At 43.8% G+C, this 144,179-nt stretch overlaps 2 protein-coding genes across 2 annotated transcripts; one reads left to right on the plus strand and one right to left on the minus strand.

The window, feature by feature from the left end:
- Positions 1-11,830: 11,830 nt before the first annotated feature.
- On the minus strand, positions 11,831-97,880 carry PAH (phenylalanine hydroxylase). Its single transcript, XM_069585200.1, has 13 exons — positions 97,362-97,880; positions 89,978-90,082; positions 75,076-75,259; positions 55,658-55,746; positions 43,133-43,200; positions 31,894-32,090; positions 28,423-28,558; positions 27,268-27,337; positions 23,719-23,775; positions 19,832-19,927; positions 19,178-19,311; positions 14,533-14,648; positions 11,831-12,441 (listed from the first exon to the last, which is right to left on the minus strand). The coding sequence occupies exons 1-13, from the start codon at positions 97,419-97,421 to the stop codon at positions 12,398-12,400; spliced, it is 1,356 nt and encodes a 451-aa protein (XP_069441301.1). The 5' UTR covers positions 97,422-97,880; the 3' UTR covers positions 11,831-12,397.
- A 27,299-nt stretch (positions 97,881-125,179) lies between these two features.
- ASCL1 (achaete-scute family bHLH transcription factor 1) lies at positions 125,180-127,994 on the plus strand. The gene is made up of 2 exons (XM_069585201.1): positions 125,180-126,487; positions 126,830-127,994. The coding sequence occupies exon 1, from the start codon at positions 125,778-125,780 to the stop codon at positions 126,438-126,440; it is 663 nt and encodes a 220-aa protein (XP_069441302.1). The 5' UTR covers positions 125,180-125,777; the 3' UTR covers positions 126,441-126,487; positions 126,830-127,994.
- Positions 127,995-144,179: the final 16,185 nt, after the last annotated feature.

Raw genomic sequence — 144,179 nt, forward strand, 5'->3', positions numbered from 1 at the left:
GACTCGATGGACGTGAGTCTGAGTGAACTCCGGGAGTTGGTGATGGACAGGGAGGCCTGGCATGCTGTGATTCATGTGGTCGCAAAGAGTCGGACACGACTGAGCGAATGAACTGAACTGAACTGAACTGAACTGATGTGACTTCAGGCTACCAGCTCTACTGTGTGCAATTGTTCCTTATAAGATACTCATGAACAAAAGAGTCTAATTTCCCTTTGTCTATATGCCTGGGGTCAGAGATTGTGCAGTACCTACACACTGGTCCAAATCCAGGTTCATATTTCCAGCCATATTATTAGGAAAGATCAGGGTCTGACAGATTCCTGCCTGACAGTGATTGTATCCTCAGTGCAGATGAGAAGCCTGTCTGGAGTCCCATTTTAGAACTTTGGAGAGTACACATTGTAAGCTACAAAACCAATTCCAGACAAACAAAGTGATAATGGTCCAAATTATGTCCATGCTTGATCACCAGGTAGTGGCAATTGTCAAGAGCTTATATATTTCCTTGGAATCAAAGCAAATTTAAGAAAGAGAAATGAAGACATCTGAGCAAAAAAAAGAGAGCAATTATGTGATAGAATAAGGCTTAAGAATGTCCATCATGGAAGAAAATAATGTAGAAGCTTATAGGAGAAACACATGTCATCACTATAATCATTACTGAAACACTATGTGCCTCTGTCTTACTTTGGGTTCTTCCAGAAGATGAATCCGAGAAAAGGGTTCCAGTACAAATAGTTTATTTAGGAACTGAAGATGGAAAAATTAGGAAAGAGACACAGGGAAAGAAAAGCAATGATTAAAGGGAGTGTGATCAACAGCTCTTACTGTGGGCAGCTGAGCTTCATCTCACTGAGCAAACTCTGGGAGCCAGTGTCTATATACATTTAAAAAAATTCACTACCAACTCTTATTGGCCATTGGTAGAAAGCTGATGGTAAGTTATTAATTTCCAGGCACTCTTTTTAACCATAGGGTAGGCAAAGTGCCTTAGAATCCAGATAAAACTTTTAGGAAGAGAAATGCAGGAGCTGGTAACTGGGAGTCAAGATTTTCTGCACTGAAGTGGAGAGGATAGAGGGATACGAGTGGGTAACTGACAGTGTCTAAGCAATTTTGCCTTTAGAGGACAAGAGACACATAGAAGCTACCACTTACTGAATGCTTAGATTCACTTAATGATTACAGCCACTATATAAAGTGGGCACTATTATTGTCATTTTGTAATTAACCAAAAGTACTGAGAGGTAAAATAATTGCTCACATGCAAATAGCTGATAAATGCTAAAGCCAGGAATTGAATCCAGGGCGTCTGACTCTAAAAATCATTATCTTTTCCCATCTATGTAGGTTCCTTAATCAATTCCCATTTCTCTAGCTCCATTCTTCATTGTTATGCTGAATATTTTTATCCAGAAAAAAAAATCCAAGTTGCTTCTAACTGATTTCCATTGCCCCTTGATTAGCATTTTGTAGGTAGGGTTGTTGATAATTAATGCTGACACTTAGCACTCTCCTAAACTCTTTAAAGGGTTTATCTGAATAAATCTATGAGGCATTTACTATTATATTCCCAACTTACTGACGAGGGAACAGAAACACAAGTGGTAATAATTTGTTAGAGGCCATATATTCTGTGAATGGGAAAACCCAAGGTTCCATCTGACTTCAGTGCCCTTGCTTAATCACTATGTTCTGCTGTCTTCCTAGTCAGCAAATTTACAAGAATGAAGTTTTGAGTAGATGTAGCACTCGACAATTCTAGGAACTGCCTTTAAAAGGAGACAAAGTTAGTGAGCATAGCCAATCCAGGGAAATGGCATCTCCACTCAGTTTTGATTCAGAAAGTATGAATAGAAAATTTTAATGATAAGCCTCTGGGTGAACATGCATATTTTTGAGCTCTTGTTTTAGGTCATCAATAGACAGGCTGACACTGGACTTAGCAATGTCATATTCCCATAAATTTCCAGCTGGGACAAAGCTCCCTTAGCCTTGGGAGTAAATTTTGATTCTAGACAGAGAATTTTTGTTTCCAAGGACTAAAAGGGAGAGATGTATCAGTAATGGACATCTTTGTGTGCCTGTTTCTTTCTCATTTCAGTGGTATTTGTTTATTACAGAAAATACTGAAATAATGAGAATAAAAACAACAGAAAAAATTGAAATTGTCTTTAATCACATCATTTTTTTTCTTTTCTTAAAACCATTATATAAGGTAAAGAATGAGAGCAGTCTCTGACCTCTATCCCAGTCTCTGTAATAACTCTAGCCACTGGCAACATTCTGGTGCTCGAAAGTCTTTCTTTTCCCTCTGTGAGTATAAAAAAAATACGTGTAGACTAAATACATGCATACACACCACTGACAGCTTTTTATTTTAATTAAAACATGATCATGCTTTTGTTTTTTTCACTTAACCACACCTCCTAGGATTCCCTGATAGGTTTTACAGATGCACCTCATTTTCTTTTGAGGTGCCCCCCCCCAACAATCTTTCTTAAGGAGAATATTCTTCTCCTTTTTGTGATTACAAGAAAAAAAAAAAAAAGACTTGTGAGCACCAGAATGTCACCAGTGGTTAGGGTTACTACTGAGGCTGGGATAGAGGTCAGAGGTTGCTTTCGTTCTTTAGCTTATATACTGGTTTTGAGAAAAGAAACAAACAAACAAAAAGAATGCGATTAACTTTATTAACCCACTCCAGTATTCTTGCCTGGGAAATTCCATGGACAGAGGAACCCGGTGGGGTACAGTCCATAGGGTCACAAGAGTCCGACATGACGGAGTGACGGAACCAGCACCCCCACCAATACAATATTCCAGTATATAGGCTATAATTTGTCTAAACAATCTCTTATTGTTGGACATTTGGCTTACTTCAAAATATTTGTTAATACAAAAAGTGCTATAGAAATCATCTTGGTATACTTTTCTACACTGCCCAGTTCATCTTCTTAGTGCATTTAGCCCTTGCCTGAGGTGCCAGGTGGTTGGAATTCCCTCCAACCCACAACCACCCAGATAAAACATAACTGAATATTTACTTTTCAGAGTCCCAGACCCCCTTACACAAATAATTCCTGCTGCTGATTCTAGTTGAGATACCCACAACTAATAGTAGCAATAATTTAAGTTATAAATCCCCAAAGGCAATATTGTGTGTCTGCATTCCCATTCTGATACCAGGGGGCATCTTCCCTCCCCCCTCCTCCAATGTTTCTCCCCGCCCCCTCAACCTTGTCATAGGTCCAGCCTTCAATCTGGACTTGTCTCCTGGGTCAGCCCTGGGCCCTTTGGGGATTCACAGAGACCAAAACCTTAGAAGATGCTGCTCAGTCGGATTGAAATATGCCTCTCGTGCTTTCTGCCACACACTCACCAACCACACACACACAAAGCAAGCTCTGGCTCCTTAACAAAGAAAGCATCTGTGGGAAGCCTCCTCAGTCCTGGATGGAGAAGAAGACTTTTCTCCTTGAGCTCTGCCTCTACACTTGGAATGGAAGCCTGCAGAGAAGACCAATCTGAAGCAGAAGGATCTCAAATCCCCTCCCTACCTTCCTACAAAAGGCAAGGACCTCCAGACATCAACCCCCAGCTGGGCCCCTGTAACCCAACCTTCCTTTCAGCTCTTTCTGCAGGACCTGGGGATGGTGAGATCTGGAGAGAGAGGAGGGAGGGAATGTGGAGACCACCCATTGATTGGTGAAATGGGGACACTGAGATGCAAGACTAACACGGAGAGAATTCCACATCTAGCCACCCCTCCCCCGAAAGAGCAACATTTCCAGGGGCTAGAGACTGGAAGTGGAGGGGGAAGTGGGGAGATTGAACTTACCGTCCTGGGAATTCTCAGCTCCACTGTGCAGAGACTCTTCTAACACATCTCTCTCCCTTCCCTCCCTCGGAAGGCCCTAGAGGGCTTGGGCTGTCTTTGACAAGCCAGCCACCCTCCTTTGCGTCCGCCCTGACGTCTCCTGGGTCCCGTGGCTGCCTTCTCCTCCTCTGTCATCTCCCTGGGTGCTGCCTCTCGGGTGCGGAAGGGGAACTCCCAGCGCTGCAGACTTGGGTACTCGGGGGGGGGGGGGGGGCTCCCCTTTCTTGGCCCTCTGGCTCGGACCTTTCATAGGGCTCTTAGCTCAAGACCTGACTCCAGGCTCCCAGAAGTCGCGGGGGTGGGTGGGGAGGGAGCAGAGCAAGAGGAAGTCGATTCCGACGGCCACAGTCCTAGTCCTCCCGGGTGGAACTGGAGACTGCCCAGGGCTGGGAAGACAGAGGGACCTAGGGATAGCAGCTATCCATGGTCCTGGCCGACGTCTGCGTGGATGTTTAAGGCCAACAGCAGCCCCCCCCGCCCCGCCCCCCCCCCATATTACAGTAAAACGGGTAAAGCAGTAAAACGGAGCTATGGTACTGGAATTGGTTTTAATCAACCCACTTGCAGGCCGGCTAATTAAAGTCTGACTGCCGCATTTCCGCACCTTCCCAACCGTGTGTCAATTGTCAGGGTGAACCTGAAAGTCTTTCCACGTCCTGCTAGTACTATCTCCCCTTGTGAATTAAAAAGATGTTGATGCCTCCCACCCTCTTAGCCTGCCTCCTCCCATTCCTCCTCCAGCACCATTCCCAGTTCAGGCAGAAAAGCCGCATGGCCCTTTCCTGCTTTACTCACAATCCCCAAGCCCCTGAAACTGGTCCTGAAAGTTTCAGGGTGGAAGGAATTTGGGATTGGCTTAAAATTCACTGCCCTGGCCTGTAAATCCAGGGGATGAAGCTTTAATTTTGTAAAACAAAAACTGGATCTTTGGGTCAGTGAGGTTTGAACCCCTTAATATGACATATATACACTACTAAGCATAAAATAGATAGCTAGTGGGAAGGTGCTATGTAGCAATGAGAGTTCAGTTAGATGCTCTGTGATGACCTAGAGGGGTGGGAGGGGAAGCTCAAGAGGGAGGGGATATATGTATACATACAGCTGATTCGTGTTGCTATACAGCAGAAACTAATGCAACATTGTAAAGCAATTATACTCCAATTAAAAAAGTAAAAGTGGAGCCTGTGTTTTGGTTCCATCTGAACAGAGTCTGAGCTAGGACTGAAGCATGGAAAGTGATATCGTTCAGTTCAGTGAGCTCCTGAGAGGGAAGAGAAAAGGAGGTCAGGAAATGTGGTGGTACAGAGGTGGAAACATACCAGCTAAACCAACACTCCAGTGGAGGGCCCACGGAGGCAGGCACTCCCGAACTGCCCTCCCAGTAATCATTTTAATGAGCTTGGTCCAGGGCTGAGCAGGAAGTAGACAGGCAAATAAATATTTGTTGAATTAAACCAAGGAAGTGCAATAAATTTTCTGTTTTTAAGCTTTGTATACTGGTATACTGGTTGGATCTCTCTCCCCTCTATCAAAGTATATAGCTGATGACAAATTTTGGAGGCATTTATTCTATAATCCTTTTATAAGGATACCTTCTTATAACATCCACATTTTTGAGGGACTCATTCTATTCTGCAAGAATTGTTATTTCCATCTGGTCTTCTACATTGGCTGTTCCTTGGGTTGACTTTGGAGCAAAATGTTCAGAGGGGGAAATGTCTTGTTCATAGTACCAGCTACTTTTATTTAAAAAAAAAATGATCTCTAATTCTTGCCCCTGGAAAGATAAAAAGCCTGCCCAACATGACCTTAAAACTGGGCAGCAGAGTGAAGCTAAGTTCTCTTGTGTTGGTTCCTCAGTAAAACAACATATCTAGAGAATGATGATTTCAATTGTGTTTATGTTAACGATCTTGTAGAATGAGTACAACATGATATTGCTAGCAGAAGGAAGTGTCATTAGTAGAAGAGTGAATGCTGGCTTTTGGAGGTTATGGTTTTAAACAGTGCTGGTAATGCCAGAGCTCCAGAAGGAAAAAGGAAACAGGCAATGATGTGGGAATTGCAGAAATGGGACTGAAGGAGTGAAAGTCTATTGCTTTGAACTTCAGATGTGAAACTTCCATTTTGATCTCCAAAGTTATCTTTTACAAGATAGAGCCTTAGCTTCGAGTTGATGTACATTTCATTATTTTATAGCTCACAACTTTTATGTATATGTGTACATAGATTTGGACTGTGTTGAAAGGTTTATATTCTGATTTAGTCAAACTCCTTTCTCAAGTGTAAACCAAATAGTCTTTAGGTAGGGCACTTCCACAATTGTCCATCTCTTTGGAAAAAATGGGTCAATTGGGATCTTGTTATTTGACCAAACAACCACAATAATAATAATAACCAAATTTCATGGGAGTTCATTTGTGCTTTATGTTAGCATAATAATCTGGGGGAAATTGAGGGCAAACAGAGAAAGGGGTGGCAGAGGATGAGATGATTAGCTAGCATCATTGACTGAATGGATGTGAATCTGAGCAAACTCCAGGAGACAGTGAAGGAGAGGGGAGCCTGGAGTGCTGCAGTCCATGGGGTCACAAAAAGTCGACTTAGAGACTGAACAATAGCAATAAATAAATATTTAGAATTGTTAGAATGTTACTAAAAATGATTGAGAGGGGCTTATACACACATAATATGTTATGTGATTTATGTGGCAATCTTATAAGGTGAGCATACCTCTTCCCCATTTTACAGAGGAGGAAACTGTAACTCAGGGAGATTAAGAGTCTGTCAAAGTAGGTTCAACCTGATGGGAAAACTGGCATTTGAATCGGGGTCACCAGAGCAGTGCTACTGAAAGATGCTCTGTCTTCCAATCTCAAATATGGGTGTGTACCGTTAACAAAAATACCTAACTTTCACCTGTATAAAGCATTGTCATCAAGGGGACCATGACCCACTGGTCCATCCTGCCTTGCTTTTACTCAGTCAAAATTTATTCAGCCTATAGTGAGCAAGACAGTTTGCCGCTTCATCTGTGTACTTACTCTACTTTTTCCCCCCTTCTGCTTACTTTTGCTTAGTGAAGTGATAGCCTTCAGGTTTTCCATCCTCTTCCAGGCCAGTGATTCCCCATGCTGGGAGTGGGTGCTGTCCGCGGTGCTGAGACACTCAGCTTCAGGAGGCTTTGATAAGTAGGGCCCTTTCCCTTCACTTACACCTTTTCCCAGGTGGCGCTAGTGGTAAAGAACCTGCCTGCCAATGCAGAAGACATAAGAGACTCAAGTTCAATCCCTGGGTCAGGAAGATCCCCTGGAGGAGGAAATGGCAACCCGCTCCAGTATTCTTGCCTGGAAAATTCCAGGGACAGAGGAGCCTGGTGGGCTACAGTCCATAGGATTGCAAAGTCAGAGATAACTGAGTGACTTAGCATGCATTCCTCCATTCTAACCTCAGGCACATTTTCTCTTATCTGGCCCTTCATGTTCATAAAATCACCGTTCTGTAATCTGCTGTTTTGTAATCCCAAACTTCCCTGTGCACTGCGAAATTATTTTCTCCCCCAAATGACACTCTTACAGGAGCCTCTTGTCTCCCTCCCTTTCCCAAGGATATTCTGAGGATGGGAAGTTTGGGAAAGGTTCAGCTTCCTCATTTCTCATTTGGAAATTTGATTTTTTGTTAGGCCAAAGAAATGGAACTTAGCAGGCTCCACGGCTTTAGTGCTGGTGGGCGGGAGGAGTATTTGGATGCTAGAGACAATTGAAAGCCTTACTAGGCCAACAGTTACCCTTTGCAAGTACTGCTGTTGTTCCAAGCTGATTCTCTCCTTCTGGGTGGTGTCAATAGCTGGAGGCTCTCAAAGAAATGCTTTAAAACATGCTCCCGTCACCCCCAAATATGTCTTATGCACCTTTATCTGTAGAGACCTTAACTCAGCCCCCAACTCATCTTTTGTCAAGTCTCTAGAGGTCAAAGGAAGGTGTGTGTGTGTGTGTATGATGGGATGAGATTCTTTTCAAAGACACCCAAGGGCCACATTTTTGAAAAGAGAGCCATAAGGGAAAACTGAAAACAAAGGAATGTACATTCCTTATCATTTCTTTCTAAGTCTAAACTCCACTCTCCCCTGACAACTCACAAGGAACAATGACAGTAAGCCTTTTGCCAACACTCTCTCCATTTGAAAGGTGATTGCAGAAAAAGACAGGATGCAGCTGACATTTTTTAAAAACCTGTAGGAATAAAGAAGCCTCAGAGAAGACTTGTTTATTTCTTCTTTAATAGATAGCCTTTAATTTGCTTCTGGGAAGAATAAACTATAGACATCCAAAGCATGTACTAATTTTAATAACCTCAATGAAAGAAACTGACTTTGGGGCATCACCTCCCTCCTAAGAATGATCTGAGAAAAAATACACACTGCAGTTCACGTGAATCACCATTCACGTTTTACCCATTTAGACAGACATGTAAACAAGCAGGTATTATTCTTCTTGCAGTATCATCTCCTTTTGGGTCCATCTCTCAGTGAGGTACATTTTGTCTCTTTATTTTTCATAAGTGTTCTATTATTCAGAGATTGTTGTCACAAAAGAAACAGTGTGCGAGAGACATACAAAACAAATACTGTTAAAGAGCAACCCTGAACAATGATAAATAATGTTATAAATGAGTTGTATAGACCCTGGAGAGCTAGAATCAATTTTCTCTGCAATTGCTTCTCATTCTGAACTTATTCTTTTAAAATAATTGTGCTTACTACAGGTGAAAAGGTAAACTGTGCCTTGAAGCTAGCAAAGTTAAGAGTATAAATGAGGTAAAAATTCAAGGCACAGAAAAGACTAGTTTCATTTTTAACATGTATCAAATCTACTATAGCTTATAGTTTTTGAAACTGAATGGGAAAGCTATTAAAAGGCAGTGATCGTGTGTGTGTGTGTGTGTGTGTGTGTGCAGACTTCATTGAGAAGCGAAAGCTTTGATCACATTTTTTCCTTCTTATTTTGAAAAGTCCGTATTTTACTAAGCTTTCTTATGTTGTCTCCTGTGATTTTTTGCAATCTTTAGACAAGTCACTTATTGCTTTCTGACCATTTCAGCCCCACTGTGGATAACTCTGAAGTTTCTCCAATGCATTTTTGTCCCCTTTATTAACTGACATTTATTAAGCACTTCCAAGGTCTTCCCTGGTGGTGCAGACAGTAAAGAATCCATCTGCTAAGCAGGAAACACAGGTTTAGTTGCTGGGTGGGGAAGATCCCCTGGAGAAGGAAATGGCAAAACACTCTGGTATTCTTGCCTGGGAAATCTCATGGACAAAGGAGCCTGGCAGGCTACAGTCCAGGGGGTTGCAAAAGAGTTGGGACGTGATTTAGCAACTAAGCAACAACAAGCAATTCTAAATGTCAGTTGTTGAAGTAGTGTAAGATACAAACTACCTAGCCATAACCTACCTTAAACAGGAGATAATATTTTTCTTTTAAAAAGTCATAGCTTAGAATATTTTTCAATAGATTTTAAAAGGGGAAATCACAAGTTTAGTTGTTCTCAAATTTTTCTTGCAAAATAGTTTATTTATGAGAGACAATCTCACTACACTCCTTGTGATTAAACTCAGAAAAAGTTTTAGAGATTAAAGAATATTGAGCATCTACCATGTGTAACATGCCAAGGCTTTACAGTGGTGAAAAAGATAATAAAGGTTCTTGACTTCATGAAGATGATATTTTAGTGGTAGATTCTCTGAAGCACAACTAAATGATATAACTTAGAAATTTAGAGTTAAAATTTAGTTTCCTCCTTTCAGAAACTTACTGAACACTAATACTACACAGTTTTAATATTCTTCCATATATTTCTTTTGTTTGGACATACCAAGATTAGCTGTCAGTAAAACATTACTATTGTTTCCTTAAAAACTGTTTACTGTGTACTGAACAAGTAATAATACTAACACATGGAAATATACTGAATCCAATTGCTGTACCTTTTATAGCCAGATGAAATAAGCTAAGTACTGAGTAACACATGAAAATTTCAGAGACTAGCTTCTATCGAGTACATACTTTCTTCCTGCCTAAGCTTTCACTTAGAAAACACTAAATTATCTTCAGTAGAACTAAAAATCACTATAAAATAAAATATCCAGTATAAAATACTTTATGATATTTCAGTACCAAACTCAAGAAATGTTCTAACTTACATTTAATGTGAAGTAAAGAAACAGTTTGGAGAACCCACTCCAGTATTCTTGCCTGGAAAATCCCATGAACAGAGTAACCTGGTGGGCTGCAGTCCTTGGGGTTGCAAAGAGTTGGACACAACTTAGCAACTCAGCAGAACAAAAATATAGTTATCAAAATAGTTCCTTTGCAGGGTATTTAAACCCTAGATGAACACCAGAGAAAAAATCCACTTCCAGTTTTAGAATCAGACCTTGTCAATGAGTTCTTCAAAGGCATGAGGAAATAGAGAAAAGAAAATTCCCCTTTCAAAGCAATGAAACCTCAGACACATTCAGACCAAATTGTTCTTTCCACCCATCTGGCATACTTGGGCAGGTATTATTACACCCATTAGTAGATTAGTGACAGCTGTTTAAAGATACATGTTAGCATTTGAATTATATTTCAAGGCTGGGAGGGATCTTGATTCATCCAGTTTAACTCCTCATTGTCAGAGTAAAACCAAGGTCCAAAGAGGAGAAGTGACTTATGCAAGATGACATCATTAGCAAGTGGCAGAACTGACCACCAGAAATCAGGGCTTCTCAAACTTGAGGTACCCAGTAGATTTGCTGGGCATAAGAGAATAAACTGGAGTGCTTAAAAACACAGGTCTCTGTGTCCCATCCCCAGATATTTTATTTGGGTAAAGATCCTAACACTGGGAAAAAGTGAGGGAAGGAGAAGGCGGTGGGGCAGAGGATGAGATGGTTGAATGGTATCACTGACTCTCAATGGACATGAGTTTGAGCAAACTCAGGGAGACTGTGAAGGAGAGGGTAGCCTGGCATGCTTCAGTCCATGGGGTTGCAGAGTCGGATGTGACTGAACAACAACAAGGCTCAGATTGTGCCTTGGATTTACTATTGATAATGATACAACTGGTCTGAGAATCACACTTGCAGAGTATTACAAAAATCATTGACAATTTAACTATTTCCATGATAAAATGATAAAGTGGTATGAGAATTTCGAAGCAAAGCTTTTAAGACACTGCTTTTTTCCCCACTGTTTCTTATATTTGTATAGTCACATAAAATGCACAACCAAAAAAGTCAAAATCTGTCAACTGCCCAGACTTAGGTTATCACAATGATCCCCTGCAATGGGTGGGAAATCTGAAACTCTGATCATTCTTTCATGTTACAAGTTTATCCAGCTAATATATTTCTAAGGCAATGAGAGGATTATTTCATTCCAAGAAACTACAAGATTGAGAAACCGCTAAAGTTTTTCTTGATATATTTAAAATTCTCACATTTGTTGACGATTTGCTGTTTAATAATGTATTCATTCAATGAATATTTACTGAAAATCTACCAGCTGGGATTTTAATTAACATCTATTGCATCTTAAAGGGGCTTCTCAGGTGGTGCTAGTGGTAAAGAACCCACCTGCCAATGGAGGAAACTTAAGAGACTTGGATTCTATCCTTGGGTTAGGAAGATCCCCTGGAGGAAGAAACGGCAACCCACTCCAGTATTCCTGCCTGAAGAAACCTATGAACAGAGGAACCTGGTGGGCTACAGTCCATGGGGTTGCAAAAAGTCAGACACGACTGAAGTGACTTAGCATGTATGCACTGCATCTTAAATGTCTTCAAAATGTCTCCCAAAACAGACTCAACAATTGATTGGAAAATGATACTGCAAGTTGAATCAGATGGAAAGTTCTACCACCTTCCATACCAGTGTTTATGATGATAATAAAACATACAGAAATATTTTGATATTACATTATGAACTTTAATATTTGTATTGATTTTAATAGGCTTCTGAATTAAAGGAAATCTACATAGGCAAAATAACAAAGCAGTAAGTAAAATCATAGTTCCCTGAAACAGAAAATGACTTTTGTAGGTTAAAATTTATATTAAATCCAGAAATTCAATTCTGATAGGCTTGTGTTTCACAGTGAGGGATATATATCCCTTTAGGAATTCTATACAGCAAATAATGAAATTATTTAGGAAGTTTGAATAAAACAGGTCCCAAATTTTCATTAACTTTGATGAAATGTGACAGGTTATTGAATTTTAATTCAATTCAGAGTATGAGATTATCATCTCTAAATCATAGATGACCCCAAACGATCTACCATTATGCTTTGGGGTATTATTAATATGCTATCATTTCATATGATTTTATTTGTTGACCCTCCATCTTGCTCTTGAAAGGATTTAAGGCTGTCATTTTGAATTAAGGCTTGTTTTTTACACTTTTTAAGATGAAATAAAAGAAGTAGGTGGGTTTCCATTGAGAGATTCTCAGTTTAGGTTCTGTCCGTGACTTCACTTTAATTTCTGGAGGGCACTGCAAAGGATTTCAACTTCACCTACAAAGAAAAACAAAGGAGCCACTCATCCTGTGAACAAACACCCTTCAAGTGTCTGCAGTGTGTAAAAGGCTAGGGAACCAGTGGGGTGTGTGGATACACTAGGTACTACCCCAACCTTCAAGGAGCTGACAGCTTAGTTAGGGTGATACAATCTGAGCCATTACAGATGATTCTAAGTTGCAGGAAGTGCTAAAGAGCTATTAATGTAATTAAGCTTCCTCTTTCCATAGTCTATTTCTCAGGGAAGGAGTTACTGGTTTTCTCCCCAGGGAAATCACTAGCTTTTCTGTTTCCTTTTCACATGACCATCCACAGATGCTCGCAAGGGGCTAAGCCACAGAAGCTAAAAGTAGGGTTCACATAGCCCCCCATCCTCACTCCATGTCAGAATTCACTGGGGCTTCATTACAAATACAAATCCCTGACTCATATCACACATTCAGGGAATTTAGTCTGGGAGTAACACTCAGGACTATCCATTTCTAACTAGCTCTCCAAGTGATTTTGAGACACACGAGGTTTGAGAAGGCATGATCTAAGCAGATGACTCAGCCTAGATTTCCTGACCACCAGACTAAGTAAGGTATGATGGAGTCACTTTCATTCATGCAGGTTCTCACAGGCCATGGGGCCACAACAACACAGACTCTTCATAGAAGTGGAAGGGGACTTGGAGACAGACCAGCCTTATTCCTGCCTAGGTCCTGAGGACAGTATAGAGATGATGGGACCTTATATAAGGTCACAAAACTCTAAGGACCATCCAGTTCCTAAATCTGTCATTCAGTGATTTTTAGAAACCTCTAATAAGTAATAGTCTTTGACATTACTTTAGCTTTCTCAGGGGAAATGAAAAAGAGACAGAGAAAACAGCTATGGCCTAACCCTTCTCTCTCACACCCCAGCCTCCAGAGCCCTTGGCTGGCCTCTTCGGTGAACAAATTATTCCAGCTGAGTGATCAAGGTGGCATCTATGGGAGGGAATCAGCCTTGGACTTTATCAAAATGGCTCATTATGGGAGGGAGGCCATACCTGATAGGAATGAGTATAATGGGCTAGTTCTACATATCAGGAATGGTCTCAGGCAATATCACAGGGGTAGAGAGGGATACGCCAAGTCCACCAGCCCTTCTGGCCTTTGTTAGCACATTTTTACAGACAGAACTCCCCACCCCTTGGACTAGAACTTCTCCCTCTAAGCTTGATTCTTTGGTGGTTTTGCTCATTCATTCAATAGCTCTTGAGTACCTAATATGATTTTTAGGAATATGGAAAACTGCTGGGGATTTGACAGCAAACCTGACATGGCCCTCTGCTCAAGTCTAGTTGGGAAGACAGACAAGCAAACAATTATAAAAGAAAAACAAAATAAAAAACCTATGATAAGTGCCCTGAGAGAAGGACCTATGGGAAGGCCAAAACCTAGAAGGGACACCCAAACCAGGCTTACCCTAAGAAGAGACATGTATGAACGATTAAAAGATGAACTGGGATGGGTCCCTAAATGGGAGTGGTGACGAGAGTATTTTAAACAAAAACTGTATGGGCAAAGCCCAGGGGAAAGCATGGGAACTAAGAGCTGGTCAATGTTGCTCGAGGGGAATTTGAAGGTTAGAAAGAATCGGGAGATGAACACAATAGCACAATGACTTTTTAAGAACAACTATTATAATATTCTTGTTGTCCAGAAAAAAATAAAAGGCCAATGGATGAACTACTCTGTGGTTGATAAAATAGATAAAATCTATCCTTAGGAGCTGGTATTCTAGGCAGAGTAAGGTCCAGTGGACACTTAGAGGGAAAGGGGTGAAAATGCAAAGGAGAAAGAGGAACGTGGCAGCAACAAGCCAGCGTGGAAAGGTGGTGGGTCATAGGAGGTGGCATGGGGTCCAGGAAGGTCGAAGCAGAAAGGACACTCAAGGCAATTCTGGCTTTTTATTGCTAAGTTCTTCCCTCTCAATAAGTCAGTGGCTTCCCTGGAAATGCTTTTCTTAAATATTTAATACAGTTCTTACTGTTCCTCTGACAAAGGTAAGAAAACACAATCCCCTATGAGAGAATGGCCTCAAAGGGTATATGTTACTTACTACTGATGGAGTCAGCCAAAATCTTAAGTTGCTGGGTGTTGTCCAAGACCTCAATCCGTTGAGTATATGGGTCATAATGAACTGAGAAGGGCCGTGGGATTGTGGCAGCAAAGTTCCTGAAACCAAAATCATAGGTCTGAGTAAAGGCTACCATTTGGGGAAAAATAATTTTAAAAGATTTTTCAGTGGCATTCACTTGGTTATTAGTAGCATTGAAACCTCACCAAGGGCTTTAGTACTGGGCTAAGAAGTGAAATGGAGTTTTAGGTCCTCTTTGGGAAGCCTCTGTATGTGGTAGGTGTGTCTGTGTATACACAAACACACTTATGCACATGCCTCCAAAATGTTAGAAGTAGCTTACAATAAAAGCACATAAGGCCAAGTTCTTATCATTAAATAAAATAAAAGGAGAAAGTAAAATCTAGCCAAAGAATGTTATAGAAGAAAAAAAAGCTCTGAGATGCTTGATCATCAATGCAAAGAAAGAAAAATGGTTTCCAAAGTTGAAGACAACATTATGAATGAAACTCAACATGGATTGAGGGCCTCCTATGTTTGAGAACCATAGCAAGTTTCAACTGTTTTATACTCTTAACAACTATTATCACTACATTAGTCTTCATAAAAACCTTAAGAGGAAGGTACCACTTTACTATTCCCATTTTACGATGAGGAAACTGAGGCTTGAGGAAGCTAAATAACTACTAAGGCCATGCTGGCAATACATCATAAAGAAGGGAAAGGATACAGGTAGTCTGAATCTGGCCTGGCCCCCTCACTTCCCTGCCTCCCTGGTGCATCACTCCTGGGCCTGGGAGGAATCTTTTATTAGTGACCGCAGATGCATGAAGAGTACGTGGTTAAGTATCCTTCCTCATCTCTTCTTTGGAAAAAGCTTTCTCAGTCCAGCTGATGACGTGAACCAAGTAGTAGACACCTGTGGCTCTGCCTGCTCTTCCCCTCTTCCCTCTTATTCCCGGGCACACCTTGTTTTTAATTTGGGGAATTGACCTCCCCCACTGGAGGTATATGAGTTGGGCTGTCAGTCTGAGGCCCACTCAGCCCTCCTCAGCAGGTGTGTGAACAAACTTAGCCCCGTCTCTGCTAGAACTTGAATACCGAAATTGAAAATGGTTGGCATAGGTTTCTTTTAGTCGGGACGCTCTGAGGGTATCCCAGAGATGCTCAGATCCCTTCCTTTTTTGAACTGTGTTCTTTTTTTTTTTTTTTTTTTTTTGGTTTTATTTTATTTTATTTTTTATTTTTTTTTTTAATTTTAGTTTTTTATTTTTTAAATTTTAAAATCTTTAATTCTTACATGCATTCCCAAACATGAACCCCCCTCCCACCTCCCTCCCCATAACAACTTTCTGGGTCATCCCCATGCACCAGCCCCAAGCATGCTGCATCCTGCGTCAGACATAGACTGGCGATTCAATTCACATGATAGTATACATGTTAGAATGGCATTCTCCCAAATCATCCCACCCTCTCCCTCTCCCTCTGAGTCCAAAAGTCCGTTATACACATCTGTGTCTCTTTCCCTGTCTTGCATACAGGGTCGTCATTGCCATCTTCCTAAATTCCATATATATGTGTTAGTATACTGTATTGGTGTTTTTCTTTCTGGCTTACTTCACTCTGTATAATCGGCTCCAGTTTCATCCATCTCATCAGAACTGATTCAAATGAATTCTTTTTAACGGCTGAGTAATACTCCATTGTGTATATGTACCACAGCTTGCTTATCCATTCATCTGCTGATGGACATCTAGGTTGTTTCCATGTCCTGGCTATTATAAACAGTGCTGCGATGAACATTGGGGTACATGTGTCTCTTTCGATTCTGGTTTCCTCGGTGTGTATGCCCAGAAGTGGGATTGCTGGGTCATAAGGTAGTTCTATTTGCAATTTTTTAAGGAATCTCCACACCGTTCTCCATAGTGGCTGTACTAGTTTGCATTCCCACCAACAGTGTAGGAGGGTTCCCTTTTCTCCACACCCTCTCCAGCATTTATTGCTTGCAGATTTTTGGATCGCAGCCATTCTGACTGGTGTGAAGTGGTACCTCATTGTGGTTTTGATTTGCATTTCTCTAATAATGAGTGATGTTGAGCATCTTTTCATGTGTTTGTTAGCCATCCGTATGTCTTCTTTGGAGAAATGTCTATTTAGTTCTTTGGCCCATTTTTTGATTGGGTCGTTTATTTTTCTGGAATTGAGCTGCAGAAGTTGATTTGTATGGAAATACAAAAAACCTCGAATAGCCAAAGCAATCTTGAGAAAGAAGAATGGAACTGGAGGAATCAACTTGCCTGACTTCAGGCTCTACTACAAAGCCACAGTCATCAAGACAGTATGGTACTGGCACAAAGACAGACATATAGATCAATGGAACAAAATAGAAAGCCCAGAGATAAATCCACACACATATGAACTGTGTTCTTTAGAATTCTCTTTCATTCTGTGAGCCAGCTCTCAGCAGATGAGAGCTTTTGTGTCTTCTCCGGGCTCTAGACACTAGCAGTAAGTGAGTGCGTGCTCCATCATGTCTGATTCTCTGCCACCCCATGGACTATATAGCCCACCAGCCTCCTCTGTCCATGGGATTTTCCAGGCAAGAATACTGAAGTGGGTTGCCATTTCCTCCTCCAGGGGAATCTTCCTGACCTAGGGAATGGACCTGCGTCTCCTGCATTGCAGGCAGGTTCTTTACCACCGAGTCCACCAGGGGAAGTGGACACTAGCAGAGCTCATGAGATTTCAAACAGAGGCCCATGTCCTGGTAAGGTCTTCCTGTTGGCCTAGGGCTGATCACTTCCTGAACGGCCTGTCCATATGGGAATCTCAGTGCGACTCAGCAGTTAAGAGTACCAGCTCTGAGTCCCACTGCCTGAGTCCAAACCCTGGGCCAGCCACTTACGAGCTGTATGACTCTGAGTGAGTTACTTACCCCTTTAATGTTTCTGTACCCCTATCTGCAATTTGTGGTCTTATTTAATGACTAAATGAATTAATATCTGAAAAGCACTGAGAACAGTGTTTGGTACAAAATAGCTGCCAGGCATCTCGAAAAGTGAAAGTGTTAGTCGCTCTCATGTGCCAAACTCTTTGTGACACCATGGCATGTAGTCCACCGGGCTCCTTGGTCCATGGGACTCTCCTGGCAAGAATACTGGAGTGGGTAGCCATTCCCTTCTCCAGGGGATCTTCCCAACCCCAGGGCTCGAACCCATGTCTTGTTCATTGCAGGTGGATTCTATACTGTCTGAGCCACCTTACCTGTAACTATAATTACCTTGGTGGAATAATGCATGAACTCATGAAAATCCGTAACCCTAAAGGAGTCCCAGGAATGGCAGAGTGGAACTTTTATGGCTACAGGAAGACTAGGTTCCCAGTAAGGGTGAAAATTTAGGAGAAAAATAGGAAAGAATGGCAGGAAGGACCTAAAGGCCCTGGAGAAAAGAGTAAAGGGAGTCATTTGGGGCCAAAGAAAGTACATTTGTGAGCTACCATTTTACTGTTGGTTACCTAAGCCTGGTGTATTCAAAGCTGACATGCCCAGCTTCATGGGATTCCAGAAGCCTGTAAGACTTACATTTATTATGCATCACTGCTAAGATATAACAAAAGAAGTGGTAAAAATGGTATCATGGTTGCTCTGTCTAAGTAAACCCTCTGCCTAGTCTATCTCCTGCTGGGAGCAGTGTGGCTCTAGCAGGCTGATGGCAGGGCAATCTTCTTGGATGGCTGAGAGTCTCAGAGTCCTGGTACCACTCCACCAGCCTGGTGCTGAATTGCTTCTGAGATTGGCACATTTGCCAATTACTCACTGATTCAGAGGATGAGATGGTTGGATGGCATCACAACCCAATAGACACGAGTTTGAGCAAACTCCAGGAGACAGTGAAGGACAAGCAAGTCTGGTATGCTGCAGTCTGTGGGGTCACAAAGAGCCTGACATGACTTAGCAACTGAACAATAGCAATACTGAGTGCTTGCTATGTGTCTGGCACTGTTCTTGAACTGGAGGGAAAGAGCAGAAAGGACAAAACTCCCTGTCCTCATGGACCTTAAATCATATAAGATTTTAGGCATTAATAAGTGCTAAGGAGAAAAGTAAATCACAGAGCAGGTAAGGAGTACTGGGGGGACAGGGCTGGGTAGTGATTTTAAGTAAGTTGCTTAGAGAAAGACACACAAAAAAGGTTAAATGTGGGTAAAGGCTGAAGAGAGGGGAGGGGTGAGTTATGCAAGTATGTGGGAGATTAAAGTGGCAAGGGACTTCTTTGGGTGAGAAGACACCTAGGGCTGTTTGATGGGGGTACCTCTGTGGCCGCTCTGAACATAGGAGAGTTCATGGGTGGACCTGGTGGCTGCACTGAGCAAGGATAAAGGTGGTAGCCTGCCTGCAGGGGTCATCATGTTCGGCTAGCAAGCTATGAAATGGGGTCCTGCAAAGGAAGGCAGTTCTCTCAACAGGGAGTGGAAAGAGATAGGGTGGGGAGAGAATACTGTCTGATGCACGCCGCTGCTGTAGGCACTTGAATCCATTCTCCTGCCCAACCTCCCACAGACCGGTGGCACCAGGTCAAGTCAGGAGGTCCCAAGGGCTGCTGGCCCAGCGTGGTTACCATCTCACCTCACTTTCTCTTTGGCATCATTAAAACTCTCAGCCACATAATACAGAGGCTGGAACTCTGTGATCGTATACTCCTGGACAGCGGTCTTCTCTAGTTCCAGAGGAAGGAGCTTCGGCTTGCCTGATAGGCAATACTGCGGGTCGCAAATGGAAAGTCATCATGGTTAAGCCAAGGCTGCTGGTCCCTGCCACAACCCCTAGGCTATTTGCGCATCCCCCCCAACCTTATCCTGATTCCTTCCATACCCTAGTCCCAATGCAGGTGAACTAAATTATTTTGCACATAGACAGCAATCAGGATCAAAAGGAATATTTTACCCCAACCATTTTCAGGTAAGGTGATCAACAGATGGTGTGGGAGCAGCCACATTTTCTGGCATGTGTTTGCCTATGTCCCAATGCACAGTTCAACCCTAGATTCAGGAGGCCCCTCTGGTCTGGAGACCTGTGTATCTGCACCTCAATTTCAATCTCTAAAACCCACAGTCATGACCAAATCACAGCTGCTAAGAGGTCAATCAATCACATGAGGAGAAACTCCGAGGTTCAGTTTCAAAGTGGATATAAGAGGGTTTCAAGAGCACAAAGGGAAAACGAATGGTCTGCTGTACCTAGCACTCTCAAATCCATCCATGGTTTCTGTTCGGTTCATACCTGTAATTCACCAAAGGATGACAGGAGCCCAGCACCATATGCCTTTATGGAGTCTCCTTGCTTGCAGAGCCCAAACTCCACAGTAAACCAGTAAATCTGAAATGGAAAGTCAAGTTGAAAGTGTACGCAAGGAAACAGCAGGTGACCCAGGGCCAGAGACAAGGTGCCCAGGTGGGAGTTTGTGCAGGTCTGTTCTCTGAATCAGCCTGACCTGGGGTCATGGTTTTGTATGCTGTCTTATCCTACCCAGTTACCTGTCGAATTAAGACGGCTGAGTGCAAGACGCTAAAGCTGAAACTCCAATACTTTGGCCACCTGATATGAAGAACTGACTCCTCGGAAAAGACCGTGATGCTGGAAAAGATTGAAGGCAGGAGGAGAAGGGGATGACAGAGGATGAGATGGCTGGATGGCGCCACTGACTCGATGGACATGAGTTTGAGCAGCCTCCAGGAGTTGGTGATGACAGGGAACCTGGTGTGCTGCCGTCCATGGGGTCACAAAGAGTCGGACATGACTGAGTGATTGAACTGAACTGAACTGAATGCAAGATATGATGGGAAGTTGTGGGAGAGTATTAAGGAAGCCCCCAAAGGATACCCCCAACAAGCCACTCTCTATGTCAGGAACTCCTCCACCCCTTCCACTTTCTTCTCTATGGCATCAGCTAGAGGGAGTTGCTCCCCCAAGTTGGCTGGAGTTACCAGACAATCCCATCAGGCTCAGTGGGAGGTAGGGAATTGGGTCATGATAGAATCAGGGAGGGAGTATCCTGTCATCTGTGTGGCTGAACCACACCAACTCCATTTTGTCAGCTCCATCTAAGCCTGAAGTCCTAACCCCATCCTTTTCTGCATGGTTGAACTTTAGTCTACTCACAAGGAATGCACCAGATAAGTTCCTCATCAACTTTTACCCTTCTTATCTGACATAAAAACTTTGTCTGACATATAAAAACTTTTGCTGAGGCAGATGGGCAATGCTTCACAAGAAATAATGGTCATGAGACCTTCCTTCCAGGGGGAGGAAAAAACCCCTAACTCCCGACAGTGTGAACCTGCTTCTCCCTTAGTAATCAGATTCTATCCTTAGCTTTGGCCCCTTTAATTAATTAACTAATAAATTTTAATTTGGCTGCACTGGATCTTAGTAGTGTTGGTCCCTTTAACCCCCCATACCCTTTTTGTGGCATAGAGTGTGGTTGCCAAAGCTTCTGGCTGCTATCTACCCACCCTTTCCTGTGTATAAGTTACCCACAATAAAATTCATCACTGTATTTTATTGAGTTATCTGCTTCCTTATTTGGCCTCAAAGTTCTAAGGTTATTATTCAATATCCCCACCATCTAACAATCTGTGTTAAAACCCTGTCAGTCACTGCACTCAGCCTCCCAAATAACCAAGCCTTTTTCTTTCAGTAGCTCCCAGCGCAACATGTCCCAGATAGATGGCTTGGGAAATAAGGTCCTAGAATTGATTCCTGGGTCAGGAACATCCGCTGGAGAAGGGATAGGCTACCCACTTCAGGATTCTCAGGTTTCCCTTGTGGCTCAGCTGGTAATGAATCCAGCTGCAGTGTGGGAGACCTAGGTTTAATCCCTGTTGGGAAGATTTCCTTGAGAAGAGAAAGGCTACCCACTCCTGTATTCTGGCCTGGAGAATTCCATGGACTGTATAGTCTATGGGATCGCAAAGAGTCAGACATGACTGAGTGACTTTCACTTTCTTTCCTACTGAATAGGGCCAAGAGAAAGCCAAGGCCCAGGGTTTCTCAGTTCAGTTCAGTCACTCAGTTGTGTCCGACTCTTTGCAACCCCATGAACTGCATCATGCCAGGCATTCCTGTCCATCACCAACTCCTGGAGTTCACCCAAACTCATGTCCATCGAGTCGGTGATGCCATCCAGCCATCTCATCCTCTGTCATCCCCTCTTCTCCTGCCCCCAATCCCTCCCAGCATCAGGGTCTTTTCCAATAAGTCAACTGTTTGCATGAGGTGGCCAACGTATTGGAGTTTCAGCCTCAGCATCAGTCCTTCCAATGAACACCCAGGACTGATCTTCTTTAGGATGGACTGGTTGGATCTCCTTGCAGTCCAAGGGACTCTCAAGAGTCTTCTCCAACACCATAGTTCAAAAGCATCAATTCTTTGGCGCTCAGCTTTCTTCACAGACCAAATCTCACATCCATACATGACTACTGGAAAAACCATAGCCTTGACTAGACGGACCTTTGTTGGCAAAGTAATGTCTCTGCTTTTCAATATGCTATCCAGGTTGGTCATAACTTTCCTTCCAAGGAATCTTAAACCGTCTTTTAATTTCATGGCTGCAGTCACCATCTGCAGTGATTTTGGAGCCCCCCAAAATAAAGTCTGACACTGTTTCCACTGTTTCCCCATCTATTTCCCATGAAGTGGTGGGGCCAGATGCCATGATCTTCATTTTCTGAATGTTAAACTTTAAGCCAACTTTTTCACTCTCCTCCTTCACTTTCATCAAGAGGGTTTTTAGTTCCTCTTCACTTTCTGCCATAAGGGTGGTGTCATTTCCATATCTGAGGTTATTGATATTTCTCCCAGCAATCTTGATTTCAACTTGTGCTTCTTCCAGCCCAGGGTTTCTAGGTAAGTCTATTTATTGCACTAGAGAATGTGAAACCTGGGAAGGCTGTCAGAGCTGAGTCAGTCTGAGCTCCTCACATACAGATGAGACGTCTTTAGCCCAGAGAGGTCAAGTTACACACATACAGTGACACAGCGTCTCAAGGGCAGAGCAAGGGGCCCAAGACTATTCCCAGATCAGTATATCAATAATAAGATTATTTTTGAGAAGCAGGTTGGTAATGAATACTTGTATCACAATTACAGCAGGTAACTTATGTGATTATTTTTTTCTTACAAATGAGAGATTCTATCAAGTTCTGCAGTTTCCTTGAAAGTTGCTTTTTGTATCACCACAGCATCTGGCATTTAAGAACTTACAACCATACAAATTTAACCCTTTTGATCCTCAAGATCCTCATGATGTACTGTTGAGATGGAAATGATATAAACAATTGTATCCATTTTTAGAGGTGAGGGTGCAAAAGCTACTTGCCCAGGGTCTCAGAGCAGCTAGGCAGTGAGAAAGAATCTGGGAGGTTTCAACCTTCTCTTAAATTCACAAACTTCTAAACTGATATATCATGATGACAGGGAAGCCTGGAGTGCTGCAGTCCATGGAGTCCCAAAGAGTCAGATACAACTGAGCAACTGAACTGAACTGAACTGAATGATATGTGTGCATTAATCTGAAGTCCCTAGTTCCATTATACAGTTTCATTTCTTATCTTCCAAGCTGAGCACATTATTTAAAAATGTGGCTTAGAGGTTAGGGAGGGAATCACTCAAGTTGGAACGGGGTCTACAGGAAGGAAAGCCCCTTCTGTGCAGAGTCGTTCATCCATGGTGTCTATGGATGACAGTCATCACACTCCTGGGGAAGAGAGTGTTTGGTTAGAAGGGAAAAGCCAGTTCCCACTTCCACCTTGGATCTGAGAAAGGAAAGATCCAATGCTGGCTCCAGTGTCAGGTAGAAAGTAAATATTTTCCTTTTTAAAGATGTGAATGTAGAGTACTTCCCACCCACTCAAGGTGGTTCTCAATGACCATCATTATAGCCTGTTGTGCTTTCAAGACATACTATTTAAAGTTACATGTAAACATATGCATGTAGTTGATTTCAAAATCAAACCACTAAGAAGTCAAAATGTGAAATGTCACTCGTGCAAATGTAAGCAAGGCATTCAGATTTTTTCTTGTTTCAAATGATCTGGCTTTCAGGAAAACAGCAAAGTTTCAAAGACCCGAGACATTCCCACCATCCACCAGGGAGAGAGGGTACTTACTGTTGCAAGTTTCTCAACGTACTCGTCAGGTGCACCCAGGGAGGCAAGGCCGATCTCCTGCAACGGCAGAGAAACCAGCACTGACATGGCTGGGGTCTGCTGACCTTCAACCTTGACCCTCAGATCCAACCTTGCATTTGACCACAGGAAGGGGATGGGAGGCTAGATACCTTCAGAAGGGCCCAGGTAGACTCTTAACTGTTCTGTCAAGGCTTCACTGACCACACTTCATAGAACCACAGATCTCGAGGATGGAGGAAGCCTTTCTCCATCACTTGGTCCTCTATTCATTCACTTTACAAAAGAGAAAACTGAGGCACAGAGAAAAGAGATGACCTGCTCAAGGTCACACGGTAGGTTGTGTCTAACGTTTCAAGTCCTGATTATTCTTCCACGTTCAAGTGGAATATTCCTGGTGCACCAGATGGGACTTCGTCAAGTCCCCTGAAGACACCATAGGAGACTTGCTGTGAAGTGCTTGACATCTGTCCAGGTATGTGCACAGCTGGAGAGTCTGAGATGTCACTGGCCACCTTTCATCACAGCTCCCAACTCAGAAGCCCCTAGTGGTCTTTGTCTCTTTTTACAGCATTTGCTCCAGACTGATTTGCAGCAGACAGAGTACATATATGTATACAAATATAATATGTGTGTGTGCATATATATTTCTTTCCTACTAATAGGCATTCATTCATTCCAAAAATATTTATTGAATGCCTTCTATGTGACAGGTAATGTATGAAATTGATAAAGATCCCTGACCTTTACATTTAAATGGATAGACAGTAAATAATAAGCAGGTTAAAGGTGATAAGTTCTTCGGAAAGAAGAAACAAAAGGAGAAAGGGACAAGGGGGATCCAGAGTGCCAGAGAAGAAGGGGTGGGGTCGGGGGCTTTGATTGCCCTATCCTTCATTTTTTCTTTTTTGGCTGTATTGGGTCTTCATTGCCGCTTGTAGGCTCAGTAGGTGCAGCATGCAGGCTGTCTAGTTCAGGCATGCGGGATTAGTTGCTCTGCAGCATACGGCATCTTAGTTCCCCAACCAGGGATAGAATTGAACCTTCGAATGCCTGCATTGAAAGGCAGATTCTTAACCTCTGCACCATCAGAGAAGTCCAGAGGCTGTGATTTTAAATAAGGCCTCAGAATGATTTTTAAAAATCACTCTGTTGCTGTTGTTCAATCTCAAAGTCATGTCTGACTCTTTGCAACCCCATGGACTGAGGCATTCCAGGCTTCCTTGTGCTTCACTCAATTTGCTCAAACTCATGTCCACTGAATCAGTGATGCCATCCAACCATCTCATTCTGTCACCTCCTTTTCTTCCTGCCCTCGATCTTTCCCAGCATCAGGGTCTCTTCTAATGAGTCAGCTCATCACATCAGGTGGCCAAAGTACTGGAGCTTCAGCTTTAGCATCAGTCCTTCCAATGAACATTCAGGGTTGATTTCTTTTAGGATCAGCTGATTTAATCTCCCGATAGTCCAAGGGACTCTCAAGAGTCCTCTCTAGCACCACAATTTAAAAGCATCATTGGAAAGGTGATATTTGAGCAAAGACTTGATGGAAGTGAGGCTGTTATTGGCTCTGCTGATAGCTGAGGAAAGACAATTGTACAGGCCAAATGCACAACCTGTGAAAAATCTCTCTAAGGAGAGGCAATGTCCTCCTCCAGGGGATCTTCCCGACTTAGAGGCTGAACCCATGTCTCTTACATCTCTTGAACTGGCAGGCAGGTTTTTACCACCAGCACCACCTGGGAAGCCCAAGTCTAACAGATGTCATCATCAATAAATGCAAGGTTGAAAGGGTTCCCTGTTCTCTATTCTTTGTGAGCCCAAATCTTGCCTAAAACAAGGAACCCAAAGTGCTTCATCCCCACTCCATCCTGCATTCCAGTGGGAAACTAGTCCTGCTTTTAGATCGAAGAAGAATACGCTCAGGGAACTCGAAATAACTCCCTGCTTTGGAACTGTCCAGGTCAAAATTGGAACCAGGAACACGGATGAGCCAGAAGCTCCTATCTGCTGATTCAGGTTAACTTCCAACCCCTCTGTGGGGATCCCCAAATTGAAAATGGCTTAAGGAGGATGGCCATTTAGCCTCTGTCTGGGAAGTAAAACTTTTAGTAATGAGAATAAAAACTTTCAATCCTAGTTTGAAAGCAATCTATGACATCTTGGCAGCAGGAACCACGCTTCTGAAAGTCAGCTACTCCTGTGGTGACACTTCCACAGCAAAGGTTCACCTAATTTCTAAACACTCCCACTTCTAAAAGTCCAACAATTTCTGAACTTCACAATTCCCCCAAGCCCACATAAGGTGGCTCAGTGGTAAAGAATCTTCCTGCCAATGCAGGAGGCATAGGAGACAGGGGTTCAATCCCTCGGTTTGTTAGATCCCTTGGAGGAGGAAATGGCAACCCACTCCGGTATTCCTGCCTGGAGAATCCCATGGACAGAGGAGCCTGGTGGGCTACAGTCCATGGGGTCACAAAGAGTCAGACATGACTGAGCATCTAACATACATAAAAGCAGCTATTTTTTCTGTTTAGAGAGGCTGTGTCTAACAAGTACCATTTTTCCTTGTCTAGTAAGCAGTTAATTTTGCTCTCTGTTTGTTTCAGCTATCATGTAGCAGACTCCTCATTCAAGAGTAGAAATAGTTCTTTCTTTCTGGCTAAAGGAAGATGCTTAAGTGATTTACATACAATCCCATTACTGTGAAATTCATCCTTGGCCCAGCATTTGCTCATAGGTCATTCTATTTGATCACTATTCCTCCTTGTGAGGAAGGAGACCATCAGGAAGGGCTCTTTATGGATCCACTTCTGTGCTGACTGAGACGCAGGGTGGTGTGGCGACTTGCTCCGGGCTACACAGCACTACCATTCCACTCTCCCACCATCCCAGTTGCCCACCATGGTTTGGGGCTGCCTCTCAGTGCCAGAAGAGAATTTGTGAAATCCTTTCAGTCATCCAAAAAGCATTTTTGAGCCTGCTCACCACTGTAATAGATGAATCAAAGCTTAGCCTGCTGCCTTGATGATGGTGAGAAGGCAACTGGCTCTTTATTTTTTTGCCATGAGTCAGGCTATTGGCACTAGAGTCTTGGCAAATGCCATCTTACTTACTTAAAGCATATACAAAAATGATTGCCTGATAAGGTAGAAAGTGGCAAAGACCCAAAATATGAGGGGGAAGATGCCACGAGAACTTGGAAGAAAGCAAAGTTACTTCTGCAAGGGGATCTGGGAGGTTTTCACAGATGAAAAGGTTCTTAAACTACATCCAGTAGGACAGGTGAAATTAGCTAAGTCAATAACACACAATTCCTAGGATGACCAAATCACCAGCTCCATGCTGTGGTCACTGGAATTGGTAATTAGCCAACCCCATGGGACCACATTCCCACCTGTGATGGGGTCACAGAACTATACCTGGATTCCACCCTTGCAGAGGACATGAGGGCCCCTCCATGGGTTCAATTTATCTGAGCAATCCAGGCCTCACCCTGTAACTAGAAGGCTAGAGAAATTAATCGCTCACCTGGGAAAACTGGGCAAAGCTGCGATCCGAAAACAAAGGTACATGTCCCAAGAGCTCATGGCATATGTCCCTGAAAAACAAAAAGCACAGAGCTTGGAGAGGAGGAGGGTTATAAGCTATGCAGGACTCAGTCTTTCTACATGAGGAATGGGCAGAAAGCAACAAGCAACTCATTCAGTCTTATAACCTCATTCCTAAGAATAAGGGGTATGTAAGGCTTGGTATCAGTTGAAACAAGATACAAGAGAAAAAGAAGAAACAGAACACAGTGGCCAGGGGATTTTGAGTGTATGCCCAGTGGGATGTAGAACAAAAAAGCCAGTATTCCTATGGGCAGCCATACACCTGAATGAACTGTGGGTCACAAACACTTCCCATCCCAAGTCTTCTCCTTGGTATTGACATCCCTGGGCAGATACAATATGCTCAGTTATTCTCCATGAGAAATAAATAATAATAATAGTAGAAGTAATAATAACAGTAACAACAACAACAATAATAATATTAGTGATGCTCCTGTTTCATCCTGGAGGGGGCTGACACTGGTTACAGAAGAAAACTTACATTTACTTAACACTCTAGGTGCCAGATTTACTAGGAATAGGTCTTTTCTGATTTCTAGTAATGAATTTTGCAGGCTGGGAAAGATCATTTGGGGTATCCTGCTGACTGTTCACATAAACTATTTCAGTTCTAGCTGTCTAAGGAGATGGCTACATGCAAAAATAAGAAGCATAGTGGCCAGACATTCTGTATCTTCAGCTGAGACCCAACCTAGGCAAAGAGAGATGAGAATCATCTAGAGGTGATCCAGGAATCAGGAAGTGTTGAGACAGTGTGGCTGTCACTTGTTCCTATTCCCATTTGGCATTTCATAGCTCTGACTTTTCTACAATCTCTTTGGAATTTGAACGTGAACTCTCATTCTCTCATCTGAGCCTTTGATTCAGAAGATGCCTAAATCTCTGATCAGTACAGTCTATTTGGATGGGGAAAATCCCCAGAAGAGATGAAATTCCCTTGTTGCACTATGTCAAACAATGCAGGCAATGAGTCCTGTGGACCAGCCCACAGTGAGTCCCAGCCTTGTTCTTGGAGCCAGGTGAGATGGAACTCATTGTGGCTAGAAACTGATAGCAAAAGGACAGTACTCACGGTTCTGGTGTATACATGGGCTTAGACCCATGTCTGATGTACTGAGTGCAGTGGAAGACTCGGAAAGCCAGGCCACCCAAGAAATCCCGAGAAGAAAGCAGGCCAGCCACTGGTCGGAGGCGGAAACCAGTGCAACCTGGGAAGCAAAGGAGAAAGAAAACTCAGAGCCCATCACAGGGGCCTGAAGACCGTTAGGGAGGAAAGCAGCACATTCAACTGTCCAAGAGCGCAGACGTTGACGCCAAGCAGAACTGACTTCAAATCTATGCCTTAGTACTTTCTAGCTGGGTGATCTGGGTCAGGTAACTTCACCTCTCTGAGCCTCAGTTTTCTCATGTACAAAATGTGAGGAGATATTTCTTAAGATTATTCTGAGAATCAGAAGAACAAATAAGTATAAAAGACTTAGAGCCTAGCACATGGAAACTTCCAATAAATTTAAACTTTCATTATTGTTTGTTAGGGTGGAACACTTATTCCTTACTTCTCATGTTTCCAGAGTAGCAGGGAATTTTCATTCTGCTTCCCAGGAGGGAAGAATATGAAAAGAGCACTTCTAGCTTTTCTGCAGTGCTTTCCATATAGCACATACAGGTACACCCCATGAGGAACAGTGACTTCTCTGAAGATTTGAGAAGAGGAAATGAATATTCTCAACTTCACCCTCTCTGCCCTTTCTCTCCTGACTGTCTCCTGACTGTCCACACAGGAACACATTCTAGTCAGCTCTTGGCCAGCCAGTGGACTAGATACTGTACCAGTGAATTAACTGGAAGTTAGTTTACCTAATCCAGGGGTGAAACATTAGAAAGTCCATTTTGCCTACACATCTATACCACATTCTCGAAGCAGCTTCTATCAGTAATAAAATACCGATACCATTTTGATCACCCATCCTCTGGCTCTCGTATCTGTCTCTCAGTCTCCCTAATTTCAGACTTGGAAGGAGAATGGTAACGACCACGATCATGATATAATAGTTAACGCTGTATAATACCCACCATGTGTCAGACACAGGTTTAAGCACTTTATATGCATTAATTAACCCTCATCGGAACTCTAGGAGGTAGAGCTCCTATTCTCTGCACTTTACAGATGGGGGAGCTGAGAAGATGCAGTAATTAAAGCTCTGCCCAAGGTCACAGCCACCAGCACTCTGGCTTCAGAGCCTGTTTCTATAATCACTACTCGATGCTTCTCTTCTACTGCTCATGGGGTTCTCAAGGCAAGAATTCTGAAGAGGTTTGCCATTGCCTTCTCCAATGGGCATCTGGTCTCATCATTTCATGGCAAATAGATGGGGAAACAATGGAAACAGTGAGAGACTTTATTTTCTTGGGCTCCAAAATCACTGCAAATGGTGACTGCAGCCATGAAATTAAAAGAAGCTTGCTCCTTGGAATAAAAGCTATGATCAACCTAGACAGCATATTAAAAAGCAGAGACACTACTTGGCCAACAAAGGCCTATCTAGTCAAAGTTATGGTTTTTCCAGTAGTCGTGTATGGATGTGAGAGCTAGACTATAAAGAAGGCTGAGCACTGAAGAACTGATGCATTTGAACTGTGGTGTTGGAGAAGACTCTTGAGAGTCCCTTGGACTGCAAGGAGATCCAACCAGTCCGTCCTAAAGGAAATCAGTCCTGGATATTCATTCGACGGACTGATATTGAAACTGAAACTCCAATACTTTGGCCACCTGATGTAAAGAACTGACTCATTGGAAAAGACCCTGATGCTGGGAAAGATTGAAGGCAGGAGAAGGGGATGACAGAGGATGAGATGGTTGGATGGCATCACTGACTCGATGGACAGGAGTTTGAGCAAGCCCGGGAGTTGGTGATAGACAGCGAAGACTGACATGCTGCAGTCCATGGGGTCACAAAGAGTCAGACACAACTGGGCAACTGAACTGAACTGGACTTCTCTCCTAGGCACTGGTGCAGTATATAGTCCATTGGCTTCCCTGGTTGTTCAGATGGTAAAGCATTCACCTGCAGTGCTGAAGACCCAGGTTCGACCCCTGGGTTGGGAAGGTCCCCTGGAGAAGGGCATGGCAACCCACTCCAGTATTCTTGCCTGGAGAATCCCTGTGGACAGAGAAGCCTAGAGGGCTATAGCCCATGGGGTTATAAAGACTCAGACACGACTGGAATGACTTAGCACACACTTCTTTCCCACCCCCACCCACCACCCCATTGTTTGGTGGTAAAGAATCCAGCTGCCAATGCAGGAGACATGAGTCAGGAAGATCCCCTGGAGGAGGAAATGGCAACCCACTCCAGTATTCTTGCCTGGAAAATTCCGTGGACAGAGGAGCCTGATGGGCTGCAGTCTTCGGGGTTGCAAGAGTCAGACACGGCTGAGCACATGCACACGTGCATGCACGTGCGCGTGCGCACACACACACACACACACACACACACACAACTACTAGTATTACTGTTGTATTCTTCTTGTTATTGGCCATAACAACATGGGTAACTAGCCAAAGAATATGTTTAAGACTCCTTTGTCCCTTGGTTTATGTGTCTTAGACCCTCGGGTTGAAGTTCATTTTGTTTGAGCCCTGCTCCTCTCTATCTGAATAGTAAAGACTCTAAATAGAAGGGATTCAAAAGGTCATCCAACTCACTCCCCATCTAGTCCAGCTCCCACTTCCCTCCCTACCAGGTAGCTTCCCTGGCTTCTTGCCCTAGAGCTGGCCACACCGTCTCTGCGTAGCTCTGAGGCATAGAAAACTCTTCCTTCTATAACCCGGTGGTCTGTCTCCCTAATTTCCTGCATTTTACTTAGCACATAGTAGGTGTTTAACATGTGTTGACTGTTTATCTTGGTTTTGCTGAGTCAACAGCTGGCAGAAAAGAAAACACTTTTCTCCCCTGAAATGATGGGCAGGTCAGTTCAATCACCTGTTTACCTACTGAATTACTCAGATTGCAATGCATCCCAAACTCAGTGAGCACCTACTATACATGAGCGCTAGGCTTTCACTTTCAGTATTTGATTTCATTCTCACAATTTCCCTATGAGAAAGACTAAATGGTGGATGGTCTCCATTTGACAAATGACTAAACTAAGGAAGGTTCTCCCAACTAGAGAGGATCAAAACAAGATTCCAGAGACCAGATGAATAGGCTTAGGGCCCAGATCTCTTGGCACAAATAGTGCATGTCTTACACAAATGCACACTGCAGCCAGCTCGTAACATAGCAGGAGCTGCGGGGAGAACCCTGACTAGGCACCTTGGGCTTTGAGGATTAAAAAAACCTTTCAGGGATATAGACATGGCAAAATCCACACTGCATTTTGGGGGCCTGGCAGGGAGGCAGAGCCCAGCAGTGAAATACATATTTTCCTGGGAGAATCAACCTGCCTGCATCAGCACGAACACACTCACACTTGCCTAAATTTCCTTCTCTCCCCCTTTCTATCCCCAGCCCCCAACCTTTTGACCCAGATGTGCACTTACTCTGCAGAAATTGAGAAACCTCTTCAAGCTGGGGAATGTTATCTTCACGGAAGCCGCAATACTTTTCCAGAAGGGGAAAAATGTGGTTGTGCTCATAGCAAGCATGGGTCTTATACAAGGACTTCAGGGTCCTGAACACCGTCCCCCATGTTTTCTTTTCTTCCTCTGTGTATTCCACTCGAGGAATGGGCTGCCCGCTAGGAAACAGACATGAAATATTTATCAGCAGCAGGGCAGGTACAGAGGAAAGGGTGAAAGAGCTTGGGCAGAGGGACATGGGTCCAGAGTCCATGAGCTGCCACCCCAGACGACAGTGGATTTCCTATTTCATAAGTTATCTGAAAGAGAAAAATTCCACTTCTTGATATAGGAAACATTCATGTGACTTGGTTAAGCAAGGACAGAAGCTTGCAACCTTACCCACTGCACCAAGGATTTCTTCTCATTCATGGGGAACTACTGGGCTTTTCCACTCTTCTATCTCCTACTCTACCCAGTGTGGAAATGCACTTACCTTCAGAAGTGCATTTAACATGTAGCATTTACTGTGTAAAGTAGCAGGGATAGATAATCAGAGGATGGGGACTGAGACAAGTGAAGAATACATCCTCTTTCTGAACAAAAGCATCCAAGCTCAAGCAAAACAATAGTGTTTTGTACTGTCAACTAAAGCAACCATACCTGTGGGCTCAAGTGGATTTACTATATGCACCATGAGTTTGAGATCCCTTGTTGAGTGGGCATAAACTTGCTGGATTTGGTATTTCTGCCCCTAGGATATTATAAGAATATTTAAATGCATGCTAGGTATAAGATCTGCTTACCCAGAATCTGTTGCTATGACATAACAAAACTATGGAGAGTTTGCTAAAGTACATATGTTGGACCTACCCCTTGTATCCTGAACTGTGGGGGAGGGGAGGATGCTGGAACTCACTAAAAAAAAAAAAAAACCTCATGTCCAAAGATAAAGCAGAAGCCACAGGAGACAGTAGGAGGGGCTTAATCACGATAAAATAAGTCCCATTCCTGCTGGGTGAATGACCCACAAACTGATTTTTAGTGTATAGAAACATATGTGATTTTGTGTTAGTTGTGTATCCTGCAACTTTGAATTCATTTATTCTAACAGTTTTTCAATGGAATGTTTAGGATTTTTTACACATAAGATTATATCATCTGTAAATAGAGATCATTTTGCTTCTTCCTTTCCCATATCGATGCCTTTGATTTATTTTATTACCTAACCACTGTCTGGGACTTCCAGTACTGTGTTGAATAGAAGTGGAGACAGTGGGTATCTTCATCTGTTCATGATTGTAGAGGAAAAGATTTCAGCTTTTTACCATTGAATACAATGCTAATTGTGAGTTTTAATTTTTTATATCAAAGTAGTTTTTGCCTGTATCTAGTTTGTTGCGTTTTTACATTGAAAGGTTGTTGAATTCTGTGAAATGATTTTTGTGCATTAATTGATATATATACTAAAATGGCAGGGACCTAACAGAAGCAGAAGTTATTAAGAAGAGGTGGCAAGAATACACAGAAGAACTGTACAAAAAAGATCTTCACAACCCAGATAATCACGATGGTGTGGTCACTCACCTAGAGCCAGACATCCTGGAATGTGATGTCAAGTGGGCCTTAGGAAGCATCATTACAGACAAAGCTAGTGGAGGTGATGGAATTCCAATTGAGCTATTTCAAATACTGAAAGATGATGCTGTGAAAGTGCTGCACTCAATATGCCAGCAAATTTGGAAAGCTCAGCCATGGCCACAGGACTGGAAAAGGTCAGTTTTCATTCCAATCCCAAAGAAAGGCAATGCCAAAGAATGCTCAAACTACCACAAAATTGCACTCATCTCACATGATAATAAAGTAATGCTTCAAATTCTCCAAGCCAAGCATCAGCAATACATGACCGTGAACTTCCAGATGTTCAAGTTGGTTTTAGAAAAGGCAGAGGAACCAGAGATCGAATTGCCAACATCTGCTGGATCATGGAAATAGCAAGAGAATTTCAGAAAAACATCTATTTCTGCTTTATTGACTGTGCCAAAGGCTTTAACTGTGTGGATCACAATAAACTGTGGAAAATTCTGAAAGAGATGGGAGTACCAGACCACCTGACCTGCCTCCTGAGAAATCTGTATGTCAGGAAGCAAGAGTTAGAAATGGACATGGAACAACAAACTGATTCCAAATAGGAAAAGGAGTATATCAAGGCTGTATATTGTCACCCTACTTATTTAATTTGTATGCAGAGTATATCATGAGAAATGCGGGGCTGGATGAAGCACAAGCTGAAATCAAGATTGCCGGGAGAAATATCAATAACCTCAGATATGCAGATGACAACACCCTTATGGCAGAAAGTGAAGAAGAACTAAAGAGCCTCTTGACGAAAGTGAAAGAGGAGAGTGAAAAGGTTGGCTTAAAATTCAACATTCAGAAAACTAAATCCGGTCCCATCACTTCATGGCAAATAGATGGGGAAACAGTGGAAACAGTGGCTGACTTTGTTTTTCTGGGCTCCAAAATCACTGCAGATGGTCACTGCAGCCATGAAATTACAAGATGCTTACTCCTTGGACAGAAAGTGATGACGAATCTAGATGGCATATTAAAAAGCAGAGACATTACTTTGCCAACAAAGGTCTGTTTAGTCAATGCTATGGTTTTTCCAGTGGTTATGTATGGATGTGAGAGTTGGACTATAAAGAAAGCTGAGCATCGAAGAATTGATGCTTTTGAAGTGTGGTGTTGGAGAAGACTCTTGAGAGTCCCTTGGACTGTAAGGAGATCCAACTAGATCCTAAAGCAGATCAGTCCTGGGTGTTCATTGGTAGGACTGATTTTGAAGCTGAAACTCCAATACTTTGGCTACCTGTTGCAAAGAGCTGACTCATTTGAAAAGAGGAGAAGGGGACAACAGAGGATGAGATGGTTGGATGGCATCACCGACTTAATGGACATGGATTTGGGTGGACTCAGGGAGTTGGTGATGGACAGGGAGGCCTGGTGTGCTGCAGTTCATGGGGTCACAAAGAGTCGGACATGACTGAGCAACTGAACTGGGCTGAACTGAACTTCGTCCTTCATTCTGTTAATGTGGCATGTTACATTCATTTTTTCAGGTTGTAGTATCCTTGCATTCTAGGAAGAAATCATTTGGTTATGGTGTATAATCTTTTAAACATTCTGCTGAATTAGATTTGGTAGTATTAGCAATTTTTACATCAACAATTATCAGAGATATTGGTCTATTCTTTTTTTTTTTTTTTTGATCCCACTGGTTATGTGGAGATCTTTCTTGTAGCTTTGGTTGTATAAGAGATCTTCTGCCAGTTTCCAGGTGGTTTTTTTGTAAGAAATTTTCCTCATGTAGATGTGTTTTTGCTGTGTTTGTAGCCAAAGGTGGGTTCCATGTTTTCCTACTTTGCCACCTTGATATCCACTGATTGGTTGATTAGTATGGTTGTCTAACTTTGATTTAGGTCAATGAAGGCTTCATAGAATGAGTTTGGGATGTTGCTTCCTCTAAAGTTTTTTGGAAAAGTTTAACTATGGTTTTTCCTGTGGTCATATATGGATGTGAGAGTTGGACTGTGAAGAAGGCTGAGCACTGAAGAATTGATGCTTTTGAACTGTGGTGTTGGAGAAGACTCTTGAGAGTCCCTTGGACCGCAAAGAGGTCCAACCAGTCCATTCTGAAGGAGATCAGCCCTGGGATTTCTTTGGAAGAAATGATGCTAAAGCTGAAACTCTAGTACTTTGGCCACCATATGCGAAGAGCTGACTCATTGGAAAAGACTCTGATGCTAGGAGGGATTAGGGGCAGGAGGAGAAGGGGACGACAGGATGAGATGGCTGGATGGCATTGCTGACTCAATGGACGTGAGTCTGAGTGAACTCCGGGAGTTGGTGATGGACAGGGAGGCCTGGCATGCTGCAATTCATGGGGTCGCAAAGAGTCGGACACGACTGAGCAACTGAACTGAACTGAACTGAACTGTGGGGTAGGGGAGAGCCCAAGCTTCTGGATTCCAATATACTCCCAGGTGACACTCTATTGTCCAAGTATCATTAATTCAAAAGGTCCTTTTGAAAACCAGCTAAGAGTGAGCCATGTTCTGAACAGCAAAAAAGGAAAACCAAACAAAGCCTGACTTCAAAGACCCATGACTGTTCTCTGGGCTGCCAGCCTGTTTCCTAACAGGGTACACAGTGCCTGGGACAAAGCAAGACTGTTTACCTTAGAATTATGGATTGTCTTCAGGCTCCAAACTAGGTCCCTCTTGCCCTTTCAGAGTTGTAGCTCTTCCAAAGACATTAAAACAAAGTCACTGCTATGATCCATGGAGTGATGGGCAGAGTGTAGGGGGAAAAGACCGATTTTTGCTTAAGAATTAAAAGCCCAGAGGGTCTATAATGGTGTAGGAACTGTGAAAAGAACACCACGAAAGACCTGCCTACAGAGGCACCATTGTTTCAGGGTTAAGTGCTGACGAAGAGAAAGAACAGGCTTTGGAAATGGTCAGAGGTGAGTAGACTGCTTTGCTCTGCCATTGGCTGAGTAGCCTCAGGCAATTTAGTAAACCTCTCTGAGCCTATACAGCCAGGACATGGGCTAATAACAAGTAACTCTTTGGAGGGTATGGTGGAGAGGTAAGTGAAACACTATGTATAAAGTACCTAACACTGGTGCTGACAAGCAATACAACTGGATAGTTGGAAATTATCACCATAACAGATTCTCACTTAGAAAGCAAAGTCTCTGCTATAACAGCAACACAGTTTCAAGAGACTGTAACATACTAGGCAATGAGATATCCCCTTGGTTGACATTTGCTGTCCCAGAGTTCCATACCCATTCCCATTCTTCCAGTAAAGAACCCTTCTCCCCTCCCCGTCTACGGGTTCAAGTAAGAGGAGACTCCACCCCTCCTACCTTCAGAGGGGGCATGTGACCAGGCCTGGCCAGTTAGAGTGTCTCATTTCCCTGGCCACAGTGATTGGCTGAGAGATGGGCCCATTTCCTGATCAGAGCCAATAAGACTCAGTGAAAGAAATGTTGTTGATTCTGTTGAAAAGAGATAGAACCTCTGGCCAGATTGTGGTGTCAGCCTAGAGATGCTGGGTCCACTTCTGAGAGAGATGAGGCCAGTGCCTCAGAGCAAGGTCACTAGAGGGAACACCAGAGTCAGGGGGAAGGAAGGAGAATGAGATGCGGAGTCCTAGAGCCACCTTGATTCCCTTTACAATTTGCACTTATAGGAGCCAATAAAACACCCCTTTTGTTTCAGTTCAGTTGTGGCTAAAAGATAAAAATTCTCATAGTCCATTTAGCATATTCTTTGATAAAATTCTAAAGTCTAACCCCACTCCCGAAACATAATCAAACTCTGCAGCAGCTGCCTTCTAAGTGGTTCTAGACACAATCCCTAGCTGATCTCTGATTTGGTACTTTGAATCTTTACTGTCATAGGGTCTCTTAGGTTCATGCATTCATTCAACAAATATTTATTTAACACCCATGATGTTCTGGGAATATTTATTGTTGTTTAGTCACTAAATCATGTGACCTTGCTAGGCTCCTCTGTCCATCCATGGCCTACTTAGGAATTAAATTCTGCACATTTGCTTCCATCTTCTCCTTCTACCAAGAGACCTAGGTTACACAAGATCCTCAGTCTTTGAATATATCATCAATTGTTTTACCAAACTATGATCTCATGAAGTAAAATAAACCAAGATATTTGAGGGAAAGTATTAATTTGGCTTGAAATAAAAATTATCAATTTAGCTTGAAATAAGATTTCAGCCAATTGGGATCTCCCTTCCAAAAACAAAAACAAAACCACATTTTAAGGAGAAGATACTGGTTTTGCATTATTCCACCAGCCAAAGATGGCATTCAAGATAGTCCAGCACCTATAGTCCAGGAAAGCATCAGCTTCCTCACTCAGTCTTATTTTACACCAAGTCCCCATACATGTAATCATTACCAAGGCAAATAATTTGGTGCCTCTAAACACAAGAGTAATTTGACAGTGCCTCTTCAAACTGATGTTTTAAGACTTTTGCTAAATATTCTTAGGGAGGAACCGGAGCATCACATGGTGGATGGGCCAAGAAAAGGTTGCTAACAGGGTTTAGCTGCTTTCTGACTGCCTCCAGTAATTCAGTTCTGGACCCAAATATACATCTTACAACAAAAGCCCTGTTTCTAACCATACCTGCCCTCCTGTTCACTTTCCTCATTCTCCTGGGCTGATAAACACCTACTCCGTCTTCAGTTCTCAGTCTAAATGTCACTTCCTGTAACCAATACCCTCCAGTCAGAATTAAAGTTCCTAATTATCTGGCCTCGTGACACCCGTGTTTTGACTTTGGTCATCCCGATAGCATGTATTGTTCTTTTTGTCATTGTCTGTCTTTCTCAATAATTCCCAGAGGACATGGAGTTTGTTGGTCTTGCTCTTGGCATGTGTCCTGGAATAGAGTAAACACATTGGATCAAGTGATCCTGTGAGTCTATGACTCCAGGGGCAGGATTTTGACCTCCATGTGGGAGGATGACTGGGAAGGTGCTAGAGGCCAGAATGTGGGGCTGTTGGCATGGAGGCTGGCCGAGCCCAAGGAAGAGGGTCAAAACTGGGTCTTGAAAGGCATGATGATTTTTGGGGTAGAAGGAGGAGGGCAGAGGAGACTGAGATGCAGCCTGAAGGAGGAAGAAGGGAAAACTGCAGAGAGTAGAACAGAGTTTATTCTCCTTACTGACAGCAGTTCTGCTCCATCAAGACACCATGAACTCTGAGTAAGTGAACACTGAACCCTTGCTCCTACACGAAGTGCAGGACCCAGATCACATTTTCAACTCATAATCCCAACCTTGTCTTGCATGTGGCTTTGTTTAAAGACACTGTACTTAATGTATATGGTTGATTCATTCACACTGAACTCACAGCCAGCAGCACTACAGCCCAGGCCTGAAGGAAGCATATCGAACACACATTTTCCCCATTAGGCATGTCAGAGCCATCCTGTACTCAAGACCACAAGAGAGAATTTCAGCTCTATGCTGGAGGGCCATTTTAAACAACAAAAATGCCAACCAAAAGAACAAAAAGTCAACAACATGGCTCTAAAGAGACCGCAAAAGAAACACTTGTTTACAGTAGAAAAGCCAAAACAAGAAGGCAGTGTTGCCTTGTTTGACCTCAGTTGGGAACTGATGCATCAGGAGACTCACATTTTCCCTTGCTCTGCACATATCTGGGGATGAGTGTGGAAATGCCCTGTGTTTGCTGGGGTCTCAAATCAATGTAAGCAAGTAACCTTCAAAGAATGAGAATCAACTGTAACAGATGCTGAGATAAAAGACAAAAGCAAAGAGGGAAGTGATGGAAAACAGCATCAGAAGTTCAAAAGAGATGAGTGGAGATGAGGTCAGAAACAGGCTTTAAATTGGAGGACAAGTTCAGTCCCTAATGAGACACATGCCCTTCAGTACCTCACTTAACCATTTGGGGTGCATCTATACGAGGTGATTCCCTGGTACCTCAGCTGGTAAAGAATCTGCCTGCAATGTGGGAGACTTGGGTTTGATCCCTGGGTTGGGAAGATCCCCTGGAGAAGGGAATGGCAACCCACTCCAGAATTCTTGCCTTGAGAATTCCATGAACAGAGGAGCCTGGCAGGTTCATGGGGTCACAGAGAGTTGGACACGGCTGAGTGCCTTTCACTTCACTATTCAGTTTAGTCACTCAGTCATGCCCAATTCTTTGCCACCCCACGGACTGGAGCATGCCAGACTTCCCTGTCCATCACCAACTCCCAGCGTTTGCTCAAACTCTTGTCCATCTAGTCAATGATGCCATCCAACCATTTCACCCTCTGTCATCCCCTTCTTCTGCCTTCAATCTTTCCTAGCATCAGGGTCTTTTCCAAAGTATTGGAGTTTCAGCTTCAGCATCAGTCCTTCCAATGAATATTCAGGACTCATTTCCTTTATTATTGACTGGTTTGATCTCCTTACTATCCAAGAGACTCTCAAGAGTCTTCTCCAACACTACAGCTCAGAAGCATAAGTTCTTCAGTGCTCAGCTTTCTTTACGGTCCAACTCTCACGTCCATACTTGATTAATGGAAAAACCATAGCTTTCACTAGACAGACATTTGTTGGTAAAGCAATGTCTCTACCTTTTAATATGTTGGCTAGGTTCATCATATATTTTCTTCCAAAGAGCAAGTGTCTTTTAATTTCACTTCACCACATGAGGTGAATTCACTACATGAAGTGAATTTCTCTTCACTAAATCCTAAAAGATGATGCTGTGAAAGTGCTGCACTCAATATATCAGCAAATTTGGAAAACTCAGCAGTGCCCACGGGACTGGAAAAGGTCAGTTTTCATTCCAATCTCAAAGAAAGGCAATGCCAAAGAATGCTCAAACTCCCACACAATTGCACTCATCTCCCACACTAGTAAAGTAATGCTCAAAATTCTCCAAGCCAGGCTTCAGTAATACATGAAATGTGAACTTCCAGATGTTCAGGATGGTATTACAAAGGCAGAGGAACCAGAGATCAAATTTGCCAACATCCACTGGATCATTGAGAAAGCAAGACAGTTCCGGAAAAAAATCTGCTCCTGCTTTGTTGACTATGCCAAAGTCTTTGACTGTGTGGATCTCAATAAACTGGAAAATTCTGAAAGAGATGGGAATACCAGACCACCTGACCTGCCTCTTGAGAAACCTGTATGCACGCCAGGAAGCAACAGTTAGAACTGGACATGGAACAACAGACTGGTTCCAAATAGGAAAAGGAGTATGTCAAGGCTGTATATTGTCACCCTGCTTATTTAACTTCTATGCAGAGTACATCATGAGAAACACTGGGCTGGAGGAAGCACAAGCTGGAATCAAGATTGCTGCGAGAAATATCAATAACCTCAGATATGCAGATGACACCACCCTTATGGCAGAAAGTGAAGAAGAACTAAAGAGCCTCTTGATGAAAGTGACAGAGGAGAGTAAAAATGTTGGCTTAAAGCTCAACGTTCAGAAAACTAAGATCATGGTATCTGGTCCCATCACTTCATGGCAAATAGAAGGGGAAACAGTAGAAACAGTAGCTGACTTTATTTTGGGGGGCTCCAAAAGCACTGCAGATGGTGACTGCAGCCATGAAATTAAAAGACACCTACTCCTTGGAAGAAAAGTTATGACCAACCTAGACAGCATATCAAAAAGCAGAGACATTACTTTGCCAACAAAGGTCCGTCTAGTCAAGGCCATGGTTTTTCCAGTAGTCATGTATGGATGTGAGAGTTGGACTATAATGAAAGCTGAGCACCAAAGAATTGATGTTTTTGAAGTGTGGTGTTGGAGAAGACTCTTGAGAGTCCCTTGGACTGCAAGGAGATCCAACCAGTCCATCCTTAAGGAGATCTGTCCTGGGTGTTCATTGGAAGGACTGATGTTGAAGCTGAAATTCCAATACTTTGGTTACCTGATGCGAAGAGCTGACTCATTTGAAAAGACCCTGACCTTGGGAAAGATTGAGGGCAGGAAGAGAAGGGGATGACAAAGGATGGTTGGATAACATCAGCGACTCAATGGACATGGGTTTGGGTAGACTCTGGCCATTGGTGATGGACAGGGAGGCCTGGTGTGCTGCAGTTCATGGGGTCAAAAAGAGTCGGACATAACTGAGTGACTTAACTGAACTGAACTGAACATGAGGTGTAAAATTGCCTGAAAATATCTCGTGTGCCTTTGAGTATCAGCCATCTCTGGATAGTTTTCAGTAGCCAATTTAACTCATGACCATCCAGAATCAGGAAGCATTCAGCCGACTCCACACTTCTTTACCAGGTATAATATTTTTATGGAAAAGAGGTGGTTTGAGTTTCTCTCCCTCAAGTCCCAACAGCCAAGAAGGAGTGAATGCACCCCGTAAGCAGCTCCTGGGAAATCTGGAGAAGTGTTGTCTCCTGACTTGGAGAGTCCCCAGACACTCAAGGAAGTGGTTGAGAATGACTTTGTGGTTAAAAAAGCTTGAGTTCAAAACCAGGCTCTGCCACCTTCCAGTTCTACGACTTTAGCAAGTTATTTACTGGGCTGTTCTAAAGCTTTAGTTTTTCCATCTGAAAAATGGGGAGTTATTATTAAGACTAAATGAAATTATGTACATTAAGCATTTAGCAAAGTCCCAGACATAGCAAGGAGATTAAAAATGACCTATTATTATTGACCATCTGAAGAAGGACTCTTGTCTCTGCCTGATGTGTCCACCTGATCATGCTGGGGTCATGATGGGGACGGGGAGAGAGATCACCACATTCCGTGATTCCTGCTTGCCACAAGCCAAATCCAGCTGGGTCTAGACATGACTGAGGTCAGTGCTGTTCTGGATCCTTCTACCACCAGGATTCATTCCGACAAAGGAATTTTCTCTGGAAGCCTTTCCCTTGTGAAGGTCGTTTTTATCCTGTATACAAAGCGTTAGCATCTCCTTTATCTCCCCCATATTCTAGCAAAGCTGTTAAAGTCCCATCACCTCTTGTTCTAAACCCTGTATGTTTCTTCTTGAGCACATCTTTTCTCACACCCTTAACTCAGGAATGGAGCTCAGGTCCCCAAACACTAAGTTTCTCATGGGAGCATTTCTGTAGTTCCCAAGAACTCAAAATAGCAAAACAATTCTCTTCCCAAATAACATTTGATATTTGCATTTTCCTCTGGCTAAAATCTGGCGGAATCCCAGAGAGAAAAAAATAAACTCATTCTAAAATTGCCCTTCGCATCTGGGTCAGATCAGATAAAAGTAGAACCCTGAGGCTTGGCTCTCCTGAAACCTCCAATGATTCACTAATTCAGTAAAGCAGCCAACTCCTTCTTGAATGTAAATACTTCTTTCTCCTTTTTCCCGGTTTAATGCAGAAACACCAGAGGCTCTTTTATTCAGGACTGATGCCTTTTATAATTATGTCAGATGTCACTGCGTAATTACACAACAAAGCTTGGGAGAGAGCTGGGCCCTGGTGTAGGGGGTAATATTGTTTTATCTCATGATGACTTTTTTAATGTGTGTTATTAAAGGGAGGATTTAAACATACACAAACATACACAGAGGGAAGGATTCTCCAAGCTGGTATTTTCCAGCTTTGGGCAAAGGAGAGTATGGTCTTCTCCCCATCCCCCACCAACACGCGGAGCAGACTTACTGTCTATAGTTGTAGGCAATGTCAGCAAATTGCTTCCGTCTTGCTCGGTATACAGGATCTTTAAATCCCTAGGAAGAAAGGAGACACTTGATTTCTTCAGGCTTTGAAACCTGGCCTATCTACACACGCTTTGAATGGGGGCCTTTGACCACTGACATTTCATCTCACCTTCCCCTGATTATATTCTGAAAATAAAGTCTCAGTTAATCTGAGCATAAATTGTCCCACAAGATATCATGAGTGACACATTACTAGCCACACTTTCAATTCAATGTGAGCTCTCGCTTGGGATTCCTAAGTGTAAATGGTGTCTGGGTTTTAAAGAAATCTCATCTATAGCATTTCTAATCTATAAATGTGCTAAATTGGGCAGAGTTCTTAGGATAAATGTCTATGAAGACGATATACAATAGCCACTCAACTCCTGACCAAAGGTATGAGTCCAGCACTGCCTCTTAACTTCTTAATAGACTAATAGGTAAACGCTTACTGGTATTGCAATTTTAAAAAATACCGTTTATTCAGTGTCTATTATGTGCCAGTCTGTGCATGCTAGGAACTTATAACTCTCACAAGAAACAGGTAAGGTAAACCAGTGTGATGACCCCTTTCTTTGAGAATAAACAGCGGTTCAGAGAAGAGCAGTCCAGTAAAGTTAGGATTTGAATCACTCAGTTCCATACTCTTTTCACTTCACTTCAGGAAATATCAACCTTTAAAACTTGGCAGGGGCCTGACTAACTAAGATTCTGCCCCAGGGCATAAACAGGATGCTACTAGTTTCTCCTCTGAGGCTGACTTGCAGACAGCCTTTCCACAACAATTTGTAAACATTTCTGAGTGAAAAGAGGCCAAGTGTGTCTTTCAGTGTTGAGGGTTGGGGGAGGTCACATCCTAGAGTTGGAGATGATCACAACTGGTTAAAAGGACATTTTCCTTATGTTTTCTTCTTGGAGTTTTATCATTTCAGGTCCTAATTTACTGCATTTCAAGTTCATTTTTTGAGTGGTGTAAGACAGGGGTCTAATTTCATTCTTTTGCATATGAATATCCAGTTTTCCCCCATTGAGTATTCTTCACTCTCTTATCAAACACTAGTTGACTATATGTGCATGAGTCTATTTTCAGACTCTTAATCTGTCCCGTTAGTTCATCTGTCTGCCTTTATGCCCATACTAAAATGTTTTGATTGCTATAGCTTTGTAATATAGCTTGAAATCAGGGCATGTAATTCCTCTAGCTTTGTTCTTTCTCAGGATTGCTCCTTGACCTTGGCCTAGAAAATGAATTTTTGAATATGACACCAAAAGCACAAGCAACAAAAGCAAAAGTAAATAAGTGGGGCTATATCACACAGAAAAGCTTCTGCACAGCAAAGGGAACAATTAACCAAATGAAAAGGCAATCAATAAAACAGGAGAAAACATTTGCAAACTCTTCATCAGCTAAGGAATTAATACCCAAAATACACAAGAAACTCAAACAACTCAGTAGACAAAAATCAAATAGTCTGATTTAAAAATAGGCAGAGGATCAGAACAGGCATTTTTCCAAAGAAGATATACAAATGGCCAACAGGTATATGAAGAGATGCTCAACATCACTAATCATCAGTAAGATGAAACTAAAATCACCATGAACTATCACTTCATATCTGTTAGAACAGCTAGAATGTAAACTGGTATAACTACTTTGGAAAACAGTACGGAGGTTCCTCAAAAAATTAAAAATAGAACTGCCATATGATCCAGCAATCCTACTTGTACGTATATATCCAAAGGAAATAAACTCACTCTTAGAGATGTACCTGCACCTCTATGTCCACTGCATCCCCATTCAAACAGTCAAGATACAGAAATAAACTAAGTGTTCGCTGACAGATAAATGGATAAAGAAAATGTGGTACGTATATACAATGGGATGTTATTCATCCATAAAAGGGAAGGGAAAACCTTCTGACAACATGGGTGGAACTTGAGAGCCTTTTACTAAGTGAAATAAGTTAGAGAAAGACCAAGTACTGTATGACATCACTTATATGTGGAATCTAAAAAGGCCAAATTCATAGGCAGAAGATAGATTGGTGGTTGCCACAGGATGGAGAGTGGGAGAAACAGGGAGATGTTGGTTAAAGGGTCAAACTTCAAGTTACAAGATGAACAAGGTCTAGGGATCTAATGTGCAGGATGACGACTATAGTTAAAATACTACTCTTTATACTTGAAAGCTGATAAGAGAGTAGATCTTAAATGTTTTCACCACAGGAAAAGAATGGTAATTATGTGAGAAGACAGAGGTGTTAACTGACCTTACATACGGTAATCATATTACAATATATATAGTAATCACATATGGCAATCATTTTCAAATATGCACACATATCAAATCAGCATGGTGTAAGTCCAAACTTCATGATGCTATATGTCAATTATATTTCAAAAAAGCTAGAAAAAAACACCATTTTCCAAAAAAATTTGATTGTAATCTGTATTTTAGTTAAACAAGATACCAGTGTCATCACTCTAGAACCTTGCTTTGTTCCCTCCAAGCATCTACCAATAAACCGTACCATCCATCACTTTAGCTTGCAATTTCTGTGTCCCACCATCCCTCCAAACCAAGGCATTAATGAATCAACAACAAAGGTTTATGCCACAGAGAGTAATATTTAAAAACTCTTTTTAAAGGATAAGTATTCCCTGACTTTCAGATATTGTTTTCCGCTTCACTTGATTGGTTGGTTGGTTATTGTGTTCATTTGTTTTATAAAACCCAACTCTACCAGTAATTCCAAAGAACCAGGGGTCCATGTATATTATGTAGTTTCACCTGAGTATCCATAGCATACAGAGTCTGGTTGGCATATGGAAAGAACCACCAACACTTGTTAAAATAGAGAAGGAAGAAAAGGGTAAGGTGGAGGGAGGGGTAAATAGAGGGGGAGAGAAAGGAAGGGGAGAAAGGAGTTCCCTAGTTTGTTTCCTAGGATATTTATAGGTTTCTTTGAGAAAAAGAAAAATCTAAATGTTTCACTCTGAAAAAGTAAAGTAAAATTTCCATATTATTTAATTTTTTACTCCAAAACTAAATCTCAAATTAAGCAATTATTCAGCTTAGAACAGTTTCCATAACATAGTTATTATAATATATAACTATAGTGTTTTCCCTCAAGTGCTGAATGATTTTTAATCATTAACTACAGGCAGGAAAGCTTCGGAATCTGAGAACGTAAAACTACGGCTGGACTCAGTTCTGGATGAAAGTAAGTTGCTTTGGGACAATACAGTAAGAAAACTGGGTGCTATTGGACTTCCCTGGCGGTGCACAGGTTGAGACTCCATACTTTCAGTGCAGGGGCCGTGGGCTCAGTCCCTGGTCAGGGAAAATCCCACATGCCCTGTGGTGTGTCCAGAAATAAATAAATAAAAATAAATTAAAGAAAATTGGACTCTATCATTTTATTTCCAAGCAGCGCTAACACTTTGAGGAACCTGTCTACTGGGCTAAATGAAGAACACATCTCCAAACTTAAAGACTCAAAATTTAACCTTAACGTTTGTCAGTCAGTAATGCTTGACTTATAGTCCTCCTCACTACAAGTCCTATTTAATGGTCATGGCTCTTCCCAGTCCCTAAATTCAAAGCATAGGATTTGCACTTGTAAAGTTGCCTTGGAGAATATCTATTTTTATATTTTGATGTAGATATACAGAAAGGGAAGCCCATAGAGCCATTTGCCAAGGGGCCCTTAACTGCAGAAACAGCACCTCCACTTAGGTTTTCTCATCCTAGCCAGGTGGTGAGTTGTGGTTTGAAGTCTGAGATAGCTACCCAGGGAGAGGAGTGAAGAATTCAAATTCGCTTAACCAGTGGATTTCCACTTTATTATCATGTCTCCAGAATGGCATGCCCATGACAATTTCTCTAACCATTTGGCTTATTTTTCTTTTACCTTCAATGTATTTTGTCTAGGTAGTTTAAAGATTTTTCTACCAATTGAAAAAAAAAAAGCTTAATATAAAATTGTATCTCTGGTAGGTAGCAACTATGTCAGAGGGATTATTTAAATAGAATAAAAACAATGATAAAATAAATACACCCAAATCCAATCAATGGTATGAAATGGGAATTCTTATTCTTCCGTGCCATTTAGGCTTCTAAATGTATTTTTAATGTGTAAAAATACACAGTAATTTTTTTTTTACTGTGAATGTGGGTTTCTTTTTCCCTCCTTTTTTTTTTTTTTGCAGTTGGGTTTATTTTATTGTTTCATTTTTATTTATTTTTTTGAAGTATAATTGATTTGCAATATCATGTTAATTTCAGGTATATGGCACAGTGATTCAGTTATACATTTATATATATGTATAACTGAATACATATACATACACATATATTTTTCAGATTATAGGTTATTACAAAATATTAAGTATAGCTCCCCGTGCTATATAGTAGGTCCTTGTCAGTTATCTATTTTATATATAGCAGTGTGTATATGTCAATCTCTGGTGGCTCAGTGGTAAAGAATCTGCCTGCCAATGCAGGAGACACAGGTTCAATCCCTGGGTCGGGAAGCTCCCATAGAGAAGGAAATGGCAACCTGCTCCAGTTGCCTGGGAAATCCCATGGACAGAGGAGACTCATGGGCTACCATCACAAAAGAGAGAGGTCATCACAAAAGAGTTGGACACAGTGTAGTGATTAAACAACAACATATGTTAATCCAAACTTGACAATTTATCTTGGCTCAGTCACTTCAGCTGTGTCCAACTCTTTGCAACCATACGGGCTATAGCCTACCAGGCTCCTCTGTCCGCAGGATTCACGAAGCAAGAATACTGGAGTGGGTTGCCATGCCCTCCTCCAGGGCATCTTCCTGACCCAGGGATTGAACCAGCATCTCCTACACTACAGGTGAATTCTTTACTGCTGAGCCACTGGGGAAGCCCAATTTATCTCTACCCCTTTTATAATTAGAAAAAAGTAAAATAATATTAAAAACCCATCTCAAATCATTATGGGAATGGACAGAAGATTGATCCAGGGAGCTATATCAATACATCCAAATATAATATTATTATATTTTATATTGCATAATATTTTATATACCATTATATGTTATTTATATAATTATGTATACTATTATTTTACAAAAATTTTCTATATGGCAAGTTTTCTAAGTATAGTCTTTTTCAACTTCAAGTTTCTAAGAAATTCATTCTCAATGTACAAAGGAACCCTGCCAACTAGGCAGCACAGACTTTTGTTCTGTTACCAGCAATAGAGATCTGCAGCCTTGGAGCCCACCTCTCAGGCATTTGGCCTTGCATCCCCTGGGCTGCCAGGTGGCCACAGGGCTCTGTGACCACGCGGAAGACACTCTGAATTAAGCTATAGTTGGTGATGACTAATCATCCCATCTCAATTTGGACTAATAGCAGCAATTTCTGTAGGACTGCATATAATTTATTTATAATCACCCCGTCTCAATTAAGCTAATAGCAGCAATTTTCGTTGCACTGCGTGTAACCAAGTATGTTTTGACAGGAAAATATACTGTTGGTGAAGGAGTGGTGGGGGGAGTCAGAAGAGAGGCATGGTGGATGGGAAGATGGTGAGAGACGTCTATAGGAGCAAAGTTATAACATCACCTGCAGTCCACCTGGAATCTCTCGCCTTAATCTCAGCAATTTTTTACTTGGGGTGTTGAATAGTATGATTTGCTTCAGTAGGGTTGAGTTGTAGAAAGAATACATGCATGCTAAGTCACTTCAGTCATGTCTGACTGTTTGCGACCCTGTGGAATGTAGCCTGCCAGGTTCCTCTCTTCCATGGGATTCTCCAGTCAAGAATATTGGAGGAGGTTGCCATGCCCACCTCCAGGGGATCCTCCCGACCCAGGGATCAAACCTGTGTCTCTGGAATTGCAGGCAGACTATTTAACGCTGAGCCACCAGGGAAGCCCTTACAAATTACTAAGTTGCAAAACATTTATTTTATGATCAAGTTGCAAATGGCTTCTGTCCAATAGAAAGCACTCGTGGTTGTGACTTTATTGTTTATATTCAAAAGCAGAGACATTACTTTGCCGACTAAGGTCCATCTAGTCAAGGCTATGGTTTTTCCTGTGGTCATGTATGGATGTGAGAGTTGGACTGTGAAGAAGGCTGAGTGCCGAAGAATTGATGCTTTTGAACTGTGGTGTTGGAGAAGACTCTTGAGAGTCCCTTGGACTGCAAGGAGATCCAACCAGTCCATTCTGAAGGAGATCAACCCTGGGATTTCTTTGGAAGGAATGATGCTAAAGCAGAAACTCCAGTACTTTGGCCACCTCACGCAAAGAGATGACTCATTGGAAAAGACTCTGATGCTGGGAGGGACTGGGGGCAAGAGGAGAAGGGAACGACAGAGGATGAGATGGCTGGATGGCACCACGGACTCAATGGATGTGAGTGTGAGTGAACTCCAGGAGTTGGTGATGGACAGGGGAGGCCTGGCGTGCTGCGATTCATGGGGTGGCAAAGAGTCGGACACGACTGAGCGACTGAACTGAACTGAACTGAATCACAGGTACCCATCTTTGTAATCTCATCCCAGCATCCCATTTTTCAATGACCATATGTTTCCATCTCTTACATCTTCCTTTGCACTGTCCTTGCCATGTTATTGATTCCCTTACTCCAGAGTTCATAGATCTTTGAGAGATGTTCACTATCTACCTGTACGACAGTTGTTTTTAACTTTTTAAAAGTTATAATTTGACAGAGCAGCTTAGTAGAAGCACAAGCAGATTTTGATGACTCAACTCTCTGACTGATCCTTAGAACAGAACTTGACAGGGCTCTGGGATGGAGAAGGTTGGATGGGCAAAGGAAAAGGGAAAGAGAAGTATTGGAAAGACAGTCCTGCTTTCAGGAAAGAGCAAAGCTCTTCTTGGAGAGCAGGGAAACTCAGCATCTATGTTCTGGAAATATTGAAAAGCAATTTGAGAGATTTAAATCAAGCAGTAGAAAGAGACACAGAAAAGCAGTTGTATTGGCTAATGTTTTCCCCACCAGAAAGCATCCCCTCATGCAGATCTTCAGTTTAGAAGCAGGTACAGGTGCCAGGAAAACTGGAAGAGGGAATCTATGGGGTTAGGGTCTGTGTGGCAGAGGCTGCTGGTGGTCCCCAAGATCTGGGCCTTCTTGCTTTCAGACAGCATTGCTAAACCACTGTTCCTGGTCTCTTTTTCAGGGAGCAGCAACCCTGTGACTGAGCTGCAGGCAGTGGAACTGAAGTGAAGGGATGTGAGTCACCTTTCATCCTGGACCACAGAAACCTCCCAGGAGCAATTCTCCCATGCCTGGCAGAATGGAGACAGCTCCCAGGACCCAGATGAGGATGCCACCACTAGATCGAAGGAGACTTGATCTCTGCAGGACTGTGGGAGGAAATTTCCCTTTTGACCTACACTGGAAATGAACTTTTACTGGGTTAATTCATAGAGATTTGGGGGTTGTTTGATAAGCATTTGGCCCTATTGATCAATACTTTGGTCACCTGATGGGAAGGGCCAACTCACTGGAAAAGACCCTGAGGCTGGGAAAGATTGAAGGCAAAAGGAGAAGAGGGCAGCAGAGGATGAGATGGTTGGATGGCATCACGGACTCAATGGACATGAATGTGAGCAAACTCCAGGAGACAGTGAAAGGGAAGCCTGGTGTGCTTCAGTCCATGGGGTTGCAAAGAGTCAGACACAACTTAGCAACTGAACAACAACTATTGACCTTGTTACTAGAGGGCTCACCTCAGGTCTCCCTCTTTCCAGAAGTCTTCCCAAACCATTCTAGTCTACAGGGACCTTAGAACTGATAGTATGTACTATCTGACTCTTTAAACCTGATGTTTAATCATGTACTTTGTGTTATGATTTTACCAAATGAAGGATTGATGCTTTTGAACTGTGGTGTTGGAGAAGACTCTTGAGAATCCCTTGGACTGCAAGGAGATCCAACTAGTCCATCCTAAAGGAGATCAGTCCTGGGTGTTCATTGGTAGGACTGATTTTGAAGCTGAAACTCCAATACTTTGGCCACCTGATGCGAAGAACTGACTCATTGGAAAAGACCCTGAGGCTGGGAAAGACTGAGGGCAGGAGGAGAAGGGGATGACAAAGGATGAGATGGTTGAATGGCATTATCGACTCAATGGACATGGGTTTGGGTGGACTCCGGGAGTTGGTGATGGACAGGGAGGCCTGGTGTGCTGCAGTTTATGGGGCTGCAAAGAGTCGGACACGACTGAGCGACTGAACTGAACTGAACTGAACTAAACTCAAACTATGTTCCATGGAACACTACCATTCAAGATAGTGTGGCTAAGTATTCCATGAAAAGGGGGTTCCATGGGTAAAGAAATTTAAGGAACATTAGGTTGAATGGGTTTCATTTGTATAGGATTTTCCAAAGCCTCTAGTGAGATAATGGAACTTACAGATGCTTAAAATGAGAGTCTAAAATACAGACTTTATTCCTTGATCATGAGAATTTTTTTTCAAAGACTACAATTTAAGAACTGTGCACATGACCATTAAAGAAGTCCTCTGAGGCAATGAATTTATTTTGAGCTGATACTGTGTTCAAAGCATAAAACCCCGTGCACATAGCTCTGCAGCATCAGAATGAAACCCTTGTTCAGGAGGAAGGCTTTAGGGAAGCCAAGATATGTGAGCTGGGCCTTAAAAGATGAAAAGACAGGTTTGCCAGCAGGCAAAGAAGTGAGAGGATAAGAAAAAATATCCCAGAGAAAGGAAATGACAGCAACAGGAGCACAGAGGCTGGGAGATGTCAGAGAAAGGAGAGTCCGTTTTAGAAACAGGGATCAAACAGACCAATTTGGGATACTTCCCTGGTGACCCAGTGGCTAAGACTCTGTGTTCCCAATGCAGGGGGCCCCCCAGTTCGATCCCTGGTCAGGGCACTAGATCCCACAAGACCCAAAGCGACCAAATTAATTAATGATCTAAAAAACAAAAACTAGACCCACTTGAATTCCGCCTGCGAGGCTGTATCCTAGCCCCCTCTGGCATCCATTTGGGAAGACTGGACACCCCTCCCCACTCTATCCCATGACCGAAGGCCTGTAGAGGGCAGAAGGAACCAGGTCTCACTAATCATTTCCAGCCCCTTTCCTCTCCACAGCCTGGGACACAGTCCACATACACGTGAGGCTACACAGTCCGCTTGTCTGAGTTGTCTCCTCTGAAAATGGGAAAATTCAATCCTCCCAGGGAGGTTATAAGATTGAAATTTTGAAAATGTGGGTAAAGCATTCAGCACAGCATCTGGCACACAGTCCTCACTGGAGAAACATTAGCTGTGGATGTTATTTGCTTAATCAATATTTGTGGAAGGAAGGTGGGGTTGGGGGGGAAAGCAGGAGAGAGTGGGGAGAAGAAGGCAAGTGCTTCCACATTCCCACTGAAAGGCAGGTACCCTCTACCCTGCATTTCGGGAACAAGTCTTCCTTGGCCTCATTTCTCAAAGGGGTGGTTTTGAAAGCCCTGAAGTGAGATGCTGGCTCAGCTGTCAGTGGACACTGCCAAGGGCACGGGGTCAGCCTGAACACCAGGGGACCGGGAAGAACAGAGGGTCCTTTCGGGAAGAACGCCCGAGCCACCCCTCGCGGCGAGGCCAGGCCCTGCAGGGCCTGGAGGCTGCGGGGAAGCACCCTGGAGGGTTTACTCTGTCCTTGGCCCGCGAGTTCCCCAGATCTGATGAAAAGTCACAGAAAGGAACACAGAGAGCCTGGCCTCCTCGTCAGGGGGACTGTGTACCTGATAAATTGCATTTTTATGATAAAAAGCATGACACGGAGAGGCTAGGGAGCCAAAGACATGGGATGGGTCTGTAAAGAAAATGAATTCCAGGGAGTTTTAAGACCAGCCCCGAGTGCCTCTGAGGAGACACAAGGGTAAGGAGAGGGAACGGGCCGTTTCTGAGGACTGGCCTCTTCCCCCGTTGCTCCGAGGGAGCCAGCACGTGGCCAGCGGAAGGGACACGGAGCTGGGCGGGAGGCAGGGAGCTTGAGAAGAGGAGAAAACGTCCCAGGGACGGGGTCAGGGTGGCCAGACAGCATTTCTGAGAAACGGAGTCTTTGGAGATGCTCGTCTCCCTGGGCAGGCGGCCAAGTGGGTCTGCCCAAGACATGTCACGCGGCAGGTAGAGCATCTCCTTGTGTGCCCCTCCTTCCCCGGGCTCCACTCAGCTGCTTTCCACCCAGGAAGATGGCATGAGATTCCAAATGCTGCAACTTTACCTCTAGTTTTTGCAGGGAGCAGGTGTTCAAGTAATAGATATGAGGAGCCCGAAATCCGGTTTCTATCCTTAAATAATTTCACAAATAAGAATCAAAGAAGCTCTGGGAAGTTCACATAAAGATGCACAGGCAGGAGGATTCACTGCCGAATCATCCTGAAAGCCTGAACCCTCCTACAAGCTTCCTGTTGGGGGTGGGTTAGTACAAGATAGCACTGACTTAAAATATGTATATTCATGCTGTGTGCGTGCATGCTCAGTCGTGTCCGACCCTTTGTGACCCCACAGACGGTAGCCCACCAGGCTCCTCTGTCCAAGGGGTTTCCCAGGTAAGAATACTGGAGTGGGTTGTCATTTCCTACTTTCGGGGATCATCCCGACTCAAGGATCGAACCCGAGTCTCCTCCATCTCCTGCATTTGGCAGGCAGATTCTTTACCACTCTTTGCGACCCTGTGGACTGCAGCCCACCAGGCTCCTCCTCCATGGGATTCTCCAGGCAAGAATACCGGAGTGGGTTCCCATTTCCTTCTACCACTGCGCCACCCGGGAAGCGTCATGTGTACTCACGGGTGTCTAAATAAATGAATTAATAAAATATTGATGGTTTTGGACAGTATAACAGGTGATTTTTTTTCTGTTTTGAAGTATAGAAGCTGGAGGAAATTCACCTTTGCTTCTGCTTATAAAACACCTTCTCCAAGTTAAAAAAAAAAATGCAGAATAGAACCAAGAGAAAAAAGAGAAATAACTAAGATTAGGGATGATCTTCATATTCTTCCTCATGCTTTTCTACACTTTTGAGTCCACTCTAAGGGGTTTACTATTTGAATTGGAACAAGCAACAACTGTTCATATTTTAAAAGGCTGCTGCTGCTAAGTCGCTTCAGTCGTGTCCAACCCTGTGCGACCCCATAGACGGCAGTCCACCAGGCTCCCCCATCCCTGGGATTCTCCAGGCAAGAACACTGGAGTGGGTTGCCTGCCCAAATAGCTTGCTCTTTGTCTCTGTGAACGGGCCTGAATTTCTGACACTGGTTAGACTTCTGTCCTCAGGTACTATGAGCACAGATGAAAGAGTCGAAGGATCCAAAGTTTAGGCTGACTTAGGGATGACTCATTTACTTTTGTTGTGCCTCAGTGACTCCGTCAGTACAATGGGAACATCAGCTTTGCTTACTGAAAAGAGCCTTTGTGAAGAGCATGTTCACAACCTGCTCAGTGGTAAAGACCACATAGCTGAGATGGAGGAGAAAACAGTCCTGATAAAATGCAGAGGCTCTAAGTGAGTTACAGTAGAAATAGCCTCCAAGTCGTTTAAAGACTGAGGAACCATTTGCCTGGTCGGAGAGTAAATGACAGTCAACGCAATGGTGGCATTTCTCACCGCTAGAAGCCTCACCTCTCAGCCTCTAGAAGGCTGCTCCTTCTAGAGCTCTCCACCCTAAAAAGGAGAATAAGACTCCAACCTTGGTCCTCTACTTAAAAATATGAATGGATACAGGATACAGTCAAATGCTCTATCTGACACATCAGATCTTTTAAAATCTGACCATAACCCACTGCCCAGCTTCATCTCCTGACACTCTCACCCTCACGCCTAACACATCAACTCAGCCATTCCCCAAATATTGCTGTTGTTGTTCAGTAGCTGAGTTGTTTCCAATTCTTTGCGCCCCATGGACTTCAGCACACCAGGCTCCCCTGTCTTTTACCATCTCCTGGAGTTTGCTCAGATTCATGTCCAAATATTCCAGATACTATCAGGACTCTGAGCCTTTGCATATGCTATTCCCTTGGCTCCTAGAGCCTCTTGGTTCCTTATATGACCAGCATCTTGTTCTCAGGCTTTGAAATCCAGTTCCAGGTCACCACTCCCCACTGCCCCACTGTAGCCAGTGGAGTTGTTAGTAGCTTAGTGTTGCCCAAGCACTTGATTTAAACCTCTGTGGTAGGACTAAATCAGAAATAAAGGTGATTTACATATGTGCACGTGTGTTTTTGTGCATGTGTGAACACCCATCCCTTACATACATATATGATAAATATATAAGTTTCTGGATGGTGATCTGTATTTGCTTCAAAGATAAGCATGATAATGATGATGTCTAAGTAGACACTCAATAAATGTTTGTCATACAAGCAAACAAAGACACATTGCTCCAAAGAGGGTGGAGGGGGTGAAGGGGGAAACTGAGGGAGCCTCATGGGCGGGGCCACGGGCTCACCGGGTGATCTGCGTCCAGTTCAGCTCCATAGCTGAGAATCTGATTGGCAAAGTTGTCGAGTTCCTGAATGGTTCTTGGAAACCAGGGCACTGCAACACAGAAAGGGCAAAGGCCTGATTAGCAGATGGGTGTAACGTGGCCAAAGGTCTCACCAAGATCAGAAGCAGGGGATCAATTCCAATGAGGCAAGCCCATGGTGCTGGCAAGTGGGGTCCCAGACAACCCCCAAATTCCTACTCAAAAGTCAAATCTCATTTTCCTTGGAAACAAATTGTATATATGTATTGGTTTATTCAACATTGAAGTTGAATAAGCCAGTAACAAATCCTGACGATAGCTTAAGCGTATATCATGATGGTTTGATAGACATACACATTGTGAGAGGATTCCCCGCATCTGGTTAATTAACACATCCATCACCACACATATTTATCTTTTGAGGGTTCTATTCTCTTTGCAGATTTCAACAATACAGTACAGTGTTGTTGACTACAGTCACCATGTTTTACATTAGATCCTCAGGCCTGACCCATTTGTTTTGGGGGCCATTCCACACGGCGTGTGGGATCTTAGTTTCGTCCCCAGGGATTGAACCCATGCCCCCTGCACTGGAAGCACAGAGTCTTAACCACTGAACGGCTGGGGAAGTCTCAGACCCCATTCATCTTATAGCTGAAAAGTTTGTACCCTTTAACCAGCCTCTCCCTATTTCCCCACCATTAAGACCCTGGTAACCAGTTATCTACTTTATGTTTCTATGAATTTACTTTTTTTTTTCTTTTTGAAGATTCCACATATAAATGATACCATTCAGTATGTTTTTTTTTTTTTTTTCTGTCTCACTTATTTCACTTAAAACATGTTCCCTCACCTATTCCCTTTCCTGGAGATTTTCCCTGAATGATCTCAAAATTCATCTCTTGTCTACCTATCATGGCACAGTGGAGTGGTGTTTGATGGTTTACTTTAGCAGCAGAATATTTCATGTGATATATGTTCCAGATATATTCTGGAATATTCATTCTATGCATGCTAAGTCACTTCAGTCATGTCTGACGCTTTGGGACGCTATGGACTTTAGCCTGCCAGGCTCCTCTGTTCATGGGATTCTCCAGGCGAGAATACTGGAGTGGGTTGCCATGCCCTCCTCCAGGGGATCTTCTCAACCCAGGGATTGAACCCACATCTCTTATGTTTCCTGCATTGGCAGGTGGGTTCTTTACCACAAGGCTTCCCTGATACAGTTGGTAAAGAATCACCTGCAATGCAGGAGACCCCAGTTCAATTCCTGGGTCGGAAAGATCCACTGGAGAATGGATAGGCTACCCACTCCAGTATTCTTGGGCTTCCCTTGTGGCTCAGCTGGTAAAGAATCTGCCTGCACTGTGGGAGAACTGGGTTTGATCCCTGGGTTGGGAAGATCCCTTAGAGAAGGGAAAGACTACCCACTCCAGTATTCTGGCCTGGAGAATTCCATGGACAATCCATGGAGTCACAAAGAGTCGGACACCACTGAGCAGCTTTCACTTTCACTTTCTTTCAGTGCCACCTGGGAAGCCTTCTATTGTAAGCAGCAGTAAGCCCAAGAACCCTTCTCTTGCGACCCATCTTCCTTTCATGTATCTCCCTCCCAAGGGCTTCCAGGAAACCTTGCAAAATATTTTAATGTCAAAGCCATGGTGACATGGAATAAACACCATCCAGCAGTTTGGGATTTGAAGATGCTATGCAGTACCTAAAAACCCACGGGCTTGCTCTGAAGCAGTAGCAGTACAGTGGGAGAGAACATGGGGTCTGAATGATGTGACCCACAGTGCTTGGGTCCTGCAGAGTAGGTGGCAGCACCCAGATCTCTGTGGCCTTCGAGAAAGGAGGCACACTGAGAGCGGAACTGTCCCAGGAATGAATGAACAGAGATGAGGACATTTTGGACTGTAAGTTCCACGAAGTTAGGAAACAGACTGCACTGTAGTTCTGTGTGCAGAGAGGGAACAGAGGGAGGAAATTTTAGGGGAAAAGATGCTAAACTTTCAGCCAGTTGGGTATACCTTTTAGAACCCAGGCTCCAGCTGCCTACTCACCCTCTCTGAGTCTCAGTCCCAACTCTGTAAAAACAGCAGCAACATGTCATATGCCAGGAATTGTGCTTAGCATTTTTGGCGAAATATGTCCTTTAATCTGGGGACTGCTGTGAGGCTGTGAGGAGTAAATGAGAACGTAGGCAAAGGATGCAGCCCAGCATCAGGATGATAAAAGGTAGCTTTCCACTGTTTGCACCTTATTTCTGTCTGGCTTTGCTCAAGTCAGGCAGGAAAGAACATGCGTGCCATCTAGTGGTCATACTGGGGAACTGTCACCCATGGTCTACACATTACAGCATCAGACAGGAAACAGCTGCATTCCATCAAAACAAGATGATTATGTGAACACAAGTAATAAAGGTCCACTTAACAGCCTCCTTTCCATAGATCTGAGATGCTAATCTTTCTTCCTCCTCTGTTAATAATAAAAACTAACTAACACTGAGTATAATTCCAAATACTTTACTTAGTATTTGTACTATTGGTGGGTACTATTGTGTGTGTGTGTGTGTGTGTGTGTGTGTACTATTGGTGTGGGTACTATTGGTGGGTACTCTTCGATGAGTTGGATCATCAAAAAAGCAAGAGAGTTCCAGAAAAAAACATCTACTTCTTCTTTATTGACTATGCCAAAGCCCTGTGTGGATCACAACAAACTGTGGAAAATTCTTCAAGAGATGGGAATACCAGACCACCTGATCTGCCTCCTGAAGAAATCTGTATGCTGGTCAGGAAGTAACAGAACTGGAGATAGAACAACAGACTGGTTCCAAATTGGAAAAAGAGTATATCAAGGCTGTATACTGTCACCCTGCTTATTTAACTTCTATGCAGAGTACATCATGAGAAATACTGGACTGGATGAAGCACAAGCTGGAATCAAGATTGCCAGGAGAAATATCAATAACCTCAGATAAGCAGATGACACCACCCTTATGGCAGAAAGCAAAAAAACTAAAGAGCTTCTTGATGAAAGTGAAAGAGTAGAGTGGAAAAGTTGGCTTAAAGCTCAACATTCAGAAAACTAACAACATGGCATCTGGTCCCATCACTTCATAACAAATAGATGGGGAAATAACGGAAAAGTGTCAGACTTTATTTTTGGGCTCCAAAATCACTGCAGATGGTGACTGCAGCCTTGAAATTAAAAGACGCTTGCTCCTTGGAAGGAAAGTAATGACCAACCTAGACAGCGTATTCAAAAGCAGAGACATTACTTTGCCAACAAAGGTCCGTCTAGTCAAAGCTATGGTTTTTCCAATAGTCATGTATGGATGTAAGAGTTAGACTACAAAGAAAGTTGAGTGCCGAAGAACTGATGCTTTTGAACTGTGGTGTTGGGGAAGCCTCTTAAGAGTCCCTTGGACTGCAAGGAGATCCAACCAGTCCATCCTAAAGGAATTCAGTCCTGAATATTCATTGGAAAGACTGATGCTGAAGCTGAAACTCCAATACTTTGGCCATCTGATTCAAAGAACTGACTCATTTGAAGAGACCCTGATGCTGGGAAAGATTGAAGGCAAGAGGAGAAGGGGATGACAGAGTATTTGATGGTTGGACGGCATCACTGACTCAATGGACATGAGTTTGAGTAAACTCTGGGAGTTGGTGATGGACAGGGAGGCCTGGTGTGCTGCAGTCCTTGGGGTCTCAAAGCCTCATACATGACTGGGCAACTGAACTGACTGAACTGATTGTGTGTGTGTTAACTGTTCAGTTGTGTCCAATTCTTTGAGACCCATGGACTGTAGGCTGCCAGGCTCCCCTGTCCATGGAATTCTCCAGGCAAGAATACTGGAGAGGGTTGCCATGCCCTTCTCCAGGGGATCGTCCTGACCCAGGGATCAAATCCTGCATTGCAGGTGGATTCTTTACTGTCTGAGCCACAAGGAAAGCCTGGTGGTACTATTGGTATCCCCATATTGAAAATGAAAAAACTGGGATGCGGGGAGGTTACGTGATAAACCCAAATACACACACTGTTGGAAACAGTGGATTCAGTATTCAAACTTGGGCCTGGATGATGCTGTGGTCTCAGGTCTGGACCACAAAATCCATCCTTTCAGGTACGGGAGTGGGGAGCAAAGAGGCTGGGCAGAGGGGCTGGCTCTGGAGCCTGACTGCCTGATTTTCTTTAGTTTCCCACCTGGAGGTCTGCATGCCCCTAAGTCCAGCCTGGTTCTCAAGGTGGGCTCCCTACAATAATAATAACAGGAACAGACATTGTGGCAGTAATTCCAGCTAAGCCTCACAGAGCTCTTGTTTCGTGCCAGGCGCTGTCCTAAACACTACATACCCTTCCTCACCCAATTCTCATACCAGCCCCGTGGGGATGGCATTATTATCACCCCATTTTCAGAAGAGGAGACCGAGGGGCAGGGAGGAGAGGTCCCTCCACAGCCCTCCGCTGGCCCAGGTGCTGGACTTTGGAGTCTGGGATGACTCAGCCCCGCGTTCAGCTCACTGAAGATGAGACCTGACTTCCCACTTTGTCACTTGAATTCTCTCCAAGCTTTTCTTTCTCCTTGAATCCAGAGCCTTGCATGATGGGTCTCTGTTGTCAGCACTGAAAATGGGTCTGTTCCCTGCTTGGGTCTGGGAGGGCGTAAGGAAGGATGTCCTATTGTAGTCAGTCAGGACTCAGGACCCCCTCTAAGAGCCTCCCTGTTTCTCTAGTGTGTTGCTGCCCCGTCCCTTCCCTTCCAAGGCTGCCTGTCTCTGCCCATTCACAGCCTCTATTTTGCCAGAAATTTATACATAATTCTGGCAATAACAGCTGCCCCTGGGGATACAGCAAGCCAGCCTTTCCTCCCTGCACCATCTTCTGACTTGGGGGACCCTTAGCCCTCCAAGACGAGTTTTCATGACTACGTATTAAACACTTATACTGCCAGGCTCTGGACGTTGAGGAGTGAATACAGCGGACTTCTCACTCCTGTGGGGCTCACATCTGAGAGAGAGGGACAAGGAATAAGCTATAAGTAAATTTTAAAATATAACAATGCCAGGAAGTCCTTGAAGAAGAAAAAAGCAGTGCCAGGAAATAGAAAAGGAAGAGGAAACTATTTTATATAACATCTCATGGCTCCAGACCCCAGGGCGAAGGTCGGAGAGATATGACATGACCTTGCCATGGCTCAAGGGGACTGGAGTAGCCAGAGTTTGTCCCCAGCCCAGATCAGGTCCCCTGTTTCTCAGGGAGGGACAATCTAGCCATGGTTAAGGCCCTGATTACACAGGCAGACAACCCAGGCTTGAACGCGGTCTCTGGGGCAATACTGCACAGGAAGCTGGACTGTCAGGTCCATGAATCAAGGCAAATTGGAAGTGGTCAAACAGGAGATGACAATAGTGAACATCGACATTCTAGGAATCAGCGAACTAAAATGGACTGGAATGGGTGAATTTAACTCAGACGACCATTATATCTACTACTGCAGGCAGGAATCCCTTAAAAGAAATGGAGCAGCCATCATAGTCAACAAAAGAGTCCAAAATGCAATACTTGGATGCAGTCTCAAAAATGACAGGAAGATTTCTGTTCGTTCCCAAGGCAAACCATTCAATATCACAGTAATCCAAGTCTATGCCCCAACCAATAATGCTAAAGAAGCTGAAGTTGAACAGTTCTATGAAGACCTACAAGACCTTCTAGAACTAACACCCAAAAAAGATATCCTTTTCATTATAGGGGACTGGAATGCAAGACTAGGAAGTCAAGAAACACCTGGAGTAATAGGCAAATTTGGCCTTGGAGTACAGAATGAAGCAGGGCAAAGGCTAATAGCGTTCTGCCAAGAGAATGCACTGGTCATAACAAATACCCTCTTCCAACAACACAGGAGAAGACTCTACACATGGACATCACCGGATGGTCTACACCGAAATCAGACTGATGATATTCTTTGCAGCCAAAGATGGAGAAGCTCTATACAGTCAGCAACAACAAGACCAGGAGCCCACTGTGGCTCAGATCATGAACTCCTTATTGCCAAATTCAGACTTTAATTGAAGAAAGTGGGGAAAACCACTAGATCATTCAGGTATGACCTAAATTAAATCCCTTATGACTATACAGTGGAAGTAAGAAATAGATTCAAGGGACTAGATCTGATAGAGTGCCTGATGAACTATGGACAGAGGTTCATGACATTGTACAGGAGACAGGAATCAAGACCATCTCCAAGAAAAAGAAATGCAAAAAAGCAAAATGGCTGTCTGGGGAGGTCTTACAAACAGCTGTGAAAAGAAGGAAAGCGAAAAGCAAAGGAGAAGAGGAAAGATATACCCATCTGAATGCAGAGTTCTAAACAATAGCAAGGAGAAATAAGAAAGCCTTCCTCAGTGATCAGTGCAAAGAAATAGAGGAAAACAATAGAAAGGAAAAGACTAGAGATCACTTCAAGAAAATTAGAGATACCAAGGGAACATTTTATGCAAAGATGGGCTCAATAAAGGACATAAATGGTAGGGACCTAACAGAAGCAGAAGATATTAAGAAGAGGTGGTAAGAATACACAGAAGAACTGTACAAAAAAGATCTTCATGACCCAGATAATCATGATGGTGTGATCACTCACTTAGAGCCAGACATCCTGGAATGTGAAGTCAAGTGGACAAATAATTAACCCTGCTTTAGTCTTCCTACCAATAAAGCGGGGATAATAAAGCACCACTTTATAGGAACACATACGTTTAAAAGAGTTAATATGTGTGATCTGTTGAGAACAGAGTCTGGCACATAATAAACACAGATTCATGTTGGAAATAGGGATTCTCTGATGGCTCAGTAGCAAAGAATCCATCTGCAATGCAGGAGAAGCAGGTTCGATCCCTAGGTCAGGAAGATCCCCTGGAGGAGGGCATGGAAACCCACTTCTGTATTCTTGCCTGGAGAATCCCATGGGCAGAGGAGCCTGGCAGGCTACAGTCCATAGGTTTGTGAAGTCAGACACAACTGCAGCCACTGAGAATATCACAGCAGAGTGAGTCACATGAACTCTGAGGTTTCCCAGGACATATAAAAGTTGTGTTTTTACACTATGCTATAGTCTATGAAGTGTGCAACAGTGTTACATCTGAAAAAGCAATGTATATATCTTAATTTTAAAATATTTACTTGCTAAAAATGCTAAGTATCATCTGAGCCTTCAGCAAGTCATAGTAGTAACATCACTGATCTCAGATCACCATGACAAATATAATCAGATAAGCTGAAATATTGTGAGAACCACCAGCATAGGATACAGAGACAGGAAGTGAGCAAACACTGTTGGAAAAATGAAGGCTATGGACTTGCTCCATATAGGGCTTTCACAAACCTGCCATTTGTAAAAAAATACAGTACCTGTGAAGAACGGTAAAGCAAAGCATGATAGAAGAGGAATGCCTGCATTAGGACTGTTCAGCTACAAACTCCGGGGACTTTGCTTTTGTTTTTACTCTGCCCTTAATATAATACAGGGAGCAGAGCACAAAGTCTTCCAGCGAGGCTAGGAATCCAACCAGTTGTGCAACTCAGCAAGCACTTTATCTCTCAGAGCCTTAGTTTCTTTAACCACAAAATGAATTAAAACTGTCTTTCCATATTACTGCATCATTACATACGTTCAGGAGGCTCAGTGGTAAAGAATCCGCCTGCCAATGCAGGAGCCGCAGATTCAAACTCTGGGTCAGCAGATCCCCTGGAAGAGGCAGTGGCCACCCACTCCAGTATTCCTGCCTGGGAAATCCCATGGACAGAGAAGCCTGGTGGGCTACAGTCCTTGGGGTCTCAGAGTCGGACACGAGTGAGCACGCACACACTTGTGTTAAATGCTAGAGGAAATGGGACACATTTTAGCAGAGAGGCTGGCCACAGTAAGTGTTGCACTGGTGTTAACCACTAGGATGGGAAAAGTTCAGTGGTGATGAGGCAGAAGAAAAAGGAGGAGGAGACGAATGAAGGAGAGAAGGGAGAGGAGGAGGGGAGGGAACGGGAGGAAAGAGGGGAGGCTGGAGTCAGAAGCGCCTTCTCAAACAGGCTCTGCTCTGATGTTAACAAGTTTTCTGACCTTGGGCTCAGTTTCCCCTGCAAAAAATGTAGGCTATTGCATTCTCAGCTGCTAGGATCTTTTTAGGGTTTCATATGCCTATGTGGAGGGCTAACGCTGGCTAGGCGACTCATGGAAATACACTTTCAGTCAATCTGCGTGTCAGCCTGACTTGCTCTTAGAAGCACCAGCACTGTGTTTCTTCAGCCCCCCAAATGCCTGACCCTACTGCTTCCCAAGAAACAAGGCTCTGCTCCGGAAACAAGCGTCTTTGTCTCCAGCCGGGTTCAGAGCCGGGCGTGCTGGTCAGCTTCCAGCTGAACGCCAGAGGGCAGCAGAACCAGCTTACTTTCAGCTTTGGCTGATTTCTCGTTTCTTCTCCTCTCCTTTTCTTTTCTCTTCTCTTCTCTCCTTTTCTCTTTTCCTCTCCTCCAAAAGGAAAACACTCTGTACTTGGGCCACATGGCTTGGTTCAAGCCTCTTGGTGGGAAAAAAAAAAAAAAAATCAGAGAACTTGAGAGGGTTGCAAAGACTCAAAGGATTCAAGTCTCGGCAAAGTGAAGTCGCTCAGTCGTGTCCAACTCTGCGACCCTAGGGACTGTATGTAGCCTTCCAGGCTCTTTCATCCATGGGATTTTCCAGGAAAGAATACTGGAATGGGTTGCCATTTCCTTCTCCAGGGGATCTTCTCGATTCAGGGATCAAACTCAGGTCCCCCACATTGCAGACAGACTCTACCATCTGAGCCACCAGGAAATCCCCCAGGTGTTAAGTCTTGGCAAAGAGAAGACAAAGGTTGAAGCAGCTTAACAATCCCTAGGACTCCGTCAGGGAGACTGTCAGGGAGACCCAGGTGGCAGTGTGAGGCCATGGGGCCCTCATCCAAGTCCAGGGGCTCCTGGTAGCTTCTGGGCCCCATCATCATTCAGAAAATGCTCAGAACACACTTGTCTGGTTAAGTAAGGTCCCGCAGGCCACTGTTGGCCAGGATAGGACACTTACCCATGTCCCCATCATCAACTTATGGGTTCTTCCAATTTTCCCAGTCTTAAGGTTACAGTAACTGCTTTTTTCCTTTAAAGTTACACTTTTTGAGAGCTTCCCGGCCACCAAATGATGTGCTAAGCACTTGACTTCCACTGTCTGTTTTAATTCTCAGAGTAACCCTGGCAGGTGTTGGTGTTAGTCACCCAGTCATGGCCAGCTCTTTGCAACCCCATGGACTGTAGCCCACCAGTCTCCCCTGTCCATGAAATTCTCCATGAAAGAATACTGGAGTGGGTTGCCATTTCCTACTCCAGGGATCTTCCCAACCCGGGGATAGAACCCAGGTCTCCTGCATTGCAGGCAGATTCTTTACCATCTGAGCTACCAGGGAAGCCCTGGGGGGTAGACAGGATTATTTTTGTGTTATTAACAGAGCACACTGAAGGTCAGAGAGATGAGGTGACTTGTTCAAGATTACAGAGCTGGCAGGGCTGGAATCAGAACTGGGGCAGCTTGTGCACTGAACCACTGGGCTGGCTTAGAATAAAGTGAGAGTGGGGACCCTTGATTTTAGATTTCTGTTCTCCCATCTACAGAGGGGGAGGAAATGACAAACTAAGACAGGAGTTTAGAGGGGCTAACAGAAAATCCCTAGGACAGCCCCAGGTCTTCCCCCACCTTCTATCAGGCACCCTGGCTTTAGAAGTGGTAACTTTTTAATATGCAAGTTCTAGGTTCTTCCAAGACCCCTTCCTATTCCCTTTCTCTTCTTCAGTGATGGTAACAGGCCTCTCCCGTCCCAACCAGACTCACTCACAAAGCTGGGAATAGAGACTGACCCCAGCGACCCAGGCTTCTGTTTGGAAAAGTGAAATCAGATTAGCTCATTAATGACCTTTGCAAATACCTCCGTGGTGGGCTGGCCTCTGTGAGCCCCTCCACGGCCTCACAGGCGGCAGGGCTCAGCAGTTAATGAATGGCTCCGGCAGGCTGGTGCAACAGAGGGCCTCTGTGAAGCCAGAGGCATCCGGGGGTGGGGTGAGGGGGGCAGATCATTAATAAATATTGATTTGGCTCCAAGGGAAGCAGCCCACAGGAGAGCTGGCCCTGGACACCCACGTTGTAGTCTCATTAAGTCGGGGTCAACTGCTCAGCCTGGACGCCGAGGGGCGGCTGGCTCAGGGGTGCTCCTGAGCAAAAAGCATCACCACCACCACCACCACCACCCCACCCCCCACAGGCCTGGCTGGAGCCTGCTTCCTGGCCAGGAAGATTTATAGCAGTTCAAGGTGCAGGTTGAATCCCATCTGACCCCCTCCCTCCACCAGATGCTCACCAGCCCCAGGGTGTAGCCAGCAAGGCACCCAGGCTTGCCCCAGACTTCTGCCTCCTGCCTGTCTCAGGGAGAGCAATAAATCCTCGGCTTCCAAGGCCCAAAATAGATGGGTGTTCACTCCTCCTCCTTCCAAGGCTCCTGGATGTCTTTTCTGAGGCCATGGCCTCCAGCCCAGCAGAGAAGGATGAATGCCTTTGAGGGCATTGGGTTTCTCCTTTAAGGAGCTTCCATTTTCTTTCTGAAGAAAGAACACTCTCTGTGAAGGTCTTGGCAAGAATGGGTGAGCCAAATGCAGATGATGGTACCAAGCCAGTTCCCTCCTCCTGGATGGAACGGAAGCATGGTGGAGGCAGGGCTCACTACCACTGACAGGCCAGACAAAGCATGTGATCCCCTCCATCCACGTATCAAAATGAAAATGAAACCAGGTGAGTAAAAGGCATCAGCTGCTCCTGCTGCTGCTGCTGCTAAGTCGCATCAGTCGTGTCTGACTCTGTGCAACCCCATAGATAGCAGCCCAACAGGCTCCTCTGTCCCTGGGATTCTCCAGGCAAGAATACTGGAGTGGGTTGCCATTTCCTTCTCCAATGCAGGAAAGTGAAAAGTGTAAGTGAAGTCGCTCAGTCGTGTCCGACTCTTAGTGACCCCATGGACCCTAGCCCACCAAGCTCCTCCATCATGGGATTCTCCTGGCAAGAGTACTGGAGTGGGTTGCCATTGCCTTCTCCAAAAGGCATCTACCAGGAAGTAAAGACTGAAAAGGTGTCAAAATGAATAAATGGATGGAATGAGTGAGAGATGCCAGTGAAATGATGAACAAAGAAAAGGGCATGTATTCCAATCACAAATCTAAACTGGAGCTGTCCTCCCAACAGCCATTTTAAGATGTCACTTATCTTATTAATTACTTCTTGATGGGGATGTTCACTATGTTCCCAAATACTGAATACCACATTGCAGTGAGATCTGATTACCAGCTACTTGCCTCTGGAGTTATGGTCAAACTACATTGGTGCAAACAGAATGCATTTAAAGCCTCTTCCATATAATGTCTGTCCCCCCACAGAAGCACCTCCCCAACCCTTGCTCCCCTCTCCCCACCATGCCCAAGACTGGCCTCAAGGTAGATTCTTGGTGTGCCTGGCACACACCCACTCCCCTATCCCTACACAGACATGGCTGAACAGCATCACGAGACACATGAGTCAAGGCACCACGTGACTGATTTTCCCTAATGCATCCCTCCATGTGGCTGCTGCTGAATGGGTATTCAATATATGAGTTGAATGGATGAACGATCCACTGAATTAGGGCATAAATGTGAATGAACGACAAGAAGGTGGTAAAGCAGACTCTGGGTCTGGAGAAGATGTAAAAGAAAAAGGAAGAAAACCCCAATTGTCAGGATTTTAATAAGTAAGACCCATGTGATTTAGCAAATACGAAGGAGAGAGAGGATTCCAGGGAGAAAAATGCTGTCAAATGTTACAAATATTTCAAAGAGGCAGATAACAAAAAAACAAAAAAAGAGGCTACTGCTTTTGGTAATGAATGTTGTCGGAAGGATGAGGAAGAAGAGAAGGAAAAAAAGGAAAGGAGGGAAGAAAAGTAGAACAAAGTGGAAAAGGCAGGAAATCTGAATGTGAAGCTGGCCTTCCATCTCCTAGATCAGTGCTATCTCCAATACGACACAGAGTCACACGGATAATATCAAACATCCAAGCTATGTTCATAGGAAGTCATCTTTGTGAGTGAGAGATCATTTCCAGGGGCCCTCACATCATCCCACACAGGAAGTTGGCTCCCTGGCTTCTAGACGGGGCTCGTCCCAGTGAAGGAGTGGCTGCCATCAACTCTCTATCTGTCATTAGCCTGGTGAGTGTCCACCCCAAGGAGCTGGTGGTAGCAAATAGCCTGATACTAAGCTGTGGTTGCTTCCCTGGTGGTTCAATGGTAAAGAATCTGCCTGCCAATGCAGGAGACATGGGTTCCATCTCTGGGTCAGGAAGATACCCTGGAGAAAGAAATCCAGTACTGCTTGTGGAATCCAATGGACAGAGGGGACTGGCAGGCTGCAGTCCATGAGGTTGCAAAGGGTCATACATGACTTAGTGTCTGAACAACAGCAATAGACCATAAAGCTCCCTCCTTACTGAGGCTTAAGGATATCTAAGATCAAGGGCCTCTTCAACTCAAGCAAGTTCAACTCAATCCATCAAACATCCTAACATACTGAGTATCTTGCATGATTCCCCTGTGAGACCCAGAAAGTGACAGAGTGGATCTCAGCTCTATTTTACAGATGAAGAAGGAGAGGTAATGAGGTCTCCCAGCTGGCAGGAAGTCAGATGGGATTCAAGCCTAGCTGGCATTGTACAGAATAGGAATTCACATCCTGGCTCCTGACTCTTTTCAAGTAGTTGCTCTTTTTTACTTGCTACGCTGCTCCCTCAACTCAGCATCAATGGCAAATTGACATTCCATTATAAGCATTTAATATTCTCTTTTTACTTCCTTCAACTGAGGGAACACATCTGTATAGAGAGAAAGGGTGTTCCCAGTCTAATTCTTTGTAATCTTCACCATCTTTTAGATTGATCCAAATAGCATATCATGGTAGCCTTTCTTTATCAAAGATCAGGACTTTGGAGATTCTGACTGTGTCTCCACCATGAGATTCATTGGGTATCCTTAGAAAAGACTAGGCATGAGTTTCCTGACCTTTTTGCATGGATCCTTTATGCTAGGCACATTGTACAATCATATCACAGAATTTACACAACTGCACTGGCACACAGATATCTTCATTTTACAGACAAGAAAATCTAGGCCTACAGAGGGCAAGCAACTTGGTCAAAAAACTACAGCCCAGGAATTTAACTGGAAAAATGAAGACTCCAAAATCCACACTGCCATTCAAGTGTACCTCTGCCTCATTTCCTAATATGGAGAATAAAAATCACATTATCTGCTTACTCTGGCCAGTTGAGTTGCAAAGCATCAGGGAGACAACCTAAGGGGAAAATATTATGGATTTGGCCCGCAAATAAGGAATTCCTGTTAGAATGAAAGCCTGCTTATAATCTTATGATGTTCCTCAGCTTGAAGCCCTGGAACCTGGGAAGGAGACTGGCCTCAGAAACCGCATTTACTCAGGATCTTCCCTCACTGTGAACAGACATGCTTCTGACAGCTTGCAAGAGGGCAAGCCCTAGGCCAGCCTCCAGCTTCAGGGCTGCTACCATCTCTTCACAAACAGGTTTGTCCTTTTAGCTGTGGGTATGCTTGTCGTGATGAGCCAGGCTACTGAAACAAAAGTCCCATCCCCAGCTGCCAGAGGACTTAGAGTGATGTTGCCACAGGTAGCAAGCATCCAGGTAGACTGGAAAAGGCTGTCAATCAATCCTGTATGTCTTTATGAACATGCAGATCCCAGGTCTCCAGCAGACCCAGGTCCACGAGCATCTCCAGCCCTGAGACACATGTGGGGCCACGTGAAATGCAAGGGAGGAGGTTCAGAAGTGAGGGGGAGATAAAGGGAAGATGATGGAAGAGTAGAGCAGAGGAAGAACCAGAGGAAAGGCAGGTGCAGGTGGTAGAAATGGAGAAATATCCTGACCATCTGGAGCCCCCTCCTGCCCTAAGCAGCTTCTCTCTACAGGATCTCAACTCTTTGAGAACCATGACCCCTTTGAAAATCCTCTCTCCTAAAATATATGCAAGCAGGTGCACATGTACAATTTTGCCCACAATCCCAGGGGCTATTCAGACTCCTCCCGGGAACCCTACCCTTCTTCCTCCCATGATGGGTCTGAAGCTTCAGCCTTATCATGACACTACCTTTCAGAGCAGCGATGCTGAAGCAGAAAAGAGAAAAACTCAAGTGGGTTGGGAGGGGAGCAGGGCATAGAAGAGCGAGGGAATAAATATCACATTATTTTGTCTTCTGCAATAATTTTTCCACTTAAATCATTGCTTCAGGAATTAATCCAAATAAAAAAGACAAGATCATAAGCACCTCCAGGCTAGATAGGTAGTAGATAGATGAAGAAGTAAATAAATAGCCTTTCTACTCCCCACAGAAAATACAGTTGTCCTGGCAATCTGGACACGCTTTGTTCCCACACCGAGACCCTTGTAATCACCCCCAATTTGAACAAAATCTACCCAACTGCTCTTGGAAAAGAACTCTCAAATCCAATTGCTCCTGGAAAATAACTCCAAACAGATAAATTTCTCGAAAGGTGATGATCCTACACCTCAGTCTAGCCAAGACATTTTGTCCATCTGCTTCTCCTGGCTGCAATCTGGCTCCATGTAGGAATTTTACATCCCCCGCCTCCAGCTAAATGTAATGTCATGCAAAAGATTCGAAGAGAAAGGTAAAAGGATTAGGAGACTAATCGATGGAAGATATTAACACTCTTTCATGTTGGGTTGAAGAAGGATTTGAGTTCATCAGGAGACAGGGGCACAGGAGAATAGACCTCAAGTATTCAAAAGACTCTATGGATTAAAATCCTATTAAATTCCTATCGGCCAGGAGCCATCTGAGAAGGCTGGGGCTTCTTTAACTTGTCACCATAATTAGCCTTCCCTTAAGCTGTTTTGGGTGGGGAACTTCAGCAGTTAAGAAACTGAAAACTTTCATTTTCTAGCACCCATACGGCCTTTTGAATGGTTTAACAACTAGAATGGAAAGTGATTTAGCCCAATTGATTTGAGGGGCTCAGATCTCCCCCTCCTTCAGCCTGTTGTCAGACTCACCCCTGAGATCTGAGCCCCTTAGTAGAAAGGGCACTTTGTTGAATGGAAGAATCAAAGGTTCAGATCTACGAAGATGCTTTCTTCTAATCATCCTCCCATGGAGTTTGACGGAAAGAATAATTCTGCAAAGGGGTGGCTGTTTCCCCTTAAAAAAACAAAAAGATCTGTTTCTGGGCCCAGACTCCAGTTCACAAAAACTAACCCAGAAACCCAAAGGGCCATGTCTTTCAGCAGGTGCAAGGGTCAGGAAACTATGCCAGGGAAGGGCAAACAATATGGGCCGGGGTGAAGAACCCTCCAAAGAAACAAGGGTCCTGAGACACATAGTGTTTTGGAGGGTTAGTCTGAGCAGTGTTTTCCTCACTAGGTAAAATATCGACCCAATGTTAAACTCAATACCCTGCCACTTTGGGCCCCACCAGGGAATCAGACCTGTGTCACATTCTACCTCTGATGAGCCCAACATTGATGACGTGGTGCCTCGATGTCAGAGTGTGGGCTTCCTCACTTTCACACTTGCTGGGTCCTCAGAGTTAAGGTGGAACTGAGGCCGAATTCTACCAGCCATGTCTCCATCACAGCACCCACCCCTCTTCTGCATTCATCCGGCTGCCCAGGTGCCCTCGTCAGCCTGTGAGCTCCCTAAGGACAAGCCCTGCCAGCTCTCTCTCTCCCTCCAGCTCCAAGCATGGTGCTCGGCATAGAGCGGTGCTCGACACCCGCTTGCCCACAACTGCACAGAATTCACTCTGTGGCTGAAGACAAGCTGTGGCCTCTGATTTTATTGGATGAAAAATTAAGGAGGATGTTGGGCTGCATGATTTCTGAGGTCATTTTCCAGTTCCCAGAACCTCTGAAAATGTAGTTGTGTACCGGCTGGCTTTTCTGGCTCCTGTGCTCAAGTCATTATTTATAATAACAATGATGATAACACTAAGAATAGTGAACCTCTATTAAGCCCTTGAATGTGCTCTGGGCTGTCCTCAATACACCACTGGTGTTAGTTCATTAATCTTGTAAGACAGAGACTTCTTACTTGAATTCAATACAGTGATAAACTATGATGATCAATAATCTGCCCAAAATCACACCAAGTGGGTGTCCTGGTTCCGGAGTCTGGGCTCCTAACTGCTCTTCCACATCTGTTTTCTGAGCCTTCAGTTCAGGCTGCCAGCCCTTCAGCTGATCTATGTACATCTTCCCTGCCTCCCTGAGGGGCTGCCTGCCTGCCTGTCAATTGCTTTGAATTTCTACCCCAGGGCCCCAGCTGGCCGGGCCTCCACCTGCTCCCAGCAAGGCAGAGCTCGCCCCAGGATCCGGCAGGCCCTTTGCCCTGAGGGCCTGAGGCTCCTGTTGGGAGCAGGTGGCCGGAAAAGCAAGAGAAGGAGGTCATCAGGGAAGCAGCTCACTCAGAAGGTAGAAGAAGAAGGGAAGCAGATAGGGTTAATTTGAGGAGGAATTCCAAGTACCCCCCTCCCCACCGGTGACCAGAGCCTGCATGCATGGCTGCCACTCTCAGCAAGGGCAGACACCCAGGATGGACTTCCTGGTCTTGGTTACAGCCACAAGAGAGCAAGGGCAGGAAGAGAAGAGATCCCCTAGGATGGTTTCAGAGGAGTCTTTTTATGTGGGGTGGGGGGTTGGAGGGGAGTGTGCAGTCTTATGTCTCATTTTAAAGCATCTCTGCAGTAATTATTAACATGTTATCTTCAACTGTGAAGACTGAAGTCCTCTTGAGCATTAAGACTACTTTAATGTTGTGGCCAAAAAAAAAGCTTTTGATTTTAAATTTTACAACAGAAAAAAAATTTTTGATTATATAGGAAAAAATAGTTCATCTCAGCAATCACTTCTAAGTAGTGACCCAAATGAGTTGAAAACTTTGAAAGCAGAAAAACCTGCACGTGAATGTTTAACAGCCTCATCCATAATTGCCAAAATTTAGAAGCAGCCAAAATATCCTTCAATAGATTGAGCAAAATGGATAAACGAGATGCAGTACATCTATTCAGTGATTACCAAAAAATGAGCCATCAAGTCACAAAAAGGCATGAAGGAAACCTGCCAAATGAAACAAACAAACAAACAAAACAGTCTGAAAGGATATAGGGACATCCCTGGTGGTCCAGTGGTTAAGATTCTGCCTTGCAATGCACAGGACACAGGTTCAGTTCCTGGCTGGGGAACTAAGATCCCACATGTTTCAGAGCAACTAAGGCCTCATGCCATAACTAGAGAGTCTGCAACAAAAGATCCCACATAACGTAACTAAGACCTAATAAAGACCCAACAAGGCCAAATAAATAAATATTTTTAAAAAGAATATATAATCTGTGGTTCCATATTCATACAGCATAACATTCCGGAAAAGTCAAAATCATGGAGACAGTAAAAAGATAGGTGATTACCAGGGAGAAAGGGGAAGGAGGGAGGGATGAGCAGGTGGAGCGCAGTGCATTTTGAGAGCACTGAAACCATTCTGTATGACATGAAATAGCAAACACCTGACATTATGCATTTGTCAAAATCAACAGAACTATACAATGCAAAGCATTATCCCTAATGGAAACTCTGGTCTTTAGTTAATAGTCACCTATTAGCATGGCTCATCAGTTCAACCACCACCACATACTATCATTTATCCAGCTGGGCACTGTTTTAAGCACTGACTATGCAAAATCTCATTTAATCCTCACAGAAGTCCTGTGAAAAACAGAGGTCAGGGCTGTTAAAGAGACTTGTCAAGGGTCTCAAAGCCAATAAGTGGAAAAAGTAGGGTGTGAACTGAAGCCTCTCCAAGGCCAAGCGCATGAAATTCCTACACTCTATTGCCCTAACGCCTCTCCAGGGCAATATTTCGTAATAAGGAAGAACAAATATGACTCCATATTAGATGTTTCTTTTATTTTAACCTTTGTGCTCTGCTGCCAGTGGTTAGTCACACTGGTTCTCCACCTTTTGTAAAAGAATGTTGCCTAGAACTTAAAATATACAGGATAGCCCATTCTCAGGGCTCTGGCCTTTATACATATATGGGTAAAAAGCTGAAAACAGAAAATAGCATTTGTTTTGTTGCAGATTCACAGGAACATCATGACCTGACCTACAGGGACACTGTAAGAACAAAGGATTCCTGCACCAAGAAGTTTGCAATAGACAACTAACTTCTCTTTTTAACATAAAAATATAATTCGGGCTATGTTTAGTAAAATAGCCCAAAGGCTGACTGGGGTAAGATGGTTCTTTGAGACATCAGTCTGCCATCTTCTCAGTCTGCTGGCTTTCTGAATAAAGTCACTATTCCTTGTCCCCAACAACTTGTCTCCTGATTTACTAGTCCATCGTGTGACAGAGCAGAACCAGTTTGGATTCGGTAGCAATTTCAGTAAGTAAACAAGTGGGCAGAGCAAGTCTTGACAATTGCTCTGTTTAGTCACTCATGCACAAATAATTGCTGAGAGCTATGTATCTCTAAGGATATTAATGTAGGTAAGAGACTCTCCCTGCCTACAGGGAGCTTGTAATCTAGTGGAAGAGACAATGAAAGTCCTAAGAACAAGGAACCAAAGAGCTCCAGCTTATGAGAAGCACACGGGGAGAGACCATGAGACGCAACAGAGATTACTAAAGAATTTGTCCTGACATTATATTTAAACAGAAAGCACCCTGGACACCCTAATCATCCTACCTCTAGAGACTGGGAAATTTTGAGAGCATAAAAATCCACCAATGGAAAATGTATAAAAATTGCAGTAGGAGGCAACTAAAGACAACTAATATAAGAAACAGCTATCTTGAGGAAGGGGAAAAGGAACAGCTATTAAATGTCTAACTATGACAGCCACTATTCTGCATCCCTAAACTACATCCTCTCACCAAATCCTGGTCTTTCATGGTAGAGATTACCTTTGAAATTATTTTTTTTTAAGATATCTTGATGTGGTCACACAGAGTCAGAAACAACTGAAGCAACCTAGCACCAGCACAATTTTTAAAATCTTTATTGAATTTGTTTCAATATGGTTTCCGTTTTATGTTTTGGTTTCTTGGCCACAAGGCATGTGAGATCCCCGCTTCCCAACCAAGAATGGAACTGGTACCCCCTACATTGGAAGGCAATGTCCTAACCACTGGGCTCCCAGGTAAGTCCTTCTTTGCTGTCATTTTATGATGAGAATATAGAGTTGTTTACCTTGTGAAATTCCTGTCTCTCACCTGTGTCTTTCTTCTTCTCCCGGGAAAGCTCATGCACAGTGGCACCAATGTCATGTCTCAAGATCTTGATGATGTTTGCCAGGGCAGGCACGCTGCGTTGATCCAGATTGGTGAAAAATTCATACTCGTCTTTCCTTAAACGTGAAGGTCTTGATTCAATGTGGGTCAGGTTTATATCATTCTCCTAGAAAAGAGAAGTTAAGTCAGTATGAAGGGGACAGTAACTGGAATTGACACAGACCAAATGTGCAAAACCAGAGCAAACACAATGAAATGTGGAGAAGTGAGGAGAAGAGTTCTTTTTTTTTTCTTTCTTCCTTTTTTTTTTTGTCCAATATAAGAGTAGAAGAAAGCCTTTAATGCAGCAAAATTGTTTACTTTTTCTTCTGCAAAACCAAATAACAAATCAAATGCTGGGGAAATAGTTCAAATGTCACAGAATTTAATCACATGGAAATCTGCTCAAGGCCTAGAATTGCAAACATAAGATTTCAGTCTGGTACACAGAAGCAACGCTGTTCTGCTTGGATAGAGTCCACAAGAGTCAGGCTTATTGGGTTTAAATCAAAGTTCTTAACTTTATCAGCTATGAGACCTTAGAAAATGTACTTTTATATTTCTAACCGTCAGTTTCTCCGTCTGTAATTTTGTGGGTATTTGTGGTGCTGAGTCACTCGGTCCTGCCCGACTCTTTGCCACCCCGTGGACTGCAGCCTGCCAGGCTCCTATGTCCATGGGATTCTCCAGGCAAGAATACTGGAGTGGGTTGCCATGCCCTTCTCCAGGTATTCATGGTACCTGGTTCATAAATTTGTAGGAAACACTGAATGAGATGATACACACAGACTGCCAGGTACCTAATACATGCTCAGTTAAAATTATCCAGTATAAATACTACTCATATTTTTATATAATTACTTTTCATTCCAGTTATGCCACAAATGTATATGTAGCACATTCCAGGTGCTGGTCACTGTCTAGGTGGCTGGGATACAGTAGTGAACAAAACAAAGATATTTTCCTTTAATAGAGTTTCCATTCAAGTTTTGAAGATACAAACAACAAACAAAAAAGATAACTGATTTATGTATTATAATGATAAAGGCTAGGGAAAAATACAAAGCAGAGCAGGGTGAAGGGAACAGGCAGTCTTGGAGTGCAACAGGGCAGTTTGCAGTATTTAATAGAATGGACACGTGAGGTCTCATTGAGAAGGGAAGACTCATGTGCATTAAATGCCACAAAATAATAATCACTTCATACAGCTTCTCAACTTCAATGTCTCTAGCTGGTGATACTTTAGCCCTTATGGAGTTCATCAGTAAAAAGAGTCACTTACTTAAACTGGCCCTCAAATTTCAATGTGTGGTATTCATTATTACTTATTCAAAACTCTGATATCATTGACAGTACTGTTTTTTGTGAGGAAAATCAAGGAGTATCCTCTTTATTAATTTTTCTTTAAAAGAGGGTTTCTTCAAACATAAAAATGGACAACATGTACCCAGGAAAAGAAATGCTTAACTTGAATAATTCTATAATTGCAAAGAAATGAAATTCATCAACATTAGAGTTCAAGAAGTGTATCTTTTTCCTTGATGGTTAGTGGCATATGGTTGAAGAGCACACGGATAATTACAGTAATGATACTTAAATACAGTAATGATATTCAAATAATATCACTTTACAGTTTCAAATTATTTTCTGTGACCTTCTCAAGAATCCTTTGTAGAGGTTAAGGAAGATGTGAAAAATGAAATCAGAGACAAAGATGCTTTGCTAAAAGGGGCCAGAGAGGAAGCTGCTGTGTAACACAGAAAGCTCAGCTCGGTGCTCTCTGATGAGGTAGATGGCTGGGATGGGGGATGCCAGGTAACAGAGAGGTCCAAAAGGTAGGGGATATATGTATACATATAGCTGCGTCACTGCACTGTACAGCAGAAACTAATACAACATTGTAAAGCAATTAGTGTTGCTTAGTCGCTAAGTCAGAGAAGGCAATGACACCCCACTCCAGTACTCTTGCCTGGAAAATCCCATGGACAGAGGAGCCTAGTAGGCTGCAGTCCATGGGGTCGCGAAGAGTTTGGCACTACTGAGCAACTTCACTTTCATTTTTAACTTTCATGCATTAGAGAAGGAAACGGCAACCCACTCCAATGTTCTTGCCTGGAGAATCCCAGGGACGGGGGTGCCTGGTGGGCTGCCGTCTATGGGGTCACACAGAATCAGACACGACTGAAGCGACTTAGCAGCAGCAGCAGCAGCAGCAGTCGCTAAGTCATGTCCAACTCTTTTGCAGCCCCATGGACTATAGCCCGCCAGGCTCCTCTGTCCATGAGATTCTCCAGGTAAGAATACTCGACTGGGTTGCAATTTCCTTCTCCAGGAGATCTTCCCAACCCAGGGATGGAACCCGGGTCTCTTGCATTGTAGGCAAGATTCTTACCATCTGAGCCACCAGGGAAGCCACTTGCGAAGACCAAAGCAATTACACACCTATTTAAAAAAAAAAAAAAAGTGGCTAGAGAGAGAACCTCACTTTCTCTAACCTCAGACATTGGTCTTTTAACCACACAACCTGTCCTGCCAGGGATATGATGAGCATCCCACAAATACCAGGTCTCATCATTCTTATTACTATTATGCCAAGTCCCTCAAAGTGAAAACACTATGGGAGTAAACACAACAAGAAGCAATCCTACACAGGCACTGCTTCCTGCTCCTTCTTCCCCATAATTCTCAGGGGTACACGATGCAGCCATTATATATGGGCACCAACTGCAGAAGAACACACCCCTGACCAGGTAACCCAGTGTGGGGACTCCTGACCAGAGAGAGAGACAATCACGTGGAGGAAGGAAGACCAGACAGAGAGCAGTTGCTCTAAAGCTTTCTTTGCAAACAGAGGTGACTTCCTAATGAAAGCAAAGAGCAATGTCATCCTTCTTGGCTCTGGATGAAAGCAAATGGTTAAGCTCCACCTATTGACCTAAGCTGAAACTTTAAATAAAGTTTAAAGTAACTTTAAACTTTAACCAATTCCTGCCTTGTTAAGAGCAGAGGAAAAACAGCAAAGCCAATAAATAGGAGTGGATGCACCTTGGGCATGTTTATTTGTGGGACAGCAAGGGAGGGCAGGTGGTTTAGGAGGTGGAAGGGATGTAGAGTGACAAAAAATCTTTAAAGTCTAGAGGGCAGAAACTACGCTGATTGAGTTTCGCCACTTCTATCCCACCCCTCCTAACAACACCACTTCCCAGGGAGAAGCCTCTGACCTTGGAAATAGCCAGAAGACAATGTACACTGTATGTGCACTGCCATGAGTAAACCAGATAGCTGGTAGAAAGCTGCTATATAGCACAAAGAGCTCAGCTCAGTGCTCTGTGATGACCGAGAGGGGTGGGATGGAAGGGAGGGAAGGAGAGAGGGAGCCTCAGGAGGAAGGGAATATACATATACTTTCAGCTGATTCACTTCACTGTACAGCAGAAACAAACACGCTGCAAAGCAATTTTGCTCCAATTAAAAAAAATAAAAACAATGTATGCCCCATGACTCAGTTTTTATAACTCTAGAGACCTAACTTACGGAAGGACTTTTTACCAAAATTTGTAAGCCAACCACATAATAGTGGAATATTACATGGACTGTAGTGTACAATCATTCACGGGAGATCCTGCAACCATTAAAAAGAAACTAACAACAACATGCATAAAACAAAGTGCCAGTAGGCACTCCCACAGTGATGATCTCCAGTGATGAGTTTTTAGCAAATTCCAGGAGACAGTGAGGAAAGGGAAGTCTCACGTGTTGCAGCCCGTGAGGTCACAAAGAGTCGGACATGACTTAGCAACTGAACAACTCCAGTGATGGGCCTCAGGGTGTTTTTTGTCTCTATTTTCTTTTTGATCATAGTTCAACTTTTTGAAAAACAATATTTATTACTAAAATTTAACTTTATCTTTTAAATGACAGACCTTTGGCAAACTACTTATGATGGATATAGGTATGTGATAGATAATTAAAATATGTTTTAAAACTTCTGTCCAACACAAGGAAAAAAGGCTAGAATGAAAGGTATCATGATGTTATGACAAGATTATGTGTAACTTCCATTTATTTGCCAAAAGTTTCTTACTATTACCCATGCAACAAAAATTAAAATATATCTTTTTAATATAAATTTATTTATTTTGACTGGAGGCTAATTACTTTACAATATTGTATTGGTTTTGCCATACATTGACATGAATCCGCCGTGGGTGTACATGTGTTCCCAATCCTGAACCCCCCTCCCACCTCCCTCCCCATACTATCTCTCTGGGTCATCCCAGTGCACCAGCCCCAAGCATCCTGTCTCATGCATTGAACCTGGACTGGTGATTCATTTCACATATGATAATATACATGTTTCAATGCTATTCTCCCAAATCATCCCATCCTTACCCTCTCCCACAGAGTCCAGAAGGCTGTTCTATACATTTGTGTCTCTTTTGCTGTCTCGCATACAGGGTTATCATTACCATCTTTCTAAATTCCATATATATGCATTAGTATACTGTATTAGTGTTTTTCTTTCTGCCTTACTTCACTCTATATAATAGGCTCCAGTTTCATTCACATATCTTTTTAATGTGAGTGAAATTTCTGGCTAAGATCACCCAGCTAAATTCTTCAGATGATTTCTTTCCCATTTGAATCAATTAACTCTCTAGCTTAGCATGCAATTTCCTTAGTGGTGTTTCTCTGGTTTAATAGTGTGGATCCTTAGATACCAATAATTTTGGTTGCTAAGAAATACTTTAGAAATATATCTCCAAATCTAAATATGATCATAGTTACCTTTTTTTCTTAAAATATAAATTTATTTATTTTAATTGGAGATTACTTTACAATATTGTATTGGTTTTGCCATACACCAAAAGAAATAAATTATTATTATTATTTATTTATTTGGCCATGCCACTTGACATGTGAAATCATAGTTCCCCAACAGGGATTGAATCTATATCCCCTGCGGTGGAAGCACAGAGTCTTAACCACCGGAGAGCCAGGGAAGTCCCTAAATTTGTATTTTCAAACAAGGATTCTATGCAAGTTAAAAATTGACCCATGCACACTCATCACATCTTCATGGACATTTTGGCAGAGGCAGGAAAAGTTAAAGTTCAACACTAAAAAGACAATTTCACAATTTGCCCAGTAGTTAATTTCTGCATACAAGAAGGCAGAGTAAGAACCTGATGACTCAGGACTCTTGAACAGAGTGTGGGGACCAGAAAAAAGCAAAGTGAAATGAATGGTCTGTTTTAACAAGGATTGACCAGAAACCCTTTTGTGCTCCCATCCATGAGGAAAATCTTCCTAAAGGGGGATTTGCCACAAGTAGATGAAACACAGAATGAATATGATGAACTGTGAAAAATGGATTCGTGCTTCTGGACCTTTTCTTAAACTCAAGCTCCTTCCTCTCCTCTTCCATTTCATTCCTCAAGGAAAGAAGAATGATAACGCAAAAAGTGTGGGCTTTGGGACTAATCTGGGTTCAAATTCTGTTCTGTACTCACTACCGTTGGATACATTAGTTAGCCATTATGAACTTTTATTTTCCATGTTTAATATAAAAATCATATTATCTGGCAGCTTAATGAGCATTAACAAGAGAGAAAGCACCTAGCCCCACTGTGGCTTCAATCACAGTTACTCAGTAAGAAGTCAGTATGCCCTAACTTTCTCAACCTGGCACAGATATATATTCTCCTGGAAACTGAAACACATTAAGTTGACGAGTCACTTCCCCTTTAATATTTGCTGTACTTTAAGCTTTTCTTAGATTTTCCCCTGAAAGTACGTTTCCAAAAGGAGAGCATATTTTCAGATGAGACTAGACTGGAAAAGGAGAGCTTCTTGAATTCTTAGACTCCCTACATGCTGTTGCCTTGGCATAAGCTCAAAAGAAGTTATGTCCTTGTCTGTTTCAGAGCTTTCTGGGGTGGGAGGCAACATCAAAGAGAGTCACAGCTGATGGTCCACGTCACTGGGCTCAGGTAAACAGACAGGAGCCTTTCATAACTCATTCAATCTAACACCTTCCTGGTGCCAAACACTGCCCTAAGCACTGGGCTATAAGAGCAGACAAAGCAGGAAAAATCCCTGCCCTCCTGGAGCTTACATTCGGGAAGGAAGACACAAATAATAACTATGATAAATAAGTAAAATATACAGTCTTCAGATGGAACATACAAAAATAAGCAGGGAAGAGGGGCAGACTATTCCAGAGGTTCAATCGAGGTGCCATTTTAAACAATGGGGTCATGAAATCGTCAAACAATAAACAGGTGACATGTAAGCCTAGACCTAAAATCAGTGAGGAAGCAAGTCATAAGGGAACAGCAAGTGGAAGGGTCCTGGGGTCAGCCATTTCACAGTATGACTGAAGACCATCAGTGAGGCCAGAATGAGCAGGGGGCAGGGCCAATGGGACACGAGGCAGAGAAGTAGCCAAAAATAACCTATCGGCCATTATCTTAACTTTGGTTTTCCCTTGGAGTGATATTAAGAAGCTATGTATAAAATAGATAAACAACAAGGACCTACTGTAAGCAAAGGGACCTCTACTCAATATTCTGTAATAACCTATAAAGGTAAAGTATCTGAAAAAGGCTTCCCTGCTAGCTCAGTTAGTAAAGAATCTGCCTGCAATGCAGGAGACCCTGGTTCAATTCCTGGGTCAGGAAGATCCACTGGAGAAGGGATAGGCCACCCACTCCAACATTCTTGGGCTTCCCTTGTGGCTCAGCTGCTAAAGAATCTGCCTGCAATGTGGGAGACCTGGGTTTGATCCCTGGATTGAGAAGATCCCCTGGAGAAGGAAAGGTTACCCACTCCAGTATTCTGGCCTAGACAATGGAGTCACAAAGAGTCAGACACAACCGAGACTTTCACTTTCATCTGATAAAAGAATGAATATATGTATATGTAACTTAAACCCTTTGCTGTACACCTGTAACTAACATTGTAAATCAACTATACTCCAATAAAATAAGCTATGAGAGGTAGTAGGGCAGAGGGAGAGAGAGATTTTGACTCATGTTTTCAATGAAGCACTCTGGCAGGTATTTTAAGAATAGACTGGGGACTTCCTGGCGATCCAGTGGTTAGGACTCTGCACTTCCACTGCAGAGGGCATAGGTTCGATCCCTGGTTGGAGAACTGAGATCCCTCAAACCTTGGGGCACCAAAAAAAAAAAAAAAGAAAGAAAGAAAGAAAGAAAGACTGCAATGGGACAAACGCAGAAACTGTCTGGGGATGGCCACAACATCTGGGGTGAGAAATAACAGTTAGAAAAATAGAGAAGTCTCACAGAGGTACAGGCAGGGCTTCTTGTGTATTTTACTGATCTCCTCTTGTGAGAGGTCCAGTAACAGCCCCAGTTGACTAAGAGCCTAAAAATTAAACCCACTGGGCTAAACAGGAAACCAAAAACATTCAGGAAAGCAGGAGCAGCACAATTAAAGTCCAGAGGGAGCTCAAGATTCTCCCCACTCCACGCTAGAGGCGCGTTCTCGGGCAGGTTCACACTAACTTTCAGGATTCACCCCCTGAACCATCTTTTAGGGTCCCACTCTCGCCTCCCCTGGGAGTGTCTCTGTTATCAGCTCCTGGTCTTCCCCTCCCTTGGTCTTGTCCCTCTTTGTTGGGTGATTTCTTCCCCATCTTCCCCTCCATGTGGTTGGAACTGTGTCCAATTCAGAGGGAACCCCTTTCCTGGGGAAGAACCGGGCTAGCAGCTTAATCCAGGCTCTTTTCAAGGCTTTACAGGAAAGAGCTGTCCTATGCCAGGTTCCTCTTTCTACCCCTCTTTTTTTGGCACCAAAGAGATAAAATCAAAATGGCCCAGTGGCCTGTTTCAGTCCAAGCTATCCATGAGCAATCACAACCCATGTGCCATCAATGGACCATAGCACTCTGTCTACAGTCTCACAACCTGGAACTGAACTTTATGATGAAAGTTTAGAAAGTCAGCTCCATGCTACTATTTCTCAGATATGCCTGGTTTTGAACAGGTGAACAGCTGAAAACAGTGCCAGTTTTCCATTTGAGGTTCCTCTATTCAATAACTGAATCATCAAACCTACACAAAATGTTTAAGGCAGAACCATCTGCATGGACACACAATAGAAGCAAGCTAAAGGTCCATCAATAAGAAATAAAGTATAGTCACACAATGGAAAATAGGGCGGGAAAAAAACTGAACGAGCAAAAATAGATGCACAAATCTCAAAAACAATGTCCCCCATCTTCTCCCCAAAAAGAAAACTGCAGACGGACTATTACAATATGACTCCAATCTTATAAAGGTTAAAAGCTTACAGGGTAAACAACAAGGTCCTGTATAGCACAAGGAGTTATATATAATATCTTATGATAAACCATAACAGAAAAGAATATGAAGTCTATATACGTAAAGTATATATGTTCATATACAAATGAACTGCTTTGCTGTATACCAGAAATTAATACAGCATTGTAAATCAACTTTACTTCAAAAAAGCAAAACTTTCAAGACCATGCCATATATCCTAATGGATATCTTTATATAACAAAGCCTAAAAAGATGCTTGGGAATAATATGTATCAAATTCAGATTAATAGCTACTTCTGAGGAGGGAGGTACATGGGGAAGGGGTACCCAGGAATTTAAGTCATTCCTGTAATGATTTACTGCTTAAACAGGAAGTGAGTTACATGGGCATTCTTTATATCATTATCTATATTTGGGGTTTAAATAAGATGAAAAAGTCATCTGGGTTGTAAGAACTTTTCCCCAGTGAAACACAATGCTCTTGTTATTTTGATTAAAGATGGAATGTTCCCTGTAAACATGTTACTGCCACAACTGCTCTGGATCAAGGCCAAAAGGATACAAGGAACCCTCGTGATTCAGTTTTGATGCTGTCCTGCTCACCAGACCTAGGAGTCAAGGCAGGACCTAAAGTCTAAACTTGAGAGTAGTAAACATCTTATTATCTGCCAAACGTCTCCTCTGCAACCCCGCCTCTGTTCCCAGGAACACTAAGGTTGGTGGATGGTAAAGGATTCAAGGATTCCGTGACCTGCCCATGTGTTTATTCTCTCCCCTCAAGTCATTTGTCTCTTCATTCTGGAATTTACTCCCCCATTTTCCTCACTCGTCAGTCCTTTAGGTTTCAGCATAAAACATTATGTCTGCAAGAAACTTCTTAACAAATTTTTCCCCAGCCTGGATTAAGAATGCTCATGGAAGCCTGAGCTTCTCCACGTTCTGCAGATGCAGTGAATGACTGCTTCACTCATCTCGGTCTCCTCAGCACCTATATACGGTCTGATAACAGCTGATACTCACAGAAGGTTAATGGAATGCATGAATGAGACAGTATGAGCTCGTTGAGCATCTTATGAGGGTGGGATGTGGGTCATCTGGGCAGAGAGGGAACACAGAAAGTGACTGAAAAATACAGACTGTACTTGTAAACATTTAGACTATAAACATAAATACAGATTTGTTTTCAAATCTACTGTGAAAATGGAGGGTGAACTTGGAAGCATTTTTTAGCTCTAAGTGTCTAACCCTGGGCAGCTTGCTTAGTCTGAACTTGTGTGTCTCCGTCAGATAAATGATGATAACTGACCACACTTATCATGTACTTCAGAGCTCTGTATATGCGCCTGATGGCTTATTCCCGTCCTTAGGGAATTCGAGGTAAAATGATTAGTGGAGTTCTGGTGCAGGAAGGGAGACCTTTTCTCTGCAACTTCGCCCAGGAGTTTGATTCTAATTTTATAGCCCATTACTAAGCCACTTGCAATAAAGACACTCAGGAGACTATTTTTCTAAGTAGGTGCAGGACATGAGCGAGTAGAAGCTAAAAATAAAGAGAACTTTGGAAAATGCAGGGAACTGAAAGATCAATGTACTGAGGACAGTGGGATTTTGGGGGGTTAGCAGACAGAGGTTTGAGTATGTTCCTAATTGTTTGGCCTTAATTCACAAAACCATCTGCCTCACTGCCCCCATCACCACACAACCAAGGCATGTAAACACCATACCTCTGTATCTCCAATGCAAATATCAAGTCTATTCATCTTTTTTTAAGTTAATGAATCTTTATTTATTTTGTATTATTATTATTTTTTAAATTGGAGGATAATTGCTTTATAATGTTGTATTGGCTTTTGCTATATAATACGAATCAGCTGTTAGTATATGGATCGAACCCAGGTCTCTCACATTGTAGACAGACGCTTTACCATGTGAACCAGCAGGGAAGTCCAATATTTATAGACATAGATATATAGATATATCCCCTCCCTCTTGAGCCTCCCTCCCACCGCCACCCATCCCACCTCTCCAGGTTTGCATTGCATTCTGATGTTGTTACTAGCTGAGGTCTAATAGACCATGAGCCCACTGGCAGGCAGTATCACCACTTAGTGGGATGATGACTTTGGTGTTAATCAGCTACGGAAAAGACAGTCGTGCTCATTAAGGATGGAGGTGACTGCAAGAGTACTTAGCAAGGTATTCACAGGTGCAGGTGATCCCGCCATATAACATTTCTCCTCCATTGCCAATTTGGGAGGAACTATAATGGATTTTTCCTTTGTCTTTATTAAGGAAAGGTAAGATTATTTATACGATAATTTTTGCATTGATTCTGCCCTGCCTTTTACTAGCTGTTTTGATAGTAATAATGCTTGAAATCGGTGCCTTCCAGTTCTCTTCTACAGTAGAGATGATGCCTTTAAGTGATTTGAAATATGCTCCCTGTAATTTCATGCTTTGTCCTTTTGCCTGTGAAGTAACAAAAAATAAGCACTATTCTTCTGTCTGACTCTTTTTGACCTCATGGACTGTAGCCGGCCAGGCTCCACTGTCCATGGAATTCCCCAGGCAAGAATACTGGAGTGGGTAGCCATTCCCTTCTCCAGGGGATCTCCCCCACCCAGGGATCAAACCCAGGTGTCCCACATTACAAGCAGACTCTTTACCATCTGAATCACCAGGGAAGCCCCATTCTTTTTCCATGAAGGCACTTCAAATATTTGAATGAAACTATTGTTTCCTCACCCCATAATCCCTTTTCAAGTCAATTAACCTTAATCTTAATCCTTTAGCTATCTGTCACAGAGCTAAGAATGTAAGTCTCTGATGCTCCATGACTCTCCAAACTGATACTGGATAGAAATAATGAGAGCAAACATTTATTGAGCTCTTACTATGTGACAGATACTATCATTAAGTACTTTGCCTGTGTTAATTCATTTAATTTTCACAACAGCCCTACAAAAAAATCTCATTACCTTCAGTTTAAACATGAGGAAACTAAGTCACCGAAAGGATAAATAACTTTCCTAAGGTCACCCAATTCACAGGTGGCACAACTGGCTTTTCAACCCAAACAGTTTGGTTCCAGACAACATAGTCTTAATCCCAATGCTGTTCTATTCCTCAGGGTCCCAAATCTCACTCATAACTGAGAGTCTGGAGCTCCTAACTCTATAATAGCATAAGTTCAATGGGATACTAGTGCCTGCAAAATGGTAATATGTCTTTCTTGAACAAGATTCCACTGTCAAAACCATTTGGGAAATGCTGAGTAAGGTAACACTGAATAAGTTTCCACTCTGCAGGGCTTTCCAAAGTCTTTAATATTTTCACAAGCATGAGGGGTCTCCAAAATCTAGATGCAGAATTTTCCAACCCTATTTATCCTTGGAACTCTCATCTAATAAAACACCTAATAATATGTGGCATTTGATAGACTATTATTTAGGGAATACTGACCTAAAGTGTAGTTTAGATTCATCCTTATTCTCTTTCTTTTCTTTTTTTTTTTTCTGAAAGAAAATGATTTCATTTTATATGATCCAGAAGTTTAGCATCATCTCCACAATATAAATGGCTTCCCCATGGGCTCAGCAATAAAGAATCTATCTGCAATTCAGGAGACGCAGGAGACACAAGTTTGATCCCTGGGTGGGGAAAATCCCTTGGAGGAGGGCATGGCAACCCATTCCAGTATTCTTGCCTGGAGAATCCCATGGATAGAGGAGTCTGGGGCACTACAGTCCATGAGGTCACAAAGAGTCAGACATGACTGAGCTACTAAGCACACATGCACACAATTTAAAGGTTTTGTATCTAACACTTACTTCTCCATCTCATTGAAGGTATCATGAGAGATGTGAAATACACAAATACACTGTGGCCACCATAACCCTTTGGTTCTACTAAGCTGTGCTTACTGTGCTGTGATTACTAGCTCGGTCATGTCTGGCTCTTTGACACCCTATGCTATTACCTTTTTTTAAAATGGTCCTGCCTTGACTCTTGGTCATTGCAATTTGCTGTAAATACTCACAATACATACTAAGCCATTCATCGTTTTTTTTTGTTTTTGTTTTTTTTTACTTTTTTCGGGAAAAAATTAAATCAAGTCTCCTGAATATCTCTAGGCTTCTAATATCTTCCTCCTCTTCACAGTCTCAAAGATTTCTCATGGGTTTCATAGATAACAGGTGGAAGCAGTAAAGGAACAGACATCATGTGAGAATCTTCTGTGGACTGAGAGTCATACCATGCATTTTATGTGGCACATAAAATCTCCAGGACCTAGGGAGGTATGGATCATTAGTCCCAGTTTACAGATGAGTAAACAAAGGCACACATTAAACAACCCGTCACGGTCAGCGCACTTCGGCATTCAACCATCCCACGTGCAGTCCATGTTTCTTGGGTGCATTTCATCCTGGTAAATAGTTACCTGTGGCTTATTTATTAGGTTGAAAACATCCTGTTAATTTACTATTATTTAATTTATTAATCTTAAGTTCTGACTCTCACAAGGAAAATGCTTATGAACCATATAATACAAAGGCAAAAATGTGACATTCCCATATTTTACAGATACATTCTTTCTCAGGATCAGCTTGCCATTCAGAAACCTCTCTGTCTCTCTTTTCTACACTCATTTCTTGATCTCACTCAGGCAGATACTTTTCTTCCTCACTTTGGATAGCCAGGTTTAATTTCATAAAAATAGACTTTATTTTTTAGATCAACTTTAGATTTACAAAAAAGTAAGAAGCTAGTAGAGAGAATTCCCATATATTCTGCAGCCAATTTCCGCTAATATTAGTGTCATGTATAAGTACAGAACGTGTTATAATTAATGAACTGATGTTGATACACTTTCACAAACTAAAGACCATAATTTATTTGAATTTCTTTAGTTTGTGTCTCATGTCCTCTTTCTACTCTACAATCCCACTCAGGGCACTACATTATACTTAGTTGTCATATCCCCCGAGGCTCCTCTGGACTAGAACAACTTCCCAGACACTTCTAGTTGTTGATGACCTTGACAGTTTTGAAGAGTACTAGTCAAGTATTCTATAGACTGTTCCTTAACTGGAATTTGTCTGATGTTTCCCTCATGGTTAGATGGGGTTATGGGTTTAGGGAAAGAAGATCACAGAGGTGAAGGGCCATTTCATCAAGTCGCTCTGCATGGCCCACACCTAAGGAGCGGAGAGTCATGTTCTTTTCCTTCTTTGACTCCAGAGTATCTGTTTAAATTATTTGGCATTCTTCTGCCTGGGAGATCTGTCTCTTCACCTCTTTATGTACTCAGTTACCAGGTCGAGTAGAACTAAAGTACTAGGGGTAAAAAAATCATTTGGTTCTAAAATATTTCTTCTTACAATCCAGGGCAAAAGCATTTTTGAAAGTCTATTTTCCTTTGCTCATATTTAAATATAATTTCATTCTTTTTCATTTATGACTTTATATTGGAGTACAATTGCTTTACAATGTTGTGTTAGTTTCTGCCATACAACAAAGTGGATCAGCTATAACTATACATATACCCCTTCCTCGTAAGCCTCCTTCCCACCAACCATGCCCCACGGCATTCCACCCCCCTAGGTCATCGCAGAGTGCTGAGCTGAGCTCCCTGTGCTCTGCGGCAGCTTTCCACTAGCTATCTATTTCACACATGGTATTGAATATACGTGAGTGCTGCTCTCTCAATTCATCCCACTCTCTCCTCCCCACAGTGTGTCCCATGCTTGTTCTCTACATCAGCGGCTCTATTCCTACCCTGCAAATAGGTTCATCTGTGCCATTTTCCTAGATTCCATATATTATTTCATTCTTAACTGAACACTTTATATATATGAAACTGAGCCTATAGAGGATATAAAGATGATTCACACAAGGCTCCCTGCCTGAATAAACAATCCTCGGGGTCAATCAGAAATGTATGCATTTCACAAGGTAAATAAGTGCTGTGAAAGTGTTAGTCTGTAGTCCACAGGTAAAAAGTGCTTTGGGAACACTGAGAGAATAGTACAGTCATCCTCCTGTATCCGTGGAGTACTGATTCCAGGACCCCATGGGTACCAAAATCCCTGGATGCTCAAGACCCTTATATAAAATGGCACTACTAGTATAATGAATACAATCAGTCCTCTCTACCAGTGAGCTGCACATCTGTGGATTCAACCAACCCCAGATAGAAATTTTGGTTGAATCTGAAGGAGGTATGACTTGTAAATATGAAGGCCAACTCAATTAATTCAAGCAAAGTTTGATACAGGAAGAGGGAGTCCAATGTTGGCTTCCTGGGTGTACCACCATGATTCTGAATGATCCTAATTATGAAATGGAGAACCTTAGCTCACAGACAATAAAAAAACTTATTTAAGATCACACAGTTGTGTAATGTAAGAACCTAAACTGAAAATCAACTCTTCCAGTTCTAGACCCTATGTTCTTTTCACTGTATCCATCCAGAAGATAACACAGAAGTCTGCTATGTCATTATTTACAGCAGAAATGAACAGAGCACTTACCTCAAATAAACGTAAAACTCTGGCCAGTGCACCAACTTCTTCTTTGAGTGAGAAGATCAGCGATACAGCATTTTGATCAGAGTTGCCTTCAATGTAGTTTGTTTCCTATAGGAGAAAATGCATTTGGGTAAAATGTTTTTTTTTTTTTTTTTTCCACAGCTCAGCAATTCAGTCCTGTGAAACCTCCAAGGAAGAAGCGAGCATGAACTTTCTCTTCTAGTTAAGCCTTGGAATCCAATGAGCTACATACATTCTATATAGAAGTATATGTGCAAGGGAAAATAAGTAAATCAAGCAAAGTAAAACATTAAATGATGTGCATAGATCAAATTTCAATTTTAGAAAACTCTAATTATTCACTGGGGCTTCCCTGGTGGCTGAGATGGTAAACAATCTGCCTGCAATGCAGGAGATCCAGGTTCAACCCCTGGGTTGAGAAGAGTCCCCTGGAGAAGGGAATGGCTACCCACTCCAGTATTCTTGCCTGGAGAATTCCATGGACAGAGAAGCCGGGCCAGTTATAGTCCATGGGTTCACAGAGTCAGACACGACTGAGTAATTAACACACACACAATTATTCACTGATGTCACCAGTCACTCTAGAGATTGCCTTTCAGTGACACTTACCAAGTGCGAGGTACAATCAGGGCTCTGAAAGAAACAAGTGAATAAGAGGATGCCCCATTCATCAGCAGCTCAAATTTTTACTTAATAGACACATACACAACAAGCAAGGTAAGTAGAAAAAGATCTTAAAGGTGGTATGATGGTTCAATAATTGTCCCAGGAAAACACTGAGAAACAGAGGGTAGAAAATACTAAAATTAGAACACACACAGGCTTTTAGCTCCAAAGACATTGGTTTGGAATCCTCTCTCTTCCATTGACCTACCAGAGCACTTTGGGACCAACAGCTTAACATTCTTAATTTCTTCATGTGTGAAATCAGGCTAATGTATAATCCTGCCAAGCCCTATCAAAACAGTATTCAGATGATGAAAGAAAGACAGAGAGAAAATATTTTAAATATAATAATAAAAGCATACAAAATGATGGAAATATTAAAAATACCCACAAAAGATTTCTTGGCCTTCAGTAAAGATCTCACAGGAGCATTAATTTGTTCCCAGATGCTGGGATCTGAGATACCAATTGTTGAAAAGGAGCCACAGAATACATAAGAGCACACAATTAACTCACTGGAAGATGGACATCTTCAAACAGCAAAGAATGTCTAGGATCTAACATTTTCTCCAGCCATGTGACAGCAAATTAAGGTGGGACTAGGGCTGCCACTCCGGAAAGGGTTGGCCAAAATCTTAAAATGTTAAAGTTAAGGATTAAATTAGGTTTTACAATAATACACAAAGTTCCATGTGTGCTTTCAAATAAACATCATGTACCTAAAACTGGGAACAAAAACTCTAGCAGAACAATTACTCTCTTGTAAGGAAGTTAATGAAATTAGTGGAATGGATGTTGCATTATCTCAGTGAGAAGGCTGTGCTGGGCAGGCTCTCAGTGACTTGCTATCTTAAGCCCTGTGTGGCCACTGATGACCCTTAGGATGAAATTCTTTTAATTCAGAGAATTTAGATTTTCCCAGAAACTCACCTGAAACAGTATGGGGGAAGAACCAGAATTATCAGTAAGTGTGATTAGAGGGAGCCTTAGATGAATAGCAAGACTGAACTGTTAAATATCTTTGTATTGACCACAGTACTATCTTTCTAAAAAAATTTTTTTGATCTACCATATATTAAAAGCCCCTATAAAGTCATGCCTGACTCTTTGTGACCCATGGACTGTAGCACAACAGGCTCCTCTGTCCAGGGGATTCTCCAGGCAAGAATACTGGAGTGGGTTGCCATGCCCTTCTACAGGGGATCTTCCCAATCCAGAGATTTAACCTGTGTTTTGTGTCTCCTGCACTGGCAGGCAGGTTCTTTACCACTAGTACCACCTGGTTAGTATACTGTCTGAAGCATTATAATAAGCACTTGATTTGGATTATCTCATTTAATTTTGATAACAGTCTAGAAAGTAGGTTTTCTCCAAGTGCCGTTTTTATTGATGACAAGAGGAAGGCTTAGAGAATTTGAATAACTCCTCCAGAGCTGGAGCCCATGTCACTGGATGCCAGCACTCTGTCCATGAGTCATAACTTCCTGTGGACTCTACTTTCTGTCTCTAATCCTGCCAGAGACACACAAATCAGTCTCTGATGTCAGTCTTCTTCCTAGGAGAGAACACTGAGCCCTCAGTTCTTCCCAGCTTCCTTGAAATGACAAAAAATTCCTATTTCTAGTTCACTTAGCAACATTATCCTCTCCTGTTGGCCTCCAGGAAACAGAATATTTCAACAGAAGTCATCTACGACTAGGGTGATTCAGATGTGAATGTATGGAACTCTGCCAGCCACCACCTTCCCACTTCCACCCAAGCCAGTCTGACCTTCTCCAGAAACGGCCCTCAGGGTCAGGCCTTTCTTTGTTTCCCACTGACAACAATCCAGCCCTTAGTGATTGGCAGTGACTAGATGATCCCAGCAGAATTTAGGGCTTCCCTGATGGCTCAGATAGTAAACAATCTGCCTGCAATGTGGGAGACCTAGGTTTGATGGCTGGTTTGGGAAGATTCCCTAGAGGAGGGCACGGCAACCCACTCCAGTGTTCTTGCCTGGAGAATCCCCATAGACAGAGGAGCCTGGTGGGCTACAGTCATGGGGTCACAAGGAGTCAGACATGACTTGGCAACTGAACAACAACATAGCCAACAATATACAATACCTCTTTCGAATTGTCAAAAGTCTTGTTGGTGCCTCATCTCCTGAGATTCACCCTCAGGAAACTCCTCTACAGAAAACTGACTTCGTCCTTGCCCTTTCAACACCTTATTACAGGAAATGCACTGCATCCCACCCTTGTCCCTTTTCAAATCCATTACCCTTCCTCAAAAGCCCCATGGGTAGTACTTCTCTCAGAAAACTTCTGTACTCCTCAGTCAAGGTGAATAATCCCTCCTCAATCTAGGTATTCTGTTTGTCTCCTGATGCCCACATGGGACTTGAGAATAACTGACTCACAGAGATAGGCTTGTCCACAATCTCATTTTAGGGAAACTATGGGCCAAAGAAAGTGACTCGCCTGGAGAGCACACAGGCAGTGCATGGCAGCTTAAGAACTCAGGCTCCTACTATGGAGAACAGTATGGAGGCGCTTCATAAAACTAAAAATGGAATTGCCATATGATCCAGCAATCCCACGCCTAGACATATATCTGGACAAAACTATATTTCAAAAAAATACATGCACCTCAATATTCATAGCAGCACTATTCACAATACCTAAGACCTGGAAACAACCAATATGTCCATCTGACAGATGAATGGATAAAGCTGTAGTACATATGTATACCAGCATATATATATATATATATATATATATATATATATATATATATATTACTGGGAGAAATATCAATAACCTCAAAAATGCAGATGATACCACCCTTATTATTTTGAAATGAGGAAAGAGACTCAGCAAGATTAAGTGGCTTGTCCAAAGACTCTCAGCTAATGAGTGGCAGAGCCTGTAAGTGAACCTAGGTCCAATAACTCCAAAATCCTTAACCTAAATCCCAATGACTCAACTGGAACAACAGCTCCCCTTTTCGAAGCTTGAGGGACCTGAACTGAAAGGAAGCTCATGGAATTTTGTGAAATGATGTGATCTTGGGTGGATTCTGATTCCAATACTGTTCTGTGGACCAGCATGGGCTCTTGGGCAAACATTTTCCAGAATTTGTTTAAACTGGCTCATAATCTGTAATTATTTGCTTCAAATAGATATGTGAGTTGACTTAAAAACACATGTACACTCAGGATGCATAAAGGTACAGAAAATTAGTTTAAAAACTAGAAAAGGAGAAAGAAAGCAGGGAGGAAAAAATCTTTACTAGCAACCAAGAAGAAAAGAATTTTGATCACTGAGAATTGCACAACTGCCCCTCATCTCACATGCCAGCAAAGTAGTACTCAAAATTCTCCAAGTCAACCTTCAACACTACATGAACCATGAACTTCAGGTGTTCAAGCTGGATTTACAAAAGGCAGAGGAACCAGAGATCAAATTGCCAATACCCGCTGGATCATCAAAAAAGCAAGAGAGTTCCAGAAAAAAACTTCTGCTTTATTGACTATGCCAAAGCCTTTGACTGTGTGGATCACAACAAACTGTGGAAAATTCTTCAAGAGATGGGAATACCAGACCACCTGACCTGCCTCCTGAGAAATCTGTATGCAGGTCAGGAAGCAACAGTTAGGACTGGACATGGAACAACAGACTGGTTCCAAATAGGAAAAGGAGTACGTCAAGGCTGTATATTGTCACCCTGCTTATTTAACTTCTATGCAGAGAGATCATGCTAGGCTGGATGAAGCACAAACTGGAATCAAGACTGCTGGGAGAAATATCAATAACCTCAGATAGGCAGATGACACCACCCTTACAGCAGAAAGCGAAGAAGAACAAAAGAGCCTCTTGATGAAAGTGAAAGAGGAGAGTGAAAAAGTTGGCTTAAAAACTCAACATTTAGAAAATTAAGATCATGGCATCTGGTCCCATCACTTCATGGAAAACAGATGGGGAGGCAATGGAAACACTGACAGACTTTATTATTTTGGGCCCCAAAATCAGTACAGATGGTGACTGAAGCCATGAAATTAAAAGATTCTTGTTCCTTGGAAGAAAAGCTATGATCAACCTAGACAGTATATTAAAAAGCAGAGACATTACTTTGCCAACAAAAGTCCATCTAGTCAAAGCTATGGTTTTTCCAGTAGTCATGTATGGATGTGAGAGTTGGAATATAAAGACTATATTCTGCTGAATGCCAAAGAATTGATGCTTTTGAACTATGGTGTTGGAGAAGACTCTTGAGAGTCCTTTGGACTGCAAGGAGATTCAACCAGTCCATTCTAAAGGAAATCAGTCCTGAATATTCATTGGAAGGACTGATGCTGAAGCTGAAACTCCAATACTTTGGCCACCTGATGTGAAGAGCTGACCCCGATGATGGGAAAGATTGAAGGCAAGAGGAGAAGGGGACAACAGAGGATGAGATGGTTGGATGGCATCACCAACTCGATGGACATGAGTTTGAGTTGGTGATGGACAGGGAAGCCTGGTGTGCTACAGTCCATGGTAGCACATGTCAAAGAGTTGGACATGACTGAGTGACTGAACTGAACTGATAAATACATTTAACAGAAATAAGTTCTCTTTGCTTTTGTCTAACAAATACATTCTATTGTTAATATATTTGGAAAAAGAGCAGTTTTCATAACTGCAAGCAATTAATCTACAGCAAAGATATTCCAGGGGTACTCATTGCCGACCTTAGTGCTTTTGGGGGTCATGGGCAGAGGTGTGTTTTCACATGTGTGATTATACAAACACACATCTACAGTGTAAGACACCCAGAAACAAGAGCAGACATCCTGCTGTGGACTCACTAAAAGCCTGTCTATTGCAGAACTTATCTGCAGGAGGAAGCAGTGTGGTTGGAGGAGTGCACAGGGTGTTGGAGTCAGACCTGGGTTTGAACACTGACTCTGTGCCATTTAGAGCTATGATTTCTGAGTTTCCTTCAACTTTTAATCTGTCACCCCATTCTATTTTTCTTCACAGCACTTATCCTCCACATGAAATTATATGTTCATTTGGTTAAATGTTATAGTCTTGTCTCCTCCACAAGAATTTAAGTTTCACCAGGGCAGACTTTATACCAGCTAGCTGTACCTAGCTCAGAGTAGGTGCTCAATAAGTCTTTGTTGAGTTGAGTGAATGAACGAGCCAGACGTCTCTTGCAGGATTGTTGTGCTTGCATGTGTAGATCAACTTTCTATCTGGACTACACCTAGGGCATTCTGCTTATCTGGGTTAGAGCTTCAGGAAGGTATAAATGTGTCTTTTTGTAGATTGTCAGAGCTGGAGTCCTAGAGACTCAAAGGTGTTAGTAGCTCAGTCCTGTTCAACTCTTTTCGACTCCATGGACTGCAATCCACCAGGCTCCTCTGCCCACAGAATTCTCCAGGCAAGAATACTGGAGTGGGTAGCCATTCCCTTCTCCAGGGGATCTTCCCGACCCTGGGATCAAACCTGGTTCTCCCACATGGCAGGCAGATTCTTTGCCATCTGAATCACCCTGGAAGCTCTCCCAGAGACTATTTTCTATCCACCTCCCCCACTTCCCAGCCCCCCGTTTTACAGATCCCAAACTGAGCCTCTTCCCCAGTTAGGGAACTTCTTGATGATACACAGCATCAGCAAACTAAACACAGAGTCCACATCACCTGATCCCGGGTCCATCACATTTCCACTGAGAAGCTCCACCAGCCACTGGGCTTGACTCAGTGTGTGTTCCTCTTGCCAGTATTCTGACACATTTTGTTCAACAAACAAATCATTTCCGGCTAGACACCCCTGGCACTTCTCCTATATTCCAGAAAGTGTGCTAAGAGCTTTAAAGATATTATTTCACTTGACTCTCATACTAACTCTAGGATATGGGTTTTTTTATTCCAACCTTTCAAATGAATAGACCTGAGGCTCTGCGAAGTTAAATAGCTTGCTTTCAACACACAGGTGTTACAGAGCACTCTCTAAACCGTCCTCTTTACACTCTCTAAACCTTCCTCTCCCAGGGGTGGGCTTTAAGTCTGAACCCTAAATTCTAGGAATGTGGCCAGTCAATTAAAGAATGTATTTTGCAGTTGTTCACCTCAAGGAACAGGGAACACTTTCTAGAGAATAGAATGCACCCTGGTCATTATTCTTGCCACATTAAGGTTCTCTTACATTCCAAGTTCAAGGCTGACTCTTGAGTATTTTCCTCTGTGTTTCTTCATAAGGCATTTTCTCCCAAAGGTGAAAAAAAGGATACAATTTCTTACAATTTTGCCATTTTGATTCCTGGCTGAGAACACTTGTAAAACATCACAGAAGAGTAAATCCGGATGGACCCCTACTCCCATTCCAGACTGTTAAGGACCAATGTACAAAAGAAAAAGGCGACAGAGACTTGTGTAAAGACACACAGCGAGTCCATTTGTGGCAGCTCTGAAAGCCGATCCCCAACTCCTGCAGCTCATTCCCTGAAAGTCACCCAAGGTGGATGTTCTCTCCTTGGGAAACGTGTTGAGCACATGTGTTATTTGTCAACTTCCTAAACGTTTCCGTCCTCCTCAAATGAACTCTCAATGTCCTGGTGAGTTGATGGGAGTTGAAAACACCAACACTGCTCTGACCTCTTTCCACGGCGGGAGGGGGGCAAACGCCCCTTCCTGCGCAGCTAAGACCCGACCCCGCCTCCCCAGGCTCACCTGTCCAAAGTCGCTGAATTTCCTGCCCAAGGCTCCGCTCTCTAGGACCAGAGCTGACATGCTGGCTCGTAGCGCGGGCCTTCTCTACAGTTCTGCGCCGTCAGCCGCAGGGAGATTTGCAAACAGCGCTAACAACACGTGGTGCTGAGGTTTTTAACCTGGCTTTAGGGAGGAGCGCCTCCAAGATGTCTGCTGCCTGGTACCCGCCGCAGGAACGCCCCTCGATGGGCGTTGTCCTGACGCTGCAAGGCTCTGGGTCGGGACCTGGGCCACCCAGAGGGGAGCGGCAGGGGGAGCGGCCGGGGAGATTGTGGAGGATGCGGAGAGGCCGAACTTGGCTGCCCTCCTGGGATGTTGGAAGGCCAGTGAGGGAGGGCAGGACCACCTGTGCCCTGGAGATTAGACACGTTGGGCATTTCCAGGACTCTCCAAAGCCTGGGCACAGATTCTCTGCCACTGGAGTAAATCTGTGGCTGCCTGATGAAAACAATTGTAAGAAGCAGAGTCAAGATCTTAGTTGATGTTTGGGGAGGGGTTCCTTTCTATTAACCACCAAAGAAACGACCTTTTGGGGTCTGACCTCAGAAAACTAAATAGATGACGTTGTGAATGCTGGGCACTGTTGCTAAGGAGCAAAGGTGAGAGCACGACCTGGGTTGAAGTGCAGCCAGTGTGTCACTGAGCTGTTCACATCACTGCTGGGAGGGAGCACGCAGAAAGTATGGTAGCACCACCTTACCAGGACATTTTAGTAAGACTGTGGGTAAGAGAAAGCATGAGGTGACACCTTTAACATTAAGTAGAGTTTTTGCCCTCTGAGCCACCCCACCTCCACCCTCCCAGGTGGCACTAGTGGTAAAGAACCCGCTTCCCAATGCAAGAGGCCTAAGAGACGCGGGTTTGATCCCTGGGTTAGGAAGATCCCCTGGAGGAGGGCATGGCAACCCACTTCACTATTCTTGTATCCTCTGTCCATGGGATAGGAGAATTCCTGGAGAATCCCATGGACAGAGGAGCCTGGCGGGCTAGGACCCACAAGGTTGCAAAATCTGAAAGGACTGAAGTGAGGTAGCATGCACGCAGAGTTCTTGCTGTATCGTTCAGCACTCAGTAACTGGGAGATACTGCTCAAAAGTATACCATAGCAGATCTTACTGCGGACCTTTATTGTGTGCCAGGTGGTGATGGGGATGCAGGGGGGACCCCGCCTCCCCCACCATGCTACCATTCTGGAAGACAGACAGCAAACATATAAGTAAGTTTAGGCAGAGTTAAGCCTTCCAAAGAAAATAAAATAGGGGGATGGGCTAATCTGCAGGAAGATGTCATTCACCTCCACTTTTTCAGTTCTGACACTGAGATGAGACACTCATTCCCAGCAGGCAAAACTAATTTACATGAACACTGCAAAGACAGAAGTTCAGAAAAGATGTTAAACAAATCAAGATCGTCAAGGCCTTGAGTCTCTGCCTAATATTTAGCCAGGAGAGTGTAATGGGCTAAGAGAAAACAAGTCAACAAGCCAATAATAGAGGCTGCTAGAAATCCACCCATTCCCCTCCCATAATTCTTTGAAGGAATGACCAGGCACCTGCCAAAAAATTTTAAAAAAAAAATCAGATTTGGAATTCAAAACAAACAGATTGACTCCTGATTCCACCACTAACTTTGGCCAAGTCCTTGCCTCAATTTGTCTTTAACATGGGGTTTTAAACAGGGAGCCCAGCTCGGTGCTCTGTGATGACCTAGAGGGTGATATGAAGATGGGGTGGGAGGGAGGCTCAAGAGGCAAGGGGTATATATGTGCTTATGGCTGATTTGTGTTGTTGTACTGCAGAAACCAACACAACTTTGTGAAGCAATTATCCTCCAATTAAAAATAAATAAATAATAAATGTAAGAGGCAAAAAAATAAAATAAAATGGGGTCTCAAGGGTTGTTTAGGATTCTTGGAGCCTCTATTACATGTCTAGCTTTCTACTGGTTGCTATGAATACAGACATAAGTATAATTTCTATCCAAAAGGAGTCTTTGGGTGTGTGATTAATATTCCCTGTGGTCAGATGGAGAATCAGTGTTGTTGAACATAGAAGAACAAGGCCTTGATTTCCACCTTTGGGAGAATCCATATCCTTTATTGGACTCCAGTGTTTTTCTAGTGTGATAGACTTGAAGTTTGGCCCCTAGGTCTAGAAGATCCCGTGGAGTAGGAAATGGCAACCCGCTCCAGTATACTTGCCTGGAAAAGTCTATGGACAGAGAAGCCTGGTGGGCTACAGTCCATGGGGCTGCAAAGAGTAGGATATGACTGAGTGACTAAGATCACACATACACACAGACATGAGATGAAGAGTTTTCTTCCATCCCAAGATTGCCTTGCAAACATCACTTCATCCCTTGATGTTGCTGCCATACTAAGGAGAGCAATGAATGTGACAACCCTGTTATGTTGCTATTTAAGAGGCATGCAATGAATAAAAGCAAGCAATAACAGCTTCTTACTTAAATAAATGCACACTGTATGGTAGACACTGCCAAGCATTCCCCATGTGTGGTTTCATTTTTCCCCTCCAAAACCTTGACCTATGAATCCCCATTTTATAAATAAAGAAACTGAGACACAGAAAGTTTAAATAAGTAGTTCAAAGTCAAACTACATTTCACCCAGTTCCAAGGCACTGGCTCTTACACACTCTTCCTTCCCTTTTAAAAATAAGAACAGCAATGATTTTTAGGACAACAAAATAATAGCAATTCTTTTTTCTTTTCTCATCTACTAAAAATAAAATTCTTAATTTCCTCTCTCATAAAAATGACCCAGATCTGTGTTGGGAGGAGAGCACAATTAGTAGTCTGCTGCTTTAGGGAAAAACATTTGGTAGCTTTTTTCAAAATTGTTTTGGCTAAAAGGGGAAATTTATCCATGCAATAAGATTAAAACTCACTTACCATGAGATTGCTGCTGACATGAATTTTGTGTTTTTTTTTTTAAAACTATCATTTAAATCGGGATGGAATGCAATGTGTTGCTGTTGTGAACAGGGGTGGTGGTGAGCCCTAAGAAAATTGGTGTAAAAGGAACATCCAAGAATTCAGCCTGTGTGGAGAGGGTGTGGAGAAAAGGAAACCCTCTTACACTGTTGGTGGGAATGCAAACTAGTACAGCCACTATGGAGAACAGTGTGGAGATTCCTTAAAAAACTGGGAATAGAACTGCCATACGACCCAACAATCCACTGCTGGGCATACACACTGAGGAAACCAGAATTGAAAGAGTCACGTGTACCCCAGTGTTCATCTCAGCAATGTTTACAATAGCCAGGACATGGAAGCAACCTAGACGTCCATTGTCATATGAATGGATAAGAAAGCTGTGGTACATACACACAATGGAATATTACTCAGCTATTAAAAAGAATGCATTTGAATCAGTTCTAATGAGGTGGATGAAACTGGAGCATATTATACAGAGTGAAGTAAGTCAGAAAGAACACTAATACAGTATACTAACACATATATATAGAATTTAGAAAGGTGGTAACAATGACCCTATATGCAAGACAGCAAAAAAGACACAGATGTAAAGAACAGACTTTTGGATTTTGTGGGAGAAGGCGAGGGTGGGATGATTTGAGAGAATAGCATTGAAACATGTATATTACATATGTGAAATAGATGACCGGTCCGAGTCTGATACATGAAACAGGGCTCTCAAAGCCAATGCACTGGGACAACCCTGAGGAATGGGACGGGGAAGGAGGTGTCGGGGGGGGGGGTTCAGGATGGGGGACACATGTACACCCATGGCTGATTCATGTCAATGTAGGGCAAAAACCATTACAATATTGTAAAGTAATTAGACTCTAATTAAAATAAATAAATTAATTTTTTTTTTAAGAAAGAGAGAGAATCCAGCCTGTCGACCACTGAGATTTGCTGACCAACCAGGAAGAGGTAGGCACCATGTCGCAAGATGTGCAGTTGTATACCTGGTAAACTTAGAGTTGACCTTCACTTGGAAGTTGAAGATTTCCCAATCACTGGAGGTTATCAAACACTTGTCATTTAACCTCACAGATCGAGAGTTGAGTTAATCATAATCTCTGAGTTCATGGCAAGTAATCAAAACCTCCAAGGCCCCTCTCTTGTTTTATTTATTCATTCTCTTTTATCTTCATGCCACATTCCCATTCCTTTCCCCTAGATACAACATCCTTAACATACTTTAATATTTAGTCATGGATTTATTAGCTACAAGGAAATATTGGTGTGTGTACGTATTTTTCATGAATATGAGTGATGTCATAATATAGGTTTGTTGTTGTTGTTGTTGTTTAGTCATTAAGCCATGTCCAACTCTTTTGTGACCCAATGGACTGTAGCCTGCCAGGCTCCTCTGTCCGCAGGATTCTCCAGGCAAGAATACCGGAGAAGGTTGCCATTTCCCACTCCAGGGGATCTTACTGACCCAGGGTTTGAACCTGTGTCTCCTGCATTGGCAGGCAGATACCTTACCACTGAGCCATCTGGGAAGCCCCAGTATAGATTTACTATAGCATATTCTTGGAACGTGGTCATGCTACTGAATGTAGTAACTCTTTGCTCCTTTAACTAGTGTAGTATATTTCACACTGTGTAACTACCATATTTGATTTTTCCATTCCCCAGTGATGAATTCTAGGCTGTCTCTAACTTTCCACCACCCTCAACAGTAATACTGTGATAAATATCCTCATCCTTGTCTTCTTACATCCTGTGTGAGAATTTTTTTCTGGGATAGAAGGATGAGGTCCTGAATCGTAGGAAATATGCATCCTTAATTTCACAAAGTAATGTCAGATTGCCCCTCTGAATGGCTTGTATGAGTCCACATTCCCACCAGCAGAGCAAATGGGTTCCTGTTGCTGCTGCTGCTGCTGCTAAGTCGCTTCAGTCGTGTCCGACTCTGTGCGACCCCATAGACAGCAACCTGTTGCTAGGTATCCTCAATATTTGGTCTTTTCCAAATGTCTGATTCCTTGCCAGTATGTTCAATATGAAAAGGTATGTTCCCCAGTGGCTCAGCTGGTAAAGAACTGCCAGTCAGTGCAGGAGACTCAGGTTTGAACCCTGAGTCAGGCAGATCCCCTGGAGAAGGGAATGGCAACCCTCACCAGTATTCTTGTCTGGAAAATTCCATGGACAGAGGAGCCTGGCAGGTACAGTCCGTGGAGTTGCAAAGGATCAGACACAACTGCACATGCACACACACACACATCTAATGAGTGAGTCTGAGCATCTATGTACTTAAGAACTACACTCTGAATGCTGCTAAGTCACTTCAGTCGTGTCCGACTCTGTGTGACACCATAGACGGCAGCCCACCAAGCTCCTCCGTCCCTGGGATTCTCCAGGCAAGAATACTGGAGTGGGTTGCCATTTCCTTCTCCAATGCATGCATGCTAAGTCGCTTCAGTTGTGTCTGACTCTGTGCGACCCCATAGGTGGCAGCCCACCAGGCTCCGCTCTGAATAGCTCTTTATCAAACACTTTACCTATTTTTATATTAGGATTCCTGGCCTTTGTATTTAATTGCAGGAATAATTTGTGTAGTCTCGATATTAGCCTTGTGCCTTTCTCAGATCACTAAAGATATCATCTCATCACCAGTCACTCTCAGTTAACTGTCAACTGGTGTCTTTCCTTGAGAAAAGTTATAATTCAGATATAATAAAAAATCGATCTTAAAAATGCTGTGGCTTGTGCTATTGGGATCTTTTTAAAGAAGTCCTTCCTTATTCCTATGTTGCTATGATACTTGCTTCTTTCTTCTGTCATCCTGAGTTTTCTCTTTCACATTCAGATCTTTAATCTTTCTGGATCTCTTGCATATGGGATATGGTAATGACCCAGCTGTTTTTATCTTCTCTCTCCAAATCACAAGCCAGCTTTTCTATAACAAGTCCCCCTGATTTTTATGTCAGGATTTTCTGAGTCAAGATGAAATTGCCATTTGTACCTGAGTCTTTCTCTAAAGCTTAATTTTTTTCCATTGGTGTATTGCATTATATCACTTCTTGTGTGTCAGTATCATACTACATTTATTATTACAATAGGGTCTGGTGGTATATCTTAATATCTGGTTGTCAGGTCCCCTTTCTTGCTTGCATGTTTTCAAAAGTTTATTTGGGTATCAGTACACACTTATTCTTCCATATTTCCTCTGAAACATTGATTAGTTTAACCCTGAATGTGTTGGATAATCTGTGGACACTTGTGTTAAACAGGAGCAGTCAAGAGTAGACATACACACTAGATCCAAATTTATGAACACAGCAAAAGTTTCTCCATCAATATTATACATGATGTGATGTATTTCCTTTCATCTATTAATATAATGAATCACATTGGTAGATTTTTTAGATGTTAAACTCTTCTTATATGCCAGGATAAAACTTCTTTAATTATAATGTTTTAATTTTTATTACACTAGTAGATATGGTTAGCTTTATGGTTTATATAAGATTTTCCCATCCCTTTTTAGTAGTGAAATGAAACTGAAATTTTATTACTTGTACCATCATCGTATTTTGAAATCAAGATTATAGTAATCTTGCACAAGGAGTTGTACAACTTGCCCTGTTATTATAATTTCTGGAATAACCTATAGAAGATAGAAAGTATTTGTTTCTTGAAGATTTGGTAGGACCTCTTGTAAATATGTTGGACTGAAATTTTGGAAAGCAGGAAAAGTAATATAGTTCAATTTATTTCACTTTTATTGGCATATTTATTTTTTATGTTTCTTCTCAGTTTGTATTTTTTTTCAGAGATTAATTCATTCTGTCAAGGTCTCAACAAAACTACCATATTACTGTTTATAACATTCTTTTATTTTTTGGAGTTCTTTTGTGTCTATATTTATTTTTCCTTTTTTACTTTGTAACTTGTTTATCTGAATTTTCTCTTATCCTGCCAGATGTTTGCCCAATGAGAGTCAGCATTTCATAAGACTGCTCCTCTCTGCTGTTTGTATTGTCATCTAGCTCATTGTTTCTCTCCACTTTTCTTTATTGTGTTTGAGCTTGCTTTCTTGCTATTTTCCAAACTTCTTGAGTTGAACACTTAGTTTATTTGTTTTTAATTTTCTTTGTTTCCTGATAAATGCATTTAAAATGAACTGTTTCTAAGTACTGCTTTGGCTGTGTCTCATTGACCTGATACAGTTAGTGTTTCCGTTATTGTTTGGTTCTAAGTTTTGAATATAATGATCTCCATAATTCAAGAGTTATTAGTAGTCTGTTATTTTAAATTCAAAATACTGGAGATGTTTTTAGCTCTCAGTTTTAAAATTTCTAACTGAATTACTTCATGGCTAAAGAGCCCAGTCTTTGTCACTATGATTCTTTGGGGCTTATTGAAGCTTTTTTGGTGGCCAAATTTTTTTTTCAGATATTCAAAATTTTCAGATACAATAGAAAAAATAGGTCATCTTTATTTCTTAGATATAGATAGATATAGCTATCTTAACATGCTCGCTTCAGAAGTTAATAGATCAGATCAAAAAACTGATCTAGAACACAAAAACACGTTCAAACATTTATACAGAGATTACAATATACATACATATCTTGTGTTTTAATCTAATCTGAAAATTTCTTCTTATTAGTAAGCTTAACCCATTTAAATTTATTGTAACAACATTTATGTTAGGGCATATTTCTTTTATTTTATTTCATATTTTCCATTTCCTGCACTTTCTCTTTATTTCATTTTCTCCTTTTTAACCTTCCTATGGAAGAACAGATCAAATTTTGTTCTTATGATAAAAATGTTATCCTTTCTATTTGTTTTTCTTTGCTGGTTGTTATGGCCTAAAATGTTTGTGTCCCCCCTGAAGTTCATAGTGCGATGCCTCATCCTCAGTGTGATGGTATTTAGAACTGAGGAATTTGGGAGGTGATTAGGATGTGAAGGTGGAGCCCTCATGAGAGGGATTAGTGCCCTTATGAGAGGAGACATAGAAGAGTTTGTTTCTTCTCTCTCTGCTCTTCACTGTGTATGATACTGTGAGAAGATGGCCATCTGAAAACCAGAAAAGGGGTTCTCACCAAATAGTAGATCTGCCAGCACCTTGATCTTGTCCCAGCCTCCAAAACTGTAAGAAAAAAAAAAAAGTGTTTGCTATTTTAGCCACCCAGTCTATGGTATATTTGTTATAGCAGACCAAACTAAGACACTGGTTATCTCTAAGCTGTTATTTATTTTTTCCATTTTGATATAATGAGTTACACACTCATGTGGATCGAAAATTCAAAAGTAAAAGCATACATAATGAAACTTCTCTCACACTCCCACATCCTTCAGCTGCCTGATTCTCCTCCCCAAAGACAACCAACATTATTATTTTCTTCCAGAGACTTTAAAACCAATATATGTTTGCATTTGTGTGTGTACATGTATTCTTTCTCTTCCATTCAAATAGCAGTGCAGCATACATGGTACCTTAGCATTTTAAACTTTTATCTGAACAACACGTCTTGGGATCATCCTGCTTACTATATACCTTCCTCATACTTTTTTTTTTGGCAGAGCTGCGCAGCCTGAAAGATCTTAGTTCCCTGACCAGAGATTGAAGCCGTGCACCATGCGGTGGAAGCTCGAAGTCCTTACCACTGCACTGCCAGGGGCTTCCTCATCATCCTTTTCAATAGCTTCATTGCACTTCTTAAATTCTCGTAATTCAATTCATATTCTGTTAATTAACAGTTTTGTTGCTTCTAATCTTTTGCTATTACAAATAATGCTGTGATAAATAACTTTTATGTGTATCATTTTATATGTATGTTAGCTTATGTCTGGATGAAAAAAAGACTGTGAGTAGAATTTCTGGGTCAAAAGGTATGGACTTATATCATTTCGATAGATACTAGCAAATTATCCTCCAGAGGGCGACCATATAATTTATCATCTAAACTGGAATTTTCTGACAGTGAAAGTAGTGCTAGTGATAATTACACTGACATAACAGGTATAAATTGGGACTATCTCAGGCAAATCATTATGAACAGTTTTCCAGTCCTTATGGGTTCTGACAGTTCATACACTATCAGATAAATATTTTTATCTGATCTATTTTATCTATTTATTTTTGATCTATTTTCTATTTATTTTATCTATTTATTTATTACTTATTTATTTTATCTATTTCCTATAATTTTTCGAGCTCAATATGAGGTTGCTTACCTCAGTATTGACAAGTCTTAACAAGTAGGTTCAGATACACAGAAAAACCAGATATCACTTGAGGAAACCTACAAATCTGCCAAGTCAGGATTCACAGCAAAATGGTCATCAACCTTATCTGGGGATGAGCAGGGCTATAGCCTTCTTGGGTGAGTACACACAGGCAGACTAGAATATCTGAGTGAATGAGAGATCTATCAAACCTTATGGAAGTTCAGCGCTTGCCTTCACACCAACCTGATAACCAGGAGACTAAGGCAGGTCTGGATCTCGGAGCCTTTCCTGGATCAAGCAGAAGTCATTGACCTCAGCCACCCACTGCATGAGCTGATGAAGATGCTATAGCACAAAAACTAGAACTAACTTCCCTCTTACCATCTCTTCGCACTAATATGAACCACTTGAGCCAAGAACACTTATGAATTCATCACTGTGAGAGGAGAACCCACACATGTGGCCTTTAGACCGGCCATGAGACCTCTTCTGCACTTACAAATTTTAAAATCCTTGAAAATCTTGAGGGGGAAAAAACTCATTATACTTTTCATTAGAATATCTTTTATTTTGATCAAGGTGTCTATTTACTTTTCTGTGAATTATTTATACCTTGAGTTATACCCCTGCCCTTTACAGTTTAAACCATTGGACAGGACAGAGACTTGGGGCTTTATCCCCAAACCTTGCCCCCAACCCCAGTTACACTCCACTGTGGAAGATACCTACCTGCTCTTCATGGAAGCATCTATAGGTATAATCTAGTATTGTTGTTCTTTGACACACACACACAAAAGTTGTCCCAATTCTGATTATTTCTCTAACAGAGAGTCTTGTATTTAGCTTGGAGATTTCCCACTGGGGGATTTTAAATATGGTTCTGTGGTCTGAGTGATGGCCTCTGACTTAAACAGGTTCATCCCACAATGAATTGTCTCTTTGGGGTCATCTCACCATGTAGCCTAGTTCAAGAAAGACCTACCTCTATCCTTCTAATGGAGGAGTCTAGTTTGCTGTCACTGAGACCATACATTCATGTTCAATATTCAAATAAGCTAGAGAGTTTCTTGCCTTTATACAAGAGTCAGGCATAGTTCGTCCATCCCCTAAACTCCAGAGGACAAAGGCCATGCTCTCTGTTAGGTTCTTTTTAACCTCCCTAACTTGCTGTAAGGTGAAGGAGAAAGAAGTCTGGGAAGACAGAGTAAGATAAATATCTTATGATATTGCTTCTATGTAGAATCTTAAAAATGGGTACAAATGAACTTATCTACAAAACATAAATAGAGTTACAGAGACAGAAAACAAAGTTATGGTTACCAGGGTGGGAGGGTAGGGAGGGATAAACTGGGAGACTGGGAAAAAAGAAAGGAGAAACGGGGCAGCACGCTAGTCAGTGGAAAGGAAAGATGTCCCAGCACACTAACAAATCTCTCTCTAATCAATTTTCTATTCCAGCCATTTGTGTTAGTCTCCTAGATTCCCCTTATAAATCCTTAAAATGAGTGTTGAGCTGAGGGTTGCAAAATGGGCTTCAGCATCTCTTAGAATGTCCTGCATAGAGTGTCAGACTCCAAAATAACAACCACGAAACAATCACGTTTAACATACCATTAGAGTAATAACAGGAACTATGGGTCTCAAACAAATTCGGATGTTCCTTTATGTGTGTAATTAGGGTACGCATTTGTGCAGAATTTAGAAAAGGGGCATGTGGAGAGGTAATTTCCACAGCATTTCTACATGTCTTGGACTCCCCTTTTCAAAGATATTGGCAGAGCAAACAGCCTTGGAGCTGGGAGATAAGATCCTGTGTGTCAAGGGGCAGAATGTTGATCAGCATGATAGATAGAGAACCTCTCCATCCCAGAAGACACCCCATGATAATAAAGCTTTCTCCTCTACCCAGAGAAGATTTTCATATGTTCCAGGGTAAAGATAATGCCTCACTTTGGAGAGGAGGATGGGAAAGTTGCCGTCAATCCTTAAATAAGATCGGAGTTTCCTGAACCCCTTGTTCCTCTGCTGTGACACAGATCCAACGTGTGCTCAGCATCTTCCCAGATTCACTCTGTACTGATGCCCATGAGCTTGAGGGACAAGGGGAGCCAACATGAACATAAAACATGTTTCCTGCTGTGCTCTGAGAAATTTACTGCCTAAATTCATTTGGGGTTGTTGTTTCCTTACTGGCCAATTTCATGGAAATTTGACATGTCAGCCTAGTAGTTACACTGATATTTGGGAACTGCTTAACCTACTTGATGGAGAAGAAAGAAAGATGTGGCATCTGTGGCAAGTTGCCCCATTTTCTTTCTCTCTCTCTCAGGAAATAGAAGCTCTGAATGTTAGCTATCCAGCCCCAAGGCTTCCCAAAATAAAAGCATCTCCCAGGTTTCCTTGCAGCTAGATGTGACCACAGGTCTAATATTTGATCAAGGAAATGCAAAGAGAAGGGCTTCCCAGATGGAGCGAGTGGTAAAAATCCCTCCTGCCAATGAAGGAGACATAAAAGACACGAGTTCAATCGCTGGGTCAGAAAGATCCCCTGGAGGAGGGCATGGCAACCCACTCCAGTGTTCTTGCCTGGAGAATCCCATGGACAGAGGAGACTTGTGGGCTACTGTCCATGGGGGCCCCAAAGAGTCGGACATGACTGGATCAACACAGCACATACAAAGAGAAGTAGTCTGTGCAACATTTAGGAATTGTTCCTGAAGGAAGCCTGTCCTTTTATTTTCTCCTTGTTGCAGGTTGGAATGCAGAAATGCTGACTGGAGAAGGAGCATTGCTTATGCATTGTGAGGTAAACACAGGAATGGGAGCTGTGATTTTCGGAGCGAAAAAGAGAAGGAACAGGACAGGAGGAGCCTGATGCTCAACACGGTAGACTGTCGCTCCAGCAGCCTTGGGCCGCTGCCTTAGACACTGATATAAGAGAAAAATTAACTTCTATTTTGTTTAAACCCATATTATTTTGCCACTCACAGCCAAGTCTACTTCTAGCAATAAGAGAGATGTGAGAATAATATTTAAGATGGATTTATCTATTCAGGAATTACTCTTTCCTCATCAGAATTTTTAAAACAGAGCAATGCCTCATTGGAAAAAATTTCGGAGACCCCCACATTTCACACCTTGCAAAGTCAACTGGCCGTGAGCTTCTTTAGAACCTCATTCCTATGGTCTGCTTCTTTTCAGTCTAACTTTTCCCACACAGACCACCCAGAAATCTGAAGATCACTATCAATCAATGCCCACACAAACTAATAATCAACGTATATAGTAGTTTCCATCAAAGTAAGATTTAAGGCAAAGTATTCTAGGAATTATTAGCAGAACTCAGACATTTCCTCGGGTTATAATAAAATCAGCTGGTAAACCAAGTGCACTTGATCAAAGGTTTTTAATATATATATATATGGATAGATAGATAGACATAGAAATCTTAAGACTCCAGAGCCATTAGCCCTTTTGGCAACATCAGGCTGAAGTCACTGAGTATCATTCATACATTGTCATTCATACACTCATTCATTAAACAAATTGTTGAGTATATTCCATTCCTCCTCCAGGGAATCTTTCTGATGTGGCAACTGAATATACTCTTGAACCATCAGGCACGGTTCAAGACATTGGTGAGCAGGATAGGCCATGCTCTCACTGATTTCACATTCTTTTAAGGGGAATATGATGAGTAAACAAGAAGGGGAAAAAAGCAAGATACACTCAGTATTAATGATGGCCAAGAAGAAATAAAGTTTTAAAAAGAGGTATTATAAAGGAAAGAAACTGTTCTGAAGAGGCCGATTTGAGTTGGATGCAAAAGGATGACCTATTCAACCAGGTAATATTTGAACTGAGAACTGAATTGTGAGAAGGCTCAACTCCAAATGCAAAGATGAGAGGGCAGAAGGATCCCACTTGCGGGAACATTTTAGAAAATCTCTAAAGCAATGAGTAGTGGGACCTTTTCCGAGGAACAGACAGAGGCCTGTCATGACTGAAGTAGACAGTGAAGGGGAGAGAGGGATGAGCTGAGTTTTGAGAGGCGGGCAGAACCAGTTCTTGTATTTATAGCCATGGTGTACTAAAGCCTGCTTATATAGACGTGAGAGAGCTCATTCTTCAGTTTTGAGAGATTGTTGCTAAACACATCCCTGATGATAAACTAAACTATATAAACTTAAAATTAAATAAGTTATATTTAAAACAAAGGTAATAAATCCTCAAGACATTACTTCATAATTATTTTACTAAATCTTAATTGTCCGTGCTCCTCGGGTTATTTACGTCCATTTTATCTGTGTGGTAAGAACCCCACATAATAACATGCTGCTGCAGCTCTGCTGTCAACTTCATGCTCACATTGGTAGCTTGAAATCTGCCAAAGCAGGAATGTTTACTCCATGGAAATCAGCAAACACCACACATCAGGAGTGAAGTCAGTGGGCTGTTAAACATTTACCACCATCCCATCAACAACAGCTGCAGCAGCAAAAGCACAAGTAGGGCTGGTTTGAAGTCAGATGCCTCAGAGGCAGGACAACAAGGTCAGCCCAGGGACGGAAGACACTTTGGGGCAGAGTGGGCTCAGCCACCAGTCCATTGCGCTGTGGCATCAAATCCAAGTAGATCAAAGTAAGATTCGGTCCAAGAAAAGTCCAAAGTCAAAGCCAGGGGAAGCTGCCACAGTAGTGGGGCTTACAAGTAAGTGTTGGCACTCAGCTGGTCAAGGCGAATACCACCTCTTCCAAAAAACACTGTCCCCAGGTGGGAGCGGTCACCCCTCCCTGACTCAGGTATCATCTTGGCTTTCCTTCAATAACTAAACTTATAAATTCTCTTGTCTTATTTTCACTATTCTGTCTCCTTCAAGATTAAGAACTCTCAGTCTAGAGACCAGATCTTAGTCTTTCTAAATTCTAGGACTAAGCATGGTGTCTGGTTCATTATACTAAGTGCTCATTCATATTAGTTTAATCAAGAATGTAGAAAAATATGTACAAAAATGTTCAGATCCAAAAAAGCTTGGGGAGAACTGAAAACTTCATCAATAAGGGAATTAATTAAATTATATTTCATTCACATAATATAGTCATAAAATTTATTTTTTAAAATCATAAACATTTATCATACTCCATAAACATTTATCTTACTCCAAATACACACAATTCAACTCATGACTGATAAAAGTAAAACATAAAAGTCTTGTATTCCACATTGTGTAAATAGGTCAGGAGGCATATAAAAACAACAAAAAAAGAATGAGAAAGAGGAATTTTCTCTAGTTATGGGATTGGGAGAACAGGTTTTATTGCTGTGGTTGTTATCTTTTCCATTTAAATGTATATAAGGAAGGAAATTTTCAAAGAATAAAGGAGCTTGCCTAGAAAATTTTCCCAAAGTCATTAGACATAAAAGGCTATCCCTCAGCTTTACTCTTTCTGTCTCCTCCTTTCTGGAAACAGAAAGGAACACATATTTATTCTGTATTTAAATATTTATTCAGTACTAGGCATTTTGCAGAGGCCATCTTATTTAATTCATTCTAGAATCCAGTGGGATAGATTTTGGATATTCCTGTTGTATGGATGAGGAATCTGAGATATAAGCAAAAGACCTGGGGTGGTGATGTTAGTCTTGAGAAAAATACCCATTACCCTTTCCCACTGATTCCTGAGTGAGAGAAGAGCCTTCTGTGGAAGGCAAGGGTGGTATAAACACCTCTGTCCACTCAGAGATCCCTGGTCCCTGTAGAGTCTCGGTAGGCTTGGCCATTTGAAAGCTGCGGTCTTAGCGACTGTGATCATTATTCATGGAGTAATTAATTTGGGAGGCATGCAGCCCACTAGACCAATGGGATGCCCAGTTTCTTGTAAAACACATGCATGACCTTAGACCTTGATTTTTTTCTAATTCTTTTGCATCTGGCTCACTGGTGGGAGGAGGGGAGCTAGCAGGACTCTTAAGATTGAGAAGATACTTGGGAGGACTAGAAGTGAGTGAGATTCATCCATACAACCTAAAAATATGTATTAAAGTTTTGCTGGAAAACAGGCACTATTCTAGTTCCAAGTATAAATGCTTCCCTGAGTTTATGTCCTTTTTAGGATTAGTAAAACTACAGGGTTAAATTCAAATTTATAGCTGTAACAGAGAACATGAAAGAGACACACATGATACTGTAAGAAGCTTTCCCCTGGAGGTTTTCTTGATTTAAGAATACCTAGATGAAAAAGGAAGGGAAGAATCTGGAACTGTCTGGAAACTTCCAGGCAGAAGGAGAAGAATATGCAAAAGTCAAATATGGTAGAAACAAAGCGGAATAAGGTTGAAGATGTAGCTGGAGAGCTAGAGAGAGCTAGACTATGCAGAGTCTTATAGACCAAGCGAAGAGTTGGGTTTTTGGTTTTTTTTTAAATATTTTTCCTGTAAGAATTTCCAAGCCATTGAAGTATATAATAAAATGGTACTCTTTTATGAGATTGCCAGCTTCCCTGGTGGCTCAGCCAGTAAAGAATCTGTCTGCCATGGAGGAAACCTGGGTTCAGTTCCTGGGTCAGGAAGATCCCCTGGAGAAGGGCCTGGCAACCCACTCCAGTATTCTTGCCTGGGAAATCTCATGGACAGAGGAGCCTGGTGGGTTACCACCCATAGTGTTGCAAAGAGTCAGACACCAATGAGCAACTAACACTTTTTATGATATTTGCATTATAACAAATCACTTGGGCTGGTGGAGTGGAGGGCAGGGAAGCATAGCAAGAGCAGTTCAGAGGTAATTACAGCTGTTCAGGCAAGAAATGGACATCTTGAACTAAAACAGTGGAGATAAAGAAAATGGGATGCATTTGAGGAAGACTTAGAAGGTTGAAAGAGTCAATTTAGATATGGTGGGTGAGGGTGAAAAACAGGTCAAAGATGACTCCTGGGCTGCTGAGTCAATGGAAATAGTGCCATTCTCAAAGATGCCTCCATGCATGCTCTTCTATGGTTTTACTTCTATTTTGCTTTTTAATTTACTTATTTCTAATTAAAGGATAATTGCTTTATGATATTGTGTTGGTTTCTGTCGTGCATCAGCATGAATCAGCCATAGGTATACATATGGCCCCTCCCTCTTGAACCTCCCTTCCACCCCATTCCACCCCCTCTAGGTTGTCAAAGAGCCCCGCCTTGAGGGAGAAGGAGAGGGAGAGAGGAAAAAGAAAATGGTAATTATGTGAGCTGATGAATATGTTAATTACTTGATCATTGTGATATGAACATCAAAACCTCAAGTTGTACAACTTAAATATACTTAAATATAAATTTTAACTCATCAATTATAAAATTGGGGGGAAATACCATGTGCTTGAGCAACTCCCTTCAAAAAAAAAAAAGCAGAATTTCTTTCCTTGTTGGGAATATACTTGATAATAAAACACAAGGATGAGAAGGAATCGAAGTTAAGATTTCCAAGGTGGAGCTGTTCTGAGTGCAGACCACACCCAGGATGTAGCCTTGGAGGAGTGTAACAAAGGGGAGCGGAGGTTAAGCTTGCTGAAGTCTCAAAAGTCAAGGAAGCGAGATGCTCTGTGTTGGGTAGATTGCTCCCATAGCCCTTTTCTTGCCACTGCAAATTTTCTTCAGGGCCAGCATCAAAGACCATCTCTGTAATAACTTTACCAATCATCTCCACTCCCTTCAGAAGTCATTGGGACACCCCTTCATCCCAAGAAAGTTTATTTATGGAAATAGTGTAACTTCTTTATCAGAAGATTAATTCTTCATAGCTCTGAATAACGAAGACTATGTCTTATCATCTGGAACACCTCTAGAGTGCTAATTCTCCATCTGCAGATCCAAATGATTACTGTATAGCTTTTTAAAAGGCAAGTTGGCCAGATTATGACTTGGTAGGTCTGGGATGAAACTTTATAATCTGAACATTAATAGGCATCTCATATATTTCTAATGTAAGTATTGTGTGGATGTGATACAGACAGCACAATGCTCTGTGAACTGAACTGTATAGGGTAAAATTAGTAGAATCTACTTGTAATGAAATTAGTAGACGATTGCTTCTTGGCAAGAAAGCTATGACAAACCTAGACAGTGTGTTAAAAAGCAAAGACATCACTTTGCCAACAAAGGTATGTATAGTCAAGGTTATAGTCTTTCATATTTGTCATATACGGATATAAGAGCTGGACCATAAAGAAGGCTGAGTGAGTATGAGTGAAAGTCGCTCAGTCGTGTCCAACTCTTTGCGACCCTATGCACTATACATTCCATGAAATTCTCCAGGACAGAATACTAGAGTGGGTAGCCGTTCCCTTCTCCAAGGGATCTTCCCAACCCAGGGATTGGACCTGGGTCTCCAGCATTGCAGGCAGATTCTTTACCAGCTGAGCAACAAGAGAAGCCCAACGCCAAAGAATTGATGCTTTTGAAATGTGGTGCTGCAGAAGACTCTTGAGAGTCCCTTGGACAGCAAGGAGATCAAACCAGTCAATCTTAAAGGAAATCAACCCTGAATACTCATTGGAAGGGCTGATGCTGAAGCTGAAGCTGAAGCTCCAATACTCTGGCCACCTAATGAGAAGAGCCAACTCATTGGAAAAGACACTGATGCTGGGAAAAATTGAGAGTAGGAGGAGAAGGGGCGACAGAGGATGAGATGGTTGGATGGCATCACCGATTCAGTGGATATGAGTTTGAGCAAACTCTGGGAGATGGTGAAGGACAGGGAAGCCTGGCGTGCTGCAGTCCATGGGGTCGCAAAGAGTCGGACACGACTTAGCGACTGCAAAACTGACGTGTAAGGTGTGGAATTGCAGTCCTCGCCGCAGTTCAAGAAATGACCAGCAGATGGCGAGCGATTCACACAACCCAGCAAGGAGGACGTCGCGTTTTACTGAGTCCCAAATCCCAAACCAAAATCTGCTCCGGCAGTCGAGGGTAATCCTGTTTCCCAGGCAAAGTCTTAGTCAGAGTGGTGGTATTCTTTTCTTTGCATGTGAATCCCCACGAGACAATGGCCCATCTAGCCCCCAGGGCTAAAGTTATGGGGCCTATAATTCAGCCTTTGGCCGCTAGGAGCCATAATCTTGGCACTAGAAAGGGCTGGCCTCCATCTTGAAATTTGGATGAGGTCATGTGCCTTCTCAAGGCTCTTGCAGTAAAGATCAGCGAAAGATGTCTTTCTGCTCAAAGAGGAAAGCTGTTGTCAGTAGAAGGGCAGATGGCTGTGCCTCTATTGTCTGTGTAGTTGTGTAGTTAGAGGTGAAGGCTGGGGAGGGGGGTTGATTGGAGGGTGGTTTACTCAGTTGCCTCCTTTGGTACATGGGAATAGCCTAGGAGAAGGTGAGCCTTTTGCCTAAGGGCACAGAGCTGGAAAGTTCCAGAACCTGGAGTCTCTGACTTCAAGTGACTTGCCTTTTCACTTCATTTGACACTTACTACAAGTGTTAGAGTACATCATGAGAAACGCTGGGCTGGAAGAAGCACAAGCTGGAATCAAGGTTGCTGGGAGAAATATCAATAACCTCAGATATGCAGATGACACCACCCTTATGGCAGAAAGTGAAGAGGAACTATAAAGTCTCTTGATGAAAATGAAAGAGGAGAGTGAAAAAGTTGGCTTAAAGCTCAACATTCAGAACACTAAGATCATGGCATCTGGTCCCATCACTTCATGGGAAATAAACGGGGAAACAGTGGAAACAGTGTCAAACTTTATTTTGGGGGGGGGCTCCAAAATCACTGCAGATAGTGATTGCAGCCATGAAATTAAAAGACGCTTATTCCTTGGAAGGAAAGTTATGACCAACCTAGACAGCATATTAAAAAGTAGAGATATTACTTTGCCAACAAAGGTCTGTCTAGTCAAGGCTATGGTTTTTGCAGTGGTCATGTATGGATGTGAGAGTTGGACTGTGAAAAAAGCTGAGCACGGAAGAATTGATGCTTTTGAACTGTGGTGTTGGAGAAGACTCTTGAGAGTCCTTTGGACTGCAAGGAAATCCAACCAGTCCATCCTAAAGGAGATCAGTCCTGGGTGTTCATTGAAGGGACTGATGCTGAAGCTGAAACTCCAATACTTTGGCCACCTTATGCGAAGAGGTGATATATTGGAAAAGACCCTGATGCTGGGAGGGATTGGGGGCAGGAGGAGAAGGGGACAACAGAGGATGAGATGGCTGGATGGCATCACCAACTCGATGCACATGAATTTGGGTACACTCCGGGAATTGGTGATGGACAGGGAGGCCTGGCATGCTGCGATTCATGGGGTCGCAAAGAGTGGGACATGACTGAGCGACTGAACTGAACTGAACAGTTAAAGGTGTGTGTGTTTACTTCGTTAGTGTCTGCTCATGAACTGTCACACAGGAGAAGCTGGGAGTGATCATCTGGTTGGGGAAGAGGGCCTGCTTCTGTTTGCATCAACAAGTCAACTTTTTACCTAGGCTGTGTATTTATTTGCAGTAACCAAGAGGGTGACAAGGGGCAGGGGTTGGGGGGTAGAGTCCACACTAACAGTCCACGAGGGAAGAGGGCAGAGGGCTCTCCATTGTTTTCAAACTGTTTTTTGGACGTTCTTGTCTTTTGCTCTTCCTTTTTTGTCTGCCAAACTAGAAGGTTACTGAAGGCAGATAGTCTTATTTATCTCTGATTATGTTCAATAGTTATTTGACGAATCAGTGAGCATATCCACCTTGATCACTTTGGGATCAAAGCATTATTTTCTAACATCTGAGATGAGCAGAGCATCTCCTAGGGTGCCTGCATTTATTTAACAAATATATAAACAGTGTTCACTCAGTGCCTAGCACTGTTCTCGGCGTTTTACAAATACTAACTCATTTAATTTTGTTTTTATTGCTCTGTGTTGAAGGTTCCATGACAATGAATAACCATGTATCAGAAATTACCTCTTCCCCTCCCTCCACCTCCTCCCCTCAAAGATTCTGCAAATGCTAGGGAAGAGGGTGGGGAGGGAGGAAATAATTTACTGCCCCACCGCGGGGGCTTACAGTTGCTCAAGCGCACCCTGGGCCCTGGCAGCCTCGGCTTTCTAGCTAACCTGGTGCGAGCAAACTTTTCACTTGGCCAGCTGAGCGGGCGTCCAGGGCTGCGCCCGAGGTGCCGACCGCTCGCAGCCACGGGCTGATTTATAGGCGGGAGCATTCCCAGACCGCGCCGCAAGGAGTCGGGCTGAGCTCGGACTTCGGGGAGGTGATGATGGACACCGGACACGTGGCCACACAATGGGGACACACGACTGACCTCAGTCACTTCGGCAAACTGCCTCTGCTTTCCGGAGACCGCAGGAGCGTTTCAGGAGCTCCAGCTCAAGGGCCCGGGGCGCCCGCGTTTCTCTCCCCAGCAGGTAGCGCCCCTCGCCCGCACTAGTGAACGCTGGGGCCCCCGGAGCTCTCAGAGGCCTCTGACCCTGAGTCTCAAAGTCCTTCCCTGAGGATGCGTGCCTGGGTGCTTTCCCTACTTGGCAAAGAAAGACACACGAACCGTCTCCGCTTGGGGGCTGAGTCTGGCCCGAACGCGCTGAGAGTGAACTTTCCTGGCAGGTCAGATAGAGACACTTAGGGATTTTGTCCTGTCACCAGGTGGCCGGGACGGGTGAAAGACGAGGACAGGTCAAAAGGGAGGTGTAGTGTGCGTGTTGCGTGTGTGGCAGGAGGTCAGGGGGGTGTGAGGAGAGGGAATCAGGGGAATATGGGTTTGGGGACGCCTGAATTTGAGAAGAGGCGATCAAGTTGGGCGGTTGGTGGGGGCGGGGGGGGGGGGAGGGGAATAACCGGGCTTTTTTTTTTCCTTTCCTGCGATATGCAAACTGTCACTTCGGGTTAGACTGAGCCCTTATCTGGCTCATTAGCATGAGCTGTGTCTAACGCGCTTAAACCCTCTAATTATTTATTATGCCGTCACGGAGCGGGTCGCCACCCCGGGGCGCACTTGCGGGGACGCAGGCGCAGCGCTCAGACTGGTTGCGCGCTGCCCGGGAGGACCCTTTTCGCGAGGGCCCCCGCGGGACGCTGCTCCAGGGGGCAGCGTTGCAGAGTTGTTGGGGGTGTATCAGAAGTGCCCTCTCCCCAGAACTTACCCTCAGGGAGGTAATTCAGCACTCAACTCTCGTCTGTACTCGCGCCACATCTCTATTGCTAACCGAAAGCAAGATTTTTGCAAAAATGGAAGGCAAACTAGGAGTAGGGGATTTGGGCGGAGTGGTGTGCCGGATGCATCCTTTAAAGCGACCTCGGGGAGGACCTAAAGGATGCAGGAGGCCTCCTTTCACCCCTTCCCCACCCTAGCCCCCCACTCCCCACCGAGTTCCAACAGAGTTCAGAAAGTTGGAGGGGGAGGGGGAGGACGCGCTGGGCTGACAGCCGGCCACTCCCGCCCAGGGTCCTATTCAGAAAACAGTTTCAAAATAAGTTAACCTCCGTCGGGTGTTTTTCCCCCTCCCTTTCTAATTGTCCCCCCTTCCCCCTCCCGCTCTGCATTCGCGTCTGTTTTCTGTTCCTCTGCGTTGTGCCAACTATTTTATCTTTATTCCTTCTCTTTCTCCCTGGCCATTCATTCATTCCTTTTTTTGTGTGTGTGGCTTCTCCGGGCTGATGTGCCGCTCGTTACCACCCACTGCACGCTCGCTCCTGTCGCTGAGGTGTTTCTATACAAACCGGAGCGTCCAGTTGTCATATTAATTATTACACTGAGTAATGACTGAAATGGTCAAAATAAGGGGAGAGTCGAGAGCGCTTTTTCTTGCTGCTCAAAGATTCAGCAAAGAAGCCGTGCAACAAAGCACTAATTGGTCCCCAGAAACACTCGGACAAGGCACGGAAGATAGGTTTCATAGAACCCAGTGATTGTGAAGGGGGGAAAGCGCTGAATGGACCCCACGCTCCCTTTCTAAACTCTCTTGCTGAGCAAAAAATGGACCTCTGTTTGAATACTGCCCCGATCCTTGAATACTATACCCAGCAGAGAAAAAATGCACCATTTATTGTAAGTTTTTTTTTTTTTCCTTCTCCAGCTATTCATGGGTTCTCTGTGAAGAATCAGCTGGTTTTGTTTACCGTGAAAGACCTTCACTTTATTTCCTTTCTTGGAGGAGGTGGGGAAGGGGGGAGGGGAGGAGAGCCATGTGCCTAGACCTAGAGGAGCTGGCCTACTGTAACAAAATAGAGTGTAACAAATCCTACAAAAGTTCAGAATGTATTGGTGCTTTGGAGAGCTATATAGATTAACGACTTTCTTTATGCTTATCCGAGGAAGGTATTTAATCATAATGTAAATGGGGCTTTAGAAAAAAAAATAAAGACTTTGCAGCATCACTTCTTATTTGAAGAACTTCAAAAGGATTTGTGAGGGTGGCTGCAAATTGCCTCCTCCCCTCCCTGCAGCTCCCCTCCCTCACCAAAAAGCCACGAGAAAATAATAGTTTGTGCTTTTTTTGTTTTGTTTTTCCAGCTTTCCCCCCTCCCCTCCCTTTGTAAGGCGTATTGAAAAAGCAAATAGATGGGTTTGGAGCCTGGATTCCTTAATGCAGGTGCAGGCCTGGCTGCTGCAACCCAGAGGCTCAGCCAAATCCCCTCCCCTACTCCCACAGGCCATCCCAGGCTGGTCGACTCAGCCCAGGCTGGGCAGCTTCTGAAGTAGCTTTGGGCAGGGTGCCTTGGAGAGAGTAGACTAGAGTAGTAGATTCTAGTAATGAACTTCTCCTTTTCCCTGGGTAGGACAGTGTCAGCACAGGCTTGGGGCAGCAAAGACCCTAAGACAGATGATAGCTACTGGGAATGGGATGTCTGCTATGAATTTCCTGCACACTCACTTTTCTCAAAATTCCCCCTGGTTTATGGGGTTCACACTCCCCAACACTGAGGATTGCACCCAAAATTTCCTGTTCAAGTCAAGGCTCTAAGGCCTGTGTTCATCTTTGTACTCTCTTTGCCCTTTATTCAGGATCCACTCTAAATAGAATTCTATTAAATGATTCCTTCAATGGAAAGCCTAGTTTCACTTTTAACGTGAACTCCTTTCCCTCCAGAGAAAAAGCACAGAAGCCACTGTGAGAAAGCGATGAGGCCTGTCTCCTTTCCACAGAGAGAAGGCGAACAAGTAGGGAGTGGGAGTGCAGCCTGGGAGAAAAGGTGGCCTGGCCTCCAACAGGGTGGAAAGAAGATGTCAGGGGATTCAGGGCCCCAGCACCTCACATGTCCTGGGTAGCTGATCCCGATGCATCACCAAGAACATCAATTTCCCATGTAGATCCTGGAGTCAAATGCAGTTTTCATCTAAGGGATGATCTACCTCCAGGATTCCCTAATATAGAAGAGGGATTGGAAGATCCAGAAACTAAGACCTTTTTGTATGGGAGGATAAAGAGGAACCTCCCCACTTCTCTGGGTGTGTGCGCATGCTCAATCACTCAGTTGTATTTGATTCTTTGCAACCCTCTGGACTGGACCATAGCTCACAGGGCTCCTCTGCCCATGGGATTTCCTAGGCAAGAATACTGGAGTGGGTTGCTAGTTTCTCCTCCAGGGGATCTTCCCGACCCAGGGATTGAACCTATGTCTCCTGTGTCTCCTACGTTGGCAGGCAAAGTCATTACCACTGAGCCATGTGGGAAGCTCTATATTCTGAGTAATTCACACAAAAGGGGGTCAGTGTCCTGCCTCCCTATTACAACAATGGCAACCCCTGTAAATTGTCGAGGGATCTGCAAAGTGAATTTACAAACACCATCCTATTTCCTTGACAGGTAAACAGACAGTGCCACTACTCCATTTATGGATGAAAGTATGGAACCCTGAGGGTTCCCAGGTAGCACTAGTGGTAAAGAATCTGCCTGCCAATGCAGGAGACATAAGAGATGCAGGAAGATCCCCTGGAGGAGGACATGGCAACCCACTCCAGTATTCTTGCTGGAAGAATACCATGGACAGAGGAAACTTGTGGGCTACAGTCCATGGGGTCTCAATGAGTTGGACATGACTGAGCATCTGAGCACTTCACATGGAACCCTCCTTTCATGAGTTATCTTCTTCTCCTTCCATTTCTAAATAAATGGGACCTTGAACATCCCTGTCAAGTAAAGCCTGGAGATTTACACTGTCAGGCCCTCTGGGTGTCAATGGAACCACAGACAGCTGGAGGGCAGGGCCACTGGCTCTGCTGAAGCCTATCCCTGGCCTGGCCATGAAACTTGTCTGTATTTGATCTGACTTGTTACTGTTTGTGTGTGTTAAAAAAAAAAAAAAAATTGGCTTCTCTATCACCACCATTTGCCAGTGAGCATCACCACCATTCCAGAAATGACTCCCAGATGCTGGGACAGTGGGACGCGATAGCATTGACTCTCCAAGGGCTGGAGCATTAGGGCAGTGTGGTTCTAGGAAGCTGGGGGTCAAGCATCCTCTTCCCACAAACCCTTTCCTGGGTGGGCTCTGTGAGCAGGGCCTTGCTCCTTGTTTGAAAAAGGCCATTAAAATTCATCACTTTCTGTTTGACCTCCTCCTGAGCACTCCAGGCACATCTCTCTGAAACTCACACCTCTTGGAGGTAGGTGCTCTAACCATGGGCATGTAGATGAGGAAACTGAGACAGAGTGTCCGCTATTAGCTCAAAGTTACAGTTCTTAAGTAACAGAGCCTGGATACCAAATCGAGTCCCTCTGCCTTAACCCCCTGTGTAGAGGCTGGAGCCCCCTGGGCCTGGGGCAGAAAGTGGCAGCTCTCTTAGGTGTGTGAGCCTCTGTGTGTTGGTGCGGGGGCGGGCGGGGGAATGGCTGGGAGCACTCTTTGTGTTTACTTGAGTAGGAGAAAGAGAAAGCCTGGAGATTTTGCAAAGCCTATAAGGAAACAGGCTGATGATGCGGGAGCAGGGAGGGATTTTGGCTCGGAACTTGGGAGGGAAGAATGGGGACAAATGTTCTGTGGCTTTGGCCGGAAGGATCGCAGCACCCGCTGTCTTTGCTCCTGGGTGGAGGCCAAAGCGTAGGGCCACTACAATGCGCGGCTTCACTAGTTGGCTCTTCTATTTGAGCGCCTATTGCATGGCGGGTGTGTGTATGTGTGTGTGCGCGCGCGCACGTGCGTGTGTGTAAGGTTGGGAGTAGGCTATGGCCTTGACATCCCTGATAATGAGGATCTCTGTGTACCCGTGGAGCCCACACTCTGGAAGGAAACTGAGAACAAGCGCCGGCCATCGGCAGATTTCCCCGCTCCCAGACATGTTTCTAAATGAGCTGGGGGATGCGTGTCTGGTTCAGAGTGGGAAAATGAGGGCCGTAGAGACTGTTTAAGGTCACAACTCGAAACGGTGGTAGAGCCAGGGTTATTGGCCTTTGTCAAGTGTGGAAGGATAGAATCTGAATTGGAACTGAGCTCAAGGCGCAAGATGTAGCCTAAGGTGAAGGAAAATGCACTTCGAAGCGTTGCTATTGCCTACCAGCCCTGCACCCTGCCCTCAGCCTCTATTTTACTAAGGAGGAGTGGACGCCGCCTAGCGGCCGCACCCGACGTCCCCAACTGGGGCAAGTGGGTGGCGGGATGTGCCTGAAGGCCCTTTACTCTGCCGAGTGGTCCGAGGCTTCCTCCTGTTAGAAAGCGTGGGGGTGCGCCTCTGCTTTAGGCCTCGTGGCCTCTTGTCCTTCCCAGAAGAGGAGACAAGTGTAATCTGGGAGCCCTCTCAACTCCTTTTCTGCTGTGGGACTCAGGGAGGGAAAGGCCAGAGGACGGAGTTCAGCTCAGTCCTGCCAGGGTCAGCGAGCCGCAGGTTCCCGTCGGGGAGAGGGCTGTGGGGGTGGGAGGTTTACAGAACTGAGCTTTGTTGGCACCATGCAGTCCTATGTTTCCTAAACCTGTCTATTTCAAAAGAAGAAACTGAGGCCGAGAAGAGAGGTGATTCATCTCCGGAGGCCCCACCCCCTACCCCCAGCACTCGCAGCTACCACTCACACATACCAAAGTCGGCTCCCAGGGTCGGTCACCCCCACGATCTTTTAGAAAGACCCATCTCCACAAAGGGCAGTTCAGTGAGAAGCAATTCTTAGGATGCCTCACCACGAGCATTCCTGCACCCATAACCCGAACTGCCTATTTCTAGTGGACAGATCAACCAGATAGTTACTCTGCTTTTTTCAGCCTATGTAAAGGTGACCTGAGACGCGCCCCAGTTGACTTCTCCCCTCACCGGAGCGGCACAGAGATAGGACCCGTGGCTCCGTCTGCGTCCGCGTTCCCTGCAGCGCCGTGTCCCAAGGAGCCCCGAAGCTGGATCAGGCTCTGGCCAGAGAGGGCCAGGGCCGAGGGCCCAGAAAGGGCGCCTGGGTGGGCGCTGTCCAAGCGGCCGAGCGGCGGCTGCAAGTGTCTCCTCCCCCCTCGCGGCGCCAGCACGCGGCCCGGCCGGGCTCGGCTCCCAGTCGCCTGCCACCGGCCCGCCGGGCACACGCCTGGGGCGGGATGAAGGCTGCGCCAAGGCACCCGAGGTGCCTGCGGCGGCGCCGGACAACCGGCGAAGCTGCTCCCCCAACCCCGTTCCCCAGCTCCATCACCTCCCGCATCTCTTTTCTCAGATCCCCCGTGGGTACACTCCAAAGCGCTCCCCTCTTTACGCATCCCCCTAGCCGGTCAGGAAATAATCCTTGCGCTGGGGGCGATGCTACAGGCGGGAGGTCACCCTGGAAGAGTATCCGTGCTGTACACACCTGTCTAAGTGCTGATCACAACCCCCCCCCCCCCCCCCGCCTCAGTGCGATCACCTCCCTTCTTGACCTCCTCCACACTTGTTCAGTTTTGGGGAGCATATTCTAGTTCTCACAACTGGATAGGACGTTAGAGACCACCTAACCCAACCTTCTGTGGTTCCCGATGAGGAAACTGAGGCTCGATGCGGATGCCGCTCAACAAGGGTCACAGAGTTAGTGAGAGGATGCCTCGGAACCAGAACCTAAGTTTTAACAGTCACTCAGTTCCACGGAGTTCTCCCCATCTTTCTGAACTTCAGGAGCTAATTTGCTTCTGCTCCCAACGACATCGGACCCCCCCCCCAAAAAAAAAAAGAATGGCAGTAGGGTAGGAGGAGAAAACAGGAAAACTGGAGCCCCACTGTCCCTAACCTCCACACTGCCCGGTGTCACTTTTTCCGCCCGAACCCTTGCCTGTGCTTTTTTCCAAGTTTTCAGGAGAAGCCCGGGACACGTCACCCCAAACCTGTCTACCCCTACACCTCCAATTTTCAGAGCTATTCGCCTATCTGGTGACGCTGGCCCCCCCTTTTCCAGAACCACCCCTCGGCTGCAGCCCGCCCTGAGCGAGCCGCCTGTTTATTCAGCCGGGAGTCCGGCACGCGCCAGGCGCACGCACTGCAACAACAAACCCGGCTGAATGGAGAGTTTGCAAGGAACGGGCGCAGGGAGCGGGCGGGGGCGGGGGGGGGGGGAGGGAGGGGAGGAGGGGGAGTTTAAGGAGTGGGTGGGAGGAGGCGGTAAGAGGAGGGGGGTGGCGGCTGCAGCCGCTCGCTTCGGCAGTGGGGAGTGGGGGGCGAGGCGGGGCCAGCGCTGCGCGTGGGGCTGGGTGTCCCGTTGAAAAGGCGGCCGCACTCCGGCCGCCCAGCACTCTCTCACTTCTGGCCAGGGAACGTGGAAGGCGCAGCGACAGGGAGCCGGCCAAGGAGGGCGAGTGAAAAGAAGGAAATAAGCAAAGAAAGAGGGTTAACCAAATAACACAAACAGCCCGAGTTGCGGCTGGAGAGACGAGACCCGGCGCAAGAGCGCACAGCCCCGAGCGGAGAACAGAAGGCAGCAGAGCGCGCTCCCCGCCGACTTTTGCTTCTGCTGCTGCTTGCTTTTTTTTTTTTTTTTAAACAAGAAGGCGCTAGCGGCAGCCTCACACGCGAGCGCCACGCGAGGCTCCTGAAGCCAACCTGCGAAGGGAGGAGGGGAGGGAGGAGGCGGGGTGGAGGGAGGAGGAGACGTATTTGCACCTTCCTCGCTCCCACCCTAAGAAGTCTCTCCTGGGGATTTTGTATTTTTGTAACTTACCTCGGGACTCCAGCTTTATCTCTCCCCTTCTCTCCCTTCTCTGTTCGTGCCCCTCCCCGTCCTGTCTGTGTCCCCCTAGCGTGCGTCCCGCACCTCGCGTCCCCGCTCGCTCCGATCGCGCGACTCCTTGGCCGCCGCTGTGCATGGAGAGCTCTGCCAAGATGGAGAGCGGCGGCGCCGGCCCGCAGCCCCAGCAGCCCTTCCTGCCGCCCGCAGCCTGCTTCTTTGCCACGGCGGCGGCACAGAGCGCGCAGCAGCCTCCGCCGCCGCCGCCGCCGCCGCCGCCGCAGCTGAGCCCCGCGGCCGACGGCCAGCCCTCAGGGGGCGGTCACAAGTCAGCGCCCAAGCAAGTCAAGCGCCAGCGCTCTTCGTCTCCCGAACTGATGCGCTGCAAACGCCGGCTCAACTTCAGCGGCTTTGGCTACAGCCTGCCGCAGCAGCAGCCGGCCGCCGTGGCGCGTCGCAACGAGCGCGAGCGCAACCGTGTCAAGCTGGTCAACCTGGGCTTCGCCACCCTTCGGGAGCACGTACCCAACGGCGCGGCCAACAAGAAGATGAGCAAGGTGGAGACGCTGCGCTCCGCCGTCGAGTACATCCGCGCGCTCCAGCAGCTGCTGGACGAGCACGACGCGGTGAGCGCCGCCTTCCAGGCCGGTGTCCTGTCGCCCACCATCTCCCCCAACTACTCCAACGACATGAACTCCATGGCCGGCTCGCCGGTCTCATCCTACTCTTCGGACGAGGGCTCCTACGACCCTCTCAGTCCCGAGGAACAAGAACTGCTCGACTTCACCAACTGGTTCTGAGGGGTTCGGCCTGGACAGGCCCTGGTGCGAATGGACTTCGGAAGCAGGTAGGTGGCATGGGGGCCTGAACCGGGGGATGCTCTTGCCTTCATTCTTTTTCTTCTGTAGGAGGGCGACTGCCCCCACGGAGATGAGGGGAGGGGTGGATTGAAAGGGTTTGTGAGTTTGTCATTTTCAAATCCTGGCGTGTTTCAGCCTTGGCTTCAGAGAGCGGCTTTGCCCAGGTCTCCAAAGACTGGCAGGGTAGGGGTACCGAGGTGGTGTACCGAGTACTCGACTTGTCAAAAGAGGCGCTCTACCTGACAGATCTTCCTCCCAACCCCCACTTCCTCCCACTACTGGCCCCCAAGTTCACACTAACCTCTCCCCTTCTTCTTCTTATGTTATAGGGCCTACACAACCTGCATCTTTAGTGCTTTCTCCTCAGCGATGTTGGAAGGGAGAAGAAAGAAGAAGAAGAGAATAAGAAGAAAACAAACAAATCCAGGCACCCCAACCCCTACATCAACTAAGCGCCGCAAGCCTGAGAAGCAAGGCTCTCGCAAAACAGGGATGCGCTCAGAACAGTATCTTTGCACTCCAATCATTCACGGAGATAGAGTGACTAGGACCCTAGGATGACTAGGATGCACAGATTGCAGCTTGTGTGCAAAAGCAGTGGGTTCCTGGCGTAAGGGAGCAGCACACGCCCTGTAGGAACACCCACCCACCGCTAACAGGCAGAGCTGACCTCCCCGCCCTCTCTTGAAAGCGCAGTTCTTCGGCCCTCTAGAAATGGGTTGGTGTCCTTCCTCTCTGTATGCTCCACCCTGACAAAGCTGTGGACGTTTGTCTGCAGTGAAAGTATGCTGTTTGAAACCCCGATCCTCCGGGGGTTTTGAAAACCCCCAGCCTCTTGGGGCCCCCCTCCCCAAGCTTCACTCCCTCACACCATCTTTTCCACCATTTTCATCATAGAATGCTTCCAATCTTTTGTGAATTTTTTTTTTATTATAAGAAAAATCTATTTGTATCTATCCTAACCAGTTTGGGGATATATTAAGATATTTTTGTACATAAGAGAGAAAGAAAGAAAAAAAATTTATAGAGTTTTGTACAAATGTTTTAAAATGTGTATATCTTGATACTTTACCATGTAATGCTATTACCTCTGCATATCTTAGATGTGTAGTTCACCTTACAACTGCCATTTCCCCTATGTGGTTTTGTAAAGAACTGTCCTCATAGGTGAGATTGAAAGGCCATCAGATGTACTTCAGCACCAATGTGTCTTACTTTATAGAAACTTTGTTAATGTATTAATGATGTTATTAAATACTGTTCAAGAAGAACAAAGTTTATGCAGCTACTGTCCAAACACAAAGTGGCAGCCAGTTGGTTTCGATAGGTTGCCTTTGGGGAACCTTTGGGGAAATTTCTACCACTGCCCCCCCCTTTTTTTTTTCTTACTGTTTTATTACAAACTTACAAAAGAAAATACCCCGTGTATAACCCTGTTTTATACAAACTAGTTTCGTAATAAAACTTTTTTTCTTTTTCTACAAATGAAAATAACCAGCTGCCTCCAAGTCTTCTTTGATGCTACTGCCCCATCCAAGTTATTATCAAAATGCCAAAGGGAAGGGAGAGGGTGGTGTGAAAGAAGCTAAGTGGCAGAAATGACAAAGATAAATGCTGTGACCAGGCCTATCTGAGGTGACTCTATGAAACTTGTACAAGGAGATATATCTCTACCTGTATATCTGCATATATAGATAGTTTTCCTTGACTTTTATGCTACAAATGTATGCAGACACCTAGCAAATAGGTGGTGATTAATAGCTGCATCATCTTTTGATAAAATGTACACTGAAAAAAATCCCCCCCAAAATGAACTGGAAGGAGAGGGTCCTCACCCCACTTTCTAACCCTTAGTTCCACTCTGAGTTTCTCATTGTGAAACTGTGGCAGATCTGGATGAGATGATGAACATCAGGAGTGGGAGAAAGGATGGTGGTGCCTGGGGCTGGGCTTGGGGGAGGTAGCCCTGTCCACACTGCCGGGGGTGGGCGTGTTCTTCTCCCTTCATTGCCAGCCATGTATTTTCTACTCCTTTCTCCCACTGCACACGCTGTCCATGTCGGTTTTAAGTAAAGGGTACGTATGATATAAATTTCTTACAGGAGTTAGATTTAAATAAATAAAAGCTTTGGAAATGTGTGGTCGCTTTGAGACACTGGCCCATCTAAGCTTGTGACTCTATCCAAATGGCGTGAGTTGCGTGTAAAAGTACCCAATTACCAAGATTCAAAAAGAAATTGGTGGGGTTTTGGCTGGCTTGCTTCTTGTCAGTTAGCAAGGACGTGATCAGAATCCCACTCCACCTCTTGTGGGCTCCTCGCTTGCCGCTTGCATTACTTGCAGATTCAGTTAGCGTGTCTCCAGCCAAGCGGAAAGCCGAGCGCAAAATGCATCTTACAAAACCCAACAAAGAGCGGGGGGCCAGCACGTCTTCCAGAGTTAAAAATCTAGTCTGTGTTGGTACATCTATACCATTTAGTGGCACAGAATAATCATTTTTTAAAGCCGCGATGCGCAGAGCACGCCCCAGCGTCTGATGTCATTTTGCTAAATGACCCTCTATAGAATGCACACTGAGGCTTCAGTCCCTTTCAAAGAGATGAGCGTAATTAAGGGGGGAAAAAATCAGTAAATTCCTCGTCGCCATAAATAATCGGACTTTCTGCCAGCAGTGGGCCAATTTAGAGCTTACTTGAGGGAAGTAATGCTTTTGAGATGCCTGCTTTATTTTTATCTTCTCATTTGTAGGACCGGTCCTCGATTCCCCCCCACCCCCACCCCTTCCCGACCCTCATGCATTTCCTTTTCTTTTAATTTAGCTCCTTTGCAAGTTTCCAGATAAGGTACGCAAAGAAAGTGTAGCAAGTCATTTATGGCTATGAATATAACATTAGGATAATGTTTCAGCCCCCACAAAGGGGATTTTTCCCCCTTCTCCTTGTGAAGACAGGTGTTCTTTTACTCACTTCTGAATGGGAAATAGCCAGTCTCGTTAAACTCGGGGCAAAGTTAGCCGTTGTTTGCCACAATGCGGAGGCAAACTCTAAAAATTCACAAAAACACACACAATTTTGCCGAAGCTAGGAAAGGGCAAAGCGGGGATTGGGCAAAATCTCATTACATCTGCTCTAATCGCTTAGCAACACAAAGCCGGGGCTTGTGCGGCGAAGGGAAGCCATTCAGGGCGCTCTGACAGGCCGCATTCAGCCAGCATTAGTCAGCTCCATAAATCACCGCTGCCCATTGGCTGCGCGGCGGGCTTTGGAGCGGCCCTGGGCTGTCAGCGAAATACAAAATGTAGACCCCAGCGGCTAGCAGTCTCGGCCTCGCCCCAGCGTGAGCTCCCTCTCCTGCTTTCTTTTTGGGGAGGGAGATGCTGGAGAAAAAAACTGCCTTGACTCTATTAACTTAGAAATCTTAACTATTCAAAAACAAAAAAAGAAAAAGCCTGGAGACCACCGAATTAAGACTGGAGTCGCCTGAAATTGACCAGGAGGAGCAAGCAAGCCGGAGAGGAAAGATAAAAAATAGACCCGCTGCTGGCTGCAAAACTGTTGAATGCGAGTATTATCAGAGGCTGTACTGGAGCTCCTAGGATGCACATCTCATTTCCCTGACACTACCTTTCAAAACTTTAAATTGCTAGGAGGAGGATGTGTGTGGAGTGGAGAAATATCTTCAGTTATCAGACGGGCCCACCAAAGAAGAGGGAAAAATAACCGGTCTGTTCTCTGCCTAGAGCGTCAAAGGGCTAGGACTGAGAAAGAGGGAGTACAATGTGCATTAACACTTCAGTGTTCTTGCAGAGTTCAGGATATGAGATGAGAGAATCCGCATCTCCTTCTTGTTTGCAACATGGGGCTGGTGGTACCCACCACAGCAACAGGATGCTGTGTAAAAGGATTTAGCACATGGCCTTGAGGGGGAGATTATAAGCTATATGTAAATGTGAGCACCTGATGTTGTTGTTCTAGTATCTCATTTTCATGGGGACTGGTCAGTTAGTTGATGCATCCAAATCAACCTAGATTTGAGGTTTACCCACAGGAAAAAGAAATCTGTGAACAGATGTAGTCTTTCCAGGGAAGCCCAGCCCAGCTTACCTCAAATACCACCTCTTCCGAGAAGCTTTCCGTGATCATCCTATCTAAAGCAGCTTTCTGCTGGCTATAGTCACTCTTTATCCATTTTTTCTGTTTCTCCTTCCTGCCATCTACTACTACCCAAAAACCAGAAACCAAACTCCAACAAACAACAAAAAACCACCTATTTGTTTATGCAGTTGCTATCCATTGCCCCCTATTAGAAGGTAAACTCCATGAGGACAGGGAGCTTACTTGTTCTCTGGAGTCGCTCCAGCTCCTGCCCTGCTCTGCCTCTTCCTTGCATACAAAGGAAGTAGGAATATAACTTCGACCTGAGCTTAGAGCCCAGCCCTCATCACTCCCAGTGGGAAAAGAAAGTTAGTGTCAGCGAATCCACTTCCCTCCCTCCCTTTGACTCCAGATCACCTGGAGTTTCTGGGGAAATCTGAAAACAGATCATTTCTGGGTCCAGGATTGGAGAGAAGGAGAAAAGAGTTCAGAGACTTCTCAACAACTGGGAAAGGAAAATAGCTTGGAGGGCACTAGGTACCGGAGAAGCATCCACTGTGTTTTGAAAACAGGTTGCCATAAAATGAGCTGAGAGAGTTCACTCTAGAAGATACAAATTAAGACAGTTAGGTGCTAGAAATGTTGACTAACCTTGATCATTTGCTCTCCCCTTTTATTTATGAGTGCATACGTGGATGAGTGAGTGAATGGGTGGATGAGAGCAAGAACAGCTTCCCGACAGCGGCATGGTCTTAGTTTATCTCGTGGCAAGTCCTCTTTCTTCACTAGGTCTCCCTTGCCCTCTGGCTTCCTGTCGGGTTTGGCCGCTGGGAGGCGCCACTAGGAGTTTGTGAGGTAGGAGGGAAGGTAGGCCTGACCATGCTTATCCCTGCTCCTCGCTGACAAGGTCCTCAGTTGCTTTAGCAGCGGCTCTGCTCTTTGGTCTCAGGCCACAGCTCTTGTCAGGACCTTTCTCTCCCATAGCAACGACTCTTGCAGAGATGCAGTAACACTTCCTCCTCTGTCCCCTGAAATCCAGAGGTGCTAAGGATCCTCCCCTTGTTTCTAGTCTCTGAGTGCTGCATCGTTTTGGTTCCTCTATTTCCACCCACCTCCGTCTCTCCGTTAGACTCTTCTCATTTGCGCTTTCAAGTGCGCTGCCGGCTCCTGCTGACCCGGTTTGGTACCCAGACTGTTCTCCTGCAGAATCTCAGGGATGAACTTGTTTTGAGTAAGATTCTCAGGGATCATAGGGCCATCATCATGAAACTTCCTAGGGCAGAGGTGAACCTAGCTTTATTCAAAACCAAACTCTGGAAGAGCACTTCATCTTTTGGAACTGGGAATGACTTACAAAGTAAGTCAATTTCAGTTTTCTGTTCTAGAAAATGAGGATAATGACTTGTCCCTTGCATAGACAGATGGATAGAAAATGAAAGGGCTTTAGAGTAGCAGCATGAAGGGACACCCACTTCTCATAATCTTCCAAAACCAGGTAGAGCAGTGGTGCTGGGGACTTGCCACCAAGGTAAACAAAGACCATGCTGCTGTCGGGAAGCTGTTCTTGCTTTCATCCACCCATTCACTCACTCATCCACGTATGCACTCATAAATAAAAAGGGAAGGACAAATGATTAAGGTTAGTCAACATTTCTAGCACTTAACTGTCTTAATTTGTATCTTCTAGAGTGAACTCTCTCAGCTCGTTTTATAGCAACCTGTTTTCAAACACAATGGATGTTTCTCTGAGGTACCTAGTGCCCTCCAAGCTATTTTCCTTTCCCAGTTGTTGAGAAGTCTCTGAACTCTTTTCTCTTTCTCTCCAATCCTGGACCCAGAAATGATCTGTTTTCAGATTTCCCCAGAAACTCCAGGTGATCTGGAGTCAAAGGGAGGGAGGGAAGTGGATTCGCTGACACTAACGTTCTTTTCCCACTGAGAGTGATGAGGGCTGGGCTCTAAGCTCAGGTCGAAGTTATTATATTCCTACTTCCTTTGTATGCAAGATTAGGTTGTTACAAAAGAGGGTGTGTAGGTTAATGGCAGGAAGCAAGTTGCAGCACAGAGCAGGCCCTGAGCGCGTGTCAGGCTTAATGATTTATTCAGGCTGCAGCGCATCCGGGCAGTGATTGGCTGCAGGCATGCGTCCGCTGTCAGCTGCGCGCGCCGGACCTCGCCCGGCTACCTGATGGCAGTGATGGGGGTGGCGGGGAGAGGAGGCTTGTCACTCGCTCGGAGGCGAGAGGTGGGGAAAAGGGAGAGGGCGGAGGTGAGAGAAAGAGAGAGGAAGCCAAAGGTGGAGGAAGAGAAGGAGAGAGAAGAGATGGAGAGAAAAAGAAGAAAGGGTGGGTTGGGGGAAAGAGGAGAGAAGGGAGGGAGGGAGAGAGAAAGAGGAGGAAGGAAAAACGAGAAGGAATTAGAGACAAAGCAGGAGAAGAGAGGAGAATGAATGAAAGAAGACAGAGAGGTTGGAGAGGGGAGTGGGACGCGCTCCCAGAACGTCCCACGTGCGCCCCCCTCCAGGCAGCCTGCCGGCCGCCGCTCACAAAGCCGCCTTTGATGCGCTGGCGACCAGGACTATTTTGGGGAAGAGATGGGGGAAAGGCGCCAACCCACACTCCTTGAAGGGAGTCACTTTCTGCAAAGTGCGTTGAAGAGGACTGGGCCTTGGGTCCGGGCAGGAAGTGGATGCAGGGGACAAAAGCCTGGCACCTGCCAAAACCAAGAGCAAGTCATCCTGGCCCCCTCCCTCCTTCCCTGCAGGTGGGGAGGCTGCACCAGGACTTCCAGGCCCCTGAACCCTCTTCCCACCATTCTTTGGGTCTCTAACTTCATCCAAGAGTCACTTTCTCCTTCTCTTTTCTTCCCTTTTTTGCTTTCTCCCATTTTGCATTATTATTTACAATAGTAGGGCTTCACTGGTCGCTCAGAGGGTAAAGAATCCACCTGCAATGCCAGAGACCTGGGTTCCATCCCTGGGTTGGGAAGATTCTCCAGAGCATGGCAAACCACTCCAGTGTTCTTGCCTGGGAAATCCCATAGAGAGAGGAACCTGGTGGGCTACAGTTCATGGGGTCACAAAAAGTCCGGCCTGACTGAGCCACTAAGCATTCTTTGGGTCTCTGACTTCATCCTAGGGTCACTTTCACCTTGTCTTTTCTTGACTTATTTGCTCTCACCCACTTTGCATCATTATTTGCAAAAATAATAATAATAAACCAGCACTACCCAAATACTTGTAGACTGGAATCTTACTCCAGCCCATAAGCCCTTTGGAAAGAGGGAGTCAGGGAGGGGAGGGATGGGGGGTGGGGGGAAGAGCAGAAGAAAGCTACTTGGAGGGGAAGGGAGGGGATTTGAACATCAAACGGGAGAACCAGAGGCTGTGTGCATTTTCCTGGATAAAGATGTAGAACCTAGAAAGTCAGCAGTAGGAGGGCAGTTGCCTGTATTGGGGCAGTTGCCTGTATTGGGGCAGTTGCCTGTATTGGGGCAGTTGCCTGTATTGGGGCAGTTGCCCATACTGGGGCAGTTGGAAGTTCTATCAATAACCACCCCTCTGCCCAGGACCAGGACAGAAATAAAGCTGCCCTCCACAACCCTCCCTTCCTACCTCCGGGACACACAGCCCTTGGCCTCCCCCAGCTCTTCTCTTTACCAGGAAAAACAGTCTGCCTCCATTGTCCAGGTGCCAGCGGGGCCTTTGGCGAAAGGGAGGCCAGTCAGCCCTCTGATCCAACTCAAAGGTTAGTTAAAAGACAAAAACAGCTGAAAGTCTTCATGAATAATGCTGGGCCAGCACCCCTTCCCCCAAGACACCCCGCACCCCCCCCAACCACCCAGCTCAGTGTAGTGCAAGCCCAGCTCAATGCCCTGCCATTTTGTTATGCTGCTCGCCTAAGTCAGAATTTCACAGAAAGCTCGAGAAGAAAAGCTCCCACAATTAGGGGTCGCCTGTCAGAAAACATTAACGCCTTCCTCTCCCAGCCTGTCAGGCCGGCTGCAGATACAAACTGCCATGGCGAATTGGCCATCCACCCCGTGAAGCGCCCGCCAGCCAAAAGAGCAGGCATTTCAAAGCCAAAGGAGCTGGAGGCTGCCTGAGTGTGGTTTCTGCAGTGTCAGGATGCGAGGAGATACACTCAGCTTCTTCTTTGGAAGAGTCAGCACAAGACATTTGAAAGAGATCATTAGGAGATAGATGTGAGGATGGACAGATAAACAGACCTCCCAGGTCTGGGCAGGAGAGCAGGACCTTTTCCTGCAGTGGATATAGTTTATCATCTCTTATTTACTGAGCATTTTCCAAGCTCTGGGCATCTTATCTTGCTCATAATCACATAATTAGGGCAATCCTACAAGGTGATGCATTATTATATTTTGCCTTATAGATGAAAAAATCTGAGGGATGGGGGAGGTTATCTGACTTGTCCATGATCACAAACCCAGGTAGTGGCAGAGTCAGAATTTGAACTCAGGTTTGTCTGACTTCAGATTTCAAGTTCTTTCCACCATAATCCAGCCCATAGTTTCTTCAATAAGATACAAAGACCTATGCTTATCTGCATCTGAAAATGCTACTATATGCCAGCATTTCTTTGCCATCATCCTTGTATTACCAAGAATATTTCCTGCTTCCAGAATATTCTGGCATGTGCTGGATACACAAAACTTATGAAAGGAAGGGAATAGAGAAGAAAGGGAGACAGGAGAAGAGGGAGGAGGGAGGGATTCCTTAGATTCCTTTTGATTTTCTTTGAATGAAATGTTGTTCTAGAAGCTACTTACCTTGGGAATTCTCCATGCATCATCACAAATCTTTGTTTCCTCATCTGCATAAATGGAAATAATAACACCTGTCTGCATGGCTAATTATAAAGATAGAATGAAATAGACTGTGTAGAAGTGACTAGCATAGTGTCTAGCACATAGTAGGTACTCAAGAAAATTCAGTTGAACATGATATAGGATTTAGTCTTTTATTTCCGTGTATCAGAAAATTATATGCCACACATCCAATTACATTCATGAAACATATGACATCAGGGATTTTTGTCTTCTGTTGTTCTATGGTACTCAGACCACAGGATGGTGAGCTAAAGCAGAGTCCACGTTCATGGATGTTAAGGGGACTGCCTGGTGGCATGCAAGTGTTTCAGTGCCTCTGAGAAGTGAGCGGTCCTCCTCTGGTAAGAGCAGAATAGCTGTGCTGTTACTTACTGCCCCTGGTGATGTAGGGAGGAGGTTGTCAGCCCAGTTTGTGGAAGACAAAAAAGACACCCCGAGGAGTGATGACTTTGCTGGGAGAACGTGAGCCCTAGACTTAGAACTGGCCACGGGGCTCCACTCCAGGAGCTTTGTCCTCTCAGCGTTCTGAAGTGATTCAGAACTGTGGTCTCTTCCCAAGTCTTAGAAGCAAATTTTTGCCTACCAACAATCAGTTTTTCCAAGTTCCAAGACACCAATTAAAAAAAAAAAAAAAACAGAAAGTGAGTGGGAAAAGTTTATAATCCTAGTAAGGTTTCATAATTCTGCAACAGGTGGTCAGCTTCTCAGTGACTGTTTTCCCACTGATTCCAAGTGTGAATTGTTTGGCTTCCAGAGATCAGGGATGCTCTCCATGGCCTTCTCTGTCACATTTCCCCCTTTTCCTCTTTCCCTGGTCCACCTTCCTCATATTCCTGAAGACAGATTCTGTCCTGGATATGTAATCATTAATTCATGGACTGCTGTCCAAAAAGAATGGAGGAGCGTAAACATGAGGTCTACTTTTGAGCTATTTCATGAAAATATATCATTGGCTGAAGATGTTCAGAATGCAGTCATGTTTGAAAGGCAGGCCAACTATATGAACACACCAAGCCCCAAGAACATGATACCCTGTGGGCATTCTCAGTGATATCTGGGTCTTTGCAACCCCATGAACTGTAGCCCACCAGGATCCTCTGCCCATGGGATTTTTCAGGCAAGAATACTGGAGTGGATTTCCATGCCCTTCTCCAGGGGATCTTTCCAACCCAGGGATTGAACCTGTGTCTCCTGTATTGGTAGGCACATTCTTTACCACTGAGCCACCTAGGAAGCTCAAGAACATGATATAAGACTGCTAAAGTGAAGACTGTATAGTTTGTATAACCAGTGATCTAACATGGGTTCAGTTCAGTTCAGTTCAGTTGCTCAGTTGTGTCCGACTCTGACCCAAGGACTGCAGCATGCCAGGCCTCCCTGTTCATCACCAACTCCCAGAGTTTACTCAAACTCATATCCATTGAGTCAGTGATGCCATCCAACCATCTCATCCTCTGTTGTCCCTTTCTCCTCCTGCCTTCAATCTTTCCCAGCATCAGGGTCTTTTCAAATGAGTCAGTTCTTTGCATGCGGTGGCCAAAACATTGGAGTTTCAGCTTCAGCATCAGTCCTTCCAATGAATACTCAGGACTGATTTCCTTTAGGATGGACTGGTTGGATTTCCTTGCAGTCCAAGGGACTCTCAAAAGTCCAGACCACCTGACCTGCCTCTTGCAGGTCAGGAAGCAACAGTTAGAACTGGACATGGAACAACAGACTGGTTCCAAATTGGGAAAGGAGTACATCAATGCTATATATTGTCATCCTGCTTATTTGACTCATATGCAGGGTACGTCATGAGAAACGCTGGACTGGATGAAGCACAAGCTGGAATCAAGATTGTCTGGACAAATATCAATAACCTCAGATATGCAGATGATACCACTTTTATGACAGAAAGCAAAGAACTAAAGAGACCCTTAATGAAAGTGAAAGAGGAGAGTGAAAAAGTTGGCCTAAAATTCAACATTCAGAAAACCAAAATCATGGCATCTGGTCCCATCACTTCATGGCAAATAGACAGAAACAGTGGAAACAGTGACAGACTTTATTTTCTTAGGCTCCAAAAATCACTTCAGATGGTGACTACAGCCATGAAATTAATAGATGATTGCTCCTGGGAAGAAAAGTTATGACCAACCTAGACAGCATACTAAAAAGCAGAGACGTTACTTTGCCAACAAAGGTCCATCTAGTCAAAGGTGTGGTTTTTCCAGTAGTCATGTATGGATGTGACAGTTGGAATATAAAGAAAGCTGAGCACTGAAGAATTGATGCTTTTGAACTGTGGTGTTGGAGGACACTCTTGAGAGTCTAACACTCATGGTTTATATTAATTAGCAATGGGGTCTTTCCCGTGAAAAGACAGAATGAACCAGCACTGCAGCCCTAGGAGAGGGTGAGGCTGCACAAGCCTGGCATCAGCATTCATACAGTTTATAATATCTCTGCTTCCCAAGGACATGGAAGCGAAGCTTGGGAGAGAAGAAGCACCTGCATTGGGCAGGTACCTTCCCCAGTCTTTTCCTGTTGGACCAATCAAGAAGAAACCTGCTCTACACCCATCTCCCCATTCCCAGGAATGTTTGTTACATTGCTTCCCTGGACCACACAGATGAAGGGGATTTATTCTGTGCCATCTAAAGAGGGTATACTTTTCAAAGAAGAGCTAATTGGTTGCTAGGCAGCCTCTACAAATGACAACAGACGGAATTTAATGCTAATTGTAATTCTAGGTACTTTTTCTAAGGAAAAAAATCAGACATGCTCAAAAGACACACAGCAAATAGTGGTTTTTGTAATAGTAGTGGTAGTAGTATTTTTCATAGTGTTGAAGAATATGACACAAACTGAAACTTCAATGCAGGAGCTGTAAAAGATGCAGGTTCGGTCCCTGGTTTGGGAAGATCCCCTGGAGGAGGAAATGGCAACCCACTCCAGTATTCTTGCCTGGAGAATCCCATGGAGAGGAGCCTGGCAGGTACAGTCCATAGGGTCAGACACACCTGAAGCAACTGAACACACACACACACACACACACACACACACACATCATGGAAATAATCTGTGATATAAGTATCTTGTCATAAGTGAAAAGAATAGCCATCACCTATAATTCTGCCAGCCAAAGGAAACCAGACAATGTCTAATAACATGTGTTTTTTTTGACAAGGTGGTACCAATATAATTCACTTTTCTTCTTAAAATATTAGCTTGGCCAAAAAATTCGTCAAAGTTTTTCCCATAACATCTTACAGAAAAATCCAAATGAACTTTCCAGCCAACCCAATACGACCATTAATCAGTTTAGTCATTAATTCAGCAAATATTTTCCCAGGCCCTATTCTATACCCTCAGCATACAGTAGTGGAAAAGACCAACACAATCCCATACCTTACAGTTTATGAGGTAAGAAAAACACTCCAAAATCTGCTAGTGACACATTTCTAAATACTCACATAGTCTTCTACAACATAATTTTAACTGTTAATTGAATAACATCTTTAACTGATCTGTACTTTTACACAGAGGTTTCTTTTAATTTTATTTTTTGCTATTTGTGAATACTTTCTGTGATGAAAAATCTCGTAACCAAACAATTACGCAAGACTATGTTCCCAACACACAGCTGAAGAATTCAGCTTTTGTTAAAGGGATGTGTTTTCTGAAGACTTTTAGATTCATATCACCTACAACTGCCTTCAGCAGATATTAATATAATCAATGTGGTTTTCACCAGCAGTGATTGAGTACACATCAGGTATTATATTTATTGTATTTTAAATAAGCAAACAATGCTGCCAATGGTAATTGATATCTCCTTCTTTCATTCTGCTACATCACCAATGATGGTCAATTACTTTTTCATATTTATTTACATCAGTGAGTCTCATATGCTGGACTGAGATGAACTGCTTCATAATGAACACAGGAGGATGTCTACTTAAAATACATGTTCCTTAAAATACAGATAAGTCCTGATTAACTGCGTGCTCTGGACAGTGACTGTAATTTTAGCTTTTCTGGGGAGATATGCCAGATAACTAACTTTAGAAGCAACAACTGTGATAAGACCACTGATTGGATAAAGGTGACTTCTGTTCCAAATTTACTTTTCCCAGGTGCCATGGGTTGAATGCCCCCAGTGGTAATCTGTAGGCGGGAAATGCAAAGGATTACTCTAGACTCTGACTCCCCAAGTGTTCCTGCCTCTCCTTTCCCCCCCTCTTCCTATTCACGTTGACCTCCCAGCTCTGCCCCCCACCTGCTGCTGGCCTCAAGAAGAAAGCCATTTCCATTGGCCTTGGCTGCCTGGGGAGATCTGTATTACTCTGGGGAAGACGAGAGCTGTCCCCATCTTGGTAGAGTGTGAAATTCAGTTTTGATTGCAAAGGGAAGCCATTTCAATGGGATTACACCGTGACCATGTAGATTAAACCCAGCCATATGGCCCGGGGAAGCTTCTTGCTCCTGTCAGGTAACAGTGCATTGCTAATGACGTGGTGATGACATTTTCAGATGAAAAAATAAAGCCACCTGGACTTAGAATAAAAGAGGTGAAAAAATGACAAGATGCTGGTAAGTGGCACAACAGAGCTTTCAGCCCTCCATGGGCTTTGAAGAAGAGATGGAGTTTGTTTAATTTAAAAGTGAAACCAGTGATCGTGCGCCTGACATTATGAAAGGAGTTCTGCCTGTTTGGCACAGCAGAAAGGGATTCCAGTGTTGACCCAAAGGGATTGCTTAACCTTACTTAGTCTCAGTTTCTTCATCTGTTTCGTGGGCAGAAAACCATACTTCATAGGGTGGTCACAAGAACAAAACAGGTTATGTGATGCTGATTTGTAATCTGCTAGTCACCCTACCAATATGAAAAAAATAGATGTTTTTTTAATGTCAGAGCTCTCAGGTGCAAACAACAGAATTCAACTCTGGCTGATTTAAACTGGAAAGAAACTTATCAAATGGCTTTGAGTCATTCCTAGAATTACTGAAAAGGTTAACTGCAGAGTCAGAAGGTGACCAGGAAAAAATGGGGCTGAGCAGCAGCCAAAATCATCGATAAAATCACCCCACACTGTAGCTGGGTAAGATTGCACCCACCCTGCCTCCAGCCTCTGGACCCTGCTGTTTAGACTGACACCATCTCCAGGAATAGCCTTGGAGGTCCTGCCAGCAGAGACGGTGCCACTGCTTGGAAACTCGTTGGCTGGCCCCATAGCCCAGCTGCCATTGTGACAAAATGGATTCTCTGCTGTCCTTGCTTCTTTATGACACTAGCTATCCAGTCAGTGGGCTTCCCAGGCGGCACTAGTGATAAAAATAAACCCACCTCCCAATGCAGGTAGAAGTAAGAGATGTGGATTTGATCCCTGCATTGGGAAGATTCCCTGGAGGAGGGCACAGCAAGCCATTCCAGTATTCTTGCCTGGAGAACACCATGGACATAGGAGCCTGGTGGGCTATAGTCCACAGCATAGGGTCGTAAAGAGTCAGACATGACTGAAGTAACTTAACAGGCATGCGTGCATCCAGTCTACATGTGGGGTGGGAGCTTCTGATTAGTCGAGACAGAGACGCAAGTGAGGCCAAGAAGGTGTGTCTGACCTTGCCCACTTTTAGAGCAGGAGATGGGCTCTGCTTCCTACCAAAATGCTTAAGAACCTCCAATGGAAGGGTGCGCAGATGCTGGGCAGCCCCAAACCAAACCAAATAGTGAACAACAACAACAACAAGGCAAGACAGCTTTTAGAGCAGGGGTCAGCCAACTATTTCCATAAAGGGTCGCAAGTACATATTTTCTGCTGTAGCAGTATGAGAGAAGCAGGAACAATATGCAAATTGAAAAATACAGTTGTGTTCCAATACATTTTTTAATACATAAACAAGCTTTGGCTTTCAGGTCATAAATTGTATATCCTTGCTCTGGAGTGTGGATGGTGGTAACAAGGCAACTTGAGAAACTTGCCTCTGTGTCCTGGCTGGAAAGGGGCACAGGTGGAGAAAGCAGAAATCCTTTAAAATTGGCTCCTCTCATCTTTTAACCTTACTTCTGGTAACTGCTGGTTTTACGATGAAAACTGTTTCCTAGGTAGGGGCTTAATAGCATGTAAACTACTGTTGTTGTTCAGTGGCCAAGTCGTGTCTGATTCTTCAAGACCCCATGAACTGCAGCATTGCAAACTTCCCTGTCCTTCACTATCTCCTGGAATGTTCCCAAGTAAACTATTGGATTGGCCAAAAAGTTTGTTTGGGTTTTTCTGTGAGATGGCATGAAAACCCCAAATGAAACTTTTGACCAACCATATATTTGCATTCAAATAGAATGATAATTCAGATCTGAGCATTAGTGGAGCCCCCCCCCCCGCCTCCAGGTGAGGAGTGTGGCAGAAGAGAGGAGAAGAGAAGCCTCCTTTATCTTCTGCCCTCCTGCGTGACCACCCCGGGTGCCCCCTGGTCTCCCAGTGGCTCCTTTCCTCAGCTCTGCGGCATTATCACACCTTTTAGGGCCAGTTTCATCATTGCTGGCCACGGATGGTCTCAGAAGGGCATTTAGTTCACTCCAGGAGCCTGGGTATTAGTTTCTTCCTAAGGGGATGTCAGTCACATTGATAAAATAGTCAGTAGCTTCTTGTGTGTTCTATGTGAGGTCCCCATGGGTTGGTTTTATGTGACCTGAGGAGGGAAGAGAGTCGGGCCAGTGGGCTTAATGACAAGTCAGCAGATGTGAATGTTTGCTCTCATAGAGGTAAAATAACTTCTTGACGTAAAAAGATTGTTTTGACCCTAAAGTATGCCATGTCTACACTGGGCAGTGGGGCTATGTTGTTTTTCAGTCACCAAGTCGTGTCTGACTCTCTGCAACCCCACAGACTGCAGGCCTCCCTGTCCCTCACCATCTCCTGGAGTTCGCCCAGGATCATGTCCATTGAATGGTAATGCCTCTCAACCATCTCATCCTCTACCACTCTCTTCTCCTTTTGCCTTCAGTCTTTCCCAGCATCAGGGTCTTTTCCAATGAGTTGGCTCTTCGCATCAGGTGGCCAAAGTAATGGAGCTTCAGCTTCAGCATCAGTCCTTCTAATGAATGTTGGGGCTATAAAGATGAATAAAACATGGTCTCTATCCTGGAGGATGTTCAATTAGTTTTGTCTTTATAAACAAGCTTTTCTTCTTTTGTACTCCTGGGAGCACTCAATTGTTATGTCTGTTTCTCCCCAGAACACGTTGCGGGGAAGTGGGCTTATTCATCCCTCTATGAGGGAGGTCATGCTCACTTTGATCAGAAAATCCAACCTGTGAGGGATCGATCTTCCTTCCTGCTTCCCAAGGAGGAGGTCCAGATATAGCGATTGGGGTTGTATGCTGGCCCACAACACTCTCAGTCCACAGGTGCTGACTAGCTGCCATCCTTATTTAGTGTTTGGCTTGGTGCCTTGTGGTCCCAGGATAACTGCCTTGGCTCCAGATCATGTATGCTTTCTAGGCAAGAAGGGGAAGAATAAAGAGCAGAAAGGTTGTGCTGTCTAAAGCTGCTCTCCTCTAAAATGCTTTCCTATAAGCCCCCTCTGTAAATCCCAATCATATCTCTCAGGTCAGAACTGTACACACTGCTATATTTAAAATAGATGACCAACAGGGACTTACTGTGTAGCATAGGGAACTCTGCTAAATATGATGAAGCAGCCTAAATGGGAAACGAATTTGAGGAAAAAAAAAAAAAAGCATGTATATGTTTAACTGAATCACTTCACGGTACACCCAAAACTAATGCAACATTGTTAATCAACTATACCCCAATATACAATTAGAAGTTATAAATAAATAATAAAACATATTAGAAATAGACAAAAAAAGAATAAAAATGAACTATATCAAATGGCTAATGGAAGAGGCCAAAGAAGCCAGGAATTGACTTTTAAGCCAGGAATGTTGCTGCTGCAAACATGTGTTGTTGCTCCTGTTCAGTTGCTAAGTCATGTCCGACTCTTTGCAATCCCACAGACTGCAGCTTCACTATCTCCCAGAGTTTGCAAGTGGGATTCTGTTAATAAGTAAGAAGGGGAGGATGGATACTGGGTTTCAAAGAGACTCAAGATGCTTCCTTGGTGACTCAGATGGTAAAGAATCTGCCTGCAATGTGGGAGACCTGTGTTCTATTCCTGGTTTGGGAAGATCCCCAGGAGGAGGGCATGGCAACCCACCCCAGTATTCTTGCCTGGAGAATCCCCAAGGACAGAGGAGCCTGGAAGGCTACAGTCCATGGGGTCGCAAAGAGTCAGACACAACTTAGCGACTGAGCACATCACAGCACCCTGGGAGCTGCTTTGTACCAGTTCATGGACCCCCACCAGCAAAGCTGGCTTTGCTCCCAGTCCTTTCCGTCTTCTATATTTCTCTGTATTTTTAAGTGCCATCGATATCATTTACAGTGCCATTGAATGTTTAAAGGTGGAAGCACTTAACCTCTATCAAACTTTTGAGCTACAGATGATAAACGGAGGCCCAAAGTTATTAAATGGCTTGCCCAACATCACACAGTTAGTAAGCGGTATACTCAAAATTAGATTGAGTGGAGAGAATGCCAGATATATCCTTTCAAAATTATGTTCTCAATCAGATTTCAAGATTATAAGAATTTCAAACCATCAAGACTGGGAGAATCTTTTCTAACTAGTTCCTTTCATTAATAGAACCTGCAATTAAGCCCATAGCACTGGCATTAATGTTTGAATTG

This window comes from Ovis canadensis, chromosome 3, assembly GCF_042477335.2.
Source record: "Ovis canadensis isolate MfBH-ARS-UI-01 breed Bighorn chromosome 3, ARS-UI_OviCan_v2, whole genome shotgun sequence".
Taxonomy (NCBI): domain Eukaryota; kingdom Metazoa; phylum Chordata; class Mammalia; order Artiodactyla; family Bovidae; genus Ovis; species Ovis canadensis.

Bases quoted from the DNA above. Each gene is read 5' to 3' on its own strand.
- ASCL1 (XM_069585201.1), top strand. From the start codon at position 125,778: ATGGAGAGCTCTGCCAAGATGGAGAGCGGCGGCGCCGGCCCGCAGCCC.
- PAH (XM_069585200.1), bottom strand. From the start codon at position 97,421: ATGTCAGCTCTGGTCCTAGAGAGCGGAGCCTTGGGCAGGAAATTCAGC. The intron at 32,091-43,132 runs GTAAGTCTGCTC...TCTGTTTCCTAG, and splicing joins ATTGCCTACAACTATAGACA to CGGGCAGCCCATTCCTCGAG. The intron at 19,312-19,831 runs GTATGAACCGAA...TGCGACCCGCAG, and splicing joins CATCCTTTGGTGAATTACAG to TATTGCCTATCAGGCAAGCC.